Below are 144,179 nucleotides of genomic sequence, written 5' to 3'. Positions count from 1 at the left end.
ACAGTCAGAATGGTGGTCAAACTAATGTCAGGTCATGTCACTTCCTTGCCATCAGCCTCCAACTTTTCTGTCTCACTCTACATAGAAGCCAAAGTCTTCCAGAAGTCTCCCAAGATCTAGGTCCTCTTTGCTTTCTGACCTCTTCTCCTGCTATTGTCAATCTGGTTCATTTCCCTGCAGCTGTGCTGACCTCTGTGCTGACCTCTGTGCTGTTTCTGGAACATAAAGCTGCTCTTCCGGATCTTCACACTTGATCTTCCCTATGCTTGGTGCCCTATTCTTGCAGTTGTTGACACAGTTTTGCCTTCACATGTTCTTAGACCCCGTCTCAGTTTGATTTGCTCGTTAGCACTTAACCACCACTCAAATCTACCATGTTCCTAACTCATTGATCTTGTTTGTTGTCTCTCTCTCCTGATTAGAATGTAGGTTCCATAAAAGCAAGGATTTTTATTTTAATGTTTTCTTCTTCGTCTGTATTGCATAGCGCCAAACCCTTAGTGCCTAGTCCAGTGCTTGGCTCACTTATGTAATATATTAGTATCTATTCAATGAAGGGATGCATAATAATATGTTTCTGTTTTATTGTTATTATTATTATTATTATTATTATTATTATTATTATTATTATGAAGAGACAGAGTCTTCTTGTGTTTTCCAAGCTAGTCTTGAACTCCTCGGCTCAAGTGACTCTCCCACCTCAGCCTCCCAAAATGCTGGGATTACAGGCATGAGCCAGCATGCCTGGCCATGTTCCCTCTTTAAAAAGTCAGTAAGAACATTCACGTGATATTTACTAGCAGTATCTAGCCCTCCATCAACCAAAGACTCAAAGGCTTTTCTCCTAGTCCAACCTGCATTTCCTTGAAGGGTACTCATACTTATCTGTGAGGTCCTGTTTGGGAGAGTTTTCCTCCTGATCTCTACCTGGAGGATGTTCATGTTCCCTGTTCCTTGCAGGCACTTTGCTCTGGAAGCTGCCAGGCTATATCTGATCCCGTCTGTGTCAGTCAGCTCTGTAGTGATTCATATCATAGAAACAGAATTCACAAAAGATGGAGACTGGGAAATGGGCTTTGTTTCTAGCTGGGTCTTCTCCATATGTTTAACAAACTGTATGAGGGATGTGTGTTTGCTTCTCCTCACTCCAGAGTCTCTGTCTTCAGTAACTTCAGAAAGCAAGAGGATTTATTGAGATGCTTTTCTCAAAGGCAATTTGCCACAAGGGCTACTTCTTTAACACAGGTGTGAAAAACCGGCATCTTTTTTTTTTCATCTCATAAAGTCTTAGTTCATTTTTGTTTAATCCTAAATCTGTTCTTTACTTTTGGACATCTGAGAGTGGTACCAGTACATAACACTGATCCCTTGCAAGGAAACATACTACACCAAAAGTGTATTTTAGGACAAGATTGGAGTCTATTATGAAGCTTATAGGAAAATGTTGGAAGACCATCTGCTTATCCTGCCCTACCCTGGAACCTTGCCTGTGGAGGACTGAACTTCAAGAGTGGGCATCTGATGCAGTTTGGATGTTTGTCTAATCCAAATCTGTTGAAATGTAATCCCCAATGTTGGAGAGGCCTTGATGGGAGATGATTAGATCATGGAGGCTGATCCCATATGAATGGTTTAGCATTATCCCCTTCGCAATAAGTGATTTTTTTTTTCTCTGAACTCACGTGAGATCTGGTTGTTTAGAAGTGTGTGGCACCTCCTCTGCCTCTCTCTTCCTCGCACTCTCACCACACGATGTGTCTGCTCTGGTTTTGCTTTCTGCCATGATTGTAGGCTTCCTAAGGCCTGCACCAGAAGCAGATGCTGGCACCGCACTTCTTGTACTGTCTGCAGAATTGTAAGATTATTTATCCTCTTTTCTTTATAAATTAGCCAGTCTCAGGTATTTCTTTAGGGCAACACGAGAATGGCCTAACATAGAATCCCTTCTTGCTTCCCAAGTCTGCACCACTATATCCAATCTGGTAGATCTTATTCCTTGGAGAAGGAACTTGATACCAATTTTCCTTTTCCTGTTTTCTCAGAGCAATGAGATCCCAGGCAGTCCTTGGTGATATTTCTCCAGCAGTGTATCCATACTCCACAGAGATCTCTCATCCAGTGATTTACACCTCTCAGGCCACCTGTTTCTTCAAAGAGCTCTCATGAACACTTTACACCAGTAGAGGCCCTGTAATATCCTGAAAATCTCTCTTGTCTCAGAGCCATCTTTTCTCTCCTCATAGAATATCTATCGCTCTTTTATAAGGTGGACCATCCATGTGGCTCCTTTTGGACACAACTCAAATATCTCCTCTGGTCCCTAGTACTTCAGCACCAATGTGTGCTCCATATTTTCCCACTCTACAATACACATGAAAGAATTATGACCACCTTCAGATCATGTGACTGGTTAGGGTATACACGATCTGAATCTGTCAAGGTCTCTTTTAGACAGTAAAAAATGTCACAAATGCTATGAGACAGTTGTATGCTGTTTGTGTTCACTAAATGAATTAGAAAAAAAATGTGGGTGTATCCATGTTAAATATTTAATATTGGTCTACAGAATTAGTGATTCAAGTGATGGCAAATGTATTGGAATCCAAAAAAGTATGGCATACTCAAAGAAGGATAATTTGAAACAAGTTCATTAACAAAAATGCAATTTACTTCAAAAGTGTGAGGGTATGGGAACAACAAAATACTGTGGAGCAAGACGGAGATAGTAACTGCCAAGCTATTACTATCCCTCAGCCTCAAACAGGGAGAACAGTTTTAGGAACCTGGAAAATGAGTACAGGCTGGCACCTTGCCAGGTGCAGTGACTTCTGGGCAAGTGTCATAAGGGAGCCATGGAAACAAATACTCTGAATCCAATTTACTTTCCTTTAGACCTCCTGCTAGGGTTTCCATTGGCTCAACCCAATTGTAAGTCTTAAGGCACTGAAACCCTTTTATTCAGTTCCTTTAGATTGGTACCCCCAGGGTAGAAAGCAGCATAGAGAAGAATGGGGAAGGGATTTGGAAGGGAGAGCACAATAAGCTTGTCTATATCTATAATTCTGTGGTAATTCTTCATGCCACAGACATTTATGGCTCTCAGAGTTTCAGCAAGACTACACCTTAGAAGAGAAACCTTATACCTACACTTTTTACCATCTAATGAGATTTCAAAAATAAGTGCTAGTTATTAAAACGTAAGGATCATTCAAGAAAAGAAAATGGACAACTCCATACTGAACATTTTTATAACAAAGAATTAAAAAGATAGTAAATTCTGCAGATAATTTCAGAGGCTGAAACTTTAAAATACATTGAAATCTTTGAAGATTGATTTAGAGGCCTATATGTGTGAAGATTTTTTTTTCTTTTTGAATTTTCATTCAGGTTTTCAGAGGCTGATGTATTGCCTACAGGGAATAAACTGCAATTCACAAGGCAGAAGGCTGGACTACAGAACTCTGCAGCTTTGAGTTATATCATCAGGTATCTAGACTTTGGATTTGTCAAAAAGAAATTTGTGGAGGTTCTTGCTGAATTACACGGTTGTCTTTGCATATTGATATGGAGTACATAGATAACAGAAATAGATTCTCCAGTGTATGCATATCTTTCACATGAAAACAAGTTAAGCTTATTTTAAAAACAGGAGATAGTTTTCAGAAAAAATTTAGTAAAAAGGAAAAAGAATCACAACCCAGTTAGCATGACAGTTTTAACAAAAACTTAATAAGATTAAGAGGTTGTTGAAATTTATATAATGGGCACTTGGGAAACCATTTTTTAAAAGTCATTTCTAATTATATTTTAATGGGTGCATATATGTGTATATATAGTGTGTGTGTGCATGTGTGTTAGATTAGTTCAGATGAAAGCCAGCTATAAGAAAAAAACGTTTTTTAAGATGCATTTTTAATTTGTCTCTGTGCAAATAAACAAATCTCTTTGTTTAATTTTGTAGCATTTCTATTTCACATTTTGATGAAAAGACTCAATCTTTGACTTTTCCATTAACTGAAGTGCTTTTGTATTAACCTACTTGGAAAAAAAAGAAGAAAAGAACAACAGACTTCATATTCCAGAAAAGCTGTTTAGGTCAAACTTCAGAGTGACACTGTGGGCTTGTAGGGTAGGCAATTTTATAACAATGTTGCTATTCTGATGTATTTGAAATTTTTAAATGAACAGTAGCACTTCTTATTTAACCTTCTGTGTAAATTTTCCAAGCTATTGCTAAAGTGGGCCTATCTCAAGCATGCTCTTTTTGAGTCAAATCTGAAATTGTCTTTGGTATTTTCTACCTATGTCCTATTGTAATGGGTTGTTGTCAAAATATCCTTTTTTTTTTTTTTTTTTTTTTGGAGAATTCAGTTGATATAGCAAAGAATGATACATTTTAATGCCTCCTAATTTCACAGCTGCTTTTAATGTTAAAATTTAACTTTGGATATTTAGAACCTAAACTAGTTAGAGCAATACATTTATAATTGTTATGATTTAGCAATGAATTGTTAAGTCTATATTTTGGTTCTTTTATGTGAAGAAAAAATATTAACAGATTTGGTTTAGAGCTTGGGGAATATTTTAATTTGTTCAAGCTGCTCTAACAAAGTACCATACACTGGGTGGCTTATAAGCGATAGAAATTTATTTCTCACAGCTCTGGAGGCTGGAAGTCTGAAGTCAGGGAGCCAACATGGTCAGGTTTTGAGGAGGACCCTTATCCAGGTCACAGACTGCTGTGTCCTGTATCCTCATATGCAGTACTGCTGTACTGTTGTATCTCCTGTATCTTCACATGGTGGAAAGAGGGTGAGAAAGACCTCAGCATCCCTTTGATAAGGGTACTAATCCCATAAATGAAGGCTCCATCCTCATGACCTAATTATCTCCCAAAGGCTAAACCTCTGAATGGCATCACCTTGGCTGTTAGTATTTCAACATATGATTTTTCTGGGGGAAATAAACATTTAGTTGATTGCAAGGAGTACTTTTTAAAAAGCATTAAGGGAAACACTGATACAGTCAAGTAAAAATTCTCTATAAAATAAAAGATATGATTAAATGAAAGATAAGCATCAGACTAAGAGAAAACATTTTCAGTGTATACAGTGTGATAAGATTGGCAGTCCAGAATATAGAATATAGAAACTATATTCTCCTAGGAATAAAAATGAAAAATATCAACAATTAGAAAACAAGTCATAGGTATATGTAACTTTTTTAGAAGGAAGTTCATTTTTTTTTTCTTCTTCTGAATCTTTTTTTTTTTTTTTTAATTATACTTTAAGTTCTAGGGTGCATGTGCATAACGTGCAGGTTTGTTACATATGCATACTTGTGCCATGCTGGTGTGCTGCACCCATCAACTCGTCAGCACCCATCAATTCATCATTTATATCAGGTATAACTCCCAAGGCAATCCCTCCCCATGATAGGCCCCGGTGTGTGATGTTCCCCTTCCTGAGTCCAAGTGATCTCATTGTTCAGTTCCCACCTATGAGTGAGAACATGCGGTGTTTGGTTTTCTCTTCTTGTGATAGTTTGCTAAGAATGATGGTTTCCAGCTGCATCCATGTCCCTACAAAGGACGCAAACTCATCCTTTCTTATGGCTGCATAGTATTCCATGGTGTATATGTGCCACATTTTCTTAATCCAGTCTGTCACAGATGGACATTTGGGTTGCTTCCAAGTCTTTGCTATTGTGAATAGTGCCGCAATAAACATACGTGTGCATGTGTTTTTATAGCAGCATGATTTATAATCCTTTGGGTATATACCCAGTAGTGGGATGGCTGGGTCATATGGTACATCTAGATCTAGATCCTTGAGGAATTGCCATACTGTTTTCCATAATGGTTGAACTAGTTTACAATCCCACCAACAGTGTAAAAGTGTTCCTATTTCTCCACATCCTCTCCAGCACCTGTTGTTTCCTGACTTTTGAATGATTGCCATTCTAACTGGTGTGAGATGGTATCTCATTGTGGTTTTGATTTGCATTTCTCTGATGGCGAGTGATGATGAGCATTTTTTCATGTGTCTGTTGGCTGTATGAATGTCTTCTTTTGAGAAATGTCTGTTCATATCCTTTGCCCACTTTCTGATGGGGTTGTTTGTTTTTTTCTTGTATATTTGTTTGAGTTCTTTGTAGATTCTGGATATTAGCCCTTTGTCAGATGAGTAGATTGCAAAAATTTTCTCCCATTCTGTAGGTTGCCCGTTCACTCTGATGGTAGTTTCTTTTGCTGTGCAGAAGCTCTTTAGTTTAATTAGATCCCATTTGTCAATTTTGCTTTTGCTGCCGTTGCTTTTGGTGTTTTAGACATGAAGTCCTTGCCCATGCCTATGTCCTGAATGGTACTACCTAGATTTTCTTCTAGGGTTTTTATGGTATTAGGTCTAACATTTAAATCTCTAATCCATCTTGAATTAATCTTCATATAAGGAGTAAGGAAAGGATCCAGTTTCAGCTTTCTACTTATGGCTAGCCAATTTTCCCAGCACCATTTATTAAATAGGGAATCCTTTCCCCATTTCTTGTTTCTCTCAGGTTTGTCAAAGATCAGATGGCTGTAGATGTGTGGTATTATTTCTGAGGACTCTGTTCTGTTCCATTGGTGTATATCTCTGTTTTGGTACCAGTACCATGCTGTTTTGGTTACTGTAGCCTTGTAGTATATTTTGAAGTAAGGACCTCTTCAAGGAGAACTACAAACCACTGCTCAGTGAAATAAAAGAGGACACAAACAAATGGAAGAACATACCATGCTCATGGATAGGAAGAATCAATATCATGAAAATGGCCATACTGCCCAAAGTTATTTATAGGTTCAATGCCATCCCCATCAAGCTACCAATGAGTTTCTTCACAGAATTGGAAAAAACTGCTTTAAAGTTCATATGGAACCAAAAAAGAGCCCGCTTTGCCAAGACAATCCTAAGTCAAAAGGACAAAGCTGGAAGGAAGTTAATTTTTAAGTGCGTATAAAATGCTAGATTTCAATGAAAGTTTTAAAAATGCAAGTTTAAACTAAGACAGTGCTTTTCAACTATTAAACTGGCAAAAAATAAATACCGGATAATAAGCAAGTGCAAGTAAAAATGTGGAAAGACAGATTCCTTATATACTCCAGGTATGAGTGCAAATGCTATAGATTTAGACAGAATCTAATAAAATTATGAATGCTTCCAGTAAGCAGAATTCTAAGATGGCCCCTGTGATCTTCACTCTCTGAAGCTGTGTTCTTTATAATCTCCTTCCTTTGAGTGTGAGTGGTACCTGTGACTTTTGTAAAACCAATGGAATATGGTCAAGATGATAGAATGTCATTGGTATGATTAGGTTATGATATACAGTCATTCCTTGATTTGCAAAGTATTCTTATGCCAAAATTTCAGTTGCCATAATTTAGATAAATAATACCAGTCCCAAACTACAAGATCCAAATTCAGTTACCACAGTGTCTTAACTATAATTGCAAAAAACAAACTTTGCTAGCTTTTCAGACTATATATCACTATGTAAATAACAGATGCATATACGATCAGTGACAAATCATGTCACTTCTGTATAAGTCTGTTGGTAAGTGTTCATTATATTACACAATCCAGTCGTTTCATGTACACACAGAAAAGCCTACGGTTGTGTTGTCTCCTTGTTGTCTGGTGATAAGCAACATAGCATTTTACAGAAATAGACAATTGATAGCGGGATTTGACTAACAAAGATGAAAGTACAGCAAATAAATGACAAGTGAAAATATTGGGAGTCAAATTGGATTAGATTAGATTTGAATATCGAGATGACAAGGCAAACATAGGACAAGACTAATATTTGCATGAAGCTACATTTTTTTAAAATGATACTGAAAAAATATAATGAATATTTTAAAAAGGCAAAGTTATTTCAACATCATCTGTTAAAATTGTATAAGGAATTGAACATTTCCTTCACCTTTAGGTTGAATATTACAATAAAAACAATCCCAATCAGTTTGTCTGACAAAGTTTTGAAGTTTATTGCCTCATTGAAAAAAATAAATAAATAAAGCTAATTACTGAGGCTGAAGAAGTAAATTTACTGCCAATAAAGACTGGTTTATTTGTTTCAGAAATTGCATAAATTGATGAATTTTAGTCTATCTGGTGAAGCAGCCGGAGCCAATAAGGATGCAGCTGTGAAACTTGCACCCATATCACAAGGGTTAGTTAAGGTTGATGTAATGATTGTGAAACATTAAATGCTGATGAGAGGAGTCGGTTTTGGAAGGAAATCCCATTAAGAATTTCCACGAAAAAAGACATAGAGTTTCTAAGTGGCCATGAAGGAGAAAATATAGACATGCACCCTGAAGAACTTAGTGAAGGCAAATGTACTGATATAATTGAGAAAAGTAGTTGTAATTTAAAAAATGAAAATAAAAAAAGGAGAGGTTCAGAGGAAGTAATAGTGGGAAAACACTTCACATTAAAGGAACTCTTGGATACATCTAATATTTAACTTGGAAAGCATAAAACATTAGAAGTTGACTTCAACTTTAAAAGGACTATAGAAAGTCCTTGACTTGGTATACCAAGACTACACCAAGGTATAGACAATATGCTTATTTCACTTAAATGCGATGAAAAGAGGAAGACAAGCCCTATTCAATCTACTCTTAGTAAGTTATTTTTTAAACAACAAAAATGCACTTTAATTCCTAATGTTTCCAGAGTTTGAAATTACAATTTTAAATATATTTTAGGTTTTTAAAAATTTTTCTATATTTTTCAAGGTAGAGTAAGAGTTTTTAAAGTTTTGACAAAAAAAAATTTTAAAGGTCACAGAACAATCATAAGGAAAATTATAATTTTTCATCAATTGTTAAGATGCTTCACCTAGTTTCAGTTTGCACCATAATTTTTGTATTCCCACTATACCCTTCAAATAGAGGACTGCATGTGTATATAAAACTTAGTCTTACTTGCACACACACCTGAGGACACTCATGTTGGTTTTGAAGAATCAAGCTGCTATGTTATGGACTGCCAATGGAGAAGGTCACATGAAAGGGAACTGTGAACCTCAACCCTAGTTCAAGGAACTGAATTCTGCCAACAACTAAATTAGCATGGAATCAAACCTAAGCTCCAAATGAGACCACAACCCTAACAGACACCTTGGTTGCAACCTGTCACACCCCAAATTGAACAGCCAGGTTAACTATGTCTGTACTGTTAACCCACAGACACGGTGAGATAATAAATATGTATTGCTTTATGCTAGATTTATCTTATCATGTTGTTTCAAGCTACATATCATAAATGTGTGTTTATTGAACTAGATTTATCTTTATCCAAATGAATAGATTAAAAACATGATGATGAATGAAATCAAATACCAAAATGAAACAGGTAATGTTATTTATGTAAATACAAAGAAAAGTCTCAAAATGCTATGTACTGGCCATGAGCATATATGCATATATAAAGGCTAAAAAAATGAACTAGAAGGATTACACTGCATTCCAAATAATGGTTGTTTCTTGGTGATTTGAATGGGGTATGGGAATCGAACCTGCAGTATAGAACAGTTGGGATTTAAACTTGAACTGGAATTTATTTTTCTTTAAGAAAAAGGAGTACAAAACGTCAACAACTGTAAGTTTAAAATATCAGATTCACAATGTTTATCATTTGTAATTCTCTAGATTTTTAATTGCTTAAAAGAGAATGACTATAAATTCTAATACCTGGCATGTACTGAAACCCTAATTTCTGTCTGGTCATGAAAGGTGATGCTGAGGAGTCAGGAAGGAAAACATTTGAAACGTTTCATTGAGGTTGGAAGAAATTAACTGTTCAGTTCTAGAGAATAAGAACAAGATTGAATAGATTTTCCCTTTCTGCTCTTAAATGATTTCTGTCTGATTTTCGGAGAAACTTTCTTTCTTCTAATGGTGTGCACTTACTCATAGACAGAAGCCAGACTCAGCCAGCTTCCCTAGAGAGGAAGCTCAAAAGCGCTTCAGTGTATCTCACCAGGTAAGTTGCTGATGATCTGTTTCAGAATTTCCCAGAGTGCTTGTTAATGATACAGATGCTTGTGCCCACAGTGTATTCCCTGAGTCAGAATTTTGGGGGATTGTGGCCAGGAATTTTCATTTTTGTAAGCTCTCTGGGCAATGCTAATGCATTCTTATTTTTAAAGCAATTGTTACCACTTTAATAGTAAAACGGAGCTCATAAAATAACAAAGTGTTTGCAGATGTTATATAATATAAGGTACACACACACACACACACACACACACGAATGCTATTTTATTTAAAATAAATCCTTAAGGGAGATGAAGGTGTGGCGGTTACAGTGCCATGATGAAAAATGTCGAATTTTCCTTTTGTTTGATAGCTTCCATTCCCATTCTTGTGAAATGCATCAGAGTAAGGTTCAGGAAGAATGAAAAACTCCCCGCTCCCTTGGTCTTTCAATCCTTCTTTGTACTTTTAATTTTAAAAAGCATAAAAATAGAGAAGCTGGAAGAAACTCTATGAACTTTCTTATTTTCTTCATCCATATTCGCCAATTCTCAGCCTTGCCATATTAACTGTGTGCGTGTGTGTACACACGTTTTTCACTGAACAATTTTAGAGCGAATTGAAGACATTATGAACGCTTATTGCTAAAATAACAGTATGTGTATTTCCTAAAATATAAGACATTATTTTATTTACAGTGTAATTACAAAATATAAGAACTTTAATATTGTCTAAAATACTGTTATTTATTATACCATTCATATTCAAATTTTGCCAGTTCCCCCAATAAAGTCATCTACAAGTGGTTTTTTTTTTTTTTTTTTTTAATAATATAGGCTTCATGTCTGTTTACTCTCATTTCCTCACCTTTTGACATTCACGACATTGGTATTTCCTAAGAATACTAACCAGTGATTACATTGAATTTATCTTTTTTAAAATTATTGTTGCCTCATGATTAAATACAGGTGATTCATTCTGTTAGGAATATTGTCATTTTTATGTCATTTTCAGTATATCGCATCAGGAGACACATGATGTCAGTTTATCCTATGATTCGGTAATGTTAACTCAAAGTAATTTGGTAAAATTTTGTTTGCCAGACTTCTCCACTGAAAAGTTTCTATTTTTCTTATAATTGATAAATTGACACACATTGAGATTATAAATATTATATTTCCCATTAAATATGTTTAGTTTTAGTATCCATTAATTTTTTTCTGGAATCAGTTATTTCTATGATTGTAAAAACAGATTTTGTAACTATAATTTATTTTACATTGTATTATCCTTGTCATATATTCATTTAGTGTCAGCATAGGCAGGTAGGCTATTTTACTTTTAATATGAAATTAATTACCATATTCATTTTGCTGCTTACATTGATCAAGATTTAGCCATTAGAACCCTCTTTATATTTTTGACATAATCCACTTCCTAATACTAAAGAGCAAATTGAAGATAATGCTGAGTGAATGTGTCAGTCCTTTATATTATTCAAGCCATAATCCAATTCACAACTGAATAAACAGCAACTGTCTTTGTATCGCAAATTGTGTCTCTATGGAGATTTTTAGATGTACCTCCAAAAGTTACTCAAAGACCACCCAACCTTCTCATCAACCGCAGGACCTGCCCTATTTTGCCTCTGTAATTGTGCAGATATTGTTAAAAGTTTAGACATCGAAAACTGAACTGCTCTGCTCTGAAGAGAAAGAAGAAAAATAATTTTGAAGAGAGCTATGTTTTCAAAAGTCAGCTTAATAAAAGCTAACATTCAGACTACATATTTACAAACTTCCTTGTTCTTTCTTTTATCCTATTGTTCTCATAGGAACTTCTTGGTCTACTGAACCGCTTTTCTCAAATCCCTGCTTACTGAACTTCACTGGCCTTTTGGGGGAACTTAAGATGTCTCCCATATCACTCCTCTAAGACCTGCTCATCCATATACTTCTACCCTTCCCTCCTTTTGCCACCTTTGATCTTGCAACTAGCTCTCTTGAAATGCTCGCCCTCAAGCTACTACCTTCTCAATTTGATGGACTAAGAGGAAAAATCAGAGTTCTGGCGACATTATAAAAACACCTAAAGGAGATGTTTAGCACCCCTGAAATTCTTAGAGAAACAAAGAAGGTGCAACACTGTTTCCTTTATGTTGTTCTTGTCTTCCTCACAAAATCACAAGAGTTGTGGTTGGAATCCCCAAAAGTTTGAAACTCTGCTTTCCTTTGTACTGAGCTCCCTGGTCACTTTGACTTTTGGGGATGCCAAAGGTTATTTTATACCGTGAGGTAACACCCGACCTTTGCATATATGGTTACTGATGAAATACTAGCAACAGTTGCAACTTTAAAGGTAACTGGAAATAATTACAGTAAATGGTTATTTGTAGGGGGCAAACTCCAACTTTTATCCTTTTGCATGCTTAGGTATGCACACACACAAAACAAAACAAAACAAAACAAAACAAAACAAAACAAAACTTCAAGTGTCTGACATTCAGTCAGCCAGTTATTTTGTGCAGGCTTCTGAATATTCTTTTAGGCTCATTTGTATACTTCCTTGTAAAATCCTGTAATAAATTCTCTTGATTTTATTTTACCTTAACATTTGCTGTAGATCTCATTCTGTATCTTACCTAGCTTACACACTCCAAACTCCTCTTGGAAGAATTTGCAATCTTTCTCTGTGCCTTCAAGATATAAAGATAAATTTCCTACCCTGTCTTTTCTAGAACTCAGTAGATGGCTTTAGTCATATGAGAGATAAACTTGTTTCATTTACAGCGGCACAGTTTAGATCCAACTATTTGAACTAGTTAGTTTTTGTACCTGTCTCGTGGCTAATGTTTTTGAAAAGCTAAAAGATCTCTGTTTGTTTCTGTTTGTATTTTTATATGTGCATGTATACATGTGCATTTGGCATGTTTGCTTTTTTCATGTGTTTGTATATTGTCCACAAGGAACTTAAAAATAAATGAACAGTCATAAATCAAATCAGTAAAAATGCTTTTCAAGGTCAGGTGACTTTGATAATGCTTGGTAAATAAGAATAATATTGATTTAATTAAAACAGGCATGTCTATCAACATTAAATCTAATGCAGATGCAGAGCTTTTATCTCTAGAAGATGTTTTAGATCAAACTTATAAAAGCATGAATTTGACCTAAGAAGAGATGAATTAAATATATTAAGTGGGAGTACTTACACATAATTTTTAAATAACGATGATTATTTATAATATGTTTAATTTAAAAGTTTCTCAAATTTCTTTGACAACTATACCTTTAGAGATTTGCTAAGTTAACTGATAGATATTTACAAAATTTCTAGACAATTTCTAAATAAAATAAAATATTGAAACATCAGTTACACAACATGAGGTTTATGTTTTTCTACTTTCAGTTTCATACTGCAAACAAACATAATATATATGAGTTTGTTAGTAAATATTTCCTGTTCTACACTTAAAAAAAATGAGGAATTTTTTAAATTATAAAATGTGTATGCATAAAATGTTAGTATATGACACAGTTAAAAACTGCTTACTTCCTAGGATTTCACTAAAAATTGAGTCTACTAAGAGTTAAAATTCTAGTGAATATACATAATTATAATTACTAAAAATAAGGGAAACAATTCTGTATACCAACTATACAAGAAAAGCAAGATGTGTTTTTGTTGAGGAAACATAAAAAGAGAATGGAAGATATGTGTTTTTACTGAGACAAAATATCTTTGTCTAGTCTAAAGATTGTTTCAGAATAAATAAATGGAGAAAGGAATGTTATAGATAAAAATAAACGGATATAAAAAGTTACAAAGAGGAAACAATGCAAAAATGAATCTTATCTGGTTAAACTGATTAAAGCTAAATGAATTTATTATAAGTTTTTAAAAGTGAGCCTTAATAGAAAAAGTACACTGATATAAAACTAGGATTTTCTCTTCTCCTTTACACAGATTTTAATGTAGTATTAATAAAGGATATAAAAATATGTTGTTGTGTTTCATGTAAATATTTTTAAAAAGAAGAAAGAAATTCTGTGTGCCTCATGCTGTTATTAGTGATATTGATTAAATGAATACTATTTTGTAATAACCTGTGACCCTATTTTTGATAAAGGATTTTGAACCTTTATTTTTTTACAAGTTTTCCGAAATCAGTATTAAGTTACCTTAAGCTAACTTTTAGACATTCCAGAAGGGTCCCAGGAAATACAAAAGAGACATATTAAACTACTTGGCTTATTTAGTATCTTAAAATTATATAACATTGTCAAATAAGAAATTATATTTAACTGAGTTATAGTTGTATGAATACATTATTAATGTGTTCCAAAATTACATGAGATTCCTAGAAATCTGGTATGTCTTGACATAATACTATCATTTATAATCTTTGGTTATTACAGTTGACCCTTGAACAACACAGAAATTAGGTGTGCCAACCCCTTGCCCAGTCAAAATTTCACATAAACTTTTTGATTCCTCAAAAAAAAAAAAAAAAAATAACTACTAATAGCCTACATAATCAGTCAATTCATATTCTGTATATTGCATTTGGAAAATAAAATTAGTTAGAAAAAAGGAAATGTTAAGAATATCATAAAAAAGAGAAAATAGATTTACTATTCATTAAGTGAAGTGGATCATCATAAAGGTTTTCATCCTCAATGTGTTTATGTTGAGTAGGCTAAGGAAAAGGAAGAAGAAGAGAGGTTGGTTTTGCTGTCTCAGGGATGGGGCCAAGACAGAAAATGCAGAAGCGGTAGAAGCAAAGGCAGGAACACTTAGCATAACATTGTGGAAATACATCATAAATTCTGTTTTTCAAAGTTTATAATTTATCTAAAAATGTTTCTATACGGTACCAACCTTTCTTCTACCATTTGCTTTAGTTTCCATTCCCATATCATAGAAGGGTCCATGTAATAACAGAAGTCAAATATAGTCTTCAATCATAACACACTGCCAGACTCTCTAATGTACATTTCTTTTCTGGCACTGCTTCTTCTATGTCTTATTTCTTATCATCTAGCATTGGTTTGACAGCACTCATTTTCATTAAATCTTCTATTAATTCCTCTGGCATGGTGCCTATTAGCTCTTGAATTTCTCCAAGATTTATATCTTAACAGCCATCACCCCTCACCTTTTTTTTTTGGCCACGATTTTATTTTTTAACTTTGTTTTTATCAACTTTTTTATTTCCTTAATTGGTACTGTCAGAAATTATATTAAGTCATGCACAACATCTGCATACAGTTCTCTCCAGAAGGAATTTACTGTTTCAGGCATAATGGATTTCTTGACATTTTCTGTAGCAATGATGGCATCTTCAAAGGTGTAATCCTTCTGGACTTCGTGATGTTCTCTCTATCAGATCTCTCTTCCATAGTATTGACAATCCTTTTCATGCAGTATCCTGCATAATGAGCCTTAATAGTCCTAATGACCTATGATCTAAAGGCTGAATTAGAAATGTTATGTTGGGTGCAAATACACCACTTTGATATCTTCAGTATTAAACTTCTGGGGTTCCCAGTAGCCCAAGGGCATTGTCCAATATTAAATAAACTTTAAAAGAAAGTCCCTTATTGGCTAAGTATTTCCTGACTTCAGGGCCAAACATTAACAGAACCAATCCAGAAAAAAAAAATAAAAATAAAACTAAAGAAGGAAATGTTCTTGCTGTCCAGGACTTCATGTTGTACAATGAAAAGACTGACAGCTGGTGATTTTCTTCAAGATTCAGTAGTTAGCAGCTTTATAGATAAGGACAGTCCTGATCATATACCTAACTGCTTATACACAAAACAGTAGAATTAGCCTATCCCTTCTTGCATTAAATCCTGGTGCTTGTTTCTCTTTGTCCTTTTTGGCTTTTTTTCCTATTCAGAATATGGCACTTTCATCTGCATAAACATCTGTTAAGGCAGATATTCTTTCTCCTCAATGACTTTCTTAATGATTTCTGGAACATATCTGCTGCCTCCTGGTCAGCAGAAGCTGCTTCTAGTGTTAACTTGATATTTCAAGTTAACACTTGAAATTATCAAACCATCCTTTGCTGGCCTTAAATTATGTAGCTTTAGATTATTTACCTTCTTTTTGGTTAGGTTGTCATATAATGACTTCTTTTAGAGTTTATAAGTGTGACTTACTTAGAGGAATCCTGCATCAACATAAAAGCTATGTTTTCAATATGACATAAAATGGTATTTCACAAAATAGTCAAAGTTTTTGCATCTGCTGGCATAGCTGCCCCTACAATTTCATGAATTTCTTTTTTTTACAGTGATCTCTGTGCTGAATTTATTTATCTGGAATTGGTAGGACACCATAGCTACAGACTACCAGCTATTATATACATCAAGCAATTTAAACTTTTTCTTATTATGCCATGACTCTGCTTCTTGGGAACACTTCCAGCATTACTACTAGCATTTTGTTTCAGTCCCATGGTGTTACTTAGGTTTATGTTATTGCACTAAGCAGGAAGAAAAATATACAATAACGAGTAGACATAACTTCTTACTTTGATACACAATTTACTGTCAGGATGTACTACTCATCCAAAGATGATTAGCATTATTACATAGCATTTTAAGCAGATACAACACGAGCTCACTACAATAGCAATAGGTGGTAGTTATGAAATGCTTACAGTAGTACAGTATGTGCTACAATTAATTTTATGCAGTTATGATTTACTACTTCATCTTTATGTTTGTTTACATTTTTCTGTACTGCACATAGTGCCATGTACAGTCGGTGCCTGTGTATATAACCATTGTTAAATTATAACATTTTATAATTAATTTATATATACTTTATAGTATCTAGATATATTATCTACTTTCATTACTTATATACTTTTTCTTTTTTCTTTTTACTTCTAGGCTACACAGTTTGTTGCCAAGTTTTTTTGAAACGGTTGCAGATTTCCAAAAATTTTTCAATATATTTATGGAAAAAATATGTATATAAGTGAATCTTTTCAGTTCAAACTTCTCCCGTTCAAGGGGCAACTATATATTAAATTGTTTTATGCCATAGAAATAACAATAAACTCCCATCAGATTTTTAATCATGGCCATTTTAACTCTTGCTGTACATAGCACATTACTTTTTTGAATGCTTTTTATGACAGTTCTTTGCAAGCAATTATAATCCTATAATACTGTATCTCAATGACATATATGAAAAGAATGAGAATAACTGTGACAAGTATAGATTTCTGATAACTTCAAGAATTTCCAGAACTCTGTTAAAAGAAAAAAAAAAATGCTGGATTCATAAACTTGCTAATCCAACATCAAGGAGAGCAAAAATTAACTATTTGGAACTAAATTGATGAGATACTATTATTATTATGCTTTTTGTTTGAAACATTGTTATCTCTTTTTGTTTGCTAGATTACAGGTATTTTTTACGTTTGTTTTTAAGCTATCTATAGCTTACAGCAATTCGGTAAATTATACTTTTTTGGCTGGGCACGGTGGCTCAAGCCTGTAATCCCAGCACTTTGGGAGGCCGAGACGGGTGGATCACGAGGTCAGGAGATGGAGACCATCCTGGCTAACACCGTGAAACCCTGTCTCTACTAAAAAATACAAAAAAACTAGCCAGGCGAGGTGGCGGGCACCTGTAGTCCCAGCTACTGGGGAGGCTGAGGCAGGAGAATGGCGTAAACCCGGGAGGCGGAGCTTGCAGTGAGCTGAGATCCGGCCACTGCACTCCAGCCTGGGCGATAGAGGGAGACTCTGTCTCCAAAAAAAAAAAAAAAAATATATATATATATATATATATATATATATATGTATATATATATATATACTTTTTTTGAGCAGCATTGAAGCATTTACCTTTTCTCCCTTCTTGATTGCTCTGTAATTCAGAAAAAATTCATGAGTATTGTTAACTTTCTGACAATATACTTACGCACATAAGTTCAACAAAAATATGTTCTAACAGGAGATCGCTGGAAACACAGTTTATATTACCAAAGTTTTCACTAGAATGTCAATTCTTCAGATATGAGCAGATGACTTTAAAAAACTGAGGTTGGATTTATGAAACCAATAAAAGCCCCTTGAAGAAGCTGAGCTGGTACCTTGAATACAAGGTTCCTGACCTTATGGAGATTCAAGAATGTGACTTCCTGACCTGCCTTGGGACCTCAAAATATTTTGTGAGCCTAAAAGAGAGAAGGATTCACCTAGTTTCTACAAGTAAAGTTTGATGGTAAGAACTTGGCTTGGTTTCCTAGCCTAAAGAGATTATTTAAAATGTGTATTCTGAGGTCCCTTACTTAAAGTTCCAACAACGGCAACTTACAAAGAGCCTATTACAGGTAGTTAGACAGTCACAAGCAGGGCAGAAGAGGGCTCTCCTCCCACCCACTAGGAATGTCAGATGAATTATCGCATCGCCTCTCTAAAAGTGATAAACTGGCAGTTGGTGCTAGGGAAAGGGCATTTTCTGATGGTCCACACCTATTGCACTAAGTATTAATTGAATGCAAGCACCAGGGAGAAGCAACTTCCCAGGCATGTGCATTAAAAGGCAAAATGGCTGAGTATGACCTTCTGGAGGACACTCTGATGGAAAAGGGAAGAAAGCCTCAGATGGCCATGTATACAACTTCCTAAACACACTGCACATGCTCACTTTCCAAGGGTAAGGAGGACACTGCAAACACAGGCAGCCCACCCTAAAGGAAGAATCATGGGAAAGTGGCCAGCCAGCCTGATGAAGTGCTAGAATCAAAGTTAAACATTGCACTTGACTTCAGTTCCCACTTGGCTCTCTTCCAAGTGTACTTTCCTTCCTGTTTTAAAGTTTTTTTTTTTTTTTTTTTTTTTTTTTGAGGCAGAATTTGGCCTTGATGTCCAGGCTGGAGTGCAATGGCACAATCTCAGCTCACTGCAACCTCTGCCTCCCAGGTTCAAGCGATTCTCCTGCCTCAGCCTCCCGAGTAAGTGGGATTACAGGTGTCCACCATTACGCCCAGCTGATTTTTGTATTTTTAGTAGAGACTGGGTTTCACCACGTTGGCCAGGCTGGTCTTGAACTCTTGTCCGCAGAAGATCTGCCTGCCTCGGCCTCCCAAAATGCTTGGATTACAGGCGTGAGCCACTAATACACTTTAGCCACTGGCCTAAAGTCTTTAAAGTAAACTGCAGTCCTGCTCTGAAACTTGCCTTGGTCTTTTTCACTGCCTTATACTCCTCAGTCAGATTCTTTCTTCCGAGAAGGCAAGAACTGAGGTTGCAGCAGACCCATACAAATTTGCCACCAATAACTTAAACATCTTCTACTGGTAACAAGCCTATATGAACAATCACTATCCTTGCTTCAATTTATGCAAAAAACCAGGCCAAGTTAATGAGACTAAACTTACTTTGCAATTAATTGGACTTATTGTGATTATTTTTGATAAAAATGGGGGGACAGGAGAGGGAAAATTATGTTTCAGAGGAAAGCTATGGGGTACCTATTATTAGAGTCTAGCCCTGCCCATTGTTTTCACATTTTTATTATTTACCTACAATCTGGACAGAATCCTGAAAGTTTAGTTTCTCCCAATATCTGACAGTGAGTCTCCAAACTAACATTTTAAATCTTTCTTCCGTCCTCTGACTTGGAATCACTAAAAGTTAAAACTGTGCTTTCCTAAAGCTCTACAAGCTAAAAATGGCTGCCTTGATAAATAGGTGTCAGAGAAGTCATCTTACATTTAAACTGCAACCCAGGAAAATCTGTTAGATTGCCTTTACATCTTTCTGTCCAACTGAAGATGCTTCAAACACAAATGTTGGAATCTTCTTGATTGACTGCCCTCTAAACTCTAGAGAATCTACCTTATGGGCTGCTCCAAGCATTAACCTTTGTTTTATTCTATTTTCATTGAAATGTCTCTTATTAAAGACTTCTTTGCCTGTACCATACAGAGGCTGAATTCTGATGGGATCTCCTAAAATGAGACACAACTGCTTAACTGGACTGTTTTTCCCAGGAATGAGAGACTGGTTTATGAGATCCTTTGCCACTTAGTTACAAACTTGATTTTTCTCTCTCCATAGTCTTCAACTCAACGTTTAGTGTGTAAAACTTTTAGGGAAGTTTCAGACAGGGGAATGTTAGGCCCAGTAGAGGAAGACCTCAAAGTATGATGCTCTGGCATGATGAATACCTTGAATTAAGAGAAATTGGATGGCCTTAGAAGCTGCCTCTAAGAAATTGATTTTTTTTCTGTGCTTCCTGCAAGAGGAGCCTTTTTGCTGCATTCAGGTTTAAATGTAAAATGACATCTTTATAAAAATTTCCAAGGCCAATTAAAAAAAGGCTTTATTGTAAATTATCAAAAAAGAAAATAAGATAGGAAACCCACTCAATTCCTTGGGTTATACTTTACATTCCATAAAAAATTATTATAAAAACAATAATATTTACATATTGAATTAGACATGTAGATTTTCATTTCAGTGTGAAAAGTATTGAGAACTTGTTTTTTTCTGTAAGAGCATGAACATGATATACATGTTTTATTTTTAATTCATTTGTTAAAATTAGGAAACAGGTAAATTTTTACTTAAAGCAATATAACTTGGAAAAAAGATGGAACACAGATGCTGAGGAGTCAATGCAATGTAACAATAAACTACAAATGATGGTGATGGTGATGATGATGATGATAATGATAGCTAAAATTAATACCTTACATAGGATTTACCATGTACCATGAACAACTTTAATTAGGTTACATATATGTGTGTGTATACATAGATGCAGAACTACTTTTTGAGGTTAGTGCCATTGTTTTATTTCTATTTTTTTAAAATTATACTTTAAATTCTGGGGTACATGTGCAGAATGTCCAGTTTTGCTACCTAGGTATATACACGTGCCATGGTGGTTTGCTGCACCCATCAACCCATCACCTACATTAGGTATTTCTCCTAAAGCTCTCCCTCCCCTTGCTACAACCCCTCCTCCACCCCCACACACAAGTCCAACAGGCCCTGGTGTGTGACATTTCCCTCCCTGTGTCCATGTGCTCTCATTGTTCAATGACCACTTATGAGTGAGAACATGTGGTGTTTGGTTTTCTGTTCTTGTGTTAGTTTGCTGAGGATGATGGTTTCCAGCTTCATCCATGTCCCTGCAAAGGACATGAACTCATCTGTTTTTATGGCTGCATAGTGTTCCATGGTGTATATGTGTCACATTTTCTTTATCCAGTCTATCACTGATGGGCATTTGGGTTGGTTGAAACTAGAAATACCAGTATAGAACTAGAAATTTCATTAGACCCAGCAATCCCATTACAGTGTATATACTCTAAGGGTTACAAATCCTTCTACTATAAAGACATGCTCACGTATGTTTATTGCGGCACTATTCACAATTGGTTAGTGACATTTTTAATCCTAATTTTACAGGTGGGGAAAATAAGGCAAACAATGTTTCAGTACCTTGCCCAAGGGCACACCATTAACGAGCACCAACTGTGTGAAAGATCTATATGGAGAATTAGAGACAGCTGGAGTAGCCCAAACTGCTTCAGAATTGGTCTTGTATATTAGTGTATATAAGCACATATGAAATATGTCTTTAAGGAACTGATTATTTTTCATGTAAAAATAGAATTGGAAAAGAGTGGGACAAAGATCAACATGTGAAAAAATTGAGAAACAATGTTTTTTACATGTAATGTAAAAATCTTTGTTCCATAGCTGTGGTCACTCTTTTTATTTGAAAATTTTTAAGGTACACTTGATATAACATGGATTTGGAAGCAGACGGATTTGGGTTTGAGGTTCACCTCTACAGTCTTTTATATTTTCTACCTTGATAACAAAGGATGAGTTACTATCTTGTCTAAAATTTTGGTTACTCATTAATTGGCTGCTCACATTTCCTTGTGAGATGTGAAAGGATTTTCTGTGAAACTTACGCGAAAGCCACTTAGCACATATGGTTAGTTCAAGAAGGTTATTTTTCTATAGTTTTTCTCCTTGAATCATTGACTTCTATGCCACATCCATTTCCTAAATCTTAATCTCCCCATCTTCCACTTCTTTCTTCTCACCCTTAGCAAATCACCTTGCCTCTTGCCCACGAAGAATTATCTATCAGGTGTAAACTTTATCAGTTTTACTTGATCTAGTTGGAAAGACTCATTAAACTAATAAAGATGCAAATGGGTCTTTAATTATAATTATATATTCTTAATATAAAATGCTGAGGATGTATAACCTGATACTATTTTGAAGATACAACACACCATCTGGATAAGTGATTTTTAAACTGTAGCCCATAGACTAATCAAAATGAACTAAAGTGTCTATTAAAATGAAGACTCCTGTTCCACTCGATAACTTCTGAATTAGTGACTCTAGGATGGAACTCAGTAGTATATATGCTTAGCAAACTTCCCAGGTGTTTCTCATCAATTGAAATTTGAGAGTAACTACACTTTAAGGCCAAAATTATGTATTATTCACTCACCAGGAGACTAATAGAATGCCTGCTGCATAGATAACATCCAATAATCTTTGAACAGAAAGCTAGGTGGAACAAGTGGAAGCCTTACCCACATCTGGAAAAAAATATAATTTTATTAAAGTACACTCATCTCTGCGTATGTCAGACAGTAGCAGAGCAGACCAGCTTTGCAGTGAGACTCCCTGCTCCAAGGCACGGGGCTCTATTTAATCCGGAGTGTGCTTCTTTCACACACACTCCCTCAGGGCTTTTGCACTTGCTTCTCTATCTTCCTGGAAGGTTTTTCCTTTAGATACTCACAGACTTGCTCTATAACCACCTTTAATTTTTTTGTTCCGGTGGCACTTCCTAATTAAGGTAACATTCTTGCCCAGAGTTCCTGATCCACCTTCCCTTCTTTTTTTTTTTTTCATGCAAACCATTTATTATTTTATAATACAAAAATAATTTGCTAATGTATTTTGTTTATTCTATGTCTCCTCAACTGGATGAGAAGCCCCATGAAAGTAGGGCTTTAGTTGGATTTGCTCATTGCTGTTAGTTCAAATGTTTAGAAAAATATCCGACATATAAGTGCTCAATAAACACTTGTTGAGTGTAACTTAATATGAAATGTTACCCTTTCAATTTATGTGTTTGATATCCTATAGAATCCATCTGATATATATATATATATATATATATATACACACACACACACACACACACACATACACACAAGTGTAATTTCTGTCTTAAAATTTGGGTCATTAAATGGGTAAGGCTTCCACTTGTTCCACCCAGCTTTCTGTTCAAAGATTATTGGATATTATCTATGCAGCAGGCATTCTATTAGTCTCCTGGTGAGTGGTCATTAAGTGGGTCATTAAGTGATAGAAAACAGTATGTCTTTATCTGATGATGATCAGATAAAATTTACATGCAGATCAAAAAGTATTTTTGATACTGTGATCCACAAAAACAGCAATGGGGAAACATGATCACAAATAGAATAGTGTAAACAAAAACATTGGTACTTAATTATAATTGAGACAGGAAAGTTGACGATTTCTTCTATTTTTGGCAGACACAGAAGAGTCTATTATCTAAATATTATACATTTTAAAAAATAAAATCAGAAGAATAACATTGAACACAGTCTTTCCAAAGCTCCTAAAAAATATAAGAAATATTCTTAAATGTTTTAGTGATAGAAGGATGCTTGTTTTTCCTGATATGGCAAATTTCAATTCAAATAATTTATAAATAGCTAAAATATATGTAACTTTCAAAGAATTAGGGTTACATTAAATAATATCTATTACTATATTTCTGTCCATTTTGCTCTTGTATTTCTCACTATTTCTACTACTCACATTATAGGGCAAACTACTTTCATCTTTATGTGAGACAAGCTTTACAAATTATGCAAATTTAATGTAATAATTTAAAAATTGTTACAGAAGATTTCTTTTTTGTCTTTCTGATTATGTGACCTTTGATCTATCATCTGGAAGGACCATGCTTCAGGATCTAGGCAGTGTGCTGTGTAGATTAGAATTTGTTGCTGAAGGAAGACAATGAGAAATATAGAAAATATATTTCATTTCCAGTCTTCATAGGTGAGATTTTGCAGCAAGCAATTGTGTGGTAGTGAATTTTACTGAGATAAAATAATCCCTATTACTTTATTTTCACCTTTATATTTACAAAGGGTAAAGGTTTAAGACTTATTTTACAGTTTCTTGTTGTTCAAAAAAGTTCTCTTGGCCGGGGCCGCGGCGGCTCAGCACTTTGGGAGGCCGAGACGGGCGGATCACGAGGCCAGGAGATGGAGACCATCCTGGCGAACATGGTGAAACCCCATCTCTACTGAAAAAATACAAAAAACTAGCCGGGCGAGGGGGCGGGTGCCTGTAGTCCCAGCTACCCGGGAGGCTGAGGCAGGAGAATGGCGTAAACCCGGGAGGCGGAGCTTGCAGAGAGCTCAGATCCGGCCACTGCACTCCAGCCTGGTCAACAGAACGAGACTCCGTCTCAAAAAAAAAAAAAAAAAAAAGGTTTCTTTCCATTGTGGCAACAGGTGCTACTTACTGGTGGCGGGAGATCTTGAGAAAGGGAGAGTAACCTGAAAAATCTGCCTCTTTCTGATTTGGGGAATAGGTAATAAAGTATAAGGAGGAGGAAAGGAAGAGAGAGAAAGAAGAGAAGTCTGGACATCCAGACTTAGGGGGACGCTTGGGAAGGCATGATTGTGTTGTGGAATGTGAGAACATGAGATGTGGTAGTGGCGCAGGGTAGAATGACATGGTTTGGCTGTGTACTCACACAAATGCTCTCTTGAACTCTAGTTCCCATAATCTCCATGTATCCTAGGAGAGACCCAGTAGGAGGTAATTTAATTAAGGGGGCAGTTACTTCCATGCTGTTCTCGTGACAGTGAGTGAGTTCTCACAGGATCTCATGATTTTATAAAGGGATCCCCCACACACACTTTGCTCTGTACTTCTTCCTGCCATTATGTGAAGAAGGATGTGTTTGCTTCCCCTTCCACCATGATTGTAAGTTTACTGTGGCCTCCTCAGCCATGCCAAACTGTAAGTCAATTAAACCTCTTTATTTATAAATTACTTAATCTCCAGTATGTGATTATTAGCATTATGAGAATAGACTATAATAGAGTGGTCATCTAAAAATCCTATTTTCAATTATTTTTATCAAAGTTTTCATTCTATAATTGCTCTTACCTCATTATTATCATTTTTGCACTCTCCTTATCTTCCTAACATACACTGTTCTGTCATTATGTAGTTATTTACATATATATCTGTTTCATGTTTGTAAGCTCCATATATGTGGGAACTCTACCCATTTCATTTATTCACCACTAACTACTCAGGGCCTGGTCAGTGCCTGGCACATAGCAAACATTTCATATTTTTAAAGAATTAAAGAAAAAATTTTAAAAACTGAAAACTATTTGCAAAGCAGCTTTGATGCCTGCTCTATTATATCTCTTTAATTATAATGTCAATATTTTGTAGTTTTTTGTTTTTAATTTTCTTTAGGATCTAAATTAGTACTACCTGGTTTTGTCTTTGCCCAGGTGACTTTAACCTCTTATATACTGTCTTATGTGAACTTGATTTTAAAATTTGCATAAAGCATTTTATGGAACGGGAGATAAAAAGATAAAAAGTTATGAAATACAGCTAAGTGATCCATGGGAGCTCAGAAAACTTACTTAATTCTCTGAATCTGAGAGTCATTGGTTATATAAAAGTTACTTATAACTAGGTTCTAGAATTGTTAATATTTGTAATGCACTACAGACTGACTCTTCAAAAAAAAGATGCTAAACTAATGGCAGCTGTTTACAATCCTATGATTTTCAGCTCACAGTGAGTACACAAATAGATAATGTATGATTTATACTGTAGCCTTGGAGTCCTTATTTGGCCTGCACAAATACAAAGCACTAGGACAACATTTTATTTTAACTCTTTGTTTTCTGAAGATTCCAGTGATAAGCAATGTTACTTTCCTTTTTAGGGGGAGGAGGGAGCACTGGGGGAACAGGGTCTTATTCTGTTGCCTAGGCTGGAGTGCAATGGCAGAACCTAGGCTCACCGCAGCCTCTGCCTGCCTGGCCTAAGTGATCCTCCCACCACAGCCCCCAAAGTAGTTGAAACTACAGGTATGCATGACCACACTGGGATAATTTTTTTGTATTTTTAGTAGAGATGGGATTTTTACACGTTGTCCATGCCAGTCTTGAACTCCTAGGCAAAGGTGATCTGTCCACTTTGGCCTCCCAAAGTGCTGGGATTACTGGCGTGAGCCACCTTGCCCAGCCAGAAGTGTTGTTTTCATTTCTTCTCAAACCCACAGAATAACAAATAAAATGCAGAGGTATAAATGACTATCTTTTGGCATGTCTATTTGAAATGGTAAAGCACTTATTATTGAACTTGGGTCAAAAATGGTGTTCAGCAAATGATATATGTTCAATATGCATTGTTAGCCTGTTATCTGTCATCTTTTTAACACTCACTTCTCACATTTTAGCCTTTTCAGTTTACTCCTTTCCCCTCTTATATGCTTTACTATTGTTTGTCCTCAATCCCTCTTATCTGCTCCCCATCCCTCTTATATGCTTCAGTATTGTTTGTACTCAACTTTTTTTCCATTTAAAAACTTTGTTAGCTTCTGATGCAACTGTTTTAGGATCATCCCTGTTTTTTTAAGTGTAAAGTAAAGCTAGTTCAATGTTTTCTCACTCAAATTATCCGAAAGAAAAAAGTCATAATTATTCTGTACACAAATACATATTAAGCAAACCATTTCATATTTGAATAACTTAACAGATCATTGACTAATTAGTAGTAACTGAATATTAATTGGCCACCAACTGGGAATTTGCATAGAGTCATCAATATGGCCTGGCCAGTCACCCCAGATGAGGGTAATCATTCTGCATGTAAGTATATGAATGTGATAACATTGCCGACATTGGTGCTTTGGAATTTAAAACTACAGTCGGAACATTAATCAAATACTGTACCAGTAGAAAATTCAGATTTATAAGAAGGGAATATGAGAACCATTTTTAGTGTATATATTGCAACTTTAAAATCTTCATGTCTACTTCCTACTATATCAAGAGGAGTCCTATGTAAAGATTTGTATGCTTACTCTTTTACACCTTTTTTCACTTGGACATTAGAAACTGTCTGATTGCTAACAAACATGCAGACTCTTTAGGGAGAAGAGTTGTTAAATGTGAATTATATTAAAGAACCTATTTTTAAAATGTTCTATGTGAATATTAGTGACACTGCAGAAGGAAAGAGTCACTCCTGTAAAAAGTGTCACTTGGCAAGTATAAAGGATAGAAAGTAATCACCAACTAGAGAATCATTGGATGTCCTTATTGGACATGTTAAAATGATTTATAGGAAATCCTCATCTTTTAAAAAATGTGTTCTCTTCAAATCTGGATAAGAGGTTTATGACATCTCACTTTCGCATTTATTTAAATTATCTATTCTGTTACAATCCAGATTACTTTTTGTAGAATTACGCCAAATTTTACAAATAAAAAACACACTTATATAATTTTTTTTGTGTGTGAAATTTGATAAAACATCAAGATAAGCAACTAAACTTTTGGTTTTATATACTTTCTTAACCATTGTAAAATAAAACTACAAAATAAGACCCTAGTAGGGTAAATGCATGCACATTTGTTGATCTTATGTAAACAGAAGACAGGAAGACTACATTGGGAGGCTAGTTGTATGAGTTTTTCGCAAATGATACAGTGGTTGTCTTTCCCAAAAGTAAACACTGAGGAATGTTTTACCACCAACCGATTCAAAGTTGAATTTATGAAAGTGTAGATCTCCCCGTGAAATCCAAAAATGTTTCAAAGTACAGGCTCTTTGGAATTCTATTTCAAACTGAACACTATTTCCTTCAATTCACCTTTATGTTAAAGCAATTGAAATCATGTTGTAAAGTTTTAAGATTATCTTTCATCCTAGAAGTATTTTTGAATTCAGAGTGGATGGGGGTGAGTTTATGCACACAGGAGACCCTTTGGGGAAGACTGAGTTGCTGATAAGTTCCTGAAGGTCCCTATTATGGAGGCCTTACTGGGTCTTATAGAGTTGCCCTAGAATTTCAGAATGTGAATTTTAAGGTCTGAAGTCCATTAACAGTTGACATAAACATGGGCTGGTTAGGCACCGAACACCATTTTGACATATTACTTTTATCAGTGTAACCTGATTATCAGGCATTTTCCAGGTAGTGTGTTATGAAGCACCTCTCTAACAGTACCAGTTATCAGAGCTGAGTGGAACAAATATGCAATCAAATGTTATTTATTTAGCTCGAATATATGAGTTAGTTCCTGCTGTTTTAACAAGTATCCAACTGGCATTTGCTAGAATTAAATGATGATCCCCAAGTGAGAAATATAGTATGTTGGTAATCATTAGCATTTTATTGACCAATTTGGAATCACCGAATAAAACTAAAATCAAACAAATGGTTGTTTGAATAGTAAATAAGACTAAGAAAAAAATAAAAGATCATTCCCCTCTGGAACTGTTAAATCTTTTCAAATGATTAATGAGGAAATATTAATGAAGTCAAAAAATAACCTACCTATCAGATTTAGGATAGACCCCCAAAGGGCACAAAGCACAAACTCGATTACTGAAATTATTTTAGAGACTTCAAAATCTTTTATATGTGGAAAACAATATCCCTAAAATTAACAGAATTGAAATTGCAGTATTTACTATCTCTAATGAAAGTTGTTTTAAATTTGTTTATATAACTAATGTTACAAGATTTTGCATAAATATTTGAGTCAGTATTTTCCCAAGGTGTTCAAAGATCCTTTTAATATCTTCTATAGTAATGTTTTCCCTTGTTTTGGATAGCATGAGGATGTACAATGGTGTTTCCAGCACTTTTATATTTTCTTAAAGTCAGGAAGCTTAAAGGCTTTGAATCTGTGAGGTGAAGTATAGACTATAGCAATAATGTTTTGTGAGATTACAGTGAGGCAGGTTAAAGAAAGGGGATGGGAAAGAAAGAAAAGAAAAAGAAAGCTGGAAAAGGAGAAGGTCAGGAATTACTAATAAGTATTTCTGTTTACTAGGAGCATCACGTGTGTTCACTCCTTTACTCCTTACTCCCAGCAATGATAAAAATCAGTGCTGTAATTTTAACAACAAAACAAATGAGACACAGACAACTTAAGTAGCCGCAAGACAACTGGCAATTGTAACAGAGGAAGGAGGACCTAAACTCAAGACTCACTTAAGCTGCAGCACATAGGTTTTCACTACATCCTGGATGGCCAATACATCTCAAAATGCTAATCAATATTTAGCATCCCCCTAGACACTGTATTATGAGGGATGTTTAAGCCCAACTTCAGTTTATTGGCAGATTACTGGTATTAGTTGGAGATGTTTATTGTGTAAAACATAATGGAGTGAGGTGGGATGTGTTTCTACCCTATCATGGAAACCTCATAGCATGCAGTCCTCTTGAAAGCCTCCCTGGCCATAGTCCTGAACACCTTACAGTTCATATCAAGCCATTTTGTGTCCCTCTGTGTCTTTTACCTTTGAGAAGTCATAGAAAGCTCAGAAGACTACTGGTGGGACCAATGCTGTTACTCTTTTCCTTTAGGCAAAGAAACATACCCTCAGCCCCTACTACCATATCTATGAAAAAGAAGACTGGGTTCATGCCTCCTTAGCGTGGCATCTAATGGCTGCTACCAGGTGAACCCCATGCATTTCTGTACAACTTCTCAACATAAATCTTCCAATTTACCAACCTGATATGGCTATTAATATATTCCATAGGTACAGTAATGAATTTCTACGTCAAAGACTGATACTTGACTAACAGTATCAACATTTGTTCTTCTCTTCCTTTTTAGTAACAAAACCCTGATTTTATTTGGGATGGACATGCACTTCACTGAAAGACCACATTTTCAGCTTCTTTTGTAGCCGCTTGCGACCACATGATTATATTAAGTATAAGAGTGTCTTAATCCATTTTGTGTTGTTACAAATGAAATACCTCAAAGTGAGTAATGTATTTTTAAAAAGGAGCATTTATTTGGGTGATAATTCTGAGGTCTGAAAAAGTTCAAGATTGGGTGTCTGATGAGGTCTTCACACTGCTTCCACTCATGGCAGAAAGCAAATGGGAGCTGGAGTTTGCAGAGATCACCTGGTGAGAAATAAAGCAAGAAAGAGAGAGAGTGGGGAGACACCAAACTCTTTTTAACTACCAATTTTAATAGAAACCAATATAGTGATGACTCACTCACTACAAGGAGAATGGTACCAAGCCACTCATGAGGCTTTATTTTAGGTCCAGGGACTACACGTGCAGATTTCTTACATGGGTAATTTCCATGTCAGTGGAGTTTACCGTACAAATGAATTCTTCACCCAGGTAGTGAGTACAGTACCCAATAAGTATTTTTTTGACCCTCATCCTTCTCCCACCCCCTGCCCTCAAGTAGTCCCCAGTGTCTTTTGTTCCCTTCTTTGTGTCCATGCATACTTAATATTTAAATTCCACTTATGAGGGAGAAGATGCTGTATTTTGTTTTCTATTCCTGCATTAATTTGCTTAGTATAATGCTCCCCAGCTGCAGCTATGCTGCTTCAAAGGACATAATTTTTCTCTTTTTATGACTGCATAATATTCCATGTTGTATACATGCCACATTTTCGTTATCCAGTCCAACACTGATGGGCATCTAGACTGATTCCATTTCTTTGGTATTGTGAATAGTGCTGAGATGAACACATGCATGCATGTGCCTTTTTGTAGAATGATTATAATTCTTTTGGGTATATTGCAGTAATGGGATTGCTGGGTCAAATGGTAGCTGTATTTTAAGTTCTTTGAGAAATCTTCAAACTGCTTTCCATGGTGGCTGAACAAATTTACTTTCATAAAAATCATGTATAATTGATCCCTCTTCTCTGCAATGTTGTCAACATTTGCTATATTTTGACTTTTAAATAATAGCTCTTCTGACTGCTATGAGATGTTAACTCATTGTAGTTTTGATTTGCATTTCTCTAATGATTAGTGATTTTGTTCATTTTTTTTTCACATGCCCATTGGCTGCATGTATGTCTTCTTTGAGATGTGTCTGTTCATGTATTTTGCCTATTTTTTAAGTGGGTTGTTTGTGTTTTACTTGTTGGTTTATGTTCCTTACATATTCTGGATATTAGACCTTTGTGAGGTACACAGCTTGCAAATATTTTTCCCATTTTGTGACTTGTTTACTCTGTTGATAGTTTCCTTTGCTTTTTGGAAGCTCTTTAGTTTAAGTAGGTCCCACTTATCAATGTTTGTTTTTGTTACAATTGTTTTTGGAGATTTTTTTCATGAAATATTTGCCAAGGCTTACGTATAGAATGGAATTTCCTAGTTTTCTCCTAAGATTTTTTAAATTTTAAGTCTTACATTTAAGTCTTTAATCCATCTTGAATTAATTTTTATATAAGGTGAAAGGAATGGGGTCCAGTTTTAGTCTTCTGCATATGGTTAGCCAGTTAGGGGATCAAATTTTAATGTGGAGCTTCAGGGGGACAAACATCCAAACTATACTAAAGGGTTATTTGATAGTTCTGTAAAATATTTTTTAAAAGAAGAAATGGTTCCACGATTTCTCTCTTTTTTCTTTCCCACTACTTAATATGTGAATATTACAGATATAACTGATCTAGCTTTCTTGAACCACAAGGTAAACTCAGGAGTGGAAGTTGCTGCTGAAATTAGGCACAGATTGTTTTATATTTGCTTCTCTAGATCCATTCTTTGCCCATTTGAAAAACCCTGTTCCCTGCTGTAGAAAGCTGACCTCTATCTATAGCATCACTCGGGTTCCTTTGTTTTCTTAGGACTAGATGGATTTGGCCAATGAGAGATTCCAGCAAGATATTGGAGATGAGAGGAGAGCAAGGTCAAAGTATTTATTTCTCCTATTTCTTGCCAGATTGTAGACCTGAAGAACTGAGGGAATAAAGTTTTTATTTAACCTGAAAAAAGAGAGAGCTGGTAGAGAGGGTTGTCTGAGATATACTTTAGTGTTTTGTAGAAGAACATTTGGGACCCATGGTGACTGGGAAGGCAGAGAACCAGGGGAGTAGATCCTCAGCTTTACTCTCTTCCATTGTGTTATCTATTGTTAGTGGTTTCTGATGGTTGGACTAACCAGAAACTAGAGGGCATCAGGAGCCATTGGTATAGAGTATGTGTCTGAGCACCCATGGAGAGCCATGAACAGTAAAGAAGGAAGGGCACAGAGAATAAATGTGCAAACATGTGCTTCTATAAAAGCTCATCAATTACCCTTTTAAGTTTGTCATTTGTTTCTTCCAAGGACTTTAGTCAATACAGTAATGACTATCAGAAATAGACTTTCTAAATATGATGTTGGAATTTGAATGGATACGTATTCACAGTTCAGGAAGTGGGCAGAGAAGTCACTCATCTCATGTAGTCATAAGGTAAACAGGAATAAAGCCTGATTGTGAAAGCTTTAGATTCACAGATCTAAAATGCACAATCTAACTAGGTCTCATGCTAAGGCAGGAACGGCGATTGGGAAGAACCAGGACCCTAAGATGTGGTTTGGGGTCAATTAGGCAGACAGCGATGGGGCACAGAATTAGAACTATCAAGTCTTCTTGAACATACTTTTTTGGTGGAAGTATCCCCTCCTACCATCCTACCTCTCCATTTCCGCCTAAGAGAACTAATCTCTTATATTAAAGAAAACTAAACAAAGCAAAACAAAACAACCCTTCATAATGTTACCTAGTACAGATACTTCATAAAAATACGTGGATTCTCTTGAGTACCTACTCTCAACATTCTTCACAGACTCCATCCCTAAAATGAGAATTAGATCTAAGCATAGCATAGACAGACAAATCAGGGCCTCTTCCAGCTGGAGATCACTTCTACACTGGGACAATTTTCAGCATGTAGAAAATACTTTTCCGCAAAGCATTAAGAGCTACATCGCTGAGGGGAACATCATAATTCATTAGGAAAAAAAAGGCTACAGTGGTCGTTGTCTATAATCTAGACAGGACAGTGAGCTCTGCCACAATGGAATTAGATTTCCCAGTGGATTTTGGTATCCCCCAGTAGCAGGGGTCAGGTGGTGGCCCATAACCTTTGGGTACAATTACCATAATTAGCCTCAGAGGTCTATAGCTGTGGCTGATTATTCCCAAGGCTCTTGGAAGTGAAATAGATGGGCAGCCTCCTAATGTGTTATTTAACTTATAAAAGCAGAAAATTTTCAGGTCTATTGAGCAAAAATAAGACTTGAAGTACTGCAGTGGGGTTCATGGACTCTTATTCAGTTCTAAAACTTAAACTATCTCACAGACCCAGAATGATTTGATTGACAGGGAGACCAGTCCTCTTTGAGGAAAGACCCTAGAAAAGAGCCTAAATTCTGTACTGTGAATCTTTCTTCATGTTCTCTCCAGAGCCTATAACCCCTTAATAACGTGATAGAGAAAAAGCAAAAAACCATACCTTATGTGGTTATTAGACACAAGATCTGAATGAAACAATGTGATCCAGTGGTTCAGTTAAGGACTAATGGATATCAGGTGCAAGATGAAATCTTGGCAAAGTCAATCTTGTACTAAATTGATTAGAATTATTATTTCCTATTTCCCTAGTTTTGGAATATTTTGAGTAAATATGTATACTTGGTAAATGCAGAGTCCTCTCATTAGTTCTATGTCCTATGGAATGAGGGCTATTATTTCAGAAATGTCCTATATATTTTTTTCTCTTATGGCTTCCTTCCGCAAGATACTAAATCAAAAGCAACACTACATAACTGGTGGGAATTGCAGAGATAAGTGCCACTATCAAGGATTTAAATGAGAATGCAGTGGATATTTTTTATATTTTTATCTATTTGTAAAACCAATATTATCTATTTTATCCTTATTTAACTTTTCTGCTTGAATTCTGAAAAAAATTAGAATAATCTTAGAAAATGACTCTGGATTATAACAATATTACTCAAATAATACAACAATTGTATTTATTGTTCTGGATATGATGAGAAAATAAGATGTGTTAGCTTCTCGTATGCTATTACCCTAGAATTACTGTCTTTAACTTCCAACCAGTTAACACAATCAGAAATAGTGTGCCTTCATGTATCAGGAACAGCAGCACTACTTACCATCTTATATTAGGTCTTTATCAACTATTTTGCTCTCTGTTCTAACCTAGTATGGAGAAACCTTCTTTATTTGCTTTTGGAATTCTATAGACTGTATGCTGATCCATTACAGTATACGAATTGCAACAGGCAAGAAGGAAGTAGGAAGCACCATAGTTGACTTGTTAAGATAAATATGGGTCAGAAAATTCCATAGGGTTTCTAAGTACCCTTCAAAAAGAAATAGGCATAATGGCTGACCTCTTTAGATTTTAGAGCTAACCTGTAAAATATTTGAGGATTTAAATACTTATATTTACCATTTGCGATGATTAATGTTAGATGACAACTAAACTGGATTGAGGGATGCCTACATGGCTGGTGAAGTATTGTTTCTGAGTGAGTTTATGAGGGTGCTGCCAGAGGAGACTGACATTAAGTTGGTGGGCTGTAAGAGGAAGAGTCTCCCATAATGTGGGTGGGAGTCATTCAATTGGCTGCCAGCCTGGGTAGAACAAAGCAGGAGGAAGAAGGCAGGATAACTTTACTTGTTGAATATTCTGGCTCTCTTTCTCCTTCTCATGCTGGACACTTGCTTCTGCTTCTTCTGCTCTTGGACATCAGACTCTAGGTTCTTTAGCCTTTGGACTCTGGGACTTGCACCAGCAGCTTCCAAAGGCTCTTGGTCCTTCGGCTGCCAACTGAAGCCTGCACTGTCAGCTTCCCTGGTTTTGAGGCTTTCAGATTTGGACTGAGCCACTACTGACCTCTCTTCCCCAGGTTGCAGACAGCCTATCATAGGACTTTGTCTTGTAATCTTGTAAGCCAGTTCACCGTAATAAACTCTTTTTTGTATATACATGTGTCCTATTGGTTTTGTCCCTCTGGAGAACCCTGACTGATACAGATTTTAGTACCAGGAATGGTTGTTAGGGAAGAAATTTAAGAATAAATTTTCTTAGTTGATTTTGGGGTTTCTGGAATTGACTTTCTAATCTGATTAGACCAAAACATGCTAAACTCTTCTCTAATAGCAGAGAGCATTGGGTCTTTGGCATGCATTGTTTAGAGAGTCGTGCAAAATAAATATATTTGATACTCCTGATTCAGTGCTCCTGAGAGGTAACTTTAGTGACTCTATACATAATACCTTTGAACATTTGCAGAGAACCAAAGAATATAAGGTAGTCATTTGTTTGCTCCTAAATTCGCTGGACAGAGTGATGAAAGAAAAGGATGAGCTCAAGGATTGAATCTCCTGGCTCTAGAAGCACATTCTTTGCTTCAAAGCTTCTAAGGGTGCCCGGGGTGAGATTCTTCTCTTCTATAGACAAAGGGCTGAAATTGCTGAAAATAAGATGCAAGATCTTATCATGATCGAGCATACATAAAAAAGTGTATGCTCGACCTTACCAGGTGACTATTGTTAAAGTGAAGTCATTGATTAGGTAATAAATGGACCCTGTAACTTGGCCTGAGGATGTGTGAGAGGACCCTAATGAAGCTGAGGACACTGAACTTCTTTTTTTTTTTTTTTTGAGACGGAGTCTCGCTCTGTCGCCCAGGCTGGAGTGCAGTGGCCGGATCTCAGCTCACTGCAAGCTCCGCCTCCCAGGTTTACGCCATTCTCCTGCCTCAGCCTCCCGAGTAGCTGGGACTACAAGCACCCGCCACCTCGCCCGGCTATTTTTTTTGTATTTTTTTAGTAGAGACGGGGTTTCACCGGGTGAGCTTCTAAATAGTGATGAGACTTTCTTGCTAGAGGAAACAGCCTCTCCACCCTCAGTGGTGGCAACATCCCCTCCCCCACCCACACTGCCATCAGCCTTTCCACCTCTGTCTGAGGAGATTAACCCTGCACTGCCTGAGACCACAGTGATGGCCTCCCCTGAGGCAATTTCCAGTCAAGACAATGCAGATTATCTTCAGGACCCACCCCCACCATGCCTCTTTGTTTCTAGACCTATAGCTAGACTCCAGACCCAGCAGGCTCCCAGAGGTGAGGTTTAGGGTGTTATCCATGAGGACATGCGCTGCACTCCAATAGAACTGTTTGAGCTTTCTAATTTATATAAGTATAAATCTGGAGAACAGATATGGCAATGGATGTTAAGGGTTTGGGAAAGTGGTGATAGGATCATAAAGTTGGATCAGGCTGAATTTATTGATATGGACTCACTAAACAGAGATTCTGAATTTGATGTTGCGGCTCAGGAATTTACAAAGATTCTACTAGTTTATTTATTTGGTTAGCTAAAACATAGGCAAAAGATGGTCCACTGTAAGCAAGCTAGAGATACCTGATCTCCCTTGGTTTAATGTAGATGAAGAGATCCAAAGACTTAGGGAGATTGGAGGGCTAGAGTAGGCGTGTCACTGAATACCTACTCATCTCAACTGGGAGAGTCCAGAAGACATACCCTTCACCGATACCTTGTGACATAGATTAGTGAGGGAAGTACCAGCATCTTGAAGAGCTCTGTGAGCTCTATGATAGTTCTTTTTCATATTCCAGTTCTTACAGTGAAAACTGCAGCCACTCAATTAGAAAACTTAAATGCAATGGGAATAATTGACTCCAAGGTGGAACAACCAAATGGCAGCACTCAATCATCAAAGGTAAGGTGGGCATAGTAAACATAATTAACAGCAGACGCAAAGTGGCAATCAGAATAGTCTGACCTGTGTAGAGTTCTGGTACTGACTACTCAATCCTGGTGTTCTTAGAAGTGAAATTAATAGGAAGCCTGCTGCATTCTTACTTGATTTGCATAAGCAGAAAACTTCCAGGTAGAGTGGACAAAGTAAAAATTGAATTATAAAAATAGAGAATCAAGGTCCCTCAATCAATTTCCAGACTTGAACCAGTTTATGGACCTGGTACCCCTTGAATGAAGGGGAGGCCAGGTTCTCTTGAGGGAGAACCCCACTACACTCCTGAAAATCTATGCTGTTAATCTCCCTCCCGTCCTTCCCCAAGGAGATCTCTGGCTTTTTACCAGGGTAACTGTGCATTAGGGAAAGGGGAATGATCAGAACTTTTGGGGGCTACTGGACACTTCCTCTGATATGACATTGATTTCCAGGGACTCAAAATGTAATTGTGGCCCTCCAATTAGAGTAGGGGCTTTTGAATATAAGGTAATTAGTAGAGTTTTAGCTCAAGTCTGACTTACAGTGGGTCCAGTGGATCCCTGGACGCATTCTGTGGTCATTTCCCCAGTGCCAGAATGCATAACTGGGATAGACATACTTCACAGCTGGCAGAAGTCCTACACATTGGTTCCCTTACCTGTGGGGTGAGGGCTACTATGGTGGGAAAGTTCAAATAGAAGCCATTAGAGCTGCCTCTACCTAATAAAATAGTAAATAAAACCAATATTACATCCCTGGAGGGGTTTTAGAGATTAGTGTCATGATCAAGGACTTGAAAGATGCAGGGGTGGTAGTCCCCAACGCATCCCCATTCAACCTTCCTATTTGGCCTGTGCAGAAGATAGATGGATCTTAGAGAATAATAGTGGATTACTGTAAGCTTAACCAAGTGGTGACTCCAGTTGCAGCTACTGTACCAGATGTGGTTTTATTGCTTGAGCAAATGAAGACATCTCCTGGTACCTGGTATGTAGCTATTGATTATGTAAATGTCTTTTTCTCCATTCCTGTCCATAATGCCCACCAGAAATAACTTGTCTTCAGCTGGCAAGTTCAGCAATATACCCTAACTGTCCTACCTCAGGGGTATGTCAATTCTCCGACTTTGTGTCATAATCTTGTTTGCAGAGCTCTTGATTGCTTTTCCATTCCACAAGGTATTATACTGGTCCATTACATTGATGACATTATGCTGATTGGACCCAGGGAGCAAGAAGTCGCAACCACTTTAGACTTATTAGTGAGATGTTTGCCATGTCAGAAGATAGGAAATAAATATGACTAAAACTCAGGATCCTTCTATCTCAGTGAAATATTGAAGGGTTTATTGATGTGGGGCCTGTTGCGATATTCATTTGAAAGTAAAGGATAAGTTACTCGTTTGGCTCTTCCTACAATCAAGAAAGTTGCACAATGCCCAGTGGGCCTATTCGGATTTTGGAGGCAACACATTCCTCATTCAGGTATGTTACTCTGACTCATTTATTAAGTGATCCAAAAGGCTTCTAGTCTTGGGTAGGGTCAAGAACAGGAAAAAGTTCTGCAACAGGTCCAGCTTGCTATGCAAGCTAGTCTGCTGCTTCGGCCAGATGATCCAGCAGATCCAATGGTGCTTGAAGTATCAACGACAGAGAGGGATGATGATTGGAGCCTTTGGCAAGTCCCTATAGATGAATGACAGTGGAAGTATCTAGGATTTTGGAGCAAGGCCCTACTATTTTCTGCAACTATTTATTGTTTTGAGAGACAGCTTTTGGCCTATTACTGAGCCTTGGTAGAAACTGAACCTTTGACTGGGTCACCAAGTGTATTAGTTCATTCTCACATTGCTGTAGAGAAATATAATACTTGAGACTGGGTAATTTATGAAGAAAGGATATTTAATTGGTTTACAGTTCTGCAGGCTGTACTGAAAGCATAGCAGCATCTGCTTCTGGGAGGCCTCAGTGAAGGGGTAGCAGGTATGTCACATGGTGAGTGAGAGAGAGAGAGAGAGCGCGAGTGAGCCACCCTCTTTTAAATGACCAGATCTCTGAAGAATTCTCTCATGCTTGCAAGTAGAGCACCAAGAAGATAGTGCTAAACTACTGAATAGAACCTGCCCCCGTGATCCAATCACCTCCCACTAGGCCCCACTTCCAAGACTGAGGATTACAATTCAACATGAGATTTGGATGGGAACACAGATTCAAACCATATCACCAAATGACCTAAACTGACTATCATGAATTGATTGCTTTCTGGCTCATCTACCCATAAAGGTGGGCATATACTACAGCATTTCATCATCAAATGGATGTGGTACATATGTGATTGGGCTCTAGCATATTCTGATGGCACAAGTAAGTTACATGAGGAAGTAGCCCAAATGCCTATGGTCCCCACTTCTATCACCCTGCCTTGTGTCTCTCAGCCTGAACTTATGATCTCATGGAGAGTTTCCTATGATCAGCTGACAGAGGAAGAAAAGACTAGGATCTAATTGATAAGTGGTTCTGCATAATATGCATGTACTACCTAAAAGTGGACAATTGCAGCACTATAGTCCCTTTCTGGGAGATTCCTGAAAAACAGTGGCAAAGGAGAATCTTCCTAGTGGGCAGAATATCAAACAGTGCCTCTGGTTGTGCACTTTGCTTGAAAGGAGAAATGGCTAAGTGTGTGATTATATACTGATTCATGGGCTGTAGTCAATGGTTTGGCTAGATGGCCAGGCTCATGGAAGGCGCATGATTGGAAAATTGGTGACAAAGAAATGTGGGGGAGACGTATGTGGATTGACCCGAGTGGTCAAAAACTGTGAAGATGTTTGTATCCTATGTGAATACTCACCAAAGGATAGCCTAGCAGAGGAGAATTTCAATGATCAAGTGGATAGAATGACCTGTTCTGTGAATACGACTCAGCCTCTTTCTCCAGCCATCCCTGTTATCATACAATGGGCTCATAAACAAACTAGACATGGTGGCCAGGATAAAGATTGTGCATGAGCTCAACAACATGGACTTCCACTCACCAAAGCTGACCTGACTATGGCCACCACTGTGTGTCCAATCTGCCAGTAGCAGAAATCAACACTGAGCCCTCGATATGACACCATTCCTTGAGGTGATTAGCCAGCTACAGGGTAGGAGGTTGATTACACTGGACCTCCTCCATGATGGAAGGAACAGTAGTTTGTCCTTAGTGCAATAGACACTTACTCCAGCTATGGACTTCCCTTTCCTGCATGCAGTGCTTCTGCCAAGACTATCATCTGTGGAATCACAAAGTGCCTTATCTAATCTCATGATACTTCACACAACATTGTTTCTGACCAGGGAACTGACTTCACAGGCAAAGAAGTGTGGCAGTGGGCTCATGCTTATGGCATTTACTGGTCTTACCATTTCCCTATTATCCTGAAGCATCTGGCTTGATAGAACAGTGGAATGGCTTTTTGAAGTCACAATTACAATGCCAGCTAGGTGACAATACTTTGCAGGGCTGAGGCAAAGTTCTCCAGAAAGCTGTGTATGCTCTGAATCGAGTCCAATATATGGTACTGTATCTCCCATAGCCAGTATCTATGAGTCCAAGGATCAAGGGGTAGAAGTGGCAGTGGCACCACTCGCCATAACCCCTAGTGACCTGATAGAAAATTTGTGTTTCCTGTTCTCATGTTATTATGTTCTGCTGGCCTAGAGGTCTTAGTTCCAGAGTGAGGAATGCTGCACCAGGAGTCACAACAACGATTCCATTAAACTGGAAGTTGAGACAACTGCTACCTGGCCACTTTGGGCTCCTCCTGCTTCTATGTCAAGAGGTTAAGAAAGGAGTTACAGTGCTCGTTTGGATGACTGACCTGGATTGTCAATATGAAATCAGACTACTACTCCACAGTGGAGGTAAAGAAGAGTATGTTTGGAATACAGGAGATTCCTTAGGGCATCTCAGTATTACCCTGCCCTGTAGTTAAGGTCAATGGGAAGCTACATCAACCCAATCCAGGCAATACTACACATGGTCAAAGCTCTTCAGAAATGAAGGCTTGTGTCATGCCACCAGGTAAAAACCCACAACTAGCTGAGGTGCTTGCTGAAAGCAAGGGGATTACCAAATGGATAGTAGAAAAAGGTAGTTACCAATACCAGCTACAACCATGTGACCAGTTACAGAAACGAGGGGTGTAATTGTCAAGAGCATTTTTTCCTTATTTTGTTAAGAATGTGTTTGTGGATATGCACACCAGTACTAAGAAAATATCTTCATTTTATTTCCATTTTTATTACTTTATCACATAACATAAGATTTATCGACTTCATATCTATCAGTATTTAAGTGATGTTAATTTTATGTAATAGCATTTAGGTTAAAGGGTTAGTGCACTTTTGATTGGTTGTGCAAAGGATAGTTATATTATGTTAGACATAATTATGACCTTATTATTGTCCTTATTTGGAGATTAAGTGTAATTTAAGAAGATGTGTATGGATGCCAAGTTGACAAGGAGTGAACTTATGATGGTTAATACTAGGTATCAGCTTGATTGGGTTGAGGGATGCCTAGATGGCTAGTAATAAATTGTTTCTGAGTGTGTTTGTGAGGATATTGTCAGAGATGATGGACATTAAGTTGGTGGACTGGGAGAGGACTCAGTTATACACCAGGAGCAGCTTTTCAAATGGCAGAAAGGGGCATGCATTTAATCTGAATTTCAAGAGCAATGTGCTGGTATTCTCCTGTTGGGACTTGCCAGAGATCTGAGGAGGCATGTGTCATAGTTCCATTCAGGACCATTGTGTCTGCTGGGTCCTAAGATCCATATGCCAGAAAAATTTGTAATGCAGTCTAGGCCTACTGTGTAATCTTCACTTGCTCTGAGCCCCACTCAAAACTGCAATATTAAATATAAATAATATATTACTCACTGTTCTCCTGAGGGAGAGAACCATTAGAATACCTGTATATAAAAAAGGGAGTTTATTAGGGTGAATTGGCTCACAAGATTACAAGACAAAGTCCTGTGATAGACATAGTCCCCTCCAAGCTGGGGAAGAGAGAAGCCGGTATTACTTCAGTCCAAGTCTGAAAGCCTCAAAACCAGGGCTTGAGGGAGGGTCTCCTCTCTAAATATGGGAGACTAAGTGATTTTGTGTCCCAAGCTGACCAAACATGGAAAAAAGGCAAAACAGATACTGATGGATAAAAGGAGGCAACTGATTATTTTATGCTTATTCTTCTAATTTAGTTTTTTTACTCTTTTCCATCCCATTCTTGTTCCTTGAGATGCTAAAAGTATCCCCTGGGCTCTCTTGGCTGGTAACTTCTAGTTGTATTTGACCAATGGAAGGGAAGGAAGTGGAGGAGAGTATGAAATTATTTATTAATTCCTGATATTTTCTCTCTGCTAAACCAAAGTTTAGCAGTGGTGGTGGTACTCTTTCGAAGGCCACAGTTGCTCTTCATATGGCTGCAACTCTAATTTCATGTAACAGCATCTCCTTCTCACCCATTCAGACTTAAAGCTATTGTTGACTTCCCTCGTTTCTATTCCTTGGAATCTTCAGCATTCCCTTTGTTACTCTTAGCCATCTTTATACCTCTATAAATAGTTCCTTTATTCAATTCTCAACCATTACTACTTTGGGTATGCAAACAGTTCCCCCATCCCCTACAATAAATGACAGAGCAGAAAGAAGACCATATCGGGTCACATATGGACTTTTTAGTAAGAGATAAATAAAATCTATCTCTTTTAAAGACACTGTCACTTTATGGTTTTCTGTTATATGCAGTCAAACATTATCCTCAATGCTATAACACCTCACTTTGATAATTCCTCCTTTCATTGTTTGGAAAGTGCTGTTCGCCATTTCTTTTTTATTGGCATCGTCCTAGCACCCATCATGTCCCTTGGACACCTCTCCATCCTCTGAATGTCAATAGATTTAATGTCCTTACCCCTCATTTTGAGTTAGAATTTCTAACTGTACCGTTATCTTCCATTCATGTACCATCTACTGTTCCTCATCTAAAATTTAGCAAACATATCCTGAATTCAGTAGTTATCAATATATGCTATTGATAAGAATGGTACTTACCCCATTTATTTAGGAAGAGTCAAACTTCACAGCCTTCTAAGTAGAGAAGACTTCAGTGGTTTAAATATTTTCATTCTGAATTCTTGCCGTAAGTGTATTTTATGAGAAGATTATTTTTCCCCCGACTCCGCTTGGAAAGTCAGAAGCGAGCAACATGGAAGAATATCACTTTGGAAGCAAGGCGGAAGAATATCATGGGCAGATGCTTTAGCAGAGAACAAATAAGGGATATGGCAAAGTCCCAGTCCCTGCTTCATCTTCATCTGTGGTCATGTGGTGGGCCAAACTTTGGAGTCTATAGCTCCGGAAGACCTACTGGAAGGTGTAATCTGTCAACATCTGCTCACTCGACTCAAATGAAATGTCCTCTTATTTAGTCCCAACTATCCCTCCAATATCTTTAGATAACAGTTGCCAGGCTTTCACTGCATAGTGATTTTGTCTGCATGTGTGTGTGTGTGACTGGCACATATTTCATGAGATTAGAAGCACTAGAAGGGTCAAAACTTATCTTGGGCATTTTTGTATCCTTAGCAACTAGAGCATGCCTGGCTCATAGCAGAAAGTCAAAGAAATAAATCCAAACAAACAAGTGAATATATTCAAGACCTCACTCAAAATCCCACAATTCTTCATCACCTTCAAACCTGCCATAGTGTTTGCTCCCTCTGTGATTCCATAATAATTTGTATATGATTCTCTTACAGCATTTTCATGTGACTTCATAATTATATATGTAGCCTACGTAATTATCAAACACAATAGCTATACAGCTGAATGTTTAAACCTCGGGCTTTGAATCACAACTTGACTGCTACATAGCTATCTCATCTTAGTTAAGTTGCTTAACATTTCTAAGATTGTTTCCTTGTTAATAAAATATATATAATTTATTTTTACACAAAGAAAAGATTTATTATGTACCAACATCTAACAGGTGTAGCTATTGGCAATAGAGTTAAGAGAAAAAGAAAAAGAAAAAAAGAAAAGAAAAGTATGGAGATGGGGAAAAAAGAAAAGGTGGACAAATTGCTTGTCCTCATGAATTGTGCATTACAAATATGAATTTATTTATATTTTTCTATGCCCAATTCTATATCTCCAAAGCAAACAATATGATTTCATATACTTATAAGTAGTCTGAAGAAAATAAAGCAAGGTAAGGGCATAGAGCTTAACAGAGATTTCAGGAAGTCCTGATGTTTATTGGAGTAGCTGATTTAAGGATTGAAGTCCCCCAAATCATTAGGGTTGTGCAAAAAATTCAAAAAAGTTTCTTCTTCTCAATGCATGGTGGGATTGCACTTTCTATATTCTTTGTATCTGGGTGTGGCCTTCTCAGTCCATGAAAGTTGGACAGAAGGGGAGTTGCGTGCAGAAGCTTTGAGAACCAACTCAAGATCTGTCCCATCTTCTTCACCTGTAGAAATTATTTGGAAGCATTTACTGAGAAGTTCTGGCCTTCATGGTAACCCAAACTGGACAGCACACAATTTGAAGATTGTTTTAGTACTGCGTAAGCTCTCCTGTCTTTACTGACACAAGCCTTATCACAATTCCTGACCCCCAGAGAGAGCCTGATAAATTCTTATTATCATTGTTGCTGACATTATTATTATTATTGATTTTATTATAGTAACATTCGTATTACCTATGTAGAAACATAGTAGAGGATAAATATCCTTCTCTTGAATTAGTTTTAAGGCAGGAAAATGCAAGCCTTTTGATCCTATCTTTAATTAAAATTACCTGTCAGAGGCGGCAGAGTGGCAACACTTAGATCCAAAGAGAAATCCCTAATGGGAAAAATTAAATGTATGCTTTCAATGCTATATTTTAATTGATTGGCACTGTAAAACTGGATACATATATTTTTAAACTATTTGGCTTGGAGACCTAATAAATCTAATTATCAATGCAGAAAACTTTTAAAAATCAAGTATATAAGTAAAAAATGTTAATTCTTTGAAATACTATTAGGAATAGTAAAAATTGTCACAAAATGTCAATATAAACTAAGAAATATTTTTAGGCACAGCTTAAATTATAGAAGAAAGAATTAAGTAACTTAACTGGACAGAAATACCAGTTTTAACTGAAATGTAGCTCAGTTTCATTTAAACCTTTGCAAGGGAATCATAGGAAAAAATATAACACATAACTTTCTCCAGTGGCAGAAATTGCTAACAGCATCACAGTAAATTTTGTGTGAAACATGTAAAAACAGATCTGGAGGGGTAGGGGAATGCAAAACACGTCAGAAGCAATTTTTCAGTGAATAAAATTAAATCAAAGGAGAAAGTAAATTTATTGGAACATAGATATAAATGATAAAATGAGAACTACATTTTATAAAATAAGAGCATGTTTCTTCAATAAGTATTTCAGTGGTATCTACAAAATCAAGTTCATAATTTTAAATTCTATAAGTGGAATTCTAGATATCCTATTTCTGATGCATACTAAAAACTAGTGAATTTGGAATATTATTTATTTTTTAGAGCTCACTATTTGCCACAACAATAGCTGCAGGGAAAGCTTAATTGAATTTGCATTATATGTTAGTAACAAATACAGTACAATCACAATAGTAGCCTTGATAGGCTTGACTTGAAATCGTGTGCTTGGTAGGCTTGATTTGAGAATATTCAGATAATACTTTTTCTATGCCGTAGAAATAACGAATGCAAATTCCTTGCTCCTAGAACTGAAAAAGAAGACATTATTCAATTGACTAGGACACAGAGTTACTGTCCTTTTATTGTTTGACATATTAACCTAAATAGAACAGATTTGTGAAATGTGTTCAAGTAAGAAAGAAAAACTACTTTTTGCTTCACTTTGAGATTTATTTATTTATTCAGAGCTCATTGTACTGATTGTGTGCTATCAGGAGAAGGCTTAACCTAGAAGCCAAGTTTCCAACAAGTGGTTTCTAGGTATCACATGGTTTGGTCTGTGTTGTTACTAAAATAAAGCACATGGAAGTAGTATCATGTAGTATTTGCCTATCTTTGTCTGACCTATTTCACTTACCATAATATTCTCCAGTTTCATCCAGGTTGTTGAAAATGGTAGAATTTTTAAAAATATTTGAATAATATGTCATCATATGTATTCATTCATCCATTGATGGACATTTAGGTGGCTTCAAGGTATTGGCTATTGTGAATAATCCTATTATGATCAGGGGTGTACAAATAATTCTTCAAGATCCCAATTTCGATTTCACGTTTCAAAAGAGGAATTATTGGAATCTATGGTAGATCTACTTTAATTTTTTTGAGGAACCTCTATGCTGTTTTCCACAGTCATTGTACCACATTCTGTCCTTTGGGAAAACTGAGCGGTATTAGTCAAAGGGTACGAAGTTTCAGTTGTGCAGTATGAATAAGCCCAAGAGCTCTGCTCTGCTGCAAAGTGCCTATGTTTAATAACACTTTGCTTTATACTTGAAATTTTGCTAAAAGTGTAGATCTCATATTAAGTAATCTTATCAGAAAATAATAATAACAATAATAAAGATGTGAGAGAGAAACATTTGAGGTGATGAATATGTTTATGATATAGATTGTTGTGATTATTTCACAGATGTATATTTATTGCCAGATGTATCAAGTTGTGTATATTAAATATATACATCTTTTTGTGTGTCAGTCATGTATCTCAATAAAATGGTATAAAAAATTAAAATAAAATAAAACACAAGATCATACACAAGCTAGCATATCAATTAAAATAACCTAATTCTTAATTTTGCATGAACAAAGTTAGTTTAATTATCTATATATCTATTTCGCTTGATAAACAGCTTTTAGTTTCCAAAAGTTAAAAATAATATTTTAAAGTAATAAATCATAAAATATAACAACTTTTCATGTGGTGTTATGGATATATATCATATATTAAATCATGTGTGGTATGTGTATGTATATATGTCTTAAATTTTATAATTTATATATTATATTGGAAATAATAGGGACAAAATTTGAACTAATTTAAATAGGATAAACATTGTTTTCTTTTGTTCTGAAGTGAAAATGTAGATCAGACCCTTTTCTTCAGTTCACTGAGGTTTCCTCAAATGGCTTGACACTACTGAGTTAACAAAGTTAGACTCTCCTCAATTTTTTAATGTATTAAAATAAAAGTCTCTTCCACTAAAGCATTCACTAGAATTATCAAATCTTCACCAGTGAAGTGTAGTCATTAGATAGATGGATGGGTTTTTACTCCTCCTATCATTTTTAATTGTCATGGAATTACATTTATCTTCCCTAAACCAGTACAATGTATGCTTTTCTTGGTTCAGTAGAAAGGGATGCATCCAAGGAAAGATAAATTATTCCTTTATCACCAAAACATTTATTAAATGTCTATATTTTTAGGGGGCAGTGCTGAGTGTTATAAATGGAAATTAATTAGGCTACATTCCTGCCTCTATCTCTATGACAACAGAAGATAGAAAACAACGTTGCAGGAATTTTAAGGCCATTCATTCAACATGGGGGATGCGTTCAACATGGGGATGCAAACAGATACGTTTTTACCATGAACATTTGCATCCTTGAGCACCATATATTAGTGCACTGGGTGAAAAGGGTGATGCATGCCATGTGATTAATTGCCACTCACCAAACATGGTAAGAAAGATCCCTGCCAAAATCCTACGACTCGACAGAGTGCTGTCCAAATGAGAACATGATGAGAAGGGGTAGGCACAGTGGGCTTTTTTTTTAATCATCCATATCCAATCTCAGAAATTACTAAAAAAAAAGGGATTTCCAGCTTGCATCTGCTTTCCACATTTTAAAAATCCTTTATATGCTGTGGGGAAAAATGTTAAACAAGGAATAAACTAGTTATTGGCAAACATTACAGAGAGGCACACTAGAGTAGTGGAAACTTCTCATACTCATGGAAATTTAAGCACATGCCTAGAGAATTAGACACATTTTGTATATTACATATACTCAATGCACTAACATATTATTTACTTTACCTATATTCCCCATCTCTACATGGGAAGATCTTATTAATCTTACCACATCTCTCTCTCAAACTCATTCCCTCTTCATTTGTTTCAGGACAATCAAATTAACATAAGTTGTGAATCATTTTGTTCTCGATAATTACAATAACCTCCTAGTCATTTTTTTTATTTTCCATTATTGTATTTCATACAATATTGCTTCTGAGGAAGAAACTCACTTCAAAGCAAAAGAAGTGCAAGAATGGGCTCATGCTCATGGATTTCACTGATTTTACTATGTACCCAACCAGTCTGAAGCAGCTGGCTTGATAGAATGATGGAATGTCCTTTTGAAGACTGAATTACGCACCAGCTAGGTAATAATACCTTTCAGGGCTGGAGCAAGATTCTCCAGAAGGCTCTGAATCAGCATCATTATATGGTACTGTTTCTCTGATAGCCAGGATATATAGGTCAAGGAGTCAAGGAGTGGAAATGGGAGTGGCATCACTCACAATTACCCTTGGTGACCCACTAGCAAAATTTTGGTTCCTGTTTCTACAGCTTTAAGTTCTGTCAGCCTAGAGGTCTTAGTTCCACAGAAACAAATGCTTCTAACAGGAGACACAACAATGATTTCATTGTATTGGAAGGTAAGACTGCCACCTGGTCACTTTGAGTTCCTCATGCCTTTGAGTCAACAAGCAAGAAGAAAGTTGTGGTGTTGGCTGAGATTATTAATCCTGACCATGAAGGGGAAATTGAACTAATCCTCCTCAATAAAGGTAAGGAAGAGTATGTCTGAAATCCAGGAGATTTCTTAGTGTGTCTCTTAGTATTACCATACCTTGCAATTAAAGTCAATGGAAAACTGTGACAATCCAATTCTGGCAGAACTACAAATGGCCCAGACCTTTCAGGAATGATGGGTTAAGTCACCCTATCAGGTGAAGAACCATCAACAGGTAAAGAACCAAAATACATATGTTTTTCTCCTTGTGGGGTAGAAAAAAAGATACCCCTTTGAACACGATTTTCTTTGAACAGTCATTAAGTATCAGTGTATTACAAACCAAAATATTCCTTAGCCTTTATTTATTTCATTTGGCATCTAACCTCATAAACTATGGTTTGACAGATGATCCAACCAAATTATTGTATATTTTAGTTAAATATTTTAGGATAATGGTTCATAAAATAATCATTGGTATCAACTACTCTGAGCTGAGCATTTAAAAAGTCTTGGTGCAAAAGTTCTAAGCGATCATATCCATTCTGCACCTTAGGGGAAGTAATCACAAATTTATTTTGGTAATGTCTATGTTAGTCAGTGTTTTTACTTTCTTGCTAGTCGGAAAACTGAATATTAATAGACATAAATATTTGTGATTGTTAGAACCAAATGCAAAATCAAAACAATGTTGTTTCTACATTTTTATGTTGAAAATAGACCAGATTTAATTTTTACCCTACATGGGATAGGAGAGAATACACAAATCAATTTCATTCTGAAATGAGACAAAGAGATTCTGGCATTTGTTAGGACTGTCTAAAAGGAGAAAAAAAAAACAAAAACAAAAAAACTAGATGTTTGCTTTAACGGGATAATACTGTGTTTTCATAGGTACCACAGAGCTATTTCCATAGCTTTCAGTGGGGGTATATTGTTTTAATCGCTTCTATAGTGACTGCTATGATTTTGTCTTGGTTCACTCACATTAAGTTGCCGAATCCCTATTTGTGTACATAGACTTGCATTTATAAATATATGCCCGGTGTCTGTTAGTGACCTTCCACTGACCATCTCTGCACAAATATCTCTTATCTGAAAATTTAGAGCAAAGTTTGGTAAACAGTGCAAAATTCAGGAGAGAAGACGTAAATCAAAACTAAAATAATAAGTTCAAAGTCTTGAACTCTTGCAATATATTGTTTTTCAATCTTGGGAGTCATTGAAATGATTACAGAGACCCAAACTATTTGAAATGCATGTCTAAAATCTAACCGGGGTGCAACCACATTTGAGTAAAAGGCTATTAAAATGATGAAGTCATTATATTGTATCCAAGGATAAAAGACTTGTAAATATTTAGTCTTTCACAGTCACAAACCACTTAAATGAATGAATATAGTCTATTCAATGGTTTCTGGTTCTAATTGCCGCCAGGAAATGTCAAATTCACATGCTGTCCCAGAACACAAGATTTAGCTTTTGGATTTTTAATTTAGCTAAAAGATGTGTAAAAGCACACAGTCATTCAGATCTCTGTTGGCTCCAAATCTGTGTAAGATTATATACAAATAATGTTTAAGCTAGCATTGGCAATCACATTGGCTAACTAACTTTATTGTAATTAATTGTATTTTTGTTTTTTATTTTTTTTTAGGGAGAAACAAAAATAATGAAGGATGAAAATTTGGAGAGGCACTATTTTCAGTAATAGTCTTATAAATGAGGTAAGGCTCAAAGTTGCCAAAATGGAATCTGGAAATAAAGATCCATCAGCCTTATGTCTAAAGTAAATCATAATTGTTCTGAAAATGATTAACGCTGGGTGACAGCCAATGTTCCTTTGATAAAATAGTACTTAGTCTGATGCTACAATTGAGTAGACAGGAAATGGTTCACCTTTTGGTAATGAATTAACTCTTTCGTACAGGCCTATAGTAATTCCAAAACATAAGTTACAAAAATGGTTCAGATGCCAGGAAATTAAACAGAGTTTCGCAGGATAGCAGACAATTGTGTGTGTGTGTGTTTTCTTTTTCTTTTTTTTTTTTTTTTTTTTGCTTTTTCTTCTTATCAGTATATTTGGCAAACAATGTACCTATTGCTCAAGGAGCTTCCTACAATTTCTTTGCTGATTTGGCTGCATCAGAGTAGAATTTAGTAAACAACAACATAACAGTAGTATTCAGTGACTTTTTACTTTGCAAAATTACACAAAATATTTTTAATAACTTTGTAATAAGGTAGAATCTAGGCAGATCAAATTCTCATAATTTGTCAAAGGTAGCCATTAAAATTGTAATAATGTATTGGAATTTCTTGATTCCTGGAATGCAAAAAACTATTAAGCTGGGTTTCTGTCGTCATATAGTGTATTTAAATGCTTCTTTTAGACATGTCTTTGCATTCCACACCACACTTCCTATATGCAATATTGCCAAGCTCAGTCTCTTTCTTCCCATGGGCATAACTTAAATGCATCTAGAAAATGATCTGAACTGTAGAGTGCATATCATTTTAAACTGGAGAGAAGAATAAAGCCTTGGAGACAGCACTGTATGTGGTTGTAGTAGTCCAAGTTAAAAATGACCTAAGTATCAACGAGGGATTTGAATGCTAGACTAGTGTGGTTATTAATGGACACATACTCTTTCCTCAACCAAGTATCTGCTTCTATTCCTTGTGGTTATGGGAATAGGAAATGGAAAGAGACAACACTTTACTGGCAGACACATTACTGACCCAGCAGAGGCAGCAAGAGAAATGAGCAGAGAAAGCTTCAGAGAAGAGAGTCCTGCCAAGCAGAATGATTGCTTCAGGAAGTACAGGATTCCTTGGACATGATGGTGACTGGGTTGGATAACCACCTAACAGAGTAGAATGGAGCAATCAATGGGCTGTTAATCTAATCATCCTAGAATGTTGAAATCACTGGGAAAGAAGCAAAGGCATCCTGATTCCTGCCATTTCTGACTCATGGGTATTTGAGAGAGCCAGCCTCTCACTTCACTTAGGACACGTTGACAGCCATTTGCTAGCCATATATCTGGCATGGTCTCGAATTCAAATATTCATTCTGTAATCAGAAAATGTCTTGATGTTTTGCTTTCATAAGTATAGCTATTAAAATAATATATTAATAAAATGCAGTTTTTAGACCAGTATAACTCTTCAAGACAGTTCTTAAAATAAATAAAATGGTTAGGAGCTTTTTAAGTTACAGATTTTAGCAAATATATTTAAGTTAGAAAAAACAAACATTAAATATATGTTTTAAGATTTATATTTAGCTTATTTCACATATCAACTTTGCTAACTTATAACAGTAATCAAATTTTATGAAAAAACATATTTGGAACTAGGTTCAATACAATCTAATGCATAAAAGACACGAAGGAGAAATAAATAGTGGAAGAACATAAATACAAATGATTAAATAAGAAAGCAAGCCATGTTATTACAGGCTAAATAATACCTAGAAATGGTCCCCACTTGAAAGCAGATACTTTGTTTTTCCTCCTCTTTCTTTCATTATGCTAGAGGGAATCCAGAGCATAGTTTACCCTGGAAACAAAGACAAAATTAAAGGAGTCAGACAGAGGGAAAACCAGTACTCACCTCTGCTATCTTGAACTTGAGAGATAAGTAGAAAGTTTCTGAAAAAGATGACTTTTATAGAACTGTATTTTTGAGATGCTTAAAATTCTTCCACTAATCATGCATTCTTCCATTTGTGATATATTATTAAATTCTAGAACAGAAATTTATCAAGGCTTTCTGGGTCTTCAAGAAACAATTTATATAAATGAAACTGCCCCTGGAAAGGATCATAACATAATCAGCAGACACTTGGCCAGTTTTCTTTATAATAATGTTAGAAAATCTGTGTTTGCTGGTAAGGAAAAATAAGATAGTCTTCTAAGGAGCTGTGAATAAAGAAAATTAGGTACCTTAATTGGGAAGAAATGAAAATAGAAAAGTATCAGAGATGGGCTTTCCCTGGATCTATGCCTTTTCTGCAGTTTGCTTCACTCTACATACAAAGGGGTCCAGCTCTAGCTGTTCTTCCCTAATGATATTATTGGCAGTCAGCTGAATGTCTGCACAGAGAATGTCACAGTCACGGCAGGATTTTTTCTGTATTGAAAAAGCAGAAACCAACTTCTTGGCACTCCATCAGAAGAGATGTGATTTCCTAACTAAAGCAGAATGCTCAATCAGAAGAGTTTTTGGAACTTTTCCCTCTGCCATGGAACCTGGTGAATGGTTTGTGTTTTTCCAAAATTACTTGAAATTTAGCTGCTAGGAGGCTATGCCGGCCGTTCCAATTTTTCTTTCAATTTTGCATTTTATTGGATGCTTCCCTCAAGTCTTCCAGCATAGTTCAGTCATTAGTCAGAGCTGGAAGGTTTATTATTTATTTTGACAGTCACCAGCCTATTTTGTCAAACCATACACATTAATGCTCCATTTGACAGGTGTTACTCTTAAAATCCTTCAGTTTATTTTCCCCCTTTGTGTGAGGCTTCTATGTCTACTGTCTTGTTTACTTTCCCAAAGGAAGCACAATACATTTTCTGGTTGATAAAAGCTTGGTTTTGTTGCTACTTTTCAGTGACAGCTCAAGCAGCCATTGGTCAAAAACTTTTTTCTTGATTTAATCAAAATTTTGGTGAAGTGCTTACACTAGGAACCATTAGGAAATAAAATAAAACAAAAGAAAAATAGTGAATGTAGTGTAAGTAGAGGCAGAGAAACATTGCCATTTTACCTGCAATGTGCATACTGCAGGGGATATTGAAGTTAGAATTTCTTTACTCTAAAAGAGCTCTAAGGTTAATTGTATATTACAAACTGTCATAGAAGAAAATACAGGGAGCTATGATAACATAGAAGAGAGCACTATCCAGATTAGAAAAGTCAGGTAGGTCTTCCTGGAGAAGATGACAGCTAAATTGATTTGTGAAGATAAATAGTAATGCAGACAAAAGGAGATGACAGGATGGGAAATCTATGTGGATGCCAATATAGGAAGGATAGTGAATCTGATTTGAATATATTACTTATAACATATCATGAAAGCATTTGTGTGTGCATATATACATATATATTCTGATATTTGTGACTCATCTCTGTTATCCATTTAGTTCTCTAACTTCCTTTTCTGCTCAAATGTTATCTCTTCAGGAAGCCTTCGCTGATCACCCAATGTAAATACTTCTCTACCACTTCCTTGGTAGCTCTCCATCTTTAAGCCTTGCTTCATGTTTCTCTTTTCCTTTCTCTTTTCTTTTCTTTCTCTCTTTCTCCTCCTCCTCCTCCTCCTCCTCCTCCTCCTCCTCCTCCTCCTCCTCCTCCTCCTCCTCCTCCTCCTCCTTCTTCTTCTTCTTCTTCTTCTTCTTCTTCTTCTTCTTCTTCTTCTTCTTTTTTAGACAGAGTCTTGCTCTGTGGCCAGGATGGTGGGCAGTGGAGCAATCTTGGCTCACTTTAACCTCCTAAGTCTCCCAGGTTCAAGCGATTCTCCTGCCTCAGGCTTCTGAGTAGCTGGGACTACAGGTGCACACCACCACACCTAGCTAATTTTTGTAGTTTTAGTAGAGACGTAGTTTCACCATGTTGGCCAGGATGGTCTCGATCTCTTGACCTCGTGATCCACTGCCTAGGCCTCCCAATGTGCTGGGATTACAGGCACGAGTCACCGCCCCCAACCTGCTTTATGTTTCTTATGGGAATGCTTCATTGTCTGTCAGGAAGGAAAGCAAATATTTAATAAATTAATTGTTGTTAGTCCCCTTCTGTTTCTTAGCTGTACTGTGCAACACACTACTTTAACACTCAGTGGTTTAAAATGCAACCATTTATTAGTCATGATTGTGTTTTCCAAGAATGAGAGCAGGGCTTGTCAGGGATGGCTCATCTGTGCTCTGTGATCTTGGCTGCATCCACTCATTCAGGTTGTAGTTGGGGTATAGGATCAAAGGTGACCTTACTCACATGTCAGGAATCATGGTGCTGGGCTGCTGCTGAGGTCCTTTTATTTACATGGCCACTTTCTCCAAGTGGATAGCCTAGACTGCTTTTCTAGAAGCCTTAGGATAGCAAAATAATGAAATAATCAGGTTCTATGTCTCTTAAAGTCTAGGCCCTGAACAAACACAATCTCACTTCCACCACATGGTTAAATCAACTCCAAAGCCTATCCAGATTGAAGGAGAAGATAAATAAATTCCATGTGTTTTTTAAACATGAGGAGTAGCATGTACCTGCAGGCAAGGGAGGGATTGTTACAGTCATTTTTGCTGACTATTCTGCATACTCTCTAGAATTCAAACTGCTCAAGGACATAATCTAGTTGTGTGGAATCAAGAATATAGTTGCTCACTTACTGACTTTTCATCATGTCCACATTGAAGCACAATTAAGTACCATATTCACATCTCTAGTCCTGATTTATTTTTTATTGCGACAGGTTCTTGCTCTGTCACTCAGGCTGGAGTGCAGTGGCACAATCCTGACTCACTGCAACTTCAACCTCCTGGGCACAAGCCATCCTTCACCACAACGTCCCAAGAAGCTGGGAAATTGGGAGGGACTACAGGTGTATGCCACCATGCTTGGCTAATTTCAATTTTTTTTTTTTTTTTTGGTTGCCCAGGCTGGTCTCAAGTGATTCTCCCACCTTGGCTACTCAAAGTACTGGAATTATAGGCATGAGCTACTGTGGTTGGCCCTCAACATATTTTTAAACTAGAATTTTTTAAAAATGGTCTCTGTTTATTGGACATTTATATTTATATGCCCTAGCCTTGCTTCAGAAACAATAATATAACAACAAATTCATCTTTCCTCCCATTTTATTTTTTCTTCCAATTTTTTCTGCTCTGTAAATGGTATTCTTTCAGACTTTTATTATCACCAAGGATTTAAAATGTGAAGTTACCTTTCTCTCTCTCTTTCTGTCTTTTGTTTTTGCAATCAGATGGACCCAAAATCATATTTGAAAATTGGTTCTACTATGTACTGACAATGTGGAATTGAGTAAATCACTTAACCTTTCTGAACCTATTTATTCTTCAATTAAAATTGATAGGATATCCTCATCTCAGGGTTGTTCTGGAGATTAGTTAAAAGAAATCTTTGTAGACAGCCTGAAGAAGATGTTAAGCATTCACTAAATGTAAATTCCCAGCTTTAGAAAGTTTTTTTTCTAGTGATTATGTTCTCCATGTGCTATTATTAACATTTTATGGATATTCTATGTCTCTACAACAAAAGAGTAAACTCCTTGAAGACAGTGACTCTAGAATTCTTAGGGTAGGGTCCTACATACTTAGAATTTGGAGCATGATAAACTCTGTCAAATGAGTCACATTAACATCAATTAAAAAGCATGAACATTTTGTGGGAGAGAGTAAACATAAACTCACTGCTTTGTTGAAAATTAGGCAATGTATATTGTCATTTTAATTGTTGTTAGTTTGCATTCTACATTATGCTGTGTTCTCTATAAAGCAAACTCTCTTTTAAAAGAGAAGTCCGTAAGAAAATAAGAGGGCTGGTGTAAAGGGAACTACTGATTTTGACAGTCAGAGGAGAGTTTTTAAGACATAATACCAGATGTTGGAGTGATTTTGGTAATCATATCCCTTTTAGCTTTGCGTGAAGATCTTTATACCTCCTTTTTAAAAGTTCAATAATATCACAGCAATACATTTTTAAGCAAATATATTTTAGAGACCAAATGCTTTTTTTTCCTCTCTGAAATATGATTATTTCAATTACTAGTAGCAACAATTAATCACTGACTGATTCATCAGCCTGCAGCTGGGATTATAGAGCTGACTTCCTTTTTTTTTTTATTCCTGTAGACTCTGCACAGCAGGGATTGAGTGATAGCAAACTAATAACCTTTCCCTAGCCTTAGTACTTTTTCTTAATACTAGCAAAGAAGAAAATTTTAAATATTTTCCCAAGTTCATTTTTACCCCATACAACTCATTTTTATTAAGCTTTACTGAGATATACTTGACAAATATTTTATCTATGTATATAATGATGTAATGTTTTGATATACATATATGTTATTAAATGATTTCCACAATCAAGCTAATTAACATATCTATCTACTTATGATTTAGTAAATTTCAAGTATACATTACTATTAACCTTAGTCATCATGCTATACATTAGGAATCTGGAAATCATTTATCTCATCATTGCAATTGTAAACTTTTTGTAATTATGTATCCCCATTATTTATCCCCATTTCCCCCATCTCAATCACCTATTTGCAATTATATATCCCCAATATATTCCCATTTCCCCAACCTGTATCCCTGGTACCCAACCTTCTAATCAGTTTTTATGAGTTCAACATTTTTAGATAAGTGAAATCATGCAGTATTTGTTTTTCTGTGTCTAACTGATTTCACTTAGCATAATGTCTTCTAGGTTCATCCATGTTGTTGCAAATGACAGAATTTCTTTCTCTGTTAATGCTGTGTAATATTTCATTGTATGTATATATTTTATACATATATACACCCACACTAAAATGTCTTCATTCATTAATTGACAGACACTTAGGTCATTCTCATATCTTGGCTATTGTAAATAATGCTGCAAGAAACATGAGAATGCAGAGATCTCTTTGAGATAGTGATTTTATTTCCTTTGAGTATATCCACAGAAGTGGAATTACTGGGTCATATGGTATTTCTACCTTTTTTTTTTTGAGAAACCTCCATACTGTTTTGCATAATGTTTTTACTAGTGTATATTCTTCTCAATAATATATGAGTTTCCTTTTCTCCACATTCTCACTATACTTATCTTTTGACTTTTCAGTAATAGCCATTGGCAGTGGAGCAAGATGGTGGAACAGAAGACTACAACCTTTATCCCCCTGTAGGAACACAAAATTTTAACGACTATCTAAACTGAGGAAAGCACAGTCACAAGAACTAAGAATCAGGTAGGCCATCACAGTACTTTGTTTTAGCTTGATATTGCTGAAAGAGAGGCATTAAAGGGGGTAGGAGAGACATTCTTAAATTGCCAACACCATGCCTCCTCCATCTCCCTGCATGGTCATGTGGGGCAAAAAGAGTCTGTCTCCTTTAGTGAGAAAGAGGGCAGTGACTGAGGGACCTCACACTGAACTTCATATTGCCCTGTCACAGCAGAGAGAAAAGACATGCTGGGCTTAGCCAGTTCCCAGGCCTGAAGGGAGTCATAGACTGGCCCTAGACAGAAGGGAATTGCCCTTTCTAGTGGTTGCAACTTGAGTGTATTGGCAAGCCTTGCAAACGGAGGCCAAAGTTCTCTGGTGTCCTAGCTAAACCAGAAAGGCAGTGTAGGAAACAAGGACTGCAATTCTTAAGCAACGCCTAGTTCTGGGTTGGGCTCAGAGCCAGAGGACTAGGGTGGCACATGATCTGGTAAAACAAGAGCCGGGGCAGCCAAAGAAATACTTGTGACAGCACCTTCCCAAATCCAGGCAGCACAACTGACAGCAATGAAAGTGACTCTTTCCTTCTGCTTTAGGAGAAGACAGTAAAGAGTAGAGAGGACTTTGCCTTGCATCATGCATACCAGCTCAGCCACAATAGAATAGGGCACTGGGCAGGGTTGTAAGGCCCCCATTCCAGACTCTAGATCCCAGACAACATTTCTAGACACACCCCAAACCAAAAGGGAATCTGCTGCCTTGAAGGGTAGGACCCAGTCCTGGCAGGTTTCATTACCTACTGGGGCTCCTTTAATCAGTAGGTCCTGAACAGCCAGGACCTTGTACCCAGGTAGTACATGATGGACCTTGGGCTGTGAGATATGTTGGCTTCAGGTGGGACACACCACATTCCCAACTGTTGTGGCTATAGTGAAAGACTCCTTCTGTTTGATAAAAGCAGAGGGAAAAGTAAAGGGGTCTTGTCCTGCACCTTAGCCACAGTGGGATAGAGAAACAAACAGGCTCTTGGGGTCCCTAAGTCCAGGCTTAGGCTCTCAATCAGGTTTGTGAACCTTCCCTGGGCCAGAAGGCTAAGTCCCAGGTCTGGTAGCATTCACCACAAGCTGACTGAAGAGCCCTTGGGGCTTTAAGTGAGCATCGGCAGTGACCTGGAAGAATCCCCTGTGGGCCAGTGATGGCAGTGGCCATAGGGAAAGGCGCCTCTGCCTATGAAAAGGGGACGAAAGAGCAGGATAGACTTTGTATTGTGGTTTGAGTGTCAGCTTAGCTACAGTAGAATAGAACATTAGGTAAATTTCTAGGGTTTTTGACTTCAAACCCTGGCTTCCAGACAGAATCTCTGGACCCACGTGGGACCTGGGGAAACTCACTGCCCAAAAGGGAAGGACAGAAATGAGGTTGGCTTCACCACTTGCCAGTTGCCAAGCCCTAGAATCTTGACCGAACACAGGTGGTAGTCAGGTAGAGGTTACAGTGGGCCTTCGGTGAGATTGAGTGCTGTGTTGACTTCAGGTCTGACCCAGTGTAGTTTCAGTGGTGGTGACCACAGAGGTGCTTGCATCTCCACAGCCCAGTTTCAGGTGGCTCACCACACACAGAGAGAGACTTTGTTTGGGAGAAAGTAAGTTAAGAGAACAAGAGACTCTGCCTGGTAATCCAGAGAATTCTTCTTGATCTTATCCAAAAACCACCAAGGAAGTACCTCTTCTAGTCTGTAAGAACCATAGCATTATTGGATTTGGGGCCTAAATCCTTTCAAATAGTTGGAAAATCTTCCCAAGAAGGACAAGCACAAACAAGCCCAGATTGCACAAAGTACAATAAATACTTAACTCTTTAATGGCCAGACACCAACAAACGTCTACAAGCAACAAGACCATCCAGGAGAATATGACCAAAGCAAATGAACAAAATAAGGTACCAGCGTCAATTCTAGAGAAACAGAAATTTTCTGACCTCCTGGAGGTCACAGAGATATATGACTATTCAGACAGAGGACTCAAAATAGCTGTTTTAAGGAAAATCAAAGAAGTTCAAGATAACACAAAGAAGGAATTCACAATTCTATCAGATAAATTTAACATACAAATTGAAATAATTAAAAAGAAGTAGAAATTCTAGAGTTGAACAATCCAGTTGACACACTGAAGAATGTCAGTTGTCAGAGCCTCTCAATAGCAGAAGAAAGAATTAATGAGCTTAAAGACAGGCTATTTAAGATACAGTCAGAACAGACAAAAGAAAAAAGAATAAAAATCAATGAAGAAGGCCTACAAAATCTAGAAAATAGCCTCAAAAGGGCAAATCTAAAACTTATTGGCTTTATAGAGAAGGTAGAGAAAGTGATAGAGGTAGAAGGTTTATTCAAAAGAATAATCTTTTTTAAGAAAATCTGTTATGTCTATAGTCTGAAATTATTGAAAATTGCATTCTTAAAAAGCACACATTCATAACAATTGTACAGTGTAACTTTCTATTTCACTCTAAAGCCTAAAAGCCAGAAGATGTATTTCTCAGATTTTCAAATGACATTCCAAAATTATATATTCTTTGCATATTTTATCTCATTTGACAATAAAAGAGCAACAAAAGTAAAAAAAGAAAGAATAATATCATCAGACAACTTCCCAAACCTAGAGAAAGATATCAACATTCAAGTACAGGAAGGTTATAGAACATGAAGCAGATTTCACCCAAAGAAGACTACTTCAAGGCATTTAAAAATCAAACTTCTGAAGGTCAAGCATAAAGGGTCTTAAAAGCAGCAACAAAAAAGAAACAAATAACATACAATGGAGCTCCAATACATGTGGCATCAGACTTATCAGTAGAAACTTTACAGGCCAGAAGAGAGTGGCATGACATTTAATGTACTGAGTTAAAACAAACAAACAAAACTTTTTTACCTTAGAATGGCATATGTGGGAAAATATCCTTTAAACATGAAGGAGAAATAAAGACCTTCCCACACAAACCAAACCTGAGGAATTTCATCAACACAAGACCTGTCCTACAAGAAAAGCTACAGGGAATTCTTCAATCTGAAAGAAAATAATGTTAATGAGCAAGATGAAATCACCTGAAGATATAAAATTTACTGGCAATAGTAAGCATACAGAAAAACCAGAATATTATAACACTATAATCCTGGTGGATAAACTAATCTTACGTAGAAAAATTAAATGATGAATCAATCAAATTTCATAACTACAACTTTTTAAGACATAATACAATAAGTCATAAAGAGAAAAAACAAGTTTAAAAAGTTAGAGGACAAAGTTAAGGTGTAGAGTTTGTATAGTTTTCTTTTGCATGTTTGCTTGTTTGTTTATGCAATCAGTGTTAACTTGTTAGCAGTGTAAAATAAGGGGTTGTAAAATAGCATTTGCAAGCCTTATGAAAACCTGAAACTGAAAAACATACAATGGATACACAAAATATACAATACAAGGTATTAAAGCACAACACTAGAGAAAATAACATTTGCTAAAAGGAAGACAAGAAGGAAGGAAATAAAACACAAAACAAATAGAATATAAATGACAACATAGCCAGAGTTAAGTCTCTACTCATCATCACAATAACATTGAATGTAAGTGGACTAAACTCTCCAATCAAAAGACATAGAGTAGCTGAATGAATTAAAAAAAGAAGACCTAATGATATGTTGCCGACAAGAAACACACTTCACCTATGAAAAGTCTACACACAGACTGAAAATAAAGGGATGAAAAGAGATATTCCATGACAATAGAAACCAAAACAAAGCAGGATTAGCTACACATATATCAGACAAAATCGAATTCAAGACAAAAACTATAAGAAAAGATGAAGAAGATCATTATATAATGATAAAGGAGTCAGTTGAGCAAGAGAGATAGTGATTGTAAATATATACGCACCCAACGCTGGAACACCCATATATATTTATAAAACAAATATTACTGGAGCTAAAGAGAGAGATAGACTCCAATACAATAAGATACAATACAATACAATAGTTGGAGGCTTCAATACCCCACTTTCGGCATTGGACAGATCTCCCAGACAGAATATCAACAAAGAAACATTGAATTTAATTTGTACTACAGGAAAAATTTACTTAATAGATATTTATAGAACATTCTATCCAAAGTCTGCAAAATTTATTCTTAGCACATGAATCATTCTCAAAGATAGACCAGACCATATGTTATGTCAAAAAACAAGTATTAAAACATTGAAAAAAAGTGAAATAATGTAAAGCATTTTCTCTGCCACAGGAAAATAAAACTAGAAATCAGTAAAAAGAGGTTTTGAAAACTATACAAAGACAAGACAATTAAACAATATGCACCTAAATGACCAGCGAGTCAATGACATAATTAAGAAAGAAATTGAAAAAAATTCTGAAACAAATGATAATGGAAACAGAACATACCAAAACCTATGAGATTCAAATGAAACAAGCACTAAGAGGTAAATTTATAGCTATAAGTATCTACATCAAAAAGTAGAAAAAAAATCAAATAAATAACCTAATAATGCATTATAAAGAATTAAAAAATCAAGAACAACAAAATCCAAAATTAGTAGAATAAAATAAATAATAAATATTGGAGCAGAAATAAATGAATTTGAAATGAAGATAACAATTAAAAAGATTAACAAAATAATACTGATTTTTTAAAAAGATAAATTGACAGACCTTTAGCCAGATGAATGAAGAAAAAAGGAGAAGACCCAAATAAATAAAATCAGAGATGAAAAAGGAGACATTACAACTGATACTGCAGATAGCCAAAGGATCATTAGTGGCTACTATGAGCACCTATATGCAAAAAAATTGGTTGGAAAATTTGGAGGAAATTGATAAATTCCTGGACACACGGAACCTATCAACATTGAACCATGAAGAAATCCACAACCCAAAGAGACCAACAAGTAATGATATTGAAGCCATAATAAAAAGTCTCCAGGAAAGAAAAAGGACCTGATGGGTTCACTGCTGCATTCCACCAAACATGTAAACAGGAACTAATACTGACACTACTTAAACTATTCCAATAAATAGAGGAGGAGGGAACACTTCTAAACTCATTCTATGAGACCAGTCTTACCTTGACACCAAAACCAGACAAAGACACATGATAAAAAGAACACTGCAGGCCAATATATCAGATGAATATTGATGCAAAAATTCCAAACAAAATACTAGCAAACAAAATTATATAAAAGATTTAAAAAATCATTACAATCAACGAGGATTTATCCCAGCAATGAGAGAATGGTTCAACATATGCAAATCAATCAATGTGATACTTCATATCAACAAAATGAAGAAGAAAAACCACATGATCTTTTCAATGATGCTGAAAAGCATTTGATTAATTTAACATCTCTTCATTATAAAAACCTCAAAAACTGGTTACAGAAGGAACTAACCTCAATATAATAAAAATTGTATGCGACAAACCCACAGCTAGTATCATACTGAATGGGGAAAAACTGAAAGTCTTTCCTTTAAGATTTGTAACATGACAAAAACTCCCACTTTCACCTCTGTTATTTGACATAGTACTAGAAATCCTAGCTAGAGGTATCTGACAAGGGAAGGAAATAAAGGGCATCCAAATTGGAAAGGAAGAAGTTGAATTATCCTAGTTTGCAGATGATATAATCTTGTATTTGGAAAAATTTAAAGACTGCAGCAAAAAACTATTCAAACTGATAAACAAACTCAGTAAGGTTGTAGGATCAAAATCAACATACAAAATTCAGTAACATTTCTGTATGCCAACAGTGAATTGTCTGAAAAAGAAATAAGGAAGTAAGCCCATTTATAAGAGCCACAAATAAAATTAAATACCTCATAATTAACTTGACCAAAGTGAAAGATTTCTACAATGAAAACTATAAAACACTGATAGAAGGAATTGAAAAGGATCTCCAAAATGGAAAACTCTTCCAGGTTCATGAATTGGAAGAAGCAATATTGTTATAAATTCCACACTACCTAAAGCAATCTACATATTCAATGTAATCCCTATCAAAATATCAATGATGTTATTCTCAGAAATAGAAAAACAATCCTAAAATTTATTTGAAACCCCAAAAGACCCAGAATAATGAAAGCTATCCTGTGCAAAAAAAAAAAAAAAAAAAAAAAAATTATAACTGGAAGAATCACATTACCTGACTTCAAATTATACTACAGAGCTACGGTAATGAAAACAGCATGGTTCTGGCATAAACACAGACAGAAACCAATGAAACAAAATGGAGAACTCAGAAACAAATCCACATACCTACAGGGCACTCATTTTGACAAAGGTTCAAGAATATATATTGGGCAAAAGACAGTGTCTTCAATGAATGCTATGAGGAAAACTGGATATGCATATGCAGAAGAATGAAGTAGATCCTTATCTCTCACCATATACAGTAATCAAATCAAAATGGATTAAACACTTAAAATGTAAGGTATCAAACTATGAAATTACTACAAGAAAACCTTGGGAAAACTCTTCAGGACCTTGGTCTGGGCAAAAATTTCTTCAATAATACCCCATAAGCACAGGAAACCAAAGCAAAAATGGGCAAATAGGATTACATCAAGTTAAAAAGCTACTGCACAGCAAAGGAAACAGTTAAATAAATGAAGAGACAATTCACAGAATGGGAGAAAATATTTGCAAACTACCCATCTGACAGGGGATTAATAACCAGAATGTATAAGGAGCTCAGACAGATGTTTAGGAAAAAATATTATAATACAGTGGGGAAAAAAAAACGGCCAAATATTTTAATAGACAGTTCTCAAAAGAAGATATACAAATGGCAAGAAGGCATATGAAAATGTGCTTAACATCATTGACCATCAGTGAAATGCAAATGAAAACTACAATGAGATACCATCTCATCCCAGTTAAATGGCTTATATCCAGAAGGCAGGCCATATCAAATGCTGGAGAGGATGTGGAGAAAAGGGAACTATCTAACATTGTTGGTGAGAATGTAAATTAGAACAACCACTACAGAGAACGGTTTTTGAGGTTCCTCAAAAAGCTAAAAATAGAGCTACCATAGGATCTAGCCATCTCACTACTGGGTATAGACACAAAAGAGAGGAAATCATCATATCAAAGAGATATCTGCACTCTTGTGTTTGTTGCAGCACTGTTCACAACAGCCAAAACTTAGAAGCAAGCTAAGTGTTCATCAACAGATGCATGAATAAACAAAATGTGGTACTTATGCACAGTGGAGTACTATCCCGTCATAAAAATGAATGAGATCATGTCATTGACAATAACGTGGATAGAACTGAAGTTCATTATATTTGTTAAGTGATGCCAGGCACAGAAGGACAAACATAGTAAGTTCTAACCTGTTTGTGGGATCTAAAACTGAAAACAATTGAACTCATGGATATAGAGAATAGAAAGATGGTTACCAGAAGCTGGAAAGGGTGATGGAGTGGTGGTGGGGATATGGGAATGGTTAATGGGTACAAAAAAACAGTTAAAGAATAAATAAGACCTAGTTTTTGATAGCACAACTGTGCAATTATAATTTAATTGTGCATTTTAAAAGAGTTAACAGAATATACTTAGATTATAATACAAAGGATAAATGCTTGAGGTAATGGATACCCAATTTGCCACCATGTGATTATTACTCATTGCATTTCTATACCAAAATATCTCATGTACCCTATAAATATATGCACAAATAGAGTGAGGGTTCTCAATTAAATATCCCACAGATTTGTAAACTATCCACAAATGCCAAAGAACAATTTTTGTTGTGAGGAATTTTCTATACCTTATATCAGTTTCTCTAAAATATTAAAATAAATGTCCTTAGTGGGAACCAGAATCTTAAGGACAGTACTGAGTTACTTACTACATAATCACATTAATTTACTCACTTAATAATTTTAAAGTCCAGCATCAGTTGGAAATGGTAGCTATAAGATCTTTAGACTAATTTTTTTTTCACTCTTTACAAAGTAACTGAAATCATAATTAGTAGACATTAGGAATATTATACTTGTCAAGAACTTAGAAGGGTCTGAGATTTTACCCTATGCACGTGACAACTTAGCTTGCCAGTTTTATGTGTGGTGGCAAAAGACAGGAGATTTCTGGGCCAGAAACAACAGACTTTATTACTAATAGCAATACCAACAGTCAGAGTATCAGCATTTATTTTTGCGCTCCACGGGCTAAAGCTAAGAGAGCTGAGTGCCTGCATACACACAGTGGTTTACATTATACAGGAGGAAATCTGAACTTAGGGAAATCAAATCTTTAAGGATGGGCAGTAATCTGCCTGATCTTTGCCTTCCCCCCAAAATCACTATCTTTGTCATACTGAACAATAAATAAAACCTGTCTTTTACTTTGTAGGGGGAGATTATCATTACCTTCTTAGTCTTTTGCTGTACAAACTCCCTTGAAATGATAGTCCAGAACAATGGCTATTATTACCTCTGTTCTCTAGATGTGCAGACACATGTGAGACATATACAGAATTGTTTTTTGGCAATATTGTCTTCTTTACTCAATGCTATCTTAACTTTCAGCAAATTTTTCCATGAGTACACCAGTCTGACAGTCACACTAATTAATGTGACTGATAGAGGTTGGAACTAAATGTGTTCATTTTTTCTCATACAGCATTTAATTAAGGTTACTATCATTAGGACTTTGAGCAGCATTATGAGGCAATCTGTAGTATTGACATCAACTGCGCTCCTCGGGGTCCCAGACTCAACCAGCTGACCAAATCTCATAAACCATTTGATCTACTTTAGAAATCCAGGTGTCACTCTCCTTAACTTTCATATTGACCTTCCCACTTGGCCCAAGGCACTAATCCAGGTACAACAGGATGTGTTAGAGAATAAGAAGACTCTGCTTTGGCCTGCAAAGAGAAAATCTAGGGCAAAAGTTGTCGATAACAAGCATGCTCACTGAGTAAAAACTAAACCAGATATATCCCAGGACCAAGGACCAAGGTGGTGCCTTGATCACTTTAACTAATATCAAAGACAAAATTTGTATTACCTTTTAAAATTAGGTGATCCCTATTGCTGGAAAACCTGCGTGTAGGGTGGGTATAAATAGCAAGTCAGCTTTCCTGGGAAGCACCCCTAAGTAACCAAGTATAGCTCATTTTGTAGAGAGAGGGCAGTCATTTGAGGGCTATGTGATCTACTGGGGGTGTTTTCTTAAACACTTGAAGGTATGCTATGACCACTTTTAAGGTGACAATCACCATTTTGAGAGGAGATAAAGGGAATGCTTGGCTTTTACAGAAGAAATACAATCCCAAGAGTACATGTGGCACCCCTAAAAATAAAGTACTGTTTACAATCACTCAGACCATCAAAGTGGGATCTACATAATCTAAGAGCACAGGTTGACATTGCTCTAATATTGCCTCCTGGCCAGCTGGCACTGCTTGGTTTCTCAATTCAGTTTGAATAACTGAGTCTCTTTACTGTGTTTGAAGGTTAGGTCACAGGCAGTCGGTCTACTCAGTTCTGTATTTTCTCACTATCATCCAGATGACTTTCTCTACTCCACAAAATGGCAAAACTATCACAATGAGAATGGGGTGAAGCAGATAACTGGAATTATTGATAGAAATTTTGCTGGAAAATATAGGGACTAGGGCCATCATTTGCTCTTTTGATAGATTTTTTAGTAAGGATAAAAGAAATGGAAATTAATTTGTCATCAGGGCTGCCTAGTGGAAGATTACCAAGGGGCATTACAGACACAGAAATCAATTAAATTTAAGTGTGTGTTACAGTTTAGGAGAGCCACTCAAGGTAATTTTTCTTGAGGAAGGCTCCAGGGGTGGTCAGAAAGAAAAAAATAATAATTATTAATGTCACTACCTCATCCATGGCTTATGGGGTCTAAGATTTTCCTTCTCTAGGTGCCAAAGTTGTTACTCTTTCTCTGCCAACATAAAAGATCTATGTCCTATTTTAATCTTCATAAAGAGTCTAGGTGGTTTAATAAGAATTAAGTTTGAATCCCTTAGGCCTCCTTTTGCCCAGGGAGCCACACAAGAGTCCATATGAATCAGTCCAGCTTGGGATTGCTACTGGGAGATAATAACAAGTATCATGCTCAGTAACACTCAGAGCAGAATCTCAAACTTTCAAAATATGATTACATGACCTCTTATCTTTTTCACACTGATCATTACAGAGGAAGTAACTGCAAAGGAATGATGTTTCTAGGTAGCGCTACACTCAGTAGCCAAACTGCTTTATTAAAGTGTGCAGATAAGGAAGAGTTGAGGAAGGTATAGTCAGAAATCTTTTTGATTTGATTTTTGAGAAGGTCATTCCAATGTTCTCCAATACCAGAGTCCTGTGAATGTTAGGGAATGTAGGAAGTCCATTGTGTAACTTGAATATTAACCCATTGTTGTATACATTTTTGACAAAAAAAAGTACTAGCATCAGTCTCTAAATTGTCAAGACATCTGAAAATATGACACAGACCGGTTACAAGAGCCACTATTGTGTGTGAACTTGGCAGATCAGGCATGGACCAAGCATTATAATCTGAAAACAAACAAAAAAAGAAGTCACCAGCTATGAGGCCCTGCTGATTGATACCCTTGAGAGAAGACAACATTCTGGTCTAGTTAATGTGCCATAGCAGGGGAGTGGAATGCCCAGTGTGATGTGGTCTCTCCTACCATGAAACAAATATATTAACTTCTGGCAAGATTTATATGCCTGGTATACAGTGGTAGACTGTGCATCATAAACGTAGGGTATTTTACTTTGTGCTCGATCTATAATGACAAATGTGTTGCCATGTCTTTTATGAGAATGGATCTAGACAGCAATGGTGGAAATCTGAGCAATGCAGGCTCAATTAGCAGACTGACTTCACCTGGTTTCCTCAGGGAACAAATCCTCATTATGCATAGCTCTATGAGTGACCCAGATGGTTCTATCAGCAGGGTGATTTGTTACCACAGTTTGTGGTCCTAAAGAGAGGCTTCTCAAGTCTGTCAATCTGCAATTTACCAGGTAGGAGAACAAGTAGTTTAGACCATTAGCAAAAGCTCAAGAGACAGCAAACATAAAATAAGGTTCTTCAAAGGGAATATTATCCTCCTGAATTGAGGAACAATGTCCGTGTTCAGTATGAATAGTTGGTATTGCAGTCAAACAGCTGTAGCAGTCCAGAGGACACCATCAGGTTCCTGCTGAGATGAGCCTTCAGTGAATCAGGCCCAGGGATTTAGGGAAACCTCTGTGAAGCAAGGACCTCATTATGACAGCACTTTGCTTCAGCTGGCAGAGTGAAGGATAAAGATTTCCTCAAAGAGATACTAACCTCTTTTGAAAATGAAAGGCAAAGATGCCACTGGGTCCAAACCAATAGCATTCTTGAATGTATTTTTTTCACCTGACAAATGAGGCTTGTCGAACCCTTCCTTGTTAGTCATTGTTCGTCATTGAATCCAAGTTAATCCAACCCCAAATGGTAACATTAGGCTGGAAAGTCACAGAACCTTCATGGATCAGGTATTTGGTTTTGACTAGTGTCCCATGCCAAACTAAGTGCTGTTTTTCAAAAGGTATGTACTTTACACCTGTGCCACCAAGGTGATGAATCCAAAACCCAAGGGACTCCTGTGGGTATCGGGGTGCTTCACTTTTCCAAACACTCCAATCATCAAAATCATGAGCCACAGAGAATTATAGTTCAAAGAGATCAGTTGTGTAGAAAACATGCAAAGCTCACTGGGTAATTTTAAACATAAGCTTTTGGTCTGGGCCCCACTCAATGGACGCTTATCTGTGGACTAGTTAGTATCATTTTCCAAGCAGAATGCTACTTGAGGCATGTACTATCTCCAGTATCGAAAGAGTTCAATAAATTGCTGGATCTCTTTTTGGAGATGATGTGGCAAAGACATAGTAGGTTTTCTTTTTTTTTTCTTGACAGCCAATAGGATTGAGAGCCTTAGTATGCACTCATATAGGGCCAAAACATTAATACTCCTTGGCTAGCAGGTCCCTAAATTTTATTGAAGTATTAAACCTCAGTAGCCACCCTTGTTAGTAGAAATGTAATATTACAACAATCAGGGCCTTGGACACTGAGAATTCTGACTAGTAACCAGCAGGATATCATCTATTTAGTGAAAACTTCAGACATCAGATGATGGAGACATTAATGTTATTCTGGCCCACCCCCTGATAGCAAATGGCAAGGTGCCTCTTTTAGAGTACTGCAAATGTATATCGGAGGCCTTCCTGCATGAAGGCACATTGGTCTTTGTCCTTGGGTGCCAGTGGGATAGAAAAGAAAGTGTTGGCAATATTCAACATAACATACCAAGCGTCTTCAGTCTGTGCAATGGCTTTTGAGGCTATAGCAGCAATGATTGGATATAAATTTTGCAATTATCAACAACCTGTGAGCCCCCATCTCCCATTGTCTTTTGCATTGCCCATGTGGGATTGTTAAATTTTGCAAGTCTTACTATCTTTGCTTCCTTTAAGACCTTAATAAAAGTTGTGATTTACATGTGCCTTCCTTGGATTATGTATTTTTTCTGTCAGACTATCCTGGAGAGGATAGACAGATTAATTGGGAAATGAGTTCCATGTCCTACTAGTCCTTCTCTCTGTATAGCACTTTCTGATTGGTATAATTCAGTCTGGATTTTATAAGAATGTATAGTATCCACATATAAACCATTAACATCATTATACAGTGAATTCGACAGTGAAAACCACAACTATACATTAAATTTGCCCAAACGGTGGTATCCACAAGGCCATATTCGCTGCTCTTCCCCACTGTATACCCAGCCCAAAAATCTCATTAACTGAATTGGAGCATCTCTATACACACAGAACCCCAACAATATGCTGAGTTGGGCACCTTTCCCCAAGAGAGCCATGTAAGTTTGAGTTCCTGCCTTCCCCCAAATTACCTAGCATACCAAGACAGGCACATATGGCCTCTGGTCTTTCTTTTGCACAGGAATGCATAGAACTTACCCCAAAATCATATTTCTTCATAAAGAGGCTGAGAATGTGGTTGTGGAAAAGGAAGAATCAGAGGGCATGACATATTTATCTTCAATTGTGAGCAGAATGGTGACCGCATATAACTCAACCGAATGAACTTCCAATGTTTTTAGTCCACCCAATGCCCTGTATTAGCAGCAACATCATCCTTACTGACATCATCTATTTTAGCTTTGTGGAGCCCTTGATTCAACAGCCATATGGTTTTCAGTTACCACATTGTTTTCTGTTTGGGGCTGTGGAATTTATTTCCTTTGGATTATTTAGATTTGATGTACAAAGTGGTGCCTTTTTCTTTGGAGTTCACCTTACTCTAGAACATTTGCAGTACCATTGCCAACATAACATCTCTTAAAATCTTAAGAAATAACATCTCTTAAGATCAAGATTGTGTAGTTTCAACATAAGGCCTAGGATAATTTTCCAAGATGGCATGGCTTCCCGCAAGAATTTATCTAGATTTATTTGGATGTTTTTCCTATTCCTTAGTGGATCACTTTCATTATCACTGTAAAGTCCATCCAGTGCATGCAGTAAATAGTAGCTAATGCCTCACCTGTCGTTTTTTTCGTCTGCCTTTGTTTTTTTCCTCAGAAGTCTGCCTTTGTTTCGGAAATCTTCCTCAGAAAGCTAAATTTCCCACATAGAAGTCAGGACACACAACAACAATAGCAACAACAACAACAACCTGAAAGGTTCTAGGTTTCACAGTCTAGACTACAGGAGAGACTAAGCCATAAAACACTCATCTGTTGTTATTCCTCCTTAGTAGCATTATATGCCCCACTTCTTCATCTCCCAAGAGAACCAGACACAATATTAATGGTTTGTCTGATTTCTGCATATACTGGTAATAAATTTCCCTCAATTCTTCCCCAGAAGAATTGACATCAGAGGTGTCTCTGTTGTTTGAAAGGTGACAGAACTTTCTACTGTCAAACCCCAGGACAAATATTACTACTAGTTATTACAAAGCTGCAGAGCTGAGGATTATCACCACATAGGGGCATTCTCTTCATCCACTCACATAAAAATTAGCAGGGTAGTTGTCTTTGTACCTACTTCCCAGTGCTTTGTCTGAAACCATCTATTCAACTCACTTTAATTAAAAGTCGATGAAGTGAAGGCCACTGTCATGCAAGTGACCATATATGAACCTCCCTCTATTCCTATTAGTTGGCCCAAAGACTAATCCTTCCTAATCTTTCTTTTTGCAAACAGAGAACATGCCTATGTCAGCATCCCATTTTTACCACCAGATTCCCAGGAAAACTGAAGGGTTTTAATCTTTCTCAACTAGCAAGTTATGCTGTCACTCTTTCATGGATACTCAGAGAAAAGAAAAAAAAGCAATAAAGCCTTGGGTAAGAAACAAAGAGCTTTATTATTTACAGAGGTAATAATAGCCATACATCAGTATTTATACTGTTCTCCAAGCTCCAGTTTCCGTAGGATAGCACAGCAAGGTGCAGGTGACATCTTTACATGCAATAAGTTACCCTACAGGAGAGGAAGCATGAGTTAGGGAAATCAAATCTTCCAGAGTGGGCAGAAAGCATATCTGATTTTTACACAAAGAGAAACATGTTTTTACTATATTGAACAGTAAGAAAAATAGAGCAAACAGGAAAAAAAAAACAACAAAAGAGAACTGACCTTTGCTTCAGATAAAAACACTATCTCTACCTACTTAGGCTGTTTACTATACTAACATTTTTGAAATAAGAGTCCTGAGAAAAGTTGGACAGTGCCTCTGCTTATAAGACATGAAGAAATGTAGGAGACTTACAGAGAATTGTCTCTCCACAACATTACCCTGTCAAAATATATTTATATTAAAAGCATTCTCTCTCTGTCTTTCTCCCATCTCTGCATCTCTCTCTCTCTCTTTCTCTCTCTTTCTCTGTCTCTCTCTCTCTCTCTCTCACACACACACAGCAAAAACTGAAGTATTTTTTGGGTATCTTACAGCTTTAAAAGTATTCCCCCAAATTTTACAATGAAATATCAAGATGTTCATTTGGTGGGAAACTTAGAGTTTTAAAAATAGTTCATAGAAAAAAAAAAAAAACCTACTTTTTCCGTGATCATTAACAGTAAATGGAATGAATTCTAATCACATTAACATAATAGATAAGAATTATGACTGTAGAGAATAAATGGGAGACTGATATGTGGCAATTTTAAAAGAAAGAATTAGGAGCATTATGTGTAGCTAAGCAGATAGCTGGCTAAGGAGATGGGCTGCAGTGAGAAAGTCTGAAGTATATTTGAAAAAAAAGAAAACAATTTGAGTTAAATTTATAAATGAAAAGAAATCCAGTCGGTTAAGGTGATGGAGGAGGAGTGAGGGTGAAGCAGTCCTGCTTCACTGAGCAAGATAATAGTCTGCTCAGAGCATTCTGGACCCAGGAATTTTAGAGCCTAAAGATTTAAGGTGGCTATAAAAGAATGAATTGTAGTAGTTGACATAGGAAGGATGAATAAGGATATCAATTGAAGCCTACTCAATGTAAGGAAAATCTGGCAGTGTTTCAGAGATGATGATAGTCAAAACTACAAAAATTCTAAGAGAATTTTTCAGTATGGAAGCCATTTAACTCACATGGAAGTGAAGGTCTTTGAGACAGTCAGCTATTCCGCAGGACATAAAGATCTGCTCTAGTGGGAGGCAACAGATACAGCCCTCCCAGCTTCTGTTTGAAGATATATGCAGCACAAGTTTAGAAAATGCCCATTATTATATTATTTTTATTGTACCATAAATATTCATAGCATCATACCACAGAGGAAAATTGTGCCAAAGGAGAGATAGAATTCCAGCACCAATGAGCTTATGGAACAATGTAATATGCAGAAAGAACAGAAGGAGAAATGTAATATACTGACTTTAAATTTTTGTTTCAGACCGATGCTCATGGCTATCTAAAGCCATCCTCATCAGCAGAGGATCAAAACAAATTGTATCAGTACAGAAGGGAGGCACACCACAAAACTAAAGCCCATTTTTGACAGGCTTATTTACTGCAAAATAGGATGAAAATATAAGTATTACCACTTATAATTATGCTTTGAAGTCAGGTTTTGTCTTCCCTTTTTAAAAATGCATATATGTATTGTGGAAGAGATGTTGGATAAGGCCAGTTTATTCACTCAACAAAAAAAAAGAAATCTTTGTATGCTCTCACACAAGGTGTACACATAGGACGGGCACTAGCTTTTGATATTCCCACCGGGATCTGGTTTGAAATTGAGAAAGAAAAGGGCCAAATGTAGAAGTGAATACATCAAGACTTAGTCTTTCCTAAAACACATTTTGCGTTACAAGCATAACCCCATAATGAAATACATTTTATTTGGGCTTGATTTTCTCAAGAGCCACCTACTGCAATTGTGTGATATCATGTTGTTTATGAAGTCTATCTTGGAACACAATCTACACTAATTTGGATCTGTATTATAAAAGCTAAGCACATCTGGAAGGTGGGCTTGTGAAAAGACATACCTTGCACTGTCATGTGCATAGCAAAGTGGGTTATCTGTTTCGAATTGCAACTTTGGAATCAAATTTGTTTTCAGTAGTTTTGTGTAGACATGAGTAGATATAAGCATATAGCAGCATCCATTGACTGAATTCTAGGAGTGTGAGTTGTTTGATTTTATTTGCAACATCTATAGGGAAACTACTTATGAAAGTTGCATTGTCAAATAAATAGTAATATAATGGCTAATATTTATTCAGTTTATTTCTACAATGGTACTATTATCAATCATCTTTATTACATAGATGAAGAAATGTAGGTTTAGAAGGTTATGTGACCCTTCTGAACTCATAAACCTGTTAAATGATATTATCAGGATTTAGATCAAGTTCTCTCTGACCCCGAAGTCAAATTCTTCATCAAGATCTATGCATGACCTTGAGAAAACACATTCTAATATTCTGCAAGAAATAAATCTAAAATTGATTAGAAAAAGAGAGATGAGGCATGAGATCCAGTTAATTCAATTTGTTAGAGCATATTAATGAAAAATGTTTTCTGTTATGCTCTCCCACATTGGAAAGTCATTTTTATCCATAAGCCTGAGTCAGTGTGCAAACCAAACCCAGAAAGCTGACCTGCAAATATTATACAAGATACTGCCTTCAAGTGGGACCCAGTAACATAGTTTGTGGTTCAGCATGAAATATCACCTTTGTCAAAATCTCACACACAGTTCAGTGTTATAATCCCAATGGTAACAATATCCCAACTTTATAGCTTTGTGTCTCAACAATAGCTTGTTTAAAGAAATAATAATTTTGCAAATTAAAGAAATACTTTAAACTTTTAGTGTTAAATATGAAGTCTATGTTTAGAGATATCATTGAGTACAGAGCAGTCAGGAGTTAGAATACTTGGGATTCAATATATGTTGATCAGAAATAACAGTTTTTTAATCTTTGAAAAACAGTTTACTCAATAAAATGTTTAAACTATTTGTATGACAAATGCAGGTAAAAGCTGAACAATTACATTATTTAATTGTTTTCTAATATTTCAAATTCCTATGAAAATAAAATGGGCTTTGATTAAAATTTTGATGGACCAAATTAATCACTACTTTATCGGTTGAGAAGATGCACTCATATTCATTATTCACTCAACCTGTCTTAATTTGGTATGAACTTTACCCTGGTCTTGTGCTAGGTGTTAAGTACATAATGATATGCAGAAGACAGACATTCCATTAGGGAATTTACAGTCTAGAAGGAGCCAGACAGAATAATCACTATATCCTGACAAATAAGAAACTTCATATGTCCCATGTTGACAACCTGAAAGCTTATAACGTAGTAGGGCAAATGAGATAGGATGCAAACAGAGAGGTGGGTAATGATGTATCATACATAGTTTATAAAGAAAATAAAAAGCCTTTATTCTTTAAATTGAGAGCAAAAAAAAGTCAGTGCATGTCATTAACCAGAGATTGGTGTAATCCAATTTATGTTAAATTTTGGTTCTCTCTTGTTGCCACGTGCCGAATGAAATGTAGGAGGGATGGGTAAGAAGGGAGATCAGAACTAGGACATTGCAGTGTCCCAGTAGAGAGCATCAGTAGTAATATGGTAGATGATTGTGGCTTAAATAGGGTTGTTTCTAGTGCAAATGAAGATAGTGAAATATGAGAGGTTAAAAAGTCACAACACAGAGATCAGTCATGAGGGGAAGAAGGTTAAACTGAAATGAGTATGAGTTATAGGGCAAGGAGAAATTGCTAAGGACAACATTTAAGTTAGTAGATTGTGCAACTGGCTGGGCAGTGGTACCATTTATTGATATTTTAAAATATCTGAAAAAGGATAAAGCTTAAGGAAGAGAAACTATAAGTTTGGTTTTTAAATTGCATTTGAATCGGCTTTTGCATTGTTTGATTGAATCTCTAAAGTGCAGTGGACCTGCCTTTGAAACATTTAAGTAAAGATATTGACTAAGCTGTTGCATACATTGATGTAGATCTCTAAAATGAGTTTTGGAATACTGACTAACATGGATGAACCTCCTATAAAACATAAAGTAAAAATTAACTTGGTGCTATGTGAAATCCTATCATATCCATGAAAGTCATCCTAGAAAAGTAAAAAAAAAAAAAAACTTGTTAATACTTATCACTTGGTTTAAAACTCATTACAGAAAGCAGGAAAATATGAATATGTTGGGGAAAATTAACATAAAGAAGTCTCTTTATATAAAAGTGAAAAACATTTTAGAGCCAATGCCATGCACACAGAAGTATAAGTACACTCAAAGAAATGTGTTTTTCCTTATTTTTTTGAGTTGTGTAGGCTTGAGTATATACTGATATAACATGCCTCATTTAGATATGTATTTTTATCACACCTATAAATATTAACTATATATAGTGCACATGAAAATGAAATGCTAATAAATTTATAAAAGTATAACATGCTACTAAAGATAACCATTTTGCAAACACTGCATAGTCCCAAATTATTCACTGAAGATTTCCCATTGTTTTTTAAAAAAGTAGAAACAGAACCAATAAGACAGTAATGAATATTTTAGTAACACAGAATGCCCAGTTAAACAGAATTTGTATTTTAAAGATTTATACTTGGGCTTTTGTAGTGTTTTCAGAGTTAATGTCCCAAACTAATAAACTTAGATGGCTGCAGATAACCCCAAACTAACCACCTGCTTCCACTTACCCATTTGCTTTTTTTCTTATAATACAAACATAATAAGGTGTCAGACATAACTTGCAAGTTAATGCAAGTAGATGACATATGATCTGTTAAGCTTGGGGAAAAAAGGAGAAAAATAAAACTGTTAAAGAAGTAAGGCCTCATTTGAAGAAGGCAAAAAAGGAGAAAGACCATTGATAAAAGCAAAGCAAGGCACCTAGAGGACATGTTTGATAAAAGGTAAAATAAAGTGGAAGGGAATGAGTTCAAAAGATTGTCACGGATATCATAACTAGCAAAGGAAGAAAAAGGAGAGCCACCATAATAGTAAGTACCCCTCCCTGCAGTAAAAGAAACACCATGTCTTTGGAAAAACTCAACTAGAGATATAGTCTAGTGAACTTACTGGACTACAAAAATAAAGTTCTCCAGACATTCAAGCAAAAATGTCAATTCCCTTACTCTATTAGTTAGCAAATATTTATTGACTGCTTCTCTGTTTTAGGCATGATTCCAGTTGTTGTGGAAAGAATGGTGAACAGAACAGATAAAAGACCATCTTCTCATGGCGCTTATGCAGGAAAAAATATCAGATTGGCTCCCAAGCCTCTTATCAGTCATTATTAATGCCTGAAATCTGTAGATCAATGCCTGAAATGACTTTGGAAAAGAAAATGTGCCTGAAGAGCTCTATACCCAGCTAAACTGCCCTTCAATATAAGGAAAACAAACAATTTTGAACATGCAAGTATTCATACAATATTGTTTCTATTAACCATTGTTGAAGAAACTATTGGTGGATATAGTCCATCCAAATAAGAAACGAATAGAGAAACTAAGGCAAAGGGGCTGGTGGCATAGCATTGAAACCAACCACAAATGACTGGGAATAAAACAAATGTGGTGATTATTGTAGAAAACAGAACATAGAATATTTAAACCCTCGTTGAGGAAATAATACAGCTGTTCAAATCTAGTAAAATATATTGTAAAACTGAATAAAATTGATTTTAAAAATACAATTTACTATGAGCTCAGAGTGGTACAAAATTTTACTGACCATTGGCATAAAAATGAACTCATGAAATTGTAAAACACTACCTTCTAAAATAGCACTAGGCCCAATTGAGTCTGTGGATGAATTCTATTACACCTTAATAAATGGATAATCTAAAGTTACCTAATATATTCCAGAGTATAGAAGAAAATTGGATACTTTCATATTATGTTGAAAGCATCATAACACTGATACGCAAATCTAACAGAGAATAATAAAAGATAATTATAGATCTGTCTCATGTACGGTTATTGATACAAATGCCTGAATAAATTTTAGTGCATTACTAATGTGGATTCATATTATAGAGGCAAGGATGAGTTTGCATTAAGGAATCAACTGTGCTTAATACTTGGTTTGGACCTTTTTCCCCATTTTATTTCACTTTCCTTCTATTTGGACAATTTGGAAAGCAAACAACACACTCTCAAGATTCCCTTGTAATTAACATTCTGGGTGTGAATTTGATTTATGCTAATATAGAAGGAAAAAACAAGGAAAGTCAATGCCATCTGATTGGGGCAGTGTTGATAGAAAAACAGCCTCTGGTAGGAGTGAGTGTTGGCAGGAGCTCTTCCACTGTTGGGTCATTAGTTTCATGAGTGTGGTGGCTGCAGTGTCCTGACTTTGGATCACAGGGGCAGTTATGTGACCTAGAAACCATAACACCTGCTAGCTGCTTGACTCTCCCTTTACCTATCTCAGCCAGGCATATCTGATTACTTACATTTGCCTTTTTTTGCCCCTCCTCTATTGCTACAGTGGTATAGAAGCCTCTTCTCCTAACTGTGGTTAAATTCACAACATTGCCTCTGCATGCCTCTCCTATTCCTTCCCACCTGTGTGGGTTACTCTTCTGATTGTGTCTACCATGATTTTGAATCTACCAAATTTTCCTATGAAGATTTAAACATATTCAAACAACTCTTAGCTTTAACAAATTGTCGTCTACTATTTCCTTACAACCTCCAAAAACTTGTTGTTTAGGTCAAGCTGAGCTTATTAGGCAGTAAGTACTCACAGCAAGAAAGAACACTACCTTGACAGAATCTGCACAGTGTCTGAATGAGGATAGGTAAGGTATGTATTCATAGAGTTTTAGGGCCTAGGCGGAATGTTTCCACAGTGGATTTCAAAAGTAGAAAACTGGTTGGAATTGGGCAAAGTTTATGACTGGATTGGTGAGCAAAGCAAGTCAAATATTAAAGCAAGTTTTGGGCAAGGTATTAGTCTTAATAGATAAATTATTTTACATGATTCAGAGTCATATCTCACAGGAGGAAGTGGCTGAGTTTATTATTCCTTGTCGTCAATATTGTTTTACTTAGGTACAGTCTGGTCTTGGTATTGTTTTACACAAGGGTAGAAAATTCTGCTTCATGAAAACAAAGAAAGAAGCAAACAACAGCTCTCAAACTCTGGTTCCTTTTATTTAGCACACTCTTTCTCTTCCTCTTTAAAATTCAAGTTTTTGGAAGTGCTATCTATTTTCTTTTTCTCCCCAGATACTGCAATCTATTAATCTGCTTCTACTTTGGTAAAGTCACTAATAATAATTAACAAGTGTATAATTTTCACTTAGTTTTCTTATTTGATCTTTTTAGATCTTTTTAGATCACCTTTTAGGCACTGCCAAACCCTTGTTGGAAACCTCACCTGTCTCTCTCCTCCTGTCTGCCTGCCCCTTCTCAGTTTCCTTTACCGAGTTACTCTTCTCTGCTGTGCACTACATGTAGGTGTTTCCCAGGGCTCTGCCTGAAATATCAAAGTATATCTATTGAGGTCTTCTATTTAAAAGAAGTAATTGGTAAGTTTCAACTTTCTCCCCAACCATCACTCAACATATTTAGTTTATAAACCCAGTTTATTATAGTTATTGTTTACATTATGGTTTTAATTTTAAAATTAAAAATGTATAACTAATATATATTTACAATTATTTATACTTAGTTATCTGATTAGCCTGCTTTTTAATGCTCAAAACAGTACTATTAAACTCTTAAATCATTTTGATTTTTCTTCTGGTCATCTAAGCTATACTTTTGAATTCACACGGGAGAGTAAATAGTATACATTCAGAGTTTTGCATCTCCAAAAGGTATTTTTCTCTCTCTTTTTCATATTAGAGAAACAAAGTGGTTATAGGATTTCTAATTCCAAGAATACTCTACAACATTTAGGTGTAAATTGTTTCTTCTATAAATTAATGCTCTAGAGGATAGAAATTCAATTTTTATTCCTTTCTGATAATTTTCTTGAACAATTATTCCTCTTCTCCCAACATTAGGTTTTGTTTTAGGCCTTGGAACTCATATATTTCGTCAAAATATAACTAGGTTTACTCGCTTTTGTTCTCTCCCATCTTTCCATCCTTCCCTCCCTTCCTTCCCTCCCTCTCTCCCTCCCTCCCTCCTTCCTTCCTTCCTTCCTTCCTTCCTTCCTTCCTTCGTTCCTTCCCCCTTTCTTCTTTCTCACTTTCTTTTTTCTTTTTCTTATTTCCCTTCTTCCTTGCCTCCCTCCCTCTTTCCTTTCCTCCCACTTCCTCCCTCTGCCTTTGCCTTTGCCTTCCCTTCCCTTCCTTCTGTTCTCTACTTTTTACTCTCTCTCCTTCTGTCTTTTTGTTTTATGCTTTTCTTTTATGATATTGAAGGGACATTTTGAATAATCAGAATCAGTCTTCAATTGAAGAAAGCTGGAGATTTTAATGTCCAGAAAACTTTTTTTTTTCAGTGAAATGATATGCTGTGTTGGAAGTCTCAATACTGTAATGATGTCATTACAAATTAACAAATTAGTTTATTTGCATCTGCTCTCAAGCAATATTCCTACAGGATATATGTGTGTGTCTGTCTGTGTGTGTGTTTCAAAAATTGTCAAACTAATTTACATTCCCACCAATGGTGTATAAGTGTTCCCTTTTCTCAGCAGCCTCACCAACATTTGTTATTTTTTGACTTTTTAACAAAAGTCATTCTGACTGGTGTGAAATGGTATCTCAGTGCAGTTTTGATTTGCATTTCTCTGATAATTAGTGGTGATTAGCATTTTTTCACTGGCAGTTTGATGATTTCTCAAAGAATTGAGAGTTGAATTACCATTTGATCCAGCAATCTTGTTACTAGGTGTATACCCGAAGGCAAGTAAATCATACTACCAGAAAGATACATGCACCCATATGTTTGTCACTATTTACAATAGAAAAGGCATGGAATCATCCCAGGTGCCCACCAATGGCAGATTGGAATTAAAAAAAAAAAAAAAAGTGTACATATACACTATGGAATACTATGCAGCCATTAAAAATGATGAAATCATGTTCTTTGCAGCAACATGGATGCAGCTGGAAAACATTATCCTAAGTGAACAAACACAGAAACAGAAAACCAAATACCACATGTCGTCACTTATAAATGGTCATAAGAATGGAAACGATAGACACTGAGGAATACAAGAGTTGGGAGGGGATTAAGGGTGGAAATAAACTAACTTTTGGGTACTATGCTCACTACCTGGGTGATAAAATCATTTGTACTCCAAACCTCAGCATCACACAATATACATTTGTAATAAATCTGCACATGTAACTCCCTGATTCTAAAATAAAAGTTAAAAGTAAAGAATAAATTATCAAACTGATTTTATGTTTTCTTCTTTGGCTTATTTGTTACTATTTTTTAAATTGACTTTTATTTCTTATCTTTTCTAGGAACAGTTTATATTATGGATATTAATCATTCACTAATGTTTTTCTTGTTTCTCCTCAGGCCACTTTGCTTTTGACATTTTAATGATGTATACAAGCATAAGATCTTAAATATTTTTGTAGACAAATTTATCATTGTTTTTTATTTTTTTCTTCCTCCAGAAGATATTGCTTATGTAAAGTTTCTGTAAGTATTCTTCTATAGTTTATTCCAGATGTTTATGTGTGTATTTATATTTAATGTTTTAATCAATCTGCATAACTTGTATGTATGTGCATGTGTGTATGTATATACTGGGTGAGATAAATCTCTAATGTGATTTTTGTCTTTGATTCCATTTCATACAGAATGAATCTTTCTCTTAATGTTTAGAAAAATAATGCTTACTGCTAGCAAAATTTATACATATAATAGATTTATTTCACACTCTCTGAAATGGTTTGGCTGTGTCTCCACCCAAATCTCATCTTAAATTCCCATGTGTTGTGGGAGGGACCTGATGGGAGGTTATTGAATCATGGGGGCAAGTCTTTTCAGTGCTGTTCTTGTGATAATGGATAAGTTGCATGTGATTTGATGGTTTTAAAAATGGAGTTTTCTTGCACAAACTCTCTACTCTTGTCTGCTGCCACGTGAGATGTGCCTTTCACCTTTGCCGTGATTGTGAGGCCTCCCCAGTCACGTGGAACTCTAAATCCACTGAATGTCTTTCTTTGTAAATTACCCATTCTTGGGTATGTCTTTATCAGTTGCGTGAAAACGGACTAATACAGTAAGTTGATGCAAGTAGAGTGGGGTACTGCTGAAAAGATACCCCAAAATGTGGAAGTGACTTTGGAACAGGATAACAGGCAGAGGATGGAACAGTCTGAAGGGCTCAGAAGAAGACAGGAAAATGTGGGAATGTTTGGAACTTCCTAGATTTGTTGAATGGCTTTGCCCAAAATGCTGGTAGCGTTATGGACAACAAAGTCCAAGATGAGGTAGTCTCAGACGGAAATAAAGAACTTGTTGGGAACTGGAGCAAAGGTGACTCTTGTTATGTTTTAGCAAAGAGACTGGAAGCATTTTGCCCCTGCACTAGAGATTTGTGGAACTTTGAACTTGAGAGAGACAATTTAGGGTATCTGGCAGGAGAAATTTCTAAGCAGCAAAACATTCAAGAGGTGACATGAGTGCTGTTAAAGGCATTCAGTTTTACAAGGGAAGCAGAGCATAAAAGTTCAGAAAATTTGTAGCCTCTCAATGTAATAGAAAAGAAAATCTCATTTTCTAAGGAGAAATTCAAGCTGGCTGCAGAAATTTACATAAATAATGAGGAAATCAATATTAATTCCCATGAGAAAGGGGAAAATGTCTCTAGGGCATGTCAGAGGTCTTCACAGCAGCCCCTCACGTCATAGGCCTGGAGCCTAGGAGGAAAAAGTGTTTTCATGGGCAAGGCTTAGGATCTTTTGCTGTATCTAGCCTAGGGACTTGATACCTTGCAACCCAGCTGCTCCAGCTATGATTGAAAGGGGCCAATGTAGAGGTTGGGCCATGGCTTCAGAGGGTGCAAGCCTCAAACCTTAGCAGTTTCCACGTGATATTGAGCCTGCATGTGCACAGAAGTCAAGAATTGAGGTTTGAAAACCTCTGCCTAGATTGCAGTGGATGTATGGAAACACCTGGATGTCCAGGCAGAGGTTTGCTGCACAGGTTTGCTGCAGAGGTGGGGCCCTCGTGGAGAACCTCTGTTAGGGCAGTGCAGAAGGGAAATGTGGGGTCAGAACCCCCACACAGAATCTCTACTGGGGCATTGCCTAGTGGAGCTGTGAGAAGAGGGCCACCGTCCTCCAGATCTTAGAATGGTATATCCACTGACAACCTGCACCATGCACCTAAAAAAGCCTCAGACACTCAATTCCAGTTTGGTAAAGCAGCCAGGATGAAGGCTGTACAATGAAAAGCCACAGGGAGCTGCCCTGACCATGAGAATCCACCTCTTGCATCAGCATGAGCTGGATGTGAGACATGGAGTCAAAGGAGATAATTTTGGAGCTTTAAGATTTGACTGCCCTGCTGGTTGCACACTTGCATGGGGCCTGTAGCCCCTTTCATTTTGGCGAGTTTCTTCCATTTGGAAATGCTGTATTTGTCCAATGCCTGTATCCCCATTGGATCTAGGAAATAACTAATTTGCTTTTGATTTTACATGCTCATAGGCAGAAGGGAGTTGCTTTGTCTCAGAAGATACTTTGGACTAAGAACTTTTGACTTAATGCTGAAATGAGTTAAGTCTTCAGGGAATGTTAAAATGAGATGAATGGTTTTGAAATGTGGGGACACAAGATGTGGGAGGGGCTTGAGTGAAATGATATGGCTTGGCTTGTCCCCATTCAACTCTCATCTTAAATTTCCTTGTGTTGTGGGACAGACCTAGTGGGAGGCAATTGAATCACGGGGGCACGTCTTTCTTCATGATAGTGAGTAAGTTTCATAAGATCTGATGGTTTGAAAAATGGGAGCTTCCCTGCACAAGCTCTCTCTCTTCTCTTTTCTGCTGCCATGTGAGATGTGCCTTTCACCTTCCACCATGATTCTGATGCCTCCCCAGCCACGTGGAACTGTAAGTCAATTAAATCTGTTTCTTTGTAAATTTCCCAGTCTTCAGTATGACTTTATCACCAGTGTGAAAATGGACTAATACACTCTTTATTCTGTTTTACTGTCCTATCTGTCCATTACTGTGTGTATGCTACAATGTTTTACTTGTCTGGCTTTTTATTATGATATGATATTTTCCAGACCACTAATTCTCAATCTTATGTCAGTTCATATCACTAGGGAATTTTTGGAAGGTGTGAAGTGTTTTACAGCATCACAATGACTGAGGGTATATCATTAGCTTTGATAAGTGAGGGCCAGATATGTTAACATATTCCAATAAATGAAAAAAAAAAAAAAAAAAGTGCAGCCCAACAAATAATTACCTTTACCAAAGTGTCAATAATACTTCTAGGCCAGACATGGTGGCTCATGGCTGTAATCACAGCACTTTGGGAGGCGGAGGAAGGCAGATCACCTGAGGTCAGGGGTTTGAGACCAGCCTGGCCAACATAGTGAAACCCCATCTCTACTAAAAATACAAAAAAATTAGCCAGGTGTGGTGGTGGGCGCCTGTAATCCCAGCTACTCAGGAGGCTGAGGCAGAAGAATCTCTTGCACCTGGGGGGCTGAGATTGCAGTGAGCCAAGATTGTACCATCGCACTCCAGTCTGGGTGACAGAGCAAGACTCCATCTCAAATAATAAGATATGTGAGAAATTGATTTCAAGGAAAAAAGCAGCAAGAAATCAATCAAACAAAACCTAGTTTAGAATCAGTTTATCAAGTACAGTTTAAAAATTTGAATTTGATTAAGAAATCCTTAAATTTATTAGCTGATTTTGAGGAGAATGAACAATTACAGATAACTAAGAATTAAGTTTGATGCTTATCCATGAAAAAAAATTCTTAAGTTGTTTTATATTTACAGGAAAGTTGTATTTTTCCCTCCAGTTAGATTTTACACATTCTTCTCAGAATAATCTAAAGGAAATTTAGAGATTTTGCTATCACTGTAAATGATTTTTTAAAGTTTTTCGCTACATTTTCATTCTGTATATCCATTAGATTTTCTAGTCATGATAGCTGGTGCATCTGACTAGTAAAGACATATGTTTTTGTTGTTGTTGTTGAAATTGTACTCAGTTATTTTTCCTCTCACCTGGGAATTTATTTATTTTTAAATAAATTTTATTGTGTATATTTAAGATATGTAGCATGATGTTATAAGATATAGTGAAACAGTTATCACAGTGGAACAAATTAACATATCCATTATCTCACATAGTTACACATTGTCCTCCCCTACCCCATGGCAAGAACAGCTATAATCTACTAATTTAGCAAAACTCCTGAATACAATAATACACTGTTATTAACTGTAGTCCTCATGCTGTACACTCAACCTTTGTTGCTACTTTATATCCTTTCATCTACTTCTCCTTATTTTCTCCCTCCACCTTGATAACTGTTGCTCTACTCTCTGTGTACATATTTGACCCTTATTTTTAAGTTTCACACGTAAGTGAGAGCATTCAATATTTTATTTATGTGTCTAGTATGTGATTTATTTTACTTAGCATAATGTCCTCTAGGTTTATCCATACTTTAATAAATCTCAGTGTCTCTTCCTTTTTTAAAGCTGAATAATATTCCATTGCATTTTTACTACATTTCTTTATCTATTAGTCAATTGATGGACACCTCGGTTGTTTCTTTAGCTTGGCTATTGTGAATAATGCCACAGTGGACATGGGAGCACAGGTATGTTTATGAGGTGTTGATTTTATTTCCTTTGTGTATATACACAGGGGTAGAATTGTTGGATTACATGATAGTTCTATTTTTAAGTTCTTTAGGAACCACCATACTGTTTTCCATAATGACTACATCAATCTACATTCCCACCAACAGCATCCATGAGTTCCCTTTTCTCTACACTCTCTCCAATACCTCTTATTTCTTTTCTCTTTTCTTTTCTTTTTCTTTTTCTTTTTTTTTGGCAGCATCTCGCTCGGTTGCCAGGATGGAGTGCAGTGGTGCGATCTTGCTTCACTGCAACCTCCGCCTCCTGGGTTCAAGCAATCCTCCTGCCTCAGCCTTCCATGTAGCTGGGACTACAGCGTGTGCCACCGCCTCCAGCTAATTTTTGTATTTTTAGTAGAGACTGGGTTTCACAACGTTGGCCAGGATGGCCTCAATCTCTTGACCTTGTAATCCACCTGCCTCGGCCTACCAAGTCTTTTTAATAATAGCTAATTTAACAGGTGTAAAATCGTATCTCATAGTGGTTTTAATTTGAATTTCTCTGATGATTAGTGATTTTAGCATCTTTTCATACTACCTATTGACCATTTTTTGACATCTTTGGAGAAATTTTTATATGTGTCTCTTGCCGATTTTAAAATCAGGTTATATGGTTTCTTACTATTGCGTTGTATGAATTTTTTATGATTCTTGGATGTTAACCCCTTATCTAATATTTTTCCAAATTGTAGGTTGCCTTTTTATTTTCTTGATTGTTTATTTTTCTGTGCAGGAGCTTTTTAGTTTGATGTGGTCCAGTTCATTTATTTTTGCCTTTGATGCCTGAGCTTTTGATGTGATATACAAAAAATCATTGCAAGGTAAATGTCAAAGAATTCTTCATCTGTGTTTTCTTCTAGGATTTTTATGGTTTCAGGTCTTACATTTATATCTTTTATATATTTTTGAGTTGATTCATATGTATGGTGTAAGATAAAGGTCTAATTTCATTCTTTTGCAAATGAAGACACAGTTTTCTTAAAATAATTTATGGAAGGATTATCCTTTGACCATTGTGTCTTTTGGTGTCCTAGTCACAAAGTAATTGACCATATATGTTTGAATTTATTTTTGGGCTCTCTATTTTTTCCCCTCATCTATGTGTCTGCTTCTATGTTGAAACCATGCTATTTTGATTACTATAGCTTTGTAACATGATTTTAAATCAAGAAATGTAATTCTTCCAACTTTGCTTCCCCACTCCTCTGCCTCAGGATCGCTCTGGCAATTTATGGTTTTTGTTGTTGTTCCAATTTTAGCATTATTTTTTTCTACTTCTGTGAAGAATGCCATTGGGATTTAATAGGGATTGCATTAAATCTATATATTGCTTTAGGTAGTATGGACTTTTTAACATTAATTCTTTTCATCCTTGACCATGGAATATATCTTTTATTTATTTGTTTTCTCCTTAATTTCTCATGTTGTTTGGCTGTGTCCCCACCCAAATCTCATCTTAAATTGTAAATCCCATAACCCCTACGTGTTGTGGGAGGGACTCAGTGGGCAGTGGGAGGCAATTTAATCAGGGGGACAGTTACCCACATGCTGTTTTCATGATAGTGAGTGAGTTCTCACAAGATCTGATGGTTTTGTAAGGGGCATTTCAGGCTTTTTCCTCAGCACTTCTCGATGCTGCCACCATGTGAAGAAGGATGTGCTTGCTTTACCTTCTGCCATGATTGTATGTTTTCTGAGTATGTTTCCTGAGGCCCCACCCAGCCATGCTGAACTGTGAGTCAATTAAACCTCTTTCCCTTATAAATTACCTAGTCTCAGGTATGTCTTGATTAGCAGCATGAGAATGGACTAATACAATTCCTTTCACCAATGTTTTACAGTTTTCAGTGGACAATCTTTCATCTCTTGGTTAAATGTATTCCTAAGTATTTTATTTTATTATTTAATATTATCATAAATGGAATTCTTTACTTGATTTTTTTTTTTTTTTTTTTGGGGTAGGCAATGCTGTGTGTATAAAAATGCCGTGGATTTTCATGTCGATTTTATATTCTGCAAATTTACTGAACTCATTAATTAAAGCTAACAGTTTTTCAATGGAATCTTTGGCATTTTCTACATATAGCATTATGTATTCTGCAAAAAGAGATAATTTTACTTCTTATTTTCTGATTTGGATATCTTTTGTTTATTTTTATTTGTCTAATTGTTCTTGACAGTACCTCCAATACTATGTTGAAAAGAAGGAGCTAGAGTGAGAATGCTTGCCTTGTGCCAGATCTTAAAGAAAAAGTCTGTTTCTCTCCATTAACTATGATGTTAGCTATGGTTTTTTCATAAATGGCTTTTATTATGTTAAGGAACTTTCTTTGTATACCTAAATTCTTAGAAGTTTTTATTAAGAAATGATGTTGAAATTTGTTGAATGCTTTTGCTGAATCAGTTGATATGATCATGTAGTTTTTGCCTTTTATTCTATTAATATGATGTATCACATTCATTGATTTGCATTTGGTAAACCAGCTTTGCATACCAGGAATAAATTCCACTTGATCATGATGCATAATTTATCTTATGTGCTGTTGAATTTGATTTGCTAATATATTATTGAAGAATTTTGCATTAATGTGCATAAGAGATATTTGCCTGCAGTTTTATTTTCTAGTGGTATCTTTGGCTCACATATGATAGTCATGTGGGTCTCATAAAATATGTTAGGGAGTATTCTACTGTTTGGAAGAGTTTTAAAAGTATTGGTATTAATTCTTCTTTGAAAGCTTTGTAGAATCCAAATGTAAAGCCATCTGGTCCTGGGCATTTTTTGGGGGGAAGGTGGGGAGTCTTTTAATTACAGCTTTAATTTATTCTTTTGTTATAGGTCTCTTCAGGCTTTATATTTCTTTTTGATTCAATCCTGTTAGGTTGTAATTTTCTAGGAATTTATCCATTTTTTGAGGCTATCAAACTTATTGGCATATAATTTTTCTAATAGTTTAAGATCCTTTTTGTTTCTAAGAAATCTGTTGTAATACATCCAATTTTACTTCTGATTTTGCATATTTGAATCTTCTCTCTTTGTTTCTTAGGTAATTTAGCTAAATTTTGTTAATTTTGTGTATTTTTAAAAATAATCATTAGTTTTATTGCTATTTTTGTATTACAGGTTTTCTATTCCTTATTTATTAATTTTCTGTTATTTACTATTTTATTCATTTTGCTAACTTTTGATTTAGTTTGTTTTTTTCCCTAGGTTCTTGAGGCATAATGTTAGGCTGTTCATTTGAGAAACTTTTTTTTTTTTATTTTTTCTTCATTTCTGAAGGACAGGTATAGTGGGTATAGTATTCTTGGTTGCCAGTTTTTGTTCTGTTTTGTTTTCTCAGCACTTTGAGTAAAACATCTCATTGTCTTCTGGCCTGCAAGGTTTCTGCTGAGGAATGTTCTCATAGTATATGAGTTTCTGCTATGTCATGTGACACTTTCATCTTGCCACTTGTCAAATTTGTCTTTGACTTTTGATAGTTTAATAATAATGTGCCTCAGAGAGGACCTTTTTGGGTTGAATCTGTTTGAGATATTTGAGTTCCATGGATCTGGATGTTTATATTTCTTCTAAGACTTGATTTTTTTCCAGCAATTATTTCACTAAATAAGCTTTTTGACTTTATCTTTGTCTCTCTTCTTTCTAGAACTCCCATAATGTGAATATTTATTTACTTAATTGTGTCCCAGGAGTCTCATATGCTATTTTTATTATTTTTTATTCTTCTTTCTTTGCTCCTGTCACTGAGTAATTTCAAAAGACCTTTCTTTAAGTTCATAGGTACTTTCTTCTGCTATATCTAGTCTATTGATGAAGTTCTTGATGATATTTTACATTATAGTCATTGAATTCTTCAGCTTCAAGATTTGTGTTTGGTTCTTTTCTATGATATTTATCTCTTTGTTAAATTTCTCATTTAAAGCATGAACTGTTTTTCTTATTTTTTTAAATTGCCTTTTTGTATTCTCTTTTATCTTGTTGGGTTTTCTTAAGAGTATTATTTTGAGTTTTTGGGGGAGAATTTGTAAATTTTCTTTAAAGTTCAGCTACTGGAGAATTATTGTGTTCCTTTAGGGGTGTATACTTCTTTGCTTTTTAATGTGGTTTGTGCCCCTATGTTGATGTCGGCATATCCAGTAGAAAAATTACATCACCTCTCCAAATTTTAGAGTGGCTTTCACAGAAAAAGGTTTTCACCTTCAGATGAAAGATGCCAGATGGAAAGGGTATGTTGACTGTTTCTGAGTGGATGCGATAGTATAGCATCCATGCAGCTCCTTCAGTTGCACTCAAAATCAGAGATGACTCTGGATGCCTCAGTGGCGTAGGCTGCAGGAGTCTATGGAAATGGATATGGAAGTGTAGGTTGTTAAGAACCTTGATGGCAAGGGCTTTTGGGATTCTCCTCTTCTCATCTTTCCTTACAATAGACAGTTTTGGTTCCTTCTTGGGATCCAAGGGGGGTCCCTCTTCAATACCACAAAGGGGATCCCTCTTCATGTTGAATATGATACAGCCCACAATCAGCTGCAGAAGTTATGGGTTCTAGGCTGAAAGTGCTCAGAGTGGTTGTGGTGCTGAGTTTCTGGTCTCAGGGTCCAAAGAACCTATTGTGCCACCTGAGTCTCAGGGCACTGGTTCAGTTTCTGAGTCAGTGTAGGATGCCGATTGCCTACAAAGCTAGGGTCTGTAACTCTGAGCACCCCCAGCAACTCAGGCTCTGGGGGACAAGTTTTAGCTCTAATTCCGTCCCTGAAGGGCAGGGTATAGCACTGCCCTGGCTCCAGGGAAAAGAGGATTCTCTGAAGATTCGAGCACAAGCAGCAGGGTACAGCTGGAATTTGAGAATGAGATCCAACTGGGCGCCATGGCTACTCAGTCACCAGAAGATGCAGCATCACGTAATGGTCACTCTGGATCTAAGATGGTGGGATACAGCAGTATTTTCAGGTTCAGTGGCAGCAATAAACCCAGAATGGCAGAGAAAGCTATCGCTTGAGCCCTCGGGTACAGGGGACAGCTCAGTGGTGATTCCATTCCCTGGGTAGGAGGTTGTGTCAGCAACTCAGACTCTAGGGTGTTATTCTAATTCCGGAGGAGTGGGGGATTACAGCTGTTTGGCTATATGGGAGTGTGTCTCAGCTCAGTCAACACTCTGTTTCCCTGGGATGTGGGGTGCCATGTCAGTTAAGTTCTGGGATGTACAGAATGCTTGATTTGGCCAAAGCACCAATTCCCCATGAGTCAGGGTTCCATTTCAGCTCAAGCACAGGAAGGGTGTGAATGCTCTGGGCAGCGAAGTATCATTTCCCTGTGAGGCAGCACACTGCTTCAGCTCAGTCCCTGAGGGTCATGGCACAGCAGTAGCTGAGAAAAGCAGATTGAATGGCTTCATGGCAACTTGTCCCCATATGTTAGCATGTACTATAAGCTTGGCCCACGAGTGATAAGCCACGAGGTGAGAGTGGTTCAGAGGTGACAAAGCCTAACTGATAGAAGGGTATCTTGATTATTTGTCCCAGAGCAATGTTTATGGCTCGAAGATCGTGTGGTATGATAATGGCTTGGGCCATGGTGGGTGGTAGGAGTGGGATGGACACAGTGTTGATGCCTTCTCTGGGTCGGGGGGTGGGGTGCAGCTGTGTGCATCCCTGGCAGCTCCCTCAGCTGGGCTTAGTGCTTGTGAGAACTGCAGTAGTCCTTACTGTGAGGATTGTAGGTACTCAAGTTGGTGATGGGGGATGATGGGGTCCTCTTGCTTACCTTTTCCTTATAGGAAGAATTTCCCCTTGGTTCCAAGCTGATTCCATCTGGGTGATGGAATGACAGAGGTGAGATGTTTTCTTCTGTTCTCTGTGTGGCTATCCGGGGTTTCTTTGATCTACAAAGTTTCTGCTATTTCTTTTGTGTACTCCAGAGCTTTCCTTCCGTTATTTTCATCAGAAGGTACTTATTGTTTCTGCTGTCTTTGTAGGGGAGATGAGTGCTGGGGGTTTCTAGCTGGCCATCTTGCTCTGAATCATTTTTTTTTGGAAGTGTTTTATTAGGCTTACTTTTAAAAATTTGTGTTTTCTTAACTTCTTTGTTTTCTTTTGAGATAGATAACCATCTTTTCTGCAAGAGTAATATTTTCCTATCATTCTCACATGTCCTATATGTATTAGTTTGTATAATCACATTAACTAGAAGCAGAAACAGTAGCCACAGTGGCATCCTTGTCTTGTTTCTCATTTTAATGGACTCTCCATTAATGTTTTATCAGCACACAGATTGTATTTTGGTTCTTATTAGATATATTTAGCTAAATTTTCTTTCTATTCTTAGGATATTAAGTATTTTTAATAAAGAAACTTTAATCTGAAGACAAGTGTTTCAGCTTTGAGAAAAACAATTTTGTAATGATTACTGCTTAATTTGTTTAGGATAAGATAAAAAGTGGGAGATACTTAATTGACCAAGTTGTTACAGTGACAGTTTAAAAATTGATTACAGTAACAGTTGCACAAATGCCTCCTTCTCTTTGTACTCATACCTTTTTAATTATTATTATTTTTTTCAAAATTGAGGTGACTTTAATGTTGCTATTACTTCAATAGTACCACAAATAGTTAACTAACACCTATAAAGTACATACTACATGCTGGGCACTATTCCATGTGATATATATATATATAGATATATATACACACACCAATTTTTCCTCAAGGTATATCATTTGGTAGAGACATTATTGTCTTTATTGTAGAAACATTGAACCAGTTATAGTAAAGAAAAAGTAATATTCATCCAGCTGATTATTGGCTGTAATGGAAGGTATCGGGTATTGGCACATTAGCCAAATGCCTCTCAAAACCCCTCCCCATTTAAATCTCAAATAATGATTTCCTCAATTATATTGCTGCATATCAACAAGAGATGAACTTCTGTTTCTCTCCTGTTTGTTTTTCATTTTTTCTCATGCATGATAATGATCTGTGTTTGGATTTGTGTCTTTTGGATCCACCATTTATTATTTTCTGCTGTATGTAGCAGTGGTAGTATCCAGCAGCAGATCTTCTTGATGGCACTGGTAGTACCTATGGGGCATCCAAACCAGAGTATTTCTTCATCATAATCTTGGCTGTGGTTCCCTCTACAAAGCTTCTGTTGTTTTCTGCCCATTTTCTTAGCAGGTACCCCATCATGCCAGCTAATTCTGTGAGCTACCCAACATTCTTTCAACAAATTTATATTCTCCTCTTATTAGCTAGAACTGCTTTTTCTGCTCACATCCAAGATTTTTAACTGAGAGAGAAATTGTTACCTGGGGATAGGGTGCATCAGGTACTTTCAAGGAATGTGGAAACTATTAAATTGTTCATCTGGCATAGCTGGGGCAGAAACCAGTCAAAATCTTACTTAAATGACAATGCAGGAATTCAGTAATAGTGAAAAAGCTAATCAAATTGTTGTCTGTAGTCACCTGGCATCAGGTGCTCATTGCAGTGATGGCTTTTGGGAATTGAGTTGCCCCCACCACAGAATAATGGGGTGTACATGAAGAATTTATGGACTTAGAGAAGGGGCAGCTGTTTTGAACATCAATGGACAGCTTAAAGAAATAGAATGACAAGTTAAAATCCTTGAATTCTAGGCTCACAGCACTGACTGAAATCCAGGGAGTTTCTAGGATCAAGATAAAAGAATCTCTTATCTTTTGTTGCTGCAGGGACTGAGCTGGCAAAAAACAAAATGTGGTATTAGAGATAGTAAAATTAGACTATCAGTTGAATTCAGAGCTTTTCCTCATCTCTTATGCAAAAATTAGAGAATTGGTAGGGAAAGAGTATTTTGGCACCCTGAACACTAACTCCCATTGATAGCCCATTGACACTGAAGAATACGCTATGAAAATTCCTTGTACCTCTTCTTAAAGGCACCCATCATGACTTCCCAGGGGAAGAATGCACTGGAAAAAATGGAAATGCTAAGATCTTTTCGAGATTCTTAGACACAAGCATTAAACACATTAATCTATTTTGCTCATTGGGAGGATTTTCTCTCTAAAACCTACTGGATGACTTGTGAAGCTCATGGGCAAAATAATACCCCAAGAAGTCCAGTTTTCTCTTGTGCTTTGATAATAGTTTCAAATTGCCTTAAATGTCAACTTACCAGTATTTATGGCAAATAGCTGCCAGTTTGCCTAGAAACTAGATAAGGGATCTCAAAGGAACTGAACTGGGGGATTAATGGCAGATTTTTTTTTTTTTGCGAGGGGAGATTGGGGAAGAGAAGCATGGAAGAATTTCTTAAAATAGGCTCAGAATATAAAGAATATTCATGCTACATGTTAATCCAAAGGACATTTCTAGCCAAACAGCTCATAATATTTAGATGGACGAGCTAACCTAATCTCTCAATGTAGGTCGTCTTCCTTCTATAGAAACTTTAGAATTTAATGAACAAAGTGACCATAGTTGAAAAGATAGCAGCTACTCAAGCACAACAACACAAGATTCCCTTTACCTGTGTACCAAGATATTTTACCAAAAGTAGTAAATACAAACCTATAATACTATAGGATAATTGTTTGGACAACTGTTTGCTTAGAATCAGTTGATGATTGTTTTGCTGCTTTTGTCATGGAGAATTCATGTAATGCCTCAAGTCAGCATCGTTATACCTTACACAACTGAATGCTTTATTCAATGTCATTGTATTTCTCATAATTTCTTCCAAACAAGGAACTCAATTTCCTATGAACAAAGCAGGAAAATGGGATAATGCCCTTAGATTTGTTTAGTCTTATTTCACAGTCAGTATACAATAGAATTGAAATTAGTATGTCTCCCAATTAAACCTAATTAGTTATTCACAATATATTTATTCCTATCTCTGAAATAATGGGAACTACTGGTTTAGAAACTAATGATGTTCAAGGCAGAAATGTTACACCAGGGTATTCAGTGATGGTTGCATGGAGTGAACACTGCCAACTGATCAATTCAGAATCTTATGACCTGAGTCAGCAAATAATAAAATGGGTTAGTGTGTTGTATAGGGTAATTGATATTGAAAGTCAAGAGGAAATATAATTTATGATACATAATACATCAGGAAGGGTGGGTCTCCAGTTGGTTCTATGGGTAATTTTTATGTGACCATATTTATTTGTAAAAGACTGAACTATACAGATAAAACTAGTAAGAGTTCAGAACCCCTAGGAATGAAGGATTTACATAAATCTACTTCTCCTTTCTTTCAGTCACTACTGTGGCAAGATCAAGACTGGATCTAGGAGATCTCAGTTCAATATGGAGATTATCCAAGGATTCTAGTGTTGGAGCTATATGCTGTAACTGAAGAGGGTTAAAATTGTCTCCTTTTGGGACGCTGGTAAACTGGATTTTTGCTATGAGAGGAAGTTTCATGGTATAAGACAGGAAGTTTTTGTGATTAGAATGGGCAAAAGATTTTATATGAATTCTAGGTTGCCAAAGAGATTATTGCTAGTGGGAATATTGTGAACCTATCATACACATGTGTACCTTATTTGGGATTAAAATCCATACTATGGGCTGGGCGCAGTGGCTCACACCTATAATTCCAATACTTTGGGAGGCTGAGGTGGATGGATCACGAGGTCAGGAGATTGAGAAGATCCTGATCAACATGATGAAACCCTGTCTCTACTAAAAATACAAAAGTTAGCTGGGTGTGGTAGCATGTGTCTGTAGTCCCAGCTACTTAATTCCACTCCAGTCTGGGTGATAGAGCAAGACTCTGTCAAAAAAAAAAAAAAAATTCCTTACTATGTAAATCTTGGAAGAAGCCAGAATTTAAGGTCAGACTAACAAGGTCATATATTCTTCTTTGTTTCCCCTGGCACCCAGAGCAGGGCAACTGACCTAGGTTCAACCTACTGGATGGCCCACTTTGAATTTTCAGGAAGTGATACAAAATTTTAAAAAGGCCTGTGAAAAATTATTGACCATTGCTGTGTTCATGGCAGCTGTGCCCAGTGACAGTAGGTCTAGTTCAGTGGTATTCAGGAACAACAGTGAGTGGTTCCTGTGTTGTAACCAGGAAATTCCTCTAGTGGAAATTATCTGTATTTTCTGATGTTTGACCTTCCTATTTTCCCAAATATGGTTATCAAGCTTTTGAGTTAATTCTAGTATCTACTCAGTAGGCTCCTGTCAATTGAATCTTTTCAGGATTCAAATCCAACTTCAACATTACCTCCAATCAAATGCTCTCCCTGGACCCTACATTGGTAATTGAAATGCCATGCTAAAAGCTTCAGATTATAGCTTCTGTCATGGCACTTCTCATATTTTGTTATAATTGTTTTCTTTGTCTTGTTACAAGTAGAAAGAAAGTTGAAAGGACTAAAACTTTCCTATGGTTAAAACAATCTGGCCTCATATAAAATTTGGTAAAGCAGGAATTCTACAACTGTGTTTCTAATCAATCAGTATAGTTGACCTCTGGCTGTTACCTTACATGGTTATTAAGTTATTGCCTCTCAGCTCAGACTCTTTCTTCTACACTCTGCTCTGTGAAGCTGGACTAGAAATCTGCAAGCTTCATGTCTGCTTTGCCAGCTGCCTTCCTCTTAGTCTTGGCTAGTAGAAAGCACTAGAGGGAGCTGTAAGGATGGAAGAGGGAAAAGAGACTTGCTCCATCTTGTTTGTTTGGTGCTGGCTTCCCGTTTGCTTCCTGTCATTGAGCATCACCTTAGCCTCATCTCACCTCTTCCTGCTGGTAGCAGCAGTTTGTCTCTGTAGAATGTTTAATTGACTTTGCAGTTCTTCAGCATTTGCAGAATCAGTCTCAATGTGCTCCTGCAAAAACAGCAGCCCCTGATGCTGTCAATCAGCATTCCTCTTCAGAGGCCTGGGTCCTAGTCCCATAAGATATTTCCCTCAAGCAAAGAGACACAAGCATGGGTGAAGCAGCACGCTTTATCCGAGATCTGAGTTTCAGCTCTGCACAGACCCTCCTCCGAGATTGTATGTTTGCATACCCAGTCCTAGTAGGGTAATTGCAGCCTTTAGAAACTCCTTCCATAACAATGCAATTATTTTTCCTTTTGCCATTTTAAGTCTTTAGTACCTAATTAACACTTATTTATATAAAACCATTTCTGTTAAAATAACTGACTTGACTTTGTCTTATGAATGGACCCTGACTGATACACACACATTCTAGGGTAGTATATGCAAAAGCATGCTTGATGGTACCCTGAACTGTTCTGGCCCATTTTAACCATAAGTAACCATGAAAAGTGCATCCTTCTGCATGTGACATATTGACTCAGAAAACTAGAAAAATCCAGGTGCTTAGGCCAATTTGAATTGTATTTTCAGTATTCAAAATCAAAAGATGTAATGAGGATGTTCATGTTTTACTCTATTTTTGAATTGCTTATTTACAAAAATAATCATGTCAGAGTATTGCATAGAACAGGTTATGTACTCAAATTGGATAATTTGAGATACTTTGAGATGAAATTAATAAAATGATGATCTACAAAAGCTAGAGCAGGGTATAGAGAAATCAAAAGAGATTTCAATACCCCAGGGCCAGTTGTAGTGGAGAGACCTGTTATCACCCTTATACCTGAAAGGACTAAAACCCATAGAGCGATTTGTGTAGCAAGAATCACCCGTCAAGAACTGTGACCTTTGGCAGAGGTATACAATCAACCTGCAGAAAAAGAGCAAGGAAAATAAATTTTCCTACCTACCTCTGATCTCCTGCCAGGGATATCCATTAGCCAAGCTCAACTAGAAACTGCAGGGCAAGGGAAACACTTAATGCCGTTCATAGAGATCATTGTCCTGTGGGTCTGCTGGGGAGAGGTGGAGGGCAGAAGATCTGAAGGAGTGAATGGAATACAGCTTCAAAAAATGGGTTAATTATAAGCATAAATGAAATATTTTTAATAATGGAACATTTTCAGGAAGAAATCTTTTTGAATAAATGAGGAAAATATTCTGAGGGCAGGGAGGGAATGTGATGGGAAGAGAAGAGAACATTTACAAAGCATTTCTGGAAGCATAGAAGTTAAATATCAAAGAAAAACACTCTGTCATCTGAAAACATGAGAGGAATTGGAAATATAAGTGTTCTAAATAACATTTTTACATTTAACAATAAATACAGATTTTTAACACACTTTCATCTTGATTCTGGGAAGCATTTTAGTGCTCGGTAGTATTAAGAAACACTGAAACAGGTTGACAAATACCTCCAAACATACATAACATGTCTATGTATGTACGCTTTAACATTTGAAAATATAATGTGGTAAGTTTCAAAGCATTTATAATTAATTAAGCTGTTTTCACAGCCCTTTAGAAGAATATTTTTCCAGGATAGCTGACTGCATAATGCTTTGCATGATTTATTTATAGACTACTAATGAAGACATATCTAATCATCATAATTAATTGGTATTTTTGTGCTTTGGGGCCTAATCACAAAATCTTTTATATGCTGGCTCAAAGTAAACCTGGCTATGGGGCAAACATTTAGAACAAACCCTGCTTGTTGTTTTTAATATACGGCTCCATTTTATTGATTTGTTTATTCAACATTTCTGACTCTGATTATACAATGCCAGAATAAGTAGCCCATTTGGTCAATTTAACTTTGTAAAATACTTTCTTAAGCAAACAAAAAGAAGACAGAGGACTCCTATTTGGCATAGTAGATAAAAACTTCAGTTTTTTACATTTATTGTGTTGTATTACTATCAGATAGTGATACTGCTTATAAGAATTTTGATTACCTTGAAGTGAAAGCAGAATTATTCTCTTCTAATTTACTTGTTAATTTTCCTTTCTCTTTTACTCATATGAAAAGTAATTTGAACTCACTGTTATGAGACAAGTTAAGATTTTTGTTCTGTGTATTTTTTATAGCTATTGGGAGTTCCTGAGGAAAACTCTCAGAACACCCACTTTCATGTTTAGATACTGAAATAGTGAGAAATTACACCAAGACCAAAGGTGAATATCAAATATCTCTTTTATTTTGAACAGAGGCCAGTTTAGTATGTGGCTTTTATGCTTTTATATGCAGCAAGCACTAAAATTACACTGGTGTTTACCCTTTGTCCACAAACAGAAACATATAGAAGGCTGCCCGGGAAGAGCAGGGCAGAACTTACATTCTCGTTGGTCAGCTTCCTGGAGAAAGAAGAAGGCCAGAGTGAAGCCAGGTATGTCCAGTTATTCTTTCTCAAATTTATAAATTTCTTAAATCACTCTACCTTCCATGGACAGAATGAACAAAAAGAGGGGACTAGAATTTTACTCATTAATCTCCTCTCAAAGAAGAGTTTCAGATTAAAGATTTCAGTCTATTAAAAAGAAAGAAGGAAAAACAAATATTTTGTATTTTCCAATGGCTTTATTCAGTTTAAGTGATCCTTTGAATATTTTAGCATTAAAATATCCTAAACATTTCATCTGATATGTTTAATCCTATCATGAATCCCAAATATCACCTCAGTGTTTGCTTCAGGAACCCAACCTATGACAGGTGTCCATTGTTTTATGAATATGAGCATGTTTGCCTTAAAAAGAGATAATATTTCAAATAGATTATAAGACAATGATTGACTATTAATAATGATAGTGATAAATTAGAATATAACATGATGTATTTAGTTTTTATTTGAAACTTATCTAAAGTTCTGAACCTTCCTTTGCTTTTTAACTAAAACACCATTTATTTGAATTCCTGCAAAGGATAGTGAGTTTTCTGGATGGTGACTTCTACTGAAGTTTCTGGAATTGGAATAACTTTCCTAACTAAATTAGTGTATTAACTAATTTTATTTTTGTGATCCTTCTGTATCTATGATTTTCATTTAAACTGACTACCTAGTGATGCAACATAATTTACTTGCTTCTGCAAACATTCTGATTAAATCAGTCATTATGAAGCCCTTCTGAGAAGCCACTAAGACAAGTAAAAGTGAATATCCCATCAATAAAAGGGAATAAAAGTGAGACATGGATAAATATCATTAGTATTAATTAGTCTAATATAATTGTTTAAAAATTTAAGCAATAGAAAAATAGAGGGCCCAAAAAGATCATATTTCTAAGTTAATGAATTTATGAACATGAGAATTGTATAACTGTTTGCGTTAGCTTGGGCTGCTATTAAAAAAATCATAGACTTGATGACTTTAGAGCAGACATTTATTTCTCAAATTTGGAAACTGGAAAGTCTAAATTCAAGGTGCCACTAAATACAATTTCTGGTAGAAGTCTTCTCTCTGGCTTGTAGACAGCCATCTTCATCTTCATCCTGTGTCATAACATGATGGAGACAGAGCAATTTTTGCTTTTCTTCTTCTTATAACACCAATAACTCCATCATGAGAGCCCCTTATAACCACATGTAGCCCTAATTACCTCCCATTGTCTCCATCTCCAAATACCATCACATTGTGCATTAGGACTTCAACATATGAGTCGAGTCTTGGGGAGACTGAAATCAGTCCATAACACCAGTCACAAAAAAAAAAAAAAAATATTTAAGATGAGCAGAAAAAAATTTGCTTTTCAGATTATGGAGAAACACTTGGATTCCAGCAGGTATCATCTTAAGAATGCTGAACTTAAGATAAAGAGACAGGGGGCTGAGTTCCATTGTGGGGCTGAATGCCTAAAACTCTTGAGATGGCTTAAAAAATGTCTGTAACTATACCTTCCTCAGGAATAAGATAGGGCTACTGAAGATCTTTCATAGGGTTGTGTGTATTTCTAAATGAGATAAGATATATACTCTATGTGTCGAAACAATAATAGAAAATTAAAGGTAAGATATCACAATGTAATTTCTTCATTTCAGATACTGACACTATATATATATATATGTGTGTGTGTGTATATATACACGCACTATACATATATATACACACTATATACATATACATATATACATATATATACACACTATATATATATACACACACTACATTTTAAAGGAATTATGAGAAAGATGGAGTATTTGAGAAATGAGCAATTTTGAGGAAAGAAGAGCTAGTCTATATGAAAGATGTTTAGGGAACTATATTTTAAGCCTTCCACCACTGACTGTCTTATGAACCTTTCCACACTCCTGATTGGATATTGTTCTTCCTGAGGAAGTTTGCTTTTCCTCTTTAAAATAAAACCTGTGAAATTTTAAACTGTACTTTTGCATCCAATTGTTTGAACCATTTAAGTAGAGTTGATTGATTTCAGAAGCAGTGCTATTAAAAATGATGAGTAATTTGTTAAAGAAGGAAAACAAAACATGAGGGAGAGAAAACACAGGGTGAGACTGGGAGGGGAAATACAGAACATTGACACCCCTGTGATGGCGTTAAAGCATTGGGTTAATTATTCCTTCCTGGAAGTTAAGATGAGAGCTACTGGCTCAAACATGTGAGTGAGCGAGGGCAAGGAACACAAATAAAACTAACAGTAATTTATCTTACAAGTATGAGAAAATACCGTCTCCTTAGAATGTACAATGTGTATATTTCTTATTAAGGATTGATAGGTAACCTTTAGCAACTGTGCCCAATTAGCATTAGAAATTGATAGTGTGGGTCAGGTGGCGTGACTCCCGCCTGTAATCCCAGCACTTTGGTAGGCTGAGGCGGGAGGATTACCTGTGGTTAGGAGCTGGAGACCAGCCTGTCCAACATGGTGAAACCCCGTCTCTACTAAAAACTACAAAAATTAGCTGGATGTTGTGGTGGGCCCCTGTAATCCCAGCTACCTGGGAGGCTGAGGCAGGAGAGTTGCTGGAACCTGGGAGGCGGAGGTTGCAGTGAGCCGAGATCATGCCATTGCACTCCAACATGGGTGACAGAGTGAAACTCTGTCTTAAAGAAACAAAAAGAAAAAGAAACTGATAGTGTGAGCTGGTTGTGGTGGCTCACGCCTATAATTCTAGCATTTTGGGAGGCTGAAGCAGGCAATCACGTGAGGTCAGGGGTTCGAGACCAGCCTCGCCAACTTGGTGAAACCCCGTCTCTACTGAAAAAAAGAAAAAAATAGCTGGGTGTGGTGGCACATACCTGTAATCCCAACTACTTGGTAGGGTGAGGTAGGAGAATCACTTGAACCCAGGAGGCAGAGGTTGCAGTGAGTAGAGATGATGCCATTGTACTCCAGCCTATGTGACAAGAGTGAAACTTTGTCTAAAAAATAAAAATAAAAAAGAAAGAAAATGATAGTGTGACACAGCACATTCTTGATTAATACTAAAAGTTGTGTGTATATATATATATATATATTTTTGAGACGGAGTCTAAAAGCATATATTTTCTAAATGAACACTGCCCTTATTTTTTATTAAATATAAGAACACATTTTCTCCACTTCCACACTGTATAGTTTACTGTGTTAAACATTTGCCCACCTTTTTTTAAAGGATATAGAATATACAAAAAAACTCTTCATAGCTTTAAATGTGCATAGAAGATAGACAAGTTTAGCTACTGCAGGATGAAAAGACTTGATGTGTTTTATGTCATGTTTATTTATTCCAACTATAAAAACAGAAATGGTCCGCAAAGTAGTTTGATGGATAATGACTGAGGTTGTAAAAGTTATTGTGACTAATGGCATTTACCTTGTTTGGTTAAGTTAATTGAAAATCAAGGTGAAATTGCCCTCGAGATAGATCCTATATTTTATAACATTTGTAAAATCATAAAAAGGTTATGCCATCCTCAATTCTCAAAAAATTATATTGTTTTTGAAACTGTCAGAACATATTTTCCAATTGTATTACAGAAACAGGTAAACAATCTGATATGATGACCTAAGTGTTTCTATATTTGGCCATTACAAGTGTTGGCAGTTCTCTGGCTTCTGTTTGGAAGTAGTGTGTCAGTTGCATCTTATAATATGTTTGCCTTTGGTGAGGCATCAGAAAACATGTCACATATTGGAGATTTATGTACTATAAAACGTCTCAGGAGTTTAACTTCACCATTAGGGTTACTCCTGTATAAACTTTGATAAAAATAATATCTTTGCTCCCTCCCAAGATAAATGAAAGAATTTAAGCCCACTTCGAGAATTCTAAGCTTTTGTGGTCAGTCTTCTTTTGTCCTCCAAGTTTGTAATTAATAGAGTTTAAACAAAGCTGTAATCTGGTGGATAGTTTGAGCTTTTGACTTAATCGATCAGTTGGGAAATTATTAGCTAGTTCCTTTACTTTACTTTGACCCCACCCCAGGATTTAGCTGTCTATCTGAGTAACATATTTGCCTGGTTTTATGTATTAGCATACTCTCAGTTGAAAAAGCAAATCTGAATATGCACATTGATAAAGCACTTGCACAATAAAAGGGGCCATAAAAGTATTTATCATGCTTCTGAGATGTATTAGTCAATAAAATGAGTTATTCATTGAAATTTAATAGGGTGCAATCTCAGATGGAGTGCAAGCTCCTATTGAAAAATTGACACATTTTCTTGCTGGAGGGAAGGATACATGTACGTCTAGCACTATGCAAGTTATAAGGATGCTAGGAAGCTGGCAACTGGATGGAATCCTGAATCACATCTTACACAGCTGCTGCTTCACTTTCTCTAAGAGCAGGGCTATGCTGATTAAGCCATAAGCATTTGCAAGGATTTTTTTTTATTTTCTTTTATTATTTTCTGGCCATCTGTAAATCATAGAAGAACAGGAAGAGGTGGCTTTCTTCCTTCAGCAACAGATCACCAATCCAAATACTCCTCTCTCACATAAAATTTTGCCTTGGTCAAACTATTTTCTACTCCTCAATCAAATTCTACAGTTTCTTTTTTCTTCTCTCTAAAATGATTTTTATCAAATATTCATTTATCAAAAGGCATCAGTAACCATTTTTTTTTAATTTAAACCTTTACTTATCACTTTAATTTAACTTGTTCTTATATATTTATAAATTCTTAGAATACTTTGCCTATATTATTGGAATTTTTCACATATAACCTTGCTAATTTACTGTAGTCATTTAAAAGACGTATCTCTAAATTATTTGATACTCCTCATTGCAAAATGCACAGCTTAGTTCATTTCCTTTTGAGTGAGGACTAGACTTAGTTATTCTTTTCTAGTGAATAGCATATGGCAGAAGTAATAAGATTTCACTTGCAAGATTATGTTATAAAAATCTGTGGTTTCCTTCCAGAATTTTATTTCTTTCTTGCTCTTCTCACTCTCTTTTTCTTCCTCTATCCCCTGAATTACTCATTCTAGGGAAACCAATATTGTGGCTACTCAGGCAACCTTTGGAGAGGCCCACATCGTGAGGAACTGAAACCCACCAATATCAGTTATCTTGGAAATGAATGATATTCATATTCACTCCTCCCCATTGAACCTTGAGATAACTATCGCTCCAGTCAATATGTGGCTGAAACTTTGTGAGTGATCCCAAGACAGAACCACCCAGATGAGACACCTAGATTCCTGATCCTCAGACACTGTGAGATAATAAATGTTTACTGTTTTATTTTATTGAGTTTGGGGTAATTTGCTTTGACAGCAAAAGACAGCTAATACACTTGTATATCTTTACTTTCTCTTTTACTAGATTATGAACTTTATGAAGAAAAGGATACATACTATTGATGTTCTATTTTTAGTCTAGATAATACATGCCTGCAGATGTAAAAATAAAATCTCAAAAGATTAAGCTGATAAAAGTTTATTTGTACTAACATAAAGTCTAATATGGGTAAGGAGATGTAATAAAAATAAACAAATACATATATAAGATAATTTTTATGGTAATTAATTATCTGAAAAATATAAAACACCTGTAGTAACTTAACAGAATTACTGACAAAGGGAAGACAGAAGGTACATTTGGGCAGAGTGGTGAAAAATCCCCACTACTAGAAGTTAATATTGGAGTTGAAATCTGAACATTGCCAATTAACTCTACAAATATTCAGGGAAGAGCATTCTGGACTGAAGAGCAAATGCCCCAGGTAAGGACCTTTCCTAGCTTGCCAATAGGAAACAAAGTGAGCTGGTGGGCAGGAACCTGTTAAAGCAGTATTTTGTAGGTAATAATGAAGAGGTTGGAATTTATTGAAAAGTTTCCTTGGAACTCTCATTTGCTGTAAGTCAACACTCCAGAGAAGACCACGGACAGCTGTGTTATTATCAGCTGACACAACAGCTGAGCAATGAGTGGAAAAGGACATCAAAGTGGATCAGCAAGAGCGTCTATGACAATCACATTGGCCATTGAATGGAGAATTAATTGTGGTGGTGGTGGTGTGATTGGGCAAGTGGAGAGTAGGACAACCAATTAGTAGACTGTTGTAATATCACAGAAAAGGGGAAATCATTGATTAAACTGGCATTAGATTTAGAAAAGAGGAGTTGATTAAAAAAAAGATTTAGGATGTATTTTGGAAGAAGAGTCATGAGATGAGATGTTTAGATTTACATCTCCTTTCAGAATACATTCTAAATCTCTTTTCTTTCAACTCTTCTTTTCTGCGTCCAGCCCCAGTTTAACAGAAAGTGGATAACGAAACATGACCCCCTTCACCACCTTTTTATTTTGTTTTGTTTTGTTTTTGGTTTGGCCTGTATTACTGGATAGTGCTCTTTACAGAAAAAAAAAAATTAAGGAGACACAGAAAATACGGTATCTTTCCAATATCTCCCAAGATAATTCCATTTTCAGAAAGACACTTCGGTTTTGAATATCACTTGAAGAGAACAGGCTAGAGAGGGTTTCAAGGGGAGGAAGGAAAAGTGGAGAAGGGAGCTAGAGGTCAGCAAGGAAAGGAGTAATTTAAAAGATAATAAGGTAAAGAACAATACGAAAGGAAAGGAAAATAAATAAAATATGTAAGGCATTAAAGGAAAAAAGAAAAGAAAGACCAAGAGTAATCACTGTAAAGTGGTTAATAAAGAAAAGTAAAAATGAAAGCAATGAAAAGAATAGAGTTAGATGTGTCTGAGACCCTTCGGGGGTCTGTAAGTTCCTCCTCTGTCCCAATCCATGTCTGTGTGAGGGCAGATTTTCTTCATATAATTCAACCAAATAACATATTGCAACAGACCGAATGTAGAAGCAGGTATGAAAATCTAGCTATTTTCTAATAAGTGAGGCAATGCAGACGTTTACAAAACTGAAAAATTATGTCACTCTTATCATTTTCTAAACAATATAGTTATTTTAATAAAACACATTATATCGATTTTAACATGCAATGAATTTATGTTATTTATAAGAATATTTTAAAACTGAATTCAATGTTTTCTAATAAGGAATATATACACACACACACACACACACACACATATTTATTTATTTATTTATTTCTGTAGGAGATATGTGTATCTCCTACAGAAATAAAAGCTCTTTGGGATCTAGTTTTTAAGGAAAAAAAGTGGTTCTATGATCAAAACATTTGAGGATTGTTGCTGTAAAAGTTATCGAGGTTTTGTGGCAAATGTTAATTAATATACTCTTCTACCAAACTGCTCTTTATCTGGAAAAACAGTGTGTTATCACCTGGCTATTTAGTAATTATAACTCAGAGATTTCACTTTGAAAAGAATAGCCAAAATTGCCAGACAAGAAGTAAAATAAGTATATGTCATTTAATGACAGGAATATGTTCTGAGAAATGTGTCATTATATGATTTAGTCATTGCGGAACATCATAGCATGTACTTACACAAACTAGATGGTACAGCCTAATACACACCCAGGCTCTATGGTGTAGCCTATTGTTCCTAGGCTATAAAACTGTACAGCATGTTACTCTACTGAATTTTGTGGCCAATTGAACATAATGGTAAGAAATTGTGTACAATTATGTGCAATTACCTGCAGACGTTAAAAAGTTATAGTAAGAAAACAGTATTAAAGACTTTCAAAATATTACACTTGTGTAGGGAACTTATGATGAGTAAAGCTTACAGGCCTGGAAGTTGCTCTCGGTAAGTCACTGAATGAGTGAGTGGTAAGTGAATGTGAAGGCCCAGGACATTAATGTGCACTTTGTAAACTTCAGAAATATTCCAAACTTTGGCTACACTAAATTTATGAAGAAATTTCTTTCTTCAATTATATATTAATCTCAGCATACTGTAACTTCCTTTCTTTATAAACTTTATAAAATTTTAACTTTTTGACTCTGATAATAACACTTAGTTTAAAACCAAAACACCTTGCACAGCTGTACAAAAATATTTTCTTTCTTCATATCCAAAATAAGGTAGAAGAATTTGGAAGAACCCTTGGAAGTAGATGCTGTGATAATTAAATGTAAATATCAATATTAGGTATAGCAAATTCTGTTAAAAAATCAACAAAACCCCTGCCATTCAGTGTTTAAAAACAGGTTCTATAAATCTGAAGAGAAATATTTTCCCATATATCAGGTACTATAATAAATTTTGGTAAAAAAAAAGCTCTGATAAATGTAAAAGGGAATATTAGTCATTGTCACCATGATCCCTGAGAAGTGAAGACATGCAAACCATAAATGTACATATACAGAGACACCAGAATGTCATTAATTTGGATTTGCAAAAGCAGACATCTTCTTATTCTATTCTACTAATGAAAGGGTTAGCTTCTATCTAGTTCAGATGGTGCTGTGAGTGCACAGTTAACTTCTACTGAGATCCATAATCATGGATTGTTTCCAGTTTTAAACACTGTTTGTCAAATGATGCTTTTCATATACAATTTTAAGCCATGAGAACTGATTCTTTTTGGGGGAAGTGGTAGAAATCATTTAGAAATTAGACTTAGATTTTATTTTTACAAAAATTTCTTAGACATTCTGATGTTTTAACACATTTGGATAATTTTGATTTACAACTTTTAAGCTTTGAACAAAAAACCTCGTTAAAGTGACAAATAAATTATAGGAAGGAAATTCAATTAGACAAATTCAAATAACATAAAGAGTTACTCTTAATGCAAGGTAAGAAATACATACACAAATATTTATGACAATATTTAATAAAAATTTACTATGTATAGATCTTTTAACCTAAGGATAATTTATAGTAAACAATATATTATTAAAATAAAATATGTTTTTAAATATATTAAATTTCTTCTAGATATCTTCTTTTCTCTATTAGTATGCATAGCTTATTCTTTTTTCCCACTTTAATTTCAGTTCTCATTCTATTTAAATCATCCTAAATTTTCAATTAGAGAAAAATTTCATTGCAAAGGTTTTACTGAATTGCTGGGGGATTAGTCCGTTTTAACTTTGAAATTAAATTATAAACTGTTTTGTTACATAATAAAGAGAGCTTACAGAATTTGGACAGTGATTAAAGTAATTTAAAAATATGTATTCAGTAGTCATCTCATTAATTTCCAATTCTAAACTGTGGCTAAATACCACTGTCCTTTCTCTCTCTCTCCCCCCCCCCCCCCCCACCATTTCAGGCGCACACACACACGCACCTGCATGCCAAATATGGAAATGTGAAGACAGAGGTTCAGCTAGGTTAGGTAACTTTGCTAAAATCACACAACTAATCTTACTTGGAACTCTGCTTTACAGTGAACAAATTAAATTTCTTATTGCTTTGAGAAATTGAACTGAGTGCGGTGGCTCACGCCTTTAATCCCAGCACTTGGGGAGGCTGAGGCAGGCAGATCATGAGGTCAGGAGTTTGAGACCAGCCTGGCCAACATGGTGAAATGCCGTCTCTACTAAAAATACAAAAATTAGCCGGGCATGATGGTGCATGCTTGTAATCCCAGTTACTTGGGAGGCTGAGGCTGAGAATTGCTTGAACCCGAAAGGCGGAGGTTGCAGTGAATCGAGATCAAGCAACTGCAATCCAGCTTGGGCTGTTGACAGAGTAAGATACTGTCAAGAAAAAAAAAAAAAAAAGAGAGAGAGAGAGAGAGAGAGAGAGAGAGAAATTGCATGAGAAAATAAGACTTAGCTATAGTACCTGAATGTTCAAAAAAAAAAAAAAAAATTCCCTGAATCCCTCTGAATTCTAGCTTTCTCACTGCAAAGCAGGTTAATATTATCTACTTTACAAACATGTGAGGATTATATTCCAAAAGCTCCTTCTTACCCAGGTGTATTTTTCCCTGTGCTTTTCAGAAGGATTAGGGCATATAATGAAAAGCCAGGAGGGAAAAGACACTCATTTGACATGCACTAGTTTGAAGAGAACTGTGCTAATGATAGATCTGGCTACAGAAACTCAATTGGATAGTTAAAAACAAATGTTGTCTCTCCCAGTAGTGATCAATTAGGGCTTTGTGACAAAGAAAAAAGGATGCCATACTCCTAGAATCTAGATAGACAACTATATTTGTTTTCTATTGCTGTATAGCAAATTTTCATAAATGTAATGACTTAGTATTCAGGTATTACCTCAGGTTTGTTTGTTTGTTTGTTTTTGTTTTTGTTTTTCCCTGAAGTTTGACCACACCTTAACTGGTTCCTCTGATCTGTGTCTGAGGAGGCTGACATCAACGTGTCAGCTGCGAGACTGCAATCTTATCTGAAGTTAAAAGTCCCCTTTCAGCTCCTTGATTGTTGCCACAATTCATTTCCTTGTAGTGGTAGGATAGAAGGTCTTGATTTCTAGAACTCATCCACTATTCCTGCCACATGACCCTCTCCACAACGTGGCAATTTGATATTCAAAGGCCAAGGAAAGCAAATCTACTACTGCTTCTTCTCTTTTACCTCTAGATCCTTTTTAGAGGGCTCATGTCATTATGTCAGACCCACCTAGGATAATCTGTCTTTTGATTAACACAAATACAACTCAATGGAAACCTTAATTATATCTGCAAAATCCATTTGTCTTTGCATTATAAAGTGACCTAATCTCACACACACATATATATAACTGAAAAACACTTAGCTTTACTACGTGCAATTCACTCTATTCTGTTCTATTCTATTCTGGTCCACTTTAGTCTACTCCATTCCATTCCATAAGTAAACAAATGCTAGTTACACTTCAACAAATTGTTATAAAAAAACCATCAGTGCCTCACCCTAGAAGCTGAAAAACACTGGAGTAAGCCATTCATTGTGATTCTATTATCTGGCCAGTGACTATTTTAAGAAAGCTGAGCATTTTGCCCCCTAAAACAAAGGCGGAATAAAAATTCAGAAGTAATGAGTCCTCCAGTGGGATAATTACTTGGTAAATTTGAGCAGATAAAAGCAAATACCTCAACCGGAATCTAGAATAAATGAGAATGCATGTAAAAACATATGCAAATATAATGGAAGACACTTTATAAATTATTATTTTGTTATCCCACCATGGCTGCCCTGGATCTTTAGTAAACCTTAGCAGAGTTGATGGTGTCCCTACTCATTCTATATACTCATCTCAAGTGAGTAAAGCAAGAATTGTGTCTGAAGCCTTGTCTAGCTTCATTTATTTTATGCTGCCATGCTTAGGAATATAACGGGAGACTTAGAAGCCAAGTCCGTGTCAGAATTGTATGTGCACAGCGGCAGTACCGTTGTCTGAAATTCTGATTCAGAGGATCAGGTTTGTGTGCCAGGTGAAGATTAATTGTACAAATGTCAATCTTCTTGGGGGTTCATTAAATTATGATACTTAATTAACATCAATGTCAGTGAAAGAAAAAATACCCAAAGCTTCCCTAAAAGCTGTTCATATTCAAATATATGTTGATTGACGGAAGCCTATTGTTTCCCAGTGCCTAGTAATGTTCTTCACTGCATATATTACCTGGAGACTTCCCCAAACACTGAGATATTTGGAACTCTAATGAAAAAATAGCTTCTATTGTTAGGTGTAAAGTGCAATTTTATGAGCAGACTTAGTGCCTCTCCTTTTCCATCCATTGAGTGTGTATCTACAACTTGATTGATTTCGACACATTCTTTACCAGCCAGTTATTGGTTATAGAATTCCATGAATAAAAATAAGAACCTATTTGTTGGTTGGCATATCGTAACATGTTAGCAAGACATGCTTTCAATTTATAAAGTATAATATTGACTTCATTCCTAGGTAATATAAAATGACAATAAAATGTAACTATGTGATTTATTCATTTAAATAGACTCATCCAATATCATTTAGAGTAACTTTGTAAAATACTTAGCAAGGGATCACTAAATAATGAAAATGATTAGGTCAGATATAGTGTTAGACGTTACAGAAATCATGCCGCTGTCAAGTAGGGGTGTTAATGGAAACATGAATCTAGTCTCATCTTTCTTGAGACTTATTATTGGTTACATAAAATGCATTAGTTCTGTGATATTTGTAAATAAAGGAATGATTCTAAATTATGTTGCAGATTAGGAAGCAACATGAAGCCATGAAACATAGTGAACAATTCCATGTTTATGGTGAATATCCATGATTATTTCAATGTATATTTGTGTGACTTGAGATGGGTAGGCTTTAGGAATTATGATCCTGTAGCAGGATAGGTAGATACCAGGGTAAAGACAGAAGACAAGCTAAACAAAAATCACATGTATTCATTAGGAATCACAAAATATACAGTATGTTTTTATTTAGCATATGAATACATTATTTATCAAGACTTCAGCATATGGCAAAAATGAATTATTTCTTTTCTTCTACCTCTAAATGACTTTAAAGTCATCGAGAATAATGCACTAGAGAATAGGCCTAGAAATAGAAAACAAAAATAGAAAAAATCATAAACAAGAGATCCAACAAACCAGCAATCTAAGTCCTAATGAGAAAGAAAAACTGTAAGAATAGATTGAAATAAAAGCTACAGTTGTAATATAATGTTAACCTCCAAACAAAATGTAATTAAGTGTAGACGCAAGAACCGGTTCCATAAATAGCTATCCATAATCATATACAATTGGCATGCCATTATTTTCTATTAGAAAAAAAAATGAGAATAAAATACAATATTAAATGATAGAATTGAGTTCCTAATTAAGTCTTCAGCTGAATTAAGTAAGTATCTTCCTTTCACTTTTTCTTTATGTCTTGTGTATAGGCTGTTAAAGATGCTCGGCATAATTACAGTCAAAATAGATGTATTTTTGCCTGTTCTGAACAAGAAGTTTGGCAGAAAATTAAGAATCCAAACCACAGCCAAATTGCTGAATCCTTGAATCGTTCAAGGATTCAAGCAAGAAAACCTATGGCCCAAACTGGAAAAAAATATTAATTGTACATTTGTGACCTCTTCTTTCTCCAGCACATAGTTTACAACAACAAATTCCTGCCACATAAACAAATCTGCTTACTGGCACATAACCATAAGCAGTTTAGCCTGATGAATATGTATTGTAGGATTCTTATTAACATTCTTTATATTCCTAAATTTTAAATAAATTATTAAATCCTTCACCATTTGTAAAGGGTGACTGTTTCCCCTCTAAACTGGTCACATTTCATTAGATCATCACACTTTGGCCTTCCTTAATAAGCACAAAATCTCTATACTGCAGTTTCTAAAGAGTTTCAGTTTCATGGCTGAGGGAACACATCATGGGATATGAAGGCTTTTACCTCTAAGTTTTACATGTAAATTCAGTGTCTGTTGTCAGTGATCAAGTATTATGACATCTCATGATCATTCTAGAACTGACGTAAAATATTTACTTGCCTCAATTTAATTTTTAGGAAGATGTTATTTTTATTACTTTAAATTAAAACCATAATTGACTGAAAGCTTCAACTGGGTCTACAGTTAAATGAGTTAAGGCATAAGTTTTGCTCAGAGTCTTTGCTATTTATGGCAATTCTAGTTCAGTTGGGAAGCTTGTGCTCCCTTCTACAATTTCTAAGAATTATAGAAAAAAAAAAAATCAACAAGATACCAGAACTCAAAGTTTTCAAATGAGATATTACAATTATAAAAAAAAGTTAGAAATAGTTTAAGCTATAAACGTTTGAAGAAAGTTGTGATTTACCTGTACTTGGGACTTCTGGTTCTGGCCATGATGAAGTAGCTGATATTCTTATGATAGGAGCCTTATCATCCTATAAAAAACAACAACAAATATTAAAATTTTACATGACGTAACTTTTTCAAGGTTAGCAAAAACAGAGGGTAATATTACTTCAGATAAGGTGAAAACATGCTTATGAGATATTGCCCTATGTTAAATATTCAAAAGCCCAGCATCTAAAAATATTGCTCTTAATTTAGTTTCTTTTTTTTAACTTTTAAGTTCAGGGACACATGTACAGGTTTGTTACATAGGTGAACTTGTGTAATGGTGGTTTGTTGTACAGAATTTTTCATCATCCAGATATCCTTAATAAGGATAACGGAGGTTATTATCCTTAACAAAGTGACACAAGAAGAGAAAACCAAATACTGCATGTTCTCATGTATAAGCGAAAGCTAAATGATGACTACATTTATATATTTCAGTTTAGAAACATTGTCAAATCATTCCAGAAATACAAACTCACAATTTTTATAACTACATTCATAAAATTATTATTGTTTAGTGACAACCCTTATTATTGAATTGCAAATACAATTATATTTTCCTCAGTAGAGAGATATTAAAAGCAAAATGAAAAATAATAATAAAAAATAAGGGAAGTAGAACTCTGCAATATTTAGAGGCAAAATTTTTCTCAGCCTTTTTTTTTTTTTTTTTTTTAGCTTGGTAAACCAAGTTCTCATATGATAGTATATTACTTCTCATTGCCTCAGCAAAACTATTTTTGAATCTACAAAGCCTTTGCCACCATCCTATTCAGGGAAATCTATCACAGTTTTGCAAATCACTCAAATTTTGCAGAAAATTATAATGCTGAAAATGATCACACAAGGCTTCATTTTAGCTTCAGCCTAGTTCTGTTCTTGGATATCCTAATATACTGCAGGTGCTTAATCCTAAAATGATTCTATACAATTTGCTTCTTTCTATCAATGAAATAGTTATTTCCTTTAAAAATAATCAATCTCATATCAATCATATGATTATATTTTATATACTCTGTATAGTTATAATATATTAAAATGTTCTTTTTTACATTATTTAAAAAGTTTATATATATGGTGCTAATATAAAATTTAATAGTGAAATATTACATTATGAGGATACTCTAATTCTAAATCTATCTGCCTTAAGATTGAACAATATCATCACAATTTGCTAGAAGGTAATGTAAGGTAAGCAGTTTAAAAGTAAGGAAAAAATTTATTGAATAAAGTTACAAATTGATCCATAAAAGATAAATGATGGACTTGAGAAATAAGGCATATTTTGTGCAGGTAACAGCTAATATTATTGTCCATGGCTTTACATATAATTTTGGAATTGTCATAGAAAGAAAGTCATTTTTTTTGCCACTAACTACTTGCTTCTATCAAAACTTGAAACTTATTTTAAAGGTATCACTTATCATGTACTTTTAAATTGCTTTTCAGCAATGCATATTTTAAAATATTCTACAGAATACTTCTTCAAATACAAGTCTAAAATATTCCAATAATTTTATAAAACTGCATACAAATGAGGAAATAGTCCTAGTAGGACACTGAGGTAAAATTAACAATTAGAAGTTAACATGTGAGGTACTAAAAGTTATGGAAAATATATTTGTTTTATGTGGGTTATTTGACTCCTAAAATATTAATGTCCTGATTACTATAAAAGTTCTAGACACACTGTATGTAAAATTTATAAATCACCAACTAATTAATTTTTGCTATAACTATACATATTCTTACATAGATTCTCACTTATCTACCACAACCAGATTTCTGTTTTTATAATCCAGAGAGAAAACTTTGCTAATATTCTTATATGAGATAGGTATAGGATAAAGTAAATATAGGACAGCTTTGCTGCTTCTTTTCACTTTGGCTGGCATGAAAAACTTAATGCTGAGAGAGTTCTATTCTTCTGAAAACGGTAAAGAGCAAAAAATTTCTGGTCATTTTCCAATGACTCCTGCTGCTAAGTTGGTATCATTAGAAACAGACCTATTTTGATGCTCATGCCTGTAGTGATTCTTGCATATTTATTTCTTAATTATTTGGATTAACTATAAGAGGCCAAATGCATATGAGCTACAGTTTTTCACAATTGTGTAGTTTCCAAAATATTCTCCTCTGCTCATAAGATATATCCTCAATGGCCAAATCTTCTGCAGGAAGAAAATTCTGGTAGTTAACTTACTTCAAACCGAAGAGCCAAGGTAAACTTTGAAAATAAGTTCTTGGATCATGTGGGAAAATAGGAAGTGTCTAATATTTTAAAGGATAATATTGGTATAGTGTTAAATAAACCTAATACCGGTTTATCCTACTTGTGAGCTTTGTGCTAGTTTTATCATAGCCCTAATTATTAGATTTATCAACTTTTAAATGAATTTGTTTATTTATCAAGGAATTTATTACTTCCAAGAAAAAAACAAACAAACAGCATGTGAAGAAAACAAAAAAAAAAAAAACAAAGTATGGTCATGGTGGAATATTAACATTTTTATTATTAAATATTTATTCTTAAAATATTTAATATATTAAAATATATGTCATAGTAACCAAAGATGAATCAAGCAACAGGCCTCATGGTATCTAGAAACAAAGACTCATAAAGACATCAATCAAAAATGAACCAAGGATATTCTCTGTGATATCTAGGGATACATGGTCTCACATCTTCACTTCTCTTTCTATACTGTCTTTTTATTTGTTCTCTCTGCAGATTGTTTTTCTGTGCTCACTTGCATGAAGCAGATTTTTATCAAACAAATTCTGATATTAGTAACATAGTACATTTAATAATCTGCAAAATAATCTTACACTTTACTTATTAGGTTACTGTTCATATTTATGTTGATAATATAATTTCAAATCATTTTATAAATATTACAGGATAAAGCAAACAAGTAATTATATTAATATTGTTAGGAATTAAAGTTTAAATGTAATTGAAAAGAGATACAAATATAAGTTCAAGAAAATTAACTAACAACCTGTAATAACTAATTTAATTTGGATACTTTCATATTAACTCATAATATTTATAAAATATGTCAAAGAGATAACTGCACTCTCATGTTAATTATGAAATTGTTTACCAACAGCTAAGATATGGAATTAACATAAATCAATGAATATAAAAAGAAAATATTGTATACATTTGTATATGTATACACATGAACACAAAAATGGCACATTATTTAGCTTAGAAAAGAAAATCCTGCGATTTGCAACAGAATGGATAAACATGAAGAACATTATGCTAAGTGAAATAAGCTAGGATAGTAATGTATGATGTCACTTATACATGGAATCTAAAAACTTTGAACTTACAGAAACAGAGAGTGTCATGGTGGTTACCAGGGATCGGGGGAAGGTGGAAGATTGAGATGAAAGATATTGGTCGAAGGATACAAGATTTTAATTAGACACAGAATCAAAATCAATCAAATGGCCATACTGCCCGAAGCAATTTATGGATTCAATGTTGTTTCTATTACACTACAATTGACATTCTTCACAGAACTAGAAAAAAATATTTTAAAATTCAGACGGGTTAAAAAAAAAAAAAAAAAAGAACATGAATAGCTAAAGCAATCCTAAGCAAAAAGAACAATGCTGGAGGCATCACACTACTCAACTTCAAACTATACTAGAGGACTACAGTAACCAAAACAACATATCACTGGTACAGAAACAGACACATAGACGGATGAAACAGAATTGAGAACCCAGAAATAAGACCGCACCCCTACAACTATCTGATCTTCAACAAACCTGATAAGAACAAACAATGGGGAAAGAATTCCCTATTCAATAAGTGGTGCTGAGATAACCGGCTAGTCATATGCAGAAGATTGAAACTGGATACTTTCCTTATACCATATACAAAAATTAACTCAAGATGGGTTGAAGACTTAAATGTAAAACCACAAACTATGAAAACTCTGGAAAGCAATACCTTTAAGGACATAGGCACAGGCAAAGGATTCATGAGGAAAATGCCAAAAGCAATTGCAACAAAAGCAAAAATTGACAGATGTGATCTAATCAAACTAAAGAGCTTCTGCAAAACAAAAGAAAGTATCAACTTAGTAAACAGCCTACAAAATTGGAGAAAATTTTTGCAAACTATGCATTTGACAAAGGTCTAATATTCAGCATCTACAAGGAACTCAAATTTACAAGAAAAAAAAAATGTGAGCAAGGGACATGAACAGACACTTTTCAAAAGAAGATATACATATAGCCAACTCATATGAAAAAATGCTCAATATCATTGCTTATTAGAGTAAGGCAAACCAGAGCCACAATGTGATACCATTTCACAACAGTCAGAATGGCTACTATTAAGAAGCAAAAAGAAATAAATAAACAGACGCTGGTGAGGTTGTGGAGAAAAATAAACACTTATACAATGTTGGTGGGAGTGTAAATTAGTTCAACCATTGTGGAAGACAGTGTGGTGATTTCCCAAAGACCTAAATGCAGAAATACTATTTGACTCAACAATTCTATTACTGGGTATATACCTAAAGGAATATAAATAATTCTATTATACTGTAAAGACACATGCACATGTATGTTCACGGCAGCAATATTCATAAAAGCAAATACATGGAATCAACCTAAATGTCCATCAATGACAGATTGAATAAAGAAAATATGGTACATATACACCAAGGAACACTATGCAACCATAAAAAAGAATGAGATAATGTCTTTTACAAGGACATGGATGGAGCTGGATTCTGTTCTCCCGAGCAACAAACATACGAACAGAAAACCAAATACTGCATGTCTTCACTTATAAGTGGTAGCTAAATGATAAGAACACATGGACACATAGAAGGGAACAACACACACTGGGGCCTATAAGAGGGTGGAGGGTGAGAGGAGGGAGATCAGGAAAAATCACTAATGGTTACTAGGCTTAATACCTGGGTGATAAAATAATCTCTACAACTCACCTCCATGACAAGTTTACCTATGTAACAAACCTGCACATGTACCCCTGAACTTAAAAGTTAAAAAAAAAAAGAATCAAGTGAATAAAAGAAGGACAGAATGGAGGGAGAGACAGAGAAGGAAAGGTTGAAGAAATAAAAAGTCCCAAGCTCTTCAGGACCCTCAGGTGGAAGGACTGCTTAAGTTTGGGCGTTCAATGCTGCAGTGAGCTATGATCGACACTCTAGCCTGTGCAATAGAGTGAGACCCTGTCCCCCGAAGAATAAGAAAAAGAAAGCCATGATTTTCTAAAAAACAAAAGAAAAAAAAAAGCAAGAATAATAAAAGCAAATTAATATAACAAATATTCATCTTCAGAAGTGGTTACAACACCAATTTCTTACCCTAAATATTGATAATTAAATGGAAACCAGACATTTACTTTGTGTAATGAGAAGATACAGTGAATCCCAAGTGGTGAGGAAAATGTTTTTACAGAACAACATTAGCTAATAAATTCTTTTTAATAAGACATTTTTCAACTGTTAATGAAATGATTGACTCAGGCAAAAATTATCATTCACCTAAAATTAAAGAGGAATTATTTTGGAGAAGAGGATTCACGTGACCATTAAATGTCACTTCCAGATTATTTGCATTTTGAAAAATATTTTAAAAAATAATGGAGAACATTTGGTGGTCACTGCCTTGATGAAATAATCAAATTTATCATCACCAACAGGGGGAAGTTAACAATATCTGTTTTCTGCAGAATTCAATAAATAGTATATTTCCTAAGAAGTATAGTGTGTTCTTGGTCAGGTGCGGTGACTCACGCCTGTAATCCCAGCACTTTGGGAGGCCGAGGTGGGCGGATCACGAGGTCAGGAGATTGAGACCATCCTGGCTAACACAGTGAAATCCCATCTCTACTAAAAACTTCAAAAAATTAGCCGGGTGCGGTGGTGGGCGCCTGTGGTCCCAGCTACTCAGGAGGCTGAGGCAGGAGAATGGTGTAAACCTGGGAGGCAGAGCTTGCAGTGAGCTGAGATGGCACCACTGCACTCCAGCCTGGGCAACAGAGCAAGACTCCGTCTCAAAAAAAAAAAAAAAAAAAAAAAAGAAGTATAGTGTGTTCTGCTACAATACAAACCTTTATGAAGCTAATTAGCTTATACTGACTGGGAAAATTGGAAAATAATATCAGTAAAACATAGATGGTGTGCCGATTCAAATATTATTGTTCTTACCCAAGAAGAACCAAAACAGCAGGAGTAGAATCATTACCTCAAGCGATATTGCCAGGGAAAATCCTGACACAGAGAAGACAAGCTCAATGCTTGATGTGAAAAGTTATCTGCACACACAGAACCAGTCCATAATACAAGTAGGTGTATTCAGATGAGGGCTGGGGGATACAAATGGAACACCATCAAAATTTGCTGTGATCTTTTGAGAAGTGTCTGTTCATGTCTTTTGCCCACTTTTTAGTGAGGTTATTGGTTTTTTGCTTCTTGAATTGTTTAAGTTTCTAAACATATGAAAAAAATGCTCAACATCGCTAATCATCAGATAAATGCAAATAAAAGCCAAAGTGAGATAACATCTCACACCACTGAAATGATTATTATTAAAAAGAAAATACAACAGAGCCTTGTGAGGCTACAGAGGAAAGGGAATGCTTATACACTGTTAATGGGAATGTAATTTAGTTTAGCACCTGTTGAAAGCAGTTTGGAGATTTCTCAAAGAACATAAAAGACAAATACCATTCTACCCAACAATCCCATTACTGGTTATATATACAAAAGAAAATAAATTCTTATCAAAAGGACACATGCACTTGTATGTTTATCACAGCACTGTTCACCATAGTGAAGTTATGGAATCAACCAAGGTGATTATCAAAAGGGGAATGGATTTAAAAAAATGTGGTAGATATAGACCTTAGAATCCTATGCTGCCATGAAAGAGAACAAAATCATGTACTTTGAGGCAACAGCATGGATGCAGCTGGAAGCCATTATCCCAAGTGAATTAACAGAGGAACAGTAAACCAAACAACACATGGTCTCATTTAAAAGTGGGAGCTAAACATTGGGTACTCATGGACATAAAGATGGAAAAATAGATTACAAGGACTAACAGAATTGAAATACTGATGAGTAGTATCCTCACTGTCTGGGACACAGGATCATTTGGACTGCAAACCTCAACATCATGCAACATACCCACGTAACAAGCCTGTACATGTACCTCCTGAATCTACAAAAAAATTTTTGACTTTTTTTTTTTTTTTAAGAATTTGCTGGAAAAACTCTTCTTCAAAGTCTTCCAAAAGCATTTTAACTTTTTATTTATATTTAGAAATTCAAGCCATCTAAAATGAAATCTTGCATATGGTCTGACATAGGTGCCAACATTATTTTTATATATATGTCCAGTTTAGGAGGCATTATTTATTGAGAAGATGAAGCTTCCTCTATGGCTCTACAGTTTCTCCCTTGTCATAGATTAGGTTTATCCATTTTTGTGGGTTTGTTTGTAAACCCTGTATTCTGTTCCAGTGGTCTATTTATCAACCCTTGTTTCAATCCACAATGTTTACTTAGTAAAGTGTTGTAAGATGATTTTTAGCTAATAGTATAAAATCTCTGATTTGTAATTATTCGAGGTTGACTTTATTATTTCCTGCTTTGCATTTCTACATAATTTTTAGAATCAGCTTGTCATTTCCCATCCCCTATAAAAAAACACTACCATTTTTATTGGGATTATGTTGCATCTATATATACAAGAGAATTGTCTTCTAATTCATAAATATAGTATATCCCAATTTATTTTATCTGTTCTAATATCTCTTAACAATGGTTTATTTTCTACTTGAAGTTTTGACTTAGCCTTCATTAGATCCACGCCATTATAAATGGTATCATAAAAAAAAGCTTTCTAGTTGTTTGTTGCTAGTATATATGTAACTACAATTTATTTTTATACTAGTTTCAGTATAGTCCAGTAGAGTGATCAGCTCAATTAACTAATCCCGATAATTTGAGGTATTTTTTTTTTTAATTTTCTATGAAAAAAAATCATGTCTGCACATAAGGTGATTTTTATTTCTGCAATATAATTATTTGGCTTATTGTACAGGCCAGGCTTTTTCAGATAATTATTAACGGGTCATAGGAGATATCTTTATCTCATTACAGAAGTCATATATCTTCCCTTATTTCACCATAAAATCTAATATTTCTTTTCATTTTTAAAATAAATGCCTTGTTTCAGACTAAGAAAATTCTATGTTATTTCTAGTTTTCTGTTATTTAACATTACAAATGGGTTTTGAGATTATTATGATAATTCTCCTTTTTCGTTAATTTAGAAAATTGTATTAATTGATCTAAAAATTTTAAGCCACCCTTGAAGTACTGGAATCAGTTCATTTTTTTAAATTTACATTGTATTTTTATTAATTGATAAATTTTTCTTGATAATATTTTGTTTACCATTGTACCTAGTCATGAAAGATATTATATTTTTAGGATGTTGGTATCAAGGTTATGCTGGACTCATAAAAATAATGTGGCATATTCTCAGTTTATAAAAGTGGCTATTTAGGACTGGTATAATTTATTATTTGTTTAAAGGTTTTCATATGGAGTTTCTTCTGGATATGGAGTTTTATTCAGATAATTGTTTTAATTAGATTCAATTCTAATAGGTTTCTAAATTTCATTCTAATTTTTTTTTTATTTCTTCTATCGGTTTTGGAAATCTGTGTTTTTTCTTAGAATTTTATTTAATTTTTTCTATTTATTGGCATAAATTTGTTTACAATATTCTGATTTTTTTGATTATGTATTCCCACAATCACCCTGTGAAACAAACTACCTTAAGATTTACCGGCTTAAAACAATATATATTGCTTTGTGTGGATGGATTTTTTTTGTTTTTGTTTTTGTTTTTTGGTCTGATGAACTACATAAATTCATTAATTTTGGTTTAAATGTAGATTTGTTTGGATTTACTGTGCAAATATATCACTTTATGTGAAAATAGTGAAAATTTTCTTTCTCCCTTTTCACTATTACATGTTTACTTATTTGTTTATTTAATTTATTTTTCTCGAATTTGTATTTTCTGCTTGGCAACATGGCACAGTTCTTGTAGTCTGAGCTGGGCTTGGAGGGATCGTTTATGCAGCAGCAGTCAGTTGTGTTAAGCTGAGCAGCTCTGCTTTTCTTGGCTGTGCCCTCTTACATTTCTGGAGCCTCTGCTATGCCTTTATGGCTTGAATGGCTTTGCTTCACATGGTTTCTCATCCATTTGGACCAACTTGAGCTTGTTCATAAGGAGAAAGTAGGTGCCTAACAGAAAGAGGGAGAGAGAGTAGAAGCGTGAAAGGCCTTTTGAGACCTTTGCTTAGAACTCACACATCAACATTTTACACCACATTTTGTCAGTCAAGAAACACTACAAGACCTACTTCAAAGGATGTGGAAGTAGAATCAACCTTTCTATAGGAGGACCTGTAAAGTCACATTGTGAAAGAAAAGATAGAGGGGAAAAGCATAGAAGCCATTTTTGCAGTCAATCTACCATACTCATTTTCTTTTCACTTTTGTTTATGTAATATTTTTATCCTTTTCATTGTTAATATTTGTGCCCTTTTAATACCTATTTTTAGTTCAGTTTTATGGGATTGTTAATGTCAATTTTTTTTAAAAAAAGAAGAATTGGGCTTGTAAATTGTTTTCTCATTTGTTGACTTTCTAGTTCATGAAATTGTGCTCTTTTTAAAATAATATTTGTTATTTCCTTTTTCAATTTTTTAATCTTTTTTATTTTTATTATTTCCATTTTCAATTTGGGATAGCATTAATTAGCTGTTTTAACTTTTTACAGACATTTTTAAGTAACTGACTTAAACATACTTTTTTGCAATATATACATTGCAAAATGTTTTCTACTTTCCAATGTTTTCTACCTTGACATATAAGCTACTTATGTGAGTCTTTTTTTTTCTATCATAGTTACGAATTTTATTATTTATTTTTCTTACTTCTATGAGCCTCATGCTAAATTGTTAGGTTTGAAAATTTTTGAGGAAGAACTGGATATTAGATGATTTTAGGAAATTACTGCTAATTTTATTAGGTATGCAAATGACCTTTATATAGGCAAATATCTTATTCTTAGAAAATGCAACATGAAGGATTTAGAGAAAAAGAAATCTGACATCTGAAACCTATGAGCAAATGTATAAAACAAGATGTGCTAAAACAATTGAGTACATAACATGTATATAATATAGTTAAAATTTAACAATTACTGAATCTAGACATCAGGTGTACAGATATTACAGTATAATTCCTATAATATTCTTGTGTATTTAAAGCTGTCATAACAAAAAATGTTGGGAAAAATTTAGAAATGATGTAAACCTCTTTCTGAACTTGTTTTTTAGAGATCTCAACATGTTGACTACAGGTAGTAAAGGCTTCTTACTGCAGGATGGTGTGTTTCTTTTTGTGTGCTAATACTGCCAATCCAGCAATTAAATTAATTATTTTCTCAAAATCTTGACTAGTATTTTGATAAGTACTTATCTAACCCATATATTTCTATATTACTAATCCATTTGGACTATCCTATAGAAGAAAGTATTTGGTTCCCTAATTTTACAACCTTAGTGGACATATAGTGTCAAGTGACTACAGATGAAAACTTATTTCTCAATTTAAGACGTAAGGCCAGCTTGATCTAAAAGTAATTCTACATTCTCTAGGTTTTCTCTGAGAATGTATTGCAATTCCAACACAAGTAATAAATACTGATGTTTGGATCTTGTTTAATTTCAATCACCATAAGCCTGCTCAAGTTTGTCCAAGTAAAGTGAGATTTATTAAGCACATATTAATAAAACAAAAGCCGATTAGGTCATCAGAAAGAAAAAAGTGGACTATCGTATTTTGAATAGATTGGTTTTAGCTTTTTTCTCTGTCTTAACTATCTTCTTATCTTTTCAGAATCTTTGTCTCCAGTTTGTCAGAAGAGACTGTCTGATTGATTCAATCAATTGATGGATTGGTCATCATTGGAAGAGTGGTCTTCCTCATCCATTCAGATGTCCTTATGTGAGAGGGAGGACATATATTTTATATTCAAATGGGAAAACCATAGTGGTTTTCAATTCTAAACTGGAAAAGCAAAATAATCATGTCTGCATTATATGAATTTAGCTATTGTTTTATAATAAATGATAGGAGCATTTTTATCTTATCTTGTTTGTGTCATGATCAGCTGTCGGGAATAGGAGGCTTCCCTGTATATATTAGTTCATTGGTATTATAAGAAATGCCTCAGAACTTCATCAAAATATAACAGTGTTTAGATAAAATAGAACCTCAGCAATAATAGAATTGTAATTACAGCAATAATAGAATCTTCTCTGTTATCTGATCCATGAGTTTGCCAAGAAATTTCCTTGAAGTTATGCAAAAGATGAGAAAAAAGATTTGCATTCATATCTATCATTCTAAAATAACACGAGTCATGGGAACTTGCTGTATCTTAAGGAAGGTTTGAATAGATGTACTCTGCTTGGACCCACCTATCTCATGGAGGCAATTTATTCAATTTAGTAAACATACATCTATTATAACCTAAAAATGTTACGTTTTGTGGTAGGATTAATTAAAAAATATCCTCATAGAACTTAAATTTTGTATGATTATAAAATACACATTAATTTGTCAACAATGGTGTTAATATGCAAGAAAGTGTTAATATTGGTGATACAAAATGTAAAAGAGTAGTTCTTAGCATGAATTATTAAGTAACTTTTCCAGGCATGATAAATAATGGACTTTACAAATGCGTAAGTTTTGGATAAATAGAGAGGAAGAGGGAAACACAAAAAGAATGGAGGAATGCCATAAGTAAAATGCAATGAATTGAAGATAGGGCACTATGAGACTATAGGATAAAATGATATTGTTTTACAATAATTTTTGGAAAAAAGTAAATTAAACATGTCCTCTCCACCATAACTTTATGGAAAATACTGTTGTGCTTTGTGGACTCAGGATTGAAAAATTATGCAGAAAAATTCTGATGAGTCTGAAAGAGATTTTTATTTCTTTGCTAGTCTAACTGAAAACTTAATGACTCAGTTAAGATGTGTCATTTTGTGATTCAATATTATTTATTTTCTCAAATACAATCCAAATACTAAAACAAGCACAAAGACATACTATGGATCATGTTCACTACTTCTTGGGAAAAGTAGAGTGAATGGTTTTACTCAATTTTATGTTCATTGTTTTTCAAATGTTATAATAAAAATCTAATAAAAACCCTATTAAATAATGTGTTTTCATTAAAAATATCACAGTTTCTAGGGGTCTTTTTATTTAAAGCATTAAGAGTACTTTTGCCTATTTTTCCTAGGAAACTTGATAACCCTGAAAATTCCTTTTCATAGGAGATCATAAGTTCATGTTAAGTAGTAAAATGTATAATTTATAGTGAAAGCCTATGCATTGAAAAATAATTCTTATATTTATCTCCCACTAGTGCTCTAGAATTTGCAGATATTTGTATCACTATTCTTCACAATTTTATCTGTCAAATGGGGTTGATGTTATCATTCCTATGGAGTGTAGTGAGGATTAAATGAGATATTTGCATAGATTTAAATATGTGAACCAGTGTAAGCAGTTAACACACAGATGCTGCTGTAATAATCCAAATCAAAATTTAATGGCAAAGTGTATGCCTATGGTACAATTTTAACACCATTAATGTGATGACAAAGATATAGCATAGTATTATTACATTATAATCCAGCCACATTCCTACTCTTCTCTTTAGACATTATTTTACATCTATCCTTTTTCCCTATAAGTAATCATCTAACTCTATCAGTGTTCCTTTTTGAAATCTTTTTTCTCTAGTGAAATTACTACTTATCAAAAAGTATTCATTCAGTACTTAAAATGTGAGCATATAAATACAAGTTTTAAGTGGTTCAAAGTACATATATATCGGGAGAACCCGTTTCCAATGTTTAACGTGGGTTCTTTTCTATTTCCTAAGTGTCTCAGCTGGTTTGAGAAATAAAGGGAAAGAGCACAAGAGAGAAGTTTAAAGCTGGGTGTCCGAGGGAGACATCACATGTCAGCAGGATCCGTGATGTTCCCTGTGCTGTAAAACCAGCAAGTTTTTATTAGCAGTTTTCAAAAGGGGAGGGAGTGCACGAAAAATGGTGGGGGTCACAGGTACCTTACTTCACAAGGTAATTAAATAACACAAAGCAAATTGAAGCAGGGTGAGATCACAGGACCACAAGATGGGGCGGAATTAAAATTGTTAATGAAGTTTTGGGCACGCATTGTCATTGATAACATCTTATCAGGAAACGGGGTTTGAGAGCAGACAACCTGTCTGACCAAAATTTTATTAGGCGGGAATTTTCCTCCTCCTAATAAGCCTGGGAGCACTACAGGAGACCCGGGCTTATTTCATCCCTTCCGCTTAGACCCTAAAAGGCAGCACGGCTTAAAGGGAGCATCTATAAGCCTACCTTCAGGGAGCATTCTCTTTCTCAGGGATGTTCCTTGCTGAGAAAAAGAATTCAGCAATATTTCTCCTATTTGCCTCTCAAAGTGGAGAAATATGGCTGTGTTCCATCTGGCTCACCGGCAGTCAGTTCAAAGTTACCTCCCTTGTTCCCTGAACATTGCTGTTATCCTGTACTTTTTTTAAGATGCCCAGATTTTATATTGTTCAAACACACATGCTCTACAAACAATTTGTGCTGTTGACACAATCATCACAGGATCCTGAGGCAACATTCATCCTCCTCAGTTTACAAAGAAGATGACGGGATTAAGAGATTAAAGACAGGCATAGGAAATCACAAGGATATTGATTGGGGAAATGATAAGTGTTCATGAAATCTTCACAATTTATGCTCAGAGATTACCGTGAATACCAGCATAAGAAATTATAAAAGTATTAATTTGAGGAACTAATAAATGTCCATGAAATCTTCACAATTTATGTTCTTCTGCCACGGCTTCAGTCGGTCCCTCTGTTTGGGGTCCCTGACTTCCCACAACACATATACATTCTCTGTTGGAATTTGAAGATGTGACTTGACCTCTAAGTTGACCTTTAAGGGTTCTGAACAAATTGAGGTAAGATAGGTTCAGCAATGGTCCAAATACTAGCTTTTCTATGGATTAGAGAATAAATCACTACTGTATTACGGGGAGGGGTTAAAGCCTGTAAAAGGTGCAGGAAGGAGAGGAATTTTTTACTTATACTCTCTTGGAACAGCAGAGATTATAGGGAGAGATTTCTTTATCATAGATACAGAAAACAGAAAGGGCATATTCTCCTATACTATGATGTCTGCTTATATTTGGGAGATGAGATATGTATCCCAGTTTCTCAGTGATCAAGAGACCATTTATACCAAAGGGATGCTAAATATACTTCTGAGGCTTAAACATGAATAATTCTTCTTGCATGACTGTCATAATTTACTCTGACCTGTCTCATTTCAATATTAGTAATTTCAGCAAAATTTAAATCTATATACTATTTTAATATATTTCTACTCTTGAAACTTTAAGAAACTATTATTTTGAGTAAATCTGTATTTTCTTCTTTTGTTCCAAGGCCAAGCAACCCTTTTCTTTGATAAATGTCTAAGGAGTCCCATTATAGCAAGACCCATTTTGAGTGTCCTTAGACATTACGACTAGTCCTTAAATTAGAAGAATTTCATGATCAGTTGAAATAAGCTGTTCTTTCTCTTTAAATACATAGATGCTTCCTGGGGATTTTGTATAGAAATATTATTAATCAATGAATCCATATTATTTGTAACCTGTGTGAACACAAGACAACGAACATTTCAAAAAATAAATTCCTTTCTTCCTCGACTTTCTGGTGAATTATATTTAACTATTTTTTTATTTTGTTGATACACTTTAAATTCTGTTTTAATATAAACAATTTATCATTCATTTACAGATTTCTTTAAACACTGGAGGTAAAGATACTAGTAACATAATATGCATAATTTACTAATGGTGACTGTAACTGATAAAATGAATTCAGCTATGGAAAATCTGACTCAGACTGCTCCAACAACAGAGAATTTGTTGGCTCATCAATGGAAGTCAAAAGATAGGGTACAGTTTAGTGACAGTTTATAGTTTATTTCAGTGTCCTGGTGTGTGTGTGTGTGTGTGTGTGTGTATGTGTGTACTCTTAATTGTGCATTTTGGTTTAAACTTCAGGCAACATTCCTCAAGGTGGCTCTAGTTTTCACATTTCGCACACTATAGCATGCAGAGGAAGAGAGAATGCTTTGTCTTAACACTCCAAGAAAACTCTGAGATTCCTCATGATTGGAATGTTTACAACATGTCTGCCCCTATGCCGCTCATGAGTATAGAATATACTGGTTAACTTAAGTCAAGTATTGCCTATCTTAGGAAATGTGGATATGGGCAGGTATATACAAGGCTTGGCTGTGTGCTAAAACTTAAGATATCTTAACTAAACTAAAATTTTTCTTATTAAATAGGAAAGGGCTGCAAAAGTGATCAACCTGCTCACTACAACCAATCTTCTTTTGAAGCAAAATCTTTTGTCCAGTGTCTTTTCTTTAAGATAAAAAACAGCTTTATTCCACATTGCACAAAGAACAAGAGCTGCTCTGTTAGTGTGGATAATGTTTTGCTTTACAAATCTTACAAGTACATATTTAATTAATATCATGATCCTTCACATTCAACTTAAACTCTTGGGCTAATTATCTCAAGGGTGATCCATTAGATGACTGGGGATAACATTCAGGGTATTAAGATCTATTGATTATTTGTTCAATGTGTTCACAGTGGTGGTGTTTTTAATTTCAATTAGAATGTGGTATCTTATGCTTTCAAAAATTGTGTTTTAGAAGTAATATTTTATAACTATCTTTCAAATATTTTTATGCTTCCATTACCAGAAAGGCATTATAGGTTGAAATGATGGATCTCAGATCTGATGTCCCCATAGAAACAATATTATAACAGGAAGTTATGTTCCACGACAAGTACCTGATGAATTTTTTTGTTTTATTTTATAAATGGCTAGAAATAAACTATCTTATCAACTCTCAAATCACATATAAAAATATACTTGTAAGAGCAAAAGTATGATTTTTTCAGTGTGTTTATTGAATTGGACAACATAGTATCCACATATATAAAATTTTGTAAATTCTGAGACAGAATTCTAGAATTTTTTTTAAGAAATGAGGTAAAGGAAACATTAATTGGGAACACAGAAGTTAAATGAATCTTTTGGAGCAATTTTTTCAGGCAATTTCAAGATAATTTTAGGACTCTCAGGGATAGCTGCTGGACTTTGAATATTTATTTATTTATTTTTTTTATTTAGAAGCTGGTTTATGGATGCTTATTTTTATAGCTTCTACTGATAATTGAGATATCCTCCATAGCAAACAAAAGTTTAGGTTCATCTGTGTTTGACATTGTATCCTTTTCTTCCACAGTGACTTTGTAGCATAACTGTGTTATACGTATCCTGTTTCAGAAAAGTCACAGAAAGTGCAGTATTGTAACTGACAATATTTTGACTTTTTTTTTTTTTTTTACCTAGTTTTTTTAAGCACATTTGGAAGCAAGAGGTTGTAGAGTTTGGTGGGAACTTTGAGATCTTCCTGTCCAGTTGTACGTCCATTGTGAATTGCTTCCCCCACAGAATAAATAATTCTGTTCAAGTGTCAGAAATCCAGTTCAAGCTAACTGAAGTCAACAACAGGATTTTAATTGCCTGACAGAGCTAAAGAAGTCAGGAATGGAACTGACTTCTTTAGCCCCCCCACCCCTTCTCTGGTGGTCTCCCACACAGCCCGAGCCTCACCTATGGGTGCCGTCCCCTGCTCCATGGCACCCAGTCCCATCAACCACCCAAGGGCTGAGGAGTGCAGGGGCTCAACACCAGACTGGCAGATAGCTCCGCCTGGGGTCCCAGCACAGGATCCACTAGGGGAAGCCAGCTGGGCTCCTGAGTCCAGTGGGGACTTGGAGAAGTTTTATATCTAGGTGGAGGATTATATATGCACCAATCAGCACTCTGTACCTCACTCAGGGTTTGTGGATGCACCAATCAGCACTCTCTATCTAGCTAATCTTCTGGGGACTTGGAGAACTTTTATGTCTAGCTAAAGGATTATAAATGCACCAATCAGTGCTGTGTCTAGCTCAAGGTTTGTAAATGCACGAATCAGCGCCCTGTCAAAACAGACCAATCAGTTCTCTGTAAAACGGATGAATCAGCTTTCTGTAAAATGGACCAGTCAGCAGAATGTGGGTGGGGTCAGATAAGGGAATAAAAGCAGGCTGCCTGAGCCAGCAGTGGCTACCTGCTCTGGTCCCCTTCCATGCTGGGGAATGTTTATTCTTTCGCTCTTTGCAATAAATCTTGCTGTTGCCCACTCTTTGGGTCCACACCACCTTTATGAGCTGTAACATTCATAGCGGAAGTCTGCAGCTCCACTCCTGAAGCCAGTGAGACTATGAACCCACCGGGAGGAAAGAACAACTATGGATGTGCCACCTTTATGAACTGTAACACTCACTGCGAAGGTCTGCAGCTTCACTCCTGGGGCCAGTGAGACCACGAACCCACCAGAAGGAACAAACTCAGTGTAATGTAATGGGGAGCCGAGCAAGAAGACATGAGGTAGATGATAACAGAGGTAGCCTTTATTGGGCTCCCGGGCGAGGTTCACTGGTCCCCTAGGAGGAGGGCTGAGGAAGTCGCCCTCCGGGCGGGTATTAGGGGCCTTTTATAGGGCGAGGTAGGCGGGGTTTGTAGGTTTCAGTTTTCCTGAGCTAGGTTTGGATCTCTGAGGAATGAGGTGTCCAGGAGCTTGCTCAGAGCAGGGGTTTTTTGGCGGGCAGGGGCTTTTTTTGCGCACTGAGAGTCTTAGGAGTAAGTGAAGGGTGGGGAGTCCTAACAAAGGGCCTGCCATGCCGGGTGATACCGCCATGTTGCGTCTAGATTCCTGCCTAACATTCTGACCTCTTTCTAATAAGAAAAGGGGGCGATGTATTCATCTGGCTACTTCCTGCTGATATAGGCCGTCGTGGGGTTCTTTGGAGGTCGGAACTCGGGTATAGGGGTGGAGTAGCATCTGATTGAAAGTGACCTGGGAGACTTCCTTTATGCGGTCCTGGATGAAGCGGAGGACACAGGGAGCTATGAGTAGCAAGAAGCCAATGATTAATAAGGGGCTTAGAAAGGGTAGGACCTAACCTGCTATAGACGACTGCCACCACCTAAATGAGGGCCCCGATTTGAGGTTTCTCTGGTGGAGTCCTGGGGACTGAAAACCAGGAGTGAGGTATTAGCCTGGCGGGGTTTATTAGGTGAGAGGAGAGGAAAGAGGAGCGCGAGGTGCCAGGAGGGGTTGGGCTGGAAGTGAACTGAAGCCTTTAGCTTAGAGAGGAGGTCTCGTCCTAACAAGGGGACTGGGCACGAAGGAATAAGAAATGAGTGTGAGAAGAGGGAGCCATCCAGGCGGCAAGACAGAGGAGGAGTCCGGTGGTAGGTGGAGAGAGTGCCATCAATTCCTATGACCGTGACAGCGGAGGAATGGCTGGGGCCACTGGAGGAAGGCAAAACAGAGTAGGTAGCCTCCTGTGTCCATAAGGAAGAATATGGACTTACTCGCTGCTTGGAGCATAACCTTGGGCTCCGCGAGAGTAGGAGGGATTTTCCAGCCTGGGCCTTTTAATCTTCATCGGTGTCAAGGAGCTGGAAGGTGCCTCCAGTACCTGGAGGAGGGTTGTCACGTAGAGGCGTAGCGACCATACTCAGGTTGGGGCAGTCTGATTTCCAGTGGCCCATCTGCCAACAGCTTGGACAAGGGCGACTTGGTTCCTCGGGGTGGGGGCACTGCTTGGCCCAGTGGCTTTCATTGCCGCACTTGAAGCAGGCACCAAGTAGTGCTTGGGGAGTACCTCTTCTCTGAGAGCTCCTGGAGCCAGCCGGCTTCAGGGCTGCTACCAAGGCCTGGGTTTGGAGTTGCACCTTCTGTTTTAGCCTGGCCTGTCACTGGTCCTCAGCTGCTTCCTCCCTGGAGTTGTAGACCTTGAAGGCCAGTTTGACTAAATCTTGGATGGGAGTTTGAGGGCCGTCCTCCACCTTTTTAAATTTTTTTTTTCAGATATCCGGAGCCGACTGAGAAATAAAGTAGGTAGCCAAGACAATCCTTCCTGCGGGGAAGGCAGGGTCAAGGCGGGTGTACTGAATGAGTGCCTCAGTCAGTTGGTTAAGAAAAACGGCTGGATTTTCATTTGAGCCTTGGACTATCTCCTTTGATTTATTAAAGTTGACCGACTTATTGGAGGCTGCCTGCAGGCCAGCAAGAAGGCACTGAACCATCGTGTCTTGGCGGCAGCGGCCTGCCTGCCTAACCTGGTAGTCCTAGCCGGGCTCGGCCAGGAGCACCACCTCGGTGCCGACTGGCATGGCGGGGTCAGTTAAATGAACCTGTCAGCATGCTGCCGGGCTGCTGCTAGGATACGCTCCTGTTCCTCAGGGGACAGGGTTGAGGTCATAACAACATGGAGATCATGCCAGGTGAGGTCATACGCCTGGCATAGGTATCTCAACTCTTTGATATACAGAGTGGGGTTGGCCAAGAAAGAGCCTGAACGCTCTTCAATCTTAGACAGGTCTGCCAGCGAAAACGGCATATGGACCCAGACTATTCCTTTGGTTCCTGCCACTTCCTGCAAGGGGCACAGGAAGTCAGTCCTGGACCGGGTATGGGCTGAGGCAGGCGAGGAGGAGGAGGAGGTAGGAGAGACAGGGTCTGTCAGGTTTGGTGGGGACACAGGAGGAGTGGAGAGAAGGGGTGGCACAGACGGAGACGGCGAGGGGTCAGAGTAAGGGGGGGATTGAGCGGGGGACTGAAGGGGAGGCGGAAAAAAGCATTAGGGGGCTCAGAGAAAGAGGGTAGATTGTTCTTCTTCTGGCCTGAGGAAGAAGATGTTGCAAGCAAGACCTGGGCCAACAAACATTGGGCACAGAGGTCTGGGCGGGGAGCTCAAGTCCTAAAAGTCCTGAAGGTAGCATAGCTCCGACCGTTTGCCTAGTCTCTTGCAGAAGTTGGTCAGGTCTTTGAAGATTTAAGTCTAGAGTGCCCTCTGCAGGCCACTGAGACTGATTATCTAATTTATACTGCGGCCATGCCACTGTGCAGAAGAAAATAAGCCCCTTTCCTTTTAGGTCTTGGCTGAGACCTAAAGCCTGGAAATTAGCCAAGAGACACTCTAGAGGAGATTTTGGGTCTGGTTTGGACTGGGCAGTCCCCATGATCCTGAGGCGGGCAGTCCGGAGGCAACGGGAGCCTCCTCCCACTGCCATGGGGAGTGCGCGGTATGGCGGCTTCCTAGGAGGTTGGACCTCTCCTAGTCCCCGGTGCTGAGGTCACAAGTGACAGATGGGGGAGGCCCTGACACAGCCATGTTTTCGGGCAGGGCCTCCTGGAGCCTGCAGGACGGGGGAAAACTTACCCAGCAGTGATCGAATTGAGTCTTGGATTTGGTGAAAGGGCTCCCGGCTCGGAGAGGAGTTCCTGGCTCCGGGAGAGGAGAGCCTGCTCAAACCGTCAGGAGTCCGGGGAGGGGTCTCCTCCTGGGTTTTCAGCACCAATGTAATGTAATGGGGAGCCAAGCAAGAAGACATGAAGCAGATGAGAACAGAGGTAGCCTTTATTGGGCTCGCGGGGGAGGTTCACCGGTTCCCTAGGAGGAGGGCCGAGGACGTCACGCTCGGGGCGGGTATCGGGGCCTTTTATAGGGTGAGGTAGGCAGAGTTTGTAGGTTTCAGTTTTCCTGAGTTAGGTTTCAATCTCTGAGGAATGATGTGTCCAGGAGCTTGCGCAGAGCGGAGATTTTTGGCGGCGCAGGCTTTTTTCAGGCGCTGAGAGTCTTAGCAGGAAGTGAAAGGCGAAGAGTCCTAACAAAGGGCCTGCCATGCCGGGTGATACCGCCATGTTAGGTCTAGATTCCTGCCTCATACTCAGGACACACCATCTTTAAGAACTGTAACACTCACTGTGACGGTTTGCGGCTTCATTCTTGAAGTCAGTGAGACCAAGAACCCACCAATTCCAAACACAGTTTGACTCTTCACCTATAAAATGTGACAGAAACCCACACCATATGCACAATCCTAGAGAAGTGGAGAGCTATGTATGATTAGGCTCCTCTCATCAAACCTATATGGAGTTGTGGAGAAGTGTTTCACAATATTGGGGTGCCCATAATCAGAAAAAGGGTGGAGAAATGTTGGACAATTAGAAAGATTAGGTGTCCATATTAGTTTGTAAAAATGTTGCTTCATACCTGTGGTAGGTTGAATAATGGTCCCTCAAAGATGTCCACATCTTAATCCATGGAATTTATAAATGTTATCTAAAATGGCAATGAGGATTTGGGAGAATATCCCCAATCAGGAGGGTGGTCCCTAAATGCAACCACATGTATCCTTTTTGAGGGAAGCAGAAAGAGAGAGAGAAATTTGACACGTGATGAAAGGGAGAGAGCCATTGTGACCATAGAGGTAAAGACTGGAGGGATACAACCAGTAGAACCTACAAAAATGAAAGAAATTGATTCTCCTTTATTGTCTCAGGAGGAAGCACAGTCGTACCAACACCTTGATTTTGGCCCAGTGATACTGATTTTGGGTTTCTGGCCTCCACAACTGTGAGAGAATAAATTTTCTTGGTTTTAAGCCACCACATTTCTGATAACTTGTTACAGCAGCCACTGGAAACTAGGGAAATACCTAGTGAATTGATATTTTCCTCATTCTAATTGTTACTCACCAATTAATCCTATCTAGATGTCTCAACAACCGAAAATATGTTAATTTGTTTTTCTTTCTTCTGGCTCCTTGTAACTCTCACGATTTTCTTGTTAAGGCGACATATATTCAGTTTTGCTTGATTGCCAGTCCTTCAGGGTAATTTCACTATACCATCTTGCTCCACATCCTTTCAAGAAGGAAATATGGATCATAGAAAAGACCATGGATATTTTCATCAAGATAAGTGGGTTTAACAGTGGCTTCAGCAATTCTACTTGTTTCATTTTCTACATATTGACTTATCTGATTTATACATATACACACATTAATTACACACATATAGGAAATTTGGAATACAGTAGATACTAAAATACTGTTGGGTACCTATCTCAATTAATGCTTATCTTCTTCTTCAAGTACATGGAGAGGCACTTCTTTTGTCAATGGTCAACATCTCTCTTAAAATATTGCACTGAAATCAGTGTACAATAGCTAGGCATAATAAACTGTATGTGGAATAATAAGCAAACAATTCAGTGGAATTCATACTTTGGAATACACACACAGGGACACACAAACACATACACATACACCAAATTTTTATTACAAAGTATTTCAAATAATCATAAAACAATGAAATGGATAGCAATATACCCCCCCAACTATCAACAGATGTTAACATTTTGTTATTTTTGATTCATGCAGATGTGAAATGTGACTGGTATATTAAAGTTCACTTTCACCATCCCTACCCATTTCCTAAATCCCTACAAAGGAACACTCACCTGAAATTGGTGTATGTCAATCTGCTATATGCTTTGGTCGCTTGGTAGATATACATGCATCCATAAACACTGTGTCATTGTTTTATATGGTTTAAGCATACAAAAAAAGTATAATATATATACTGCTTTGTAATTTCCTTTTTATTTTATTTATTTATTTATTTATTTGAGATGGAGTCTTGCTCTGTCACCCAGGCTGGATTCCAGTGGCGGGATCTTGGCTCACTGCAACCTCCCCCTCCCGGGTTCAAGCGATTCTCCTACCTCAGCCTTCCCAGTAGCTGGGACTACAGGCGAATGCCACCATGCCCGGCTAATTTTTTTTTTTTTTTTTTTAGTGGAGACGGGGTTTCACCATATTGGCCAGGGTGGTGTCAAACTCCTGACCTCATGATCCACCCACCTCAGCCTCCCAAAGTGCTGGGATTACAGACATGAACCAGCGTGCTTGGCCTGTAATTTCCTTTTTATGACTCAAAAATATTTTTAAAGTTTATCCATACTTCATAAAGTAGAATTAGTTTGTTCGTTTTAATCTTTATTCACCTATGTTGAATGCATGTACTGAAGCCACTTATTTATCTATTACTCTACAGAGGAATAATTAGGTTGCTACCACCTCTTTTCTGTTACACATAGTCATGTAATTAACATGCTTAACTCTGTTCCCTTGTGAGCTCACAGATGTAAATTACTAAATAATAAAGTTCATACAAGTTAACAACTTTATTAGATATTGTCATCTTGCTTTCGAAATTTATTGTGCCTCTCTACCTCCAGGAAAGCATAAAAGATTCTATTTCCCCCACAGCCTTGTCAACACTTAGTGTTTTCAAACTTATTAACGATTACAAACTTATTAATCCTCATATGGTTTTAATGGTACCTTGAATTTTAAATTTGCACTTTCTAATTAATAACAAATTTGAAGGTATTTTTAGTTTGATTTTCCTTTTATAAATTGCCTTTTCCTACCTTTGTTTATTTAATTGAGGAAGAGTGTTTTCCTTTTAATTTAATAGATTTATAGGACTTTCATAGTCTCTCAATTTTTTATTTTTGTTAATTTTATGTGTTACAAACACTTTCCCCAGGCTTTCTTTTTTTTTTTTTTCATTTCATTGATCTTTATTTTCTGTTTGCTCATTGAAATAAAATTTTAAGTGTAAATGTCATTTAATTTAACAGCATTATTAAATGTCATATAGATATCTTCCAAAGTATATTATAATTTTAACATTTACATTTTTAATTCATTTGGAATTTAATACATTTGGTGTTTTAGAATTCAATTTTAATTTTTTCTATAGATTGCTAATATTCTGTTATTTCTCAGGGGTTTAAAATTCCATCTCTCATAGTATAAAGTAATGCACCACATGCATCAGTCAATCATGGGCTGCATAGACAAGGGTAGTACCATAAGATTATTCCATATTTTTACTGTACATTTTCTATATTTAGATATGTTTAGATACACAAACACTTTCAATTCTGTTGCAATTGCCTACAGAATTCAGTACAGTACCATGTTATAGAGTTTTGAAGCCGAGAAGCAGAACAATAGGCTGTACCATATAGCATTGGTGTTTAGTAGGATACACCATCTAGGTTTGCGTAAGTACACTCAGTGATGTTTGCACAATGACAATATTGCCTAATAATACAGAATGTATCCTGTCATTAAGTAACACATGACTCTGTATCTGTTCTTACATTTATTACATTGCCTTGTTTCTATAGGATTCTTAAAAATGTTCTAGTTTTGCAGTAAATTTTGATATGTTGTTAGGAAAATATCCAAATTTGGCTAGGTGTTCTTGGCCCTTAGTATTTACATATACATTTTAGCATAGTTTTTCAAGTTCATAAAATATCCTGATGAGATTTTGATTGAAATTGTATTTAATTTCTTATTTTACTTGGGGAGAATGAAATCTTTATGATTTTAAATTTTCTAATTTATTAATAAGTTATAATATCTCCATTTATTTGCCTTATTTTATGTTCTTTAATAAACTTTAATAAAGAAAGGTCATACTTTCTTTCATAAAGAACATGTACTTTGGGTACATGTAGTCTTGGATTAATTTCCATAAACCTTATGACGGGATTGTACTGAGAATGGTATTTTTATTACTTCAATTTCCTAATTATTTTGTTGTGGTAAAGTGTGCTATTGTTTTCAGAAAATTTTCTTAGATTCTTCAAACCTGATTGTATCTCTTATTATTTCTAATAGATTATCTAGAAACTGTAAATAATGCTAGTTAATTTTCCACATCAAGATTTCTATTATTCTCTTATACTTCTAGAATCTCCAGTGTCATGTAAATAGATACAAGGATCATGAAAATCTTCTATTGCTTCTGATTTTAAAAATAATATTTCCAGAAATTCAGCAGTAAGTATGTTTTCTATGTTTTGTTTTTAGTTACACATTACCAAGTTAAAGAAGTTTATTTTAGGAGTTTTATATGAATTTTGATTATAAACAAATGTTGTATTACTTTTTTTCCTGCACTTAGTGACATTATCCTACAGGTTTCTCCTTTAATATATTAATATGGTGAATAATGTTAGTGGATTATCTAAAATTCAGTATCTGAATTCAGAAGGTACATTTAGAAATCGAGAAACATGCCTTAAATTTTGTAAATGCATAGGAATCAGGAGCATGTTTTCTTTTCTGTAATAATTTTACATATTATTGCATCATGGAGAGCTGGGCTGGCCCACTATTCATTTTATGGGGACTGTCTTGATTTTAGCACTGAAAGTTCTACAACCAGGAAATCCCTCCCTGAAACTCAAAAACAGCCATTTTTCAACAATAGGTATGGAAGGTTGGGAGAACGGTATAGAAGTTCTAGGACAGCCAAAATATAGAATCTGAAAGCAGCATTATTTTACCATTAAATGCATGCAGCTTGGGCCATCTGCGTCCTGTAGTCCCTATTGCTGTTTTTTACTCCGGCCACCTACGTTGGCAATCATGCTTTGCAGTTTCTAATAATGGATCATCCAATGCTGTATCACCTGACTGAAGCAAGTTAATTGTATAACTTAAGTGTGTTTTTATTTGTGAGCATGCATAATTTGTCCTTGATCTTGGTGATGGATTAACTATCATGATTTGTATCAAGATACTGCTAGTTTAGTTGTTAACATTGTGAATATTGTGACCAGGTTTTCTAACAATTTCCATAATGGAAATGAGAACAAATATAGTACCAACATCAAAATGACATAGCCTTCAGTGGAAAAGAAGTTTAAATGGCTGTACAACTTAATGGCAGATGGAAGAATATATAAAAGAGGATTCAGGAGGTAAATAACCAAAGCAGAGCTTACTATAAAATATACAGAAAACAATCTGGGTTTGAGGAGGTGAAGAAAGCATATATAAAGATTGAATCTCACAAGCCAACACCAGGAAGTACTTTTAAATCAATCAAAATCTTTTTTTATCTCAGCAAAAGACACAGATGGTCTATTGAAAATAGTGACTGCTGCATTAGTGTGGACATACCACATAAACAAATACATAATATCACATCTATCCCTTGATTGCTCTATGAAAATGAGTAAAGTTACATTTCCTGATACAGACGTTGTAGCTAAATGTCTGAAGTCAGCCCCTTATAGTGTAGAGCTGATTCTGTCAGATTTTATTAATATTAATGATCATACTTTCTTACAGTATATCAAGTGATATGTCAGATCATTAGAACAAAAACAACAGGGTACTCTTAAGTATTTCAGTTTGTAAAATCAAATACAGCACTTAATTTCTACAAAAAATTAATAAAACCACTGAAACCAGAAAAGAATAGATTGCTGATATTTTGTTTAAATACAAACTAGGCCAGGTTCATCTACCTGCATATTCAGCAAAAATTGCAAATACAAATTTTGGCGAATTCCATTCCTCCATAAATTTCAACCACAGAAAATGAATAGCTTTTACTTAGCTAAATGTCCTGCATGCTTTCTATGCAAGATTACTAGAAGAGGTGTAATTTGCTTATCTGTGATATTGAGGCTTTCATAATGAATGTATTTTGTCATTTTTCATTTCTTCAAAATGTGTAGAACCACACAATAAAATTTTCAATTCATAGAAGTAAAAGGCCGGGCTCAGCGGCTCAAGCCTGTAATCCCAGGACTTTGGGAGGCCGAGACGGGCGGATCACGAGGTCAGGAGATCCAGACCATCCTGGCTAACCCGGTGAAACCCCATCTGTACTAAAAAATACAAAAAACTATCCGGGCGAGGTGGCGGGCGCCTGTAGTCCCAGCTACTCGGGAGGCTGAGGCAGGAGAATGGCGTAAACCCAGGAGGCGGAGCTTGCAGTGAGCCGAGATCCGGCCACTGCACTCCAGCCTGGGTGACAGAGCGAGACTCTGTCTCAAAAAAAAAAAAAAAAAAGGTAGATAACGTCCTAAACATGTGGCCTACAAGATGTACATCATTGTTGCCCACCATAGAAACAATTTTAAAATCTCCTGTAAAAGTATATTTTCAAAGTATGAGAAAAAGAATGCCCATTTCTGATTTGGAAATACATTGACAATGAAAATAAAAGAAAATGATTACAGTAAAACGGAAGTTGATGTACTGTTCCCCCAAAACTCTATGACAGTCTTTTGAAGAAGTCATGAGCAGTCTAAAAACAGATGAACGAACTACATCTGGAATACTTGCTGTTGTTATGTGTAGATGGTGATAAAAGTACAGATTGGGAAAACACGACCTTTTAAAATAGAAATCAGACTGCTTTAGAGTCCCAAAATATATGACTAGAAAATGGCAAAGGTAAGGGTAAGCAGGATTTCTCAAACTTTTTTTTCACTAAAACTGTTACTTAATTGTCTATTACTTTAAACTTCACAAGTTCTAATTAGCTCCCTGCTTTAAATCCACTTTTCCTGAAAAAAAAAAAAAAAAAAAAAAAAAAGTTTAAATTCTGATGTCATTCAATGTGAGTTTTAAAATTATGGATATTTTAGAGATGGATATCCTGTATTATGAATTCATAGATGCAAAGGACTTGATTGCAAAAGCTGGTCTACCAAAACAGGCCTGTAGATAGAGTATATGGGCGTTTTTGAGAATAATTCCCCTAAGTTTTAAAATTTGCTATTGCAGGAAGATAAAATACTAAGTATTTTATGCTCAAATGCTTTTGCATAGAGGCTGCTTAGCTTCTTGTTATCAATCAGACTGACACCAGAAATCAGCATAATGGGGACTTGTTAAAAACAGAGCTGGAAATCACAATGAATCTTAGGATTGATTGTAGTATTACCTCTAAATAAAAATAAAGAATGATGTCGTAAATGCTGAAGGCAGTTAAGGCAAATACAGTAGCTTCCTCTTTTTTGTAGTTTTGCTTGGCTGTCTGTGATTTTAGTTATCACAGTCGATTGTGATCTAAAAGTGTGAGTACAGTACAATAAGATTTTGAGAGACAAGAGACTGCATGCACATAACTTTTGACATCATATTGTTATAGTTTTATTTTATTATGATATTGTTATTAATCTCCTAGCTGTGCCTAATTTATACATTAAATTTTATCATTCTACATCATGTATAGAAAAAAACAATAGAGTCTTCCCTTGATACCTGTGTGGGATGTTTCAGGACCTCCAGCTGATACCAAATTTCTCAATGCTCAAGACCCTCCGTCGGCACTGCGGTACCTTAGATATGAAAAATCAGCCCTGCATATCTGTGGGTTTTGCTTTCTGTTAATACTGTAATTTTGATCCATGGTTGTTTGAATCCACAAATGTAGAACTCGCACATACGAATGGCTGACTATAGAGAGAGTTTGGTACCATTCACAATTTTTGGCATACACTGGAGGTCTTAGAACTTAACCCTCGTGGATAAGGGGAGACTACTATATTATTGGAAAAGGAAACAGGATAAAATTTCTTACCTTATTATGGATTAGAAGACAGTATGATCTTATTTATTATTAAATATGGCCAATTTTTCATTAGTCCTAATTATATTTTCCTTTTAAAAAGTTTACATTTATGAATCTTAAAGAAATAATAATAAATCATATAACATTTAACATCCAATTAGAAGTAAAAAAACATAAGGGCTGTTCCAGAAAATGGAAACAAGATTTCAGATAAATACCAATTTGTCATATTTTGTGTAAAAGTGATAACATGTGTGTAATTATTATATAGTATTTATTATAATTGTTATTTGCTATTATAATTATTATTGTTATCTAGGGTGGCTATGTCTTGAGTTTACTTTCTAAAATATTGGCTATAGTAGGTGCAGTCCAACATGATATTTGATATTTACTGTATTATAGTTTAATATATGGTTAACTTTCATAAATGCTTGCTTGAATGTAATGTATATTCACTAATCATAAAGGTGAGTTATATGTACATGCCAATCTGTGAGGACTAAACTTGTTATTTGTTTTGTTTAAATAATTTATATTCTTATTTTTGCTCTGCTTGATGAATTAGTTTCTGAAAGAATGGTATTATAATCTCCCATACTAATTTAAGATATGTCCAGTTTTCTCACAATACAGACAAATTTTGAATGATGTGTTTTGAGACTCTATTTGAAGCTCATACTTGTTCTGAATTACACTATCTTGTCAAATTTTTCCTTTAATCATGTGTACAGTAGTGACTTTATCTATAAAAATGGTCGTGTCTTAAATTCAAAACTGTCTGCTTAATATCATTATATTAGCTTTCCTCTCAAGTATTTGCCTACATCATTTTATATCCTTTCATATAATATCTTTCTGAGTCATTTTGTTTTATGTGTAATTCTAGTATATATCATATTACAGATTTCTATTTTTTAGTTCAATTTGAGAGTTTTTGTCAACTGATGACATTGGCCTGTGTCTACTTATTGTTATTACTGATGTATTTGGATTTATTTCTGCTGTCATATTTTGTAGATAATATATCTGCAATATTTTTATTTCCTTTCTTTTTAAAATTTAATAAACATTATTTTTCAGAAAGTTTTAGGTTCACAGTAAAATTGAGCAAATTACATAGAATTTCCATGTACCCTCTGTCCCCAGTTTGTGGATTGTCTTCTCTTTCTCTTGACATTGTCTTTAGTAGAACGGAAGTTTTCAATCTGAGTGAAGTCTAATTTACCAATTATTTCTTTCATGGATTGTATTTTTGGTATTGTAGCAAAAAATCATCCCCAAACCCAAAATCATCTAGATTTTCTACTGTGTTATCTTCCTACAGTTTTATTATTTATTTATGTATGTATGTATGTATGTATTTATTTATTTATTTTTAGTTTTGTGGGTTGCATTTAGGTCTATGATGCATTTTCGGTTAATCTTTGTGAATGATGTAAAGTTTATTTCTAGATCCATATTTTTGAATGCAGAAGCTTAGTTGACCAGGTCTTGTCTTTGGTCCTTTGTCAAAGACCAGTTGACTATAATCACATCAGTGTATTACTGGGCTCTCTATTTTGTTCCACTGATTTATTCATCCATATTTTCAACAACACTGTCTTGATTACTATAGCTTTATACTAGATCTTGAAGTGCAGTAGTGTTAGTCCTCTGACTTTGCTCTTTTTCTTCTCTATCAAATTGGCTAATCTGGACCTTTTGCCCTTCACAGAAACTTTAGAATAAGTTTGTCCACAAAATAACTTGCTTGGATTTTGATTGGTATTGCATTAAATCTATTACTCAAGTTGGAAAGAACTGACATCTTGACAATATTGAGTCTTCCTGTACATGAACATGGAATATCTCACCACTTATTTAGGTCTTCCTTGATATTATTCATTAGAGTTTTGTCATTTTCCTCATGTAAACATTTAACATATTTTATCAGATTTACACAAAAGTGTTTTATTTGGAGGGCTGACATAAATAGTATTTTTTTTTAATTTCAAATCTTGCCAGCTCATTGCTTGTATATAAGAAAGTTGTTGACTTTTGTGTATTACTGTCTTTGATATTTTTCACCTCTTTATCACTCTATGTTTCACCTTTGTAAATTTTCCAGGTTTTTAAAAGTTTAGCATTTTCATACTGAATTGTTCCTTAAAGGATGTTTATCCCATCCAATGAGTTTCTCAGGAAACATGAAAATGTTGCTCTTTTTCAAATGGGCTTATACTTCCTAAATGTCTTTTTTATGGATATTTTATTAAAACTCTCTTATTAACTATTTTAAGCATATTTAATTATTTTATAGTGTTTTTTGTTTGTTTGTTTGTTTGTTTGTTTGTACTGTATTGACTTCTTGGGGCTGAGTTTGCCATATTTGTTGAGTCTGTTGATTCAGGGGCCAAGCAGATTGTTCTCTTTTACATTTTGTAACATTTTTGTCATTATATTTTAACTTAACTTTATTTCTTCGTATATGTGTGTGTTGCTATCCCTGTACTATTGGTTGTGGA

The 144,179-nt window shown here is 35.9% G+C and overlaps 1 long non-coding RNA gene across 1 annotated transcript; it reads left to right on the top strand.

Annotated features, from left to right (window-relative positions):
• The first annotated feature begins 79,672 nt into the window (after positions 1 to 79,672).
• On the top strand, positions 79,673 to 121,942 carry LOC111538028. The gene is made up of 8 exons (XR_003306909.1): positions 79,673 to 79,817; positions 84,311 to 84,322; positions 95,358 to 95,488; positions 99,230 to 99,323; positions 111,435 to 111,486; positions 115,250 to 115,294; positions 119,301 to 119,415; positions 119,889 to 121,942. It is a non-coding gene; the product is annotated as an uncharacterized LOC111538028 (long non-coding RNA).
• Positions 121,943 to 144,179: the final 22,237 nt, after the last annotated feature.

This window comes from Piliocolobus tephrosceles, chromosome 5 (genome assembly GCF_002776525.5).
Source record: "Piliocolobus tephrosceles isolate RC106 chromosome 5, ASM277652v3, whole genome shotgun sequence".
NCBI classification, from domain to species: domain Eukaryota; kingdom Metazoa; phylum Chordata; class Mammalia; order Primates; family Cercopithecidae; genus Piliocolobus; species Piliocolobus tephrosceles.
Note: the sequence above shows the minus strand (reverse complement) of the source record. Positions and strands in the feature narration are given on the sequence as shown.